At 48.7% G+C, this 108,339-nt stretch overlaps 3 protein-coding genes and 1 non-coding gene across 8 annotated transcripts; 1 reads left to right on the plus strand and 3 right to left on the minus strand.

The window, feature by feature from the left end:
* Positions 1 to 23,850: 23,850 nt before the first annotated feature.
* On the minus strand, positions 23,851 to 45,716 carry LOC125699803 (Krueppel-like factor 5). The gene is made up of 6 exons (XM_048959726.1): positions 45,660 to 45,716; positions 45,035 to 45,229; positions 35,618 to 35,662; positions 32,062 to 32,965; positions 29,323 to 29,382; positions 23,851 to 26,588 (listed from the first exon to the last, which is right to left on the minus strand). The coding sequence occupies exons 2-6, from the start codon at positions 45,197 to 45,199 to the stop codon at positions 26,410 to 26,412; spliced, it is 1,353 nt and encodes a 450-aa protein (XP_048815683.1). The 5' UTR covers positions 45,200 to 45,229; positions 45,660 to 45,716; the 3' UTR covers positions 23,851 to 26,409.
* Positions 45,717 to 48,548: 2,832 nt separating this feature from the next.
* On the minus strand, positions 48,549 to 54,173 carry KLF8 (KLF transcription factor 8). 4 transcript variants are annotated; one of them, XM_048959729.1, is made up of 5 exons: positions 54,109 to 54,173; positions 51,691 to 52,234; positions 50,985 to 51,087; positions 50,758 to 50,894; positions 48,549 to 49,349 (listed from the first exon to the last, which is right to left on the minus strand). In XM_048959729.1, the coding sequence occupies exons 1-5, from the start codon at positions 54,133 to 54,135 to the stop codon at positions 49,168 to 49,170; spliced, it is 993 nt and encodes a 330-aa protein (XP_048815686.1). In that variant the 5' UTR covers positions 54,136 to 54,173; the 3' UTR covers positions 48,549 to 49,167. The 4 variants fall into 4 exon arrangements, with proteins under 4 accessions (XP_048815686.1, XP_048815687.1, XP_048815688.1 ...); XM_048959730.1 differs by lacking the exon at positions 54,109 to 54,173 and adding an exon at positions 53,296 to 53,456; XM_048959731.1 differs by lacking the exon at positions 54,109 to 54,173 and adding an exon at positions 52,917 to 53,268.
* A 1,366-nt stretch (positions 54,174 to 55,539) lies between these two features.
* LOC125699563 (ras-related GTP-binding protein A) lies at positions 55,540 to 103,541 on the minus strand. 2 transcript variants are annotated; one of them, XM_048959208.1, is made up of 12 exons: positions 103,473 to 103,541; positions 96,465 to 96,562; positions 79,745 to 79,948; positions 74,513 to 78,702; positions 67,800 to 67,899; positions 66,768 to 66,834; positions 65,520 to 65,742; positions 63,406 to 63,501; positions 62,826 to 62,948; positions 60,559 to 60,650; positions 59,686 to 59,801; positions 55,540 to 58,508 (listed from the first exon to the last, which is right to left on the minus strand). In XM_048959208.1, exons 4-12 carry the CDS (start codon positions 74,600 to 74,602, stop codon positions 58,411 to 58,413), a joined length of 1,005 nt encoding a protein of 334 aa, XP_048815165.1. In that variant the 5' UTR covers positions 74,603 to 78,702; positions 79,745 to 79,948; positions 96,465 to 96,562; positions 103,473 to 103,541; the 3' UTR covers positions 55,540 to 58,410. The 2 variants fall into 2 exon arrangements, with proteins under 2 accessions (XP_048815165.1, XP_048815166.1); XM_048959209.1 differs by lacking the exons at positions 74,513 to 78,702; positions 79,745 to 79,948; positions 96,465 to 96,562; positions 103,473 to 103,541 and adding exons at positions 69,920 to 69,953; positions 70,335 to 70,575.
* TRNAE-UUC (transfer RNA glutamic acid (anticodon UUC)) lies at positions 70,910 to 70,981 on the plus strand. Its single transcript has one exon. It is a non-coding gene; the product is annotated as a tRNA-Glu (tRNA).
* Positions 103,542 to 108,339: the final 4,798 nt, after the last annotated feature.

Raw genomic sequence — 108,339 nt, forward strand, 5'->3', positions numbered from 1 at the left:
CCTCAAAAGCCACATCCTGGGGCATGATTACCCCTAATTAAGTATTGGCAGCGATCATTCTTCTGGGTATTGTGCAACCAGGTGGATGAGGGCTTTTGAGTTATGTTTTACATAACCAGCTCTATTTTTAGCTTAATCTCCAATTAATTAGAAAGTGGACTTTGCTGGAGCTGTAATTGGAGTTCACATTTCCGCATTACTTTCCATCCCAAAGGTCTCAGGAAGGTGTGTATATTCCACTTTGTCTGCCCCATTCACTTCACTAGAGCTCACTCACAGCAACCAAAAATACCAAGAGGTCAGTGAGCACAGGTGCACATCGTGCTCACACACAACTACAGCTGAAATATGTAACAGAATTAGAAAGCAAAAATTAGTTATGCAGGAGTGCCAGAAAAATAATGAAAACAAAACGTGTGTAAGGAGCCAATGTAAAGAAACAATAAATTATTAATAGTGTCATTACACTGCTGGGTTAAACAATTAGATCCAGCAGGCAATTCCTCTATAGGAGGCATCGGCAATCAACCCATGAAGTACAATTTGCATTTTCTCCCCCTTAATTGTTTTGCAGTTCTCAGCTGGAGGTGTGCACTCCGAACAAAAATGGCTTGGGGCTTTTTAGGGAAAACCTGCAAGCTGTCGGGGAATTGAAGCACTACAGTGTTTCAAAATGTTCACTTTGCATCTCACTGAGTACAGCAGCTCAGAAAGGCTCAGAAGGGGAAATAGGGAGCTGTGAGGATTTGCTGAGCTGCGGGCCCAGGGGAAGACACCACTCAGAGGGATGCCCACCTCCCTCATGGCCCTGTTATATCCTCATTCTGCCTGGAAATAACACAGTTCCCAAGGAGTGAAAGAAGAGCTGCATGGCCCACGGTGGGAAGGATGCCTGGGAAGCAAGAAGGATCAGAAATGTTTATAACCACTGCACACACAGCATCACAGAGAGTTTGTAAGCAAAGTGACTCACTCCTGCTTCTCCTTCAGTATTTGTCCCTCTTTATTCAAGATGGTTTGGCTTGAGAAATCCACTTTCATTTGTCTTCATGTCATAGGAAATTCACAGTTTCTCTGTGCTCTGCTCCAAAGGCAAGAGGACACGAGGCCCATTTTCTACCAGATACCGCAGTCCTTGATTTCTGTGGGGGCAACAGCGAGTTTACATTCATCAGGGGAAAAGCTCGACCTGCCCTGTCCCCTGGGTGAGGGGTGTGGGAATGGAGCCCTGTTGCTGTGGAGCTGCTGGAAGCACTGAGATGCCACCATCCATGCTGTGACCGTCCCTGCCAGTGGTGGCACATCAGGATTGCTGCCAAGAGAACCAACGATGCAGCTTCTCCTCTCTATTTACTTTCCACAAATGCCTCAGATCTGCCTGAGCAGCAGGAAGCCATTCATTACCCAATGACAGCATTCCACAGGCATCCCTTAATTGAATGCCATTATCCCTTAATTAATTAAATACCAATTAATTACCAGGAACATTGCATGACATGTAACAAATGCCACCAGCTAGTTGAGACAGAATAATTTAAAACCTGGGAAGCGTGGCCCAAATAATAATGATCAGAATTGGTCCAGCAGAGAAAACACAAAGATCTGAGCATGAAGTCCTGCCAGGTGGGTTGGGATCAGCCTGGTGATGTGGGCAGAGTCCTTCAAACCAGAATCAGGCTGTGAAATCGGGGGGTTTTGCTGTTCCACCAGGTTTCATCTGTGGGTTCATAGCTGTTCCAATGGAAGACCCCATTGGAAGGGGTCTCCTACTACTGATGTTGATTCAATAGAATTGAATGGGCACACGGTAGTGAAATAAGTGGTCAGTAGTACCCAGTAGTAAACCTCACATTAGTTGTGTGGCATTTGTAGTGAGCAGGATTTTCATAGGGAAATGCAACATTTCATCTTTTCTTTCCAATATGGAGCACATGGAAAAGTCCATTTTCTTCTCATGGAGGAGAAACCACGGTTTTTAGCAGTGACCTCACAGGGAAGTAAGAGATGGGCACAGAAGACACATGGGTTTCTGCCATTCCCAAGCTGCAGTCAACAAGGCCAAGTTCTTTGCACTGTACCACACCAGTACCCTCCAGCATGACTGGATTTATGACTGGAGTCATGCCCCATGCAAGGAAACCCACGTCTTTGCTCTTTTGTTGGCTGTAAAGTCAGAGCTATTTCCAATCAGAAGCATTTCATCCAGCCACCAGCCAAGGATGCTCTCCCAAGCAGTGCTTCAGTGTGCTCCCAGGCTGGGGAGAGGAACTCAGCTCACAAGCAAGGTGCTTGCAGTGACAGAGACACACTAGCAGGAACTGGGTTCAATTTAGCACAAGCCTTGGGAATGCCCTTCAGAAAGCACTGCAGTGAACAACTCGGCTTTGCAGAAGCGATGCAGAGATTTGCCAGGCTGCCTCAGTAACTCAGGCATGTGTAATGTTATGTAAACCAATGTAATGAGTTGCCAAATTCCCCATGGAGATGGATATTGTAGAATGAGCTGCCATGGTGCCCTCTCAGCATCCCCCCAGCTCTCAGTGCTGGAGCTGCTGCGGTCTCTGTAAGGCTGAGCTTGGAGAAATTGGGGAACAATAACCAGGTACACTGTAATTCAGTCCTTGCTAATTATTTTCCAAACCTTTTTCCCATCCCAAATCTTCCAAAAAGCCACTTCAGATGCTGGCCCCACTGGTGCTGCCAGGCCCATAACCACAGCAACGTGTTCAAAGGGGACTGCTGTAATGTTCAGAACTTTGGGAGCTCAGAAACGTTCAATTTCACTTCAGGCACTGCAGTATCTGATCAAATAACTCACTGAGCAACCAGCAAGAAGAAAAGAAGCCTGCTTCAGTGTAACACATAGCATGATTTAATTGATATAATGATGCTGATGCTGAACCAAAGGAACATCGCTGCCTGAGTTATGTCACATAAGCTCATTTTTTCTCTTCTGCAATTAAAATGATCTATGTCTCTTTTCCAAGCATGAGGAGATTAAAATAGGGATCAATTAACTTTCCAAAAACCATAAATCAGCCAGAAAACAATCTTGTACAGGAGGAAAAGCCCAGGTTTCACCCATTGGAGAGAGATATGGGCAGGATCCATGCACAACGATGGATGGGCCTCACAGGCAGAGCAGGGAAGAGTGATCATCTTCTGCTCAGCTGAGATTGAATCACTCAGCTCTGGTTATACTAACACCTAGAAAATCCAATGGGACTTTGCTATACAAGGAAAACATATTACAGTCTATAACTAACCCCATCAGTTACAGGCAGCAGCAGCCCTAACACTGCAGGGAAATTAAGCTGCTCTTCTGTTTAATGCTTTTTGCCATGCTCTTTTATTAGAGACAACAGCTCAGGTCTTCTGGGACCTACCTCACCCATGGTCAATGCTTTCATCTATTTCTGATGCTGGGTTTTGTTCCAACATGTGGGTTTTTCCTCGAGGTTACATATGGACCCCTCAACCCCCAGAGCCATGGGGGCACCTGGCAGAAAGCCACTGGGAGGGGGAAAAACCAAAGAAGTCTTCTGCCACCTCCGTTCTGCATCACTGGAGCCAAATACAATGTGAAATCAAACAATTTGGGTTTGACCTTATCATTTCCTTCACTGACTTGAAACTTTATGTTGCAGTGAAGCACGAGATTAATACCCCTTGACTGGATTGTGATAAAATCTTAGCATAATGCTGCACTATCACACAGATACGGCAATATAACACTATATGGCTGGCAGCTGTTGTCTTTCCTGAGGTGCAGCATCCCTCTTCCTTTCCCTTAGTTGTGTTGTGATGCAAGATGGGCAGAGGACTGGTGGGACGAAGAGGCCTGGGGGCTGCTAGCTCTCCCCACCTCCAGTCCCCAGCAGAAGCAGAGCTGGGAGCACAGCCAGCAGCAAGAGGGGGAATGCAGCAGTGCTCTCCAAGCATCCCTGAGAAAGATTTATAGGGAAAATGTACTGCTTACTTCTCATATGCTGATATGGCCCTTATAAAAGCCTGGCTAGCAGGTATTAGCACAGAGCTTAATGCACATACAAAGCAGATGTGTGTCAGTGGGACCCAATACCCAGTGCTTTTCTAGTGGTAAGAAGAGCTCTGCAAAAAGCATACAGAAGTATTTGTGGTGGTTTTCTGGCCAAGCTGCAAGGTTACAACGGGGCTTGCTTTAAGCTGAGAAAACCGCAGACAAGTTAGGAGCAACAAAAGGAAAGACAAGAATAAAAAGATTTTTCTGTGCCTTCTTACAGTCACATCTGCCCCGATCATGGCTTAGAAAAATCAGATTAAACAGCCAGAGCCCAGGGAGGAGGCAGCTGGGGGCAAAGGGGAGGAGCGCCGTCCCTTTAACATTTCAACAAGCAGCCCAGAGGAGACAGACACAGCAAATATCTCCCTTGTTAGTAAGGAGTATTTAGAGGAATGCTTTTATTGCCAGGTGACATTTTGGTCTCCAGTGCCACGGATGACTGCCACTCAACAGTGGTTTTTTTCCCCTTTTTGCACAGCAAATTTTACCCGGATTTTCTCCAGCAAGTGACTGGGAACAGGGCAGGACATGCTGTCAGGGGAGCAGTCGCACACTGCTGTGCGTTGAGTCCCCAGCTGACAGAAATTAATTTGTTTTTCTTGCAACTAAATAGCTTCTGTGGCTTCACCTCAGTCAATAGTTACTTCTTGGGTCAGTAGATCACAATTAGCACTTTGAAGAAAGGTTCAGTTCCTATTTATGCTTTCTGCTCTCTCCCTGGGCAGAAGTTCACCCAGGAAGTGTTCGTAAGGCCCCAAAATCTTCCTGAAATGCCTTGGAAAGACCCTCTCCATTACTAACATGCAAACCTTGCAAACGTATCTATTTGGATATTTCATCAACTAAAAGGAGAGATACCAAAAGTTTTTGGAAAACAAACTCCAAAGCTGCCTGGTAAATGCTGGAACGGAAATTCTCAGTCACAGCTCTGCCCCAGGAGAAACCCCCACATACTGGAGCTGGGGGCTGCTCCCACTGCTCTGCATGGAGCAGCTGGTGGAAACTGAACAAAGCAGAGCCCCGTGGAGAAACCTTTGGGCAGCTGGGAGAAGACAGAGAGGGTTTTCTGTAAGGGAATAGAGTTGGGTTTTCCTGCAGGAATGATCCAGTCAGAGAGAAGGCTGATATGGGAAGACCAACACCAGGAGAGTGCAGGGATTGTGCCAGCAAGTGCCTCAACTGTCAAATGGGCAGTGGGGAATGGAGCTGGGCAAGAAGGGGGCCTGGACAACACAGGGGATGGGGACCATGGGGTGGTTGGATGTGTGACACCACCCGGGGTAGCAGAGAAAGCATCAGGCCAAAGCAGTGCCCCATCACCCAAAGGAGGTCGGTAAGGACATCATGGAACATTCAGCCCAGCTGGAAGCCTCACACGGAGGGACTCCATCCCATTAAGCTCTCTTTATCAGCTCAGCCCATAGATGCCCTTCAGCGATGCTCGCACAAAGCAGGCGAGCAGCAGAGCCATTAATCTTCACAGCCCACACTTGGGAAGCCTCTCGCAGTGAGTGCTGCAAATCTCTTTAGCGGGTGATGGGAGCTGCTCGGGGCTGTAGTGCAGGGGACAGCGCGAGGACCCGCATTGCACGGGACAGCACCACCCAGGCACAGGGAAACACGAGCATGTTTTCATAGCATTTCTTCTGGCCACAGAGGAATGCCTTTGAAACCAAAAGCTCCGGAAAAGGCAGTGCTCAGGAAATGGCGTGGGCACGCTGCTGTTGAACTTGTGTGCTTGTAACAATGGAGCCCTGCTGAGCACAGGGAAGGGGAAGGTCTCTGTTCCCGACCTTTCAGACACCAACCACAACCCGGGGCAAAAGAAAATGAGGCAGAGAACACTGTGAGAAATGATTTTTTAAACCATGAGCTCCACCCCACATAAGGAGGGTATGTAAATCAGAGAATACATCTTCTCACTGTAGCTATCAACATGAGCAGCAGGGAAAAAATCCTAGAAGAGCTGCACAGCTCATCTCAGAACTGATACATGCAGCAGCAGAAAAACAATAGGATCTGTAAGGCATCATGGTCAGGTCTCCCCTGGCCTCTCTCAGCTGGGGAAATCCTGACCCTGCTGGTCAAGGTCATAGCAGTGTGGCCTGAAGATATCAGCAAAGTGAGGGGCCGTGGTTTGCAGAAGGGCGGGGGAACTCAGGGCTGTGTTTCTGGGATACAGACGTGCCTGGCTCAGGACCTGTTATTCCTTCTTATTCCTTCTCCCCAGGCATTTTCACAAAGCCACCAGCATCTGGGAAATAGAAATCCAAATGGCTGATGCTTTGCAGCCCTGGCTCCTTAAACAGTGTATGAAGAAGAGGCTTTGCACGATTACTTATTTTATAGGTATTTAAAAAACAGAAACACTCCCTCCATACATTGAGTATCACCCACCTCTAAAACAAAGTGCCATGTCTCTTCTGAGCAGCTGCAGGGCTGAACTGAAGGAGACCTATCCCCATCCTTTGGTCTTCAGCTTCTCCTGGCCAAATCTCACAGCTGGATCTGGTCCTGATGGGAGGACTCTGCTGTTGGGACTTGAGTGCTAGAGATGCCAACAGAAGGGCACCATCTGTAGCTGCCCCATTCTTTGGTGTCCTGTCCCTTGGGAAGACGTGCAGCTCCCTCCAAACATGTGCAGGAAGGAATTGTAGAGTCATAGAATCACAGAACCATAGAATCATTAATGTTGGAAAAGACCTCTAAGATCATCTAGTCCAATTGTTGAACCAACTTCACCATGATCACTAAACCACATCCCTCAGTGCCACATCTCCACATTTCTTGAGCTCCTCCCGTGACTCTTTCACTTCCTAACATCTAATCTGAACCTCCCCTGGTGCAACTTAGGACCATTACCTCTCATGCTAAAGGAAGAGGGCAATGGCAGCTGTTCATGCTCTGGTCAGAGCCTGATGGGAACACCCTGCAAAGCAGAGTCATAGAGAGCATTGTGATGTGCTCCTCACCAGGCTGGCACATAAACCCAAGATCTGGAGGAGCCTGTGGGGTATTTTAAAAAGAAATTGGACAGATTTGACATTAGGAATGGTTTGAGCAGGGCTGCTTTGGTCCTGGGATGGGGAGCTCAGAGTCCCTCAGCCCAGCTGTAATGTTGATTTTGGAGACCAGAGTCACGGTGTGCAGCAGACCCCGTAGGCAGGGATGTCCCTCTGGGGACATGCAGATAGGTAAGGGTCTGGTGGGCAGGCTGCATGAATGAGTTGGAAATGAGGCATGAGCAGAAGGACTGGAGGCACTGCCAGGACGGCTTCTTGAGGGCTCCTGGAAGAGAGGACGTGTGCAGGGGGAGGAGGGGACCGTTCCCTCCTGCTGCTGCACGTCAAGCTGCCACCTTGCATTTCACGCTTGCTGAAGCACAAGACAAATGGCTCTCAGTGGTGGCCAAAGGCAGGTGCCAACATCCCTGAGCTGCCGGCGAAGACGGGAGGGCAGGAGTCGTCCAGCATCGTGCATACTCTGCTCTATCCTACACAGAGACTGGGCTAAGTTCCACAGCAATACCCAGAGGATGAGGAGGCATGGAGAGGTCACCCCGAAAAGTGCCATGGGAATGAGTGGTGCTTGCAGAAGCAGTCTGTAAACTCTATCTTTAATTATTAAATATTAGTAATAATAAGGTAACACTTCTGTGCGTGTTTCCCAGACTGTGAACTGATGGAGTGCTGGGCTTCAGCTCGTGCCTGGCCATGGAATTCCTTGATGTGGAGCCTGCAGGATGAGTTCCCAGCTTTGCCTTGGACTTCCACCATCACTGTGGTGTTGCCTTATACCTGGACTCTAGATTGTGTCCATCTCGGTTGGATGCTGAGGGTATAGGCCCCACCTTAGCTTCACCTTCCTGTGAGAGAAGCCCTGATCTCGCTGCTCCTCAATGGCTAGGAGCACATGGGTGGCTACAAAGCTTCAGCTGCCTGGGGCAATCACAGAACACAGCAGTCCTCTGATGGGAGCATGAAACAAGAAGAAGCTGCACAGAATTAAGCAGGTTTGTGCACAAGGTTATGAGGTTTTTGTCCAGAGTAGGGTAGAAGAAAAAAAAATCCAAAAACACAACCAGTTACATCTCCTACTTTCTCATTAACCTTCCAGCTAAATCACAGCTCTTCCTCCTTGACGTGACACCTTCCCATTAGGATGATGAGCCGGGTGGGAGTAGCAGCTTGCAGATACTACCTAAGGAAATCTCTTTAGGGATTATCATAAACACTGGAGTTTTTATCCACATGCTAATATGCTTTGATCTCTAGATAGCTGAAGCACTCTCTTTGTTGTAAAATAAATACGATGTCATTTGTCCTACTATTGCCCCACTATGGCAGGGGCCACTTCCTTGGTGAGAGATGAGAGCTGGCCTCTTTGACCATCACCTCTTAGCTCTCCAAGGAAGGATGTTATTAGATAGACAGAGGAAGGATACTGAGAGGTAACAACAGGCACAGCTTTCATGCTACTCCCTGTTCTCCTCTCCCAGCCATTGCTGAGCCAAGGGAGGAACTAAAGACATTATAGCTAAAGAGTCCTTGCCAAAAACCTTGAGGTCTATTCTTCATCAACTAGAGCATAACAACCAATTAATGAATATAGATAGGTTTTATGAAAAATGCATGATGAATGTACATCTCATCTTGGAAAAAGGACTCCTTAAGGCTTAGAAACGCATCAATACCTTGAGGAAGGTACCCGAGTTCACCTGAATGACCTTGCTAATGTGTGGAAATGATTCTGCCCATTCAGCTCAGGATGTGAGTGCTCTGACACATCTGTCTGGCACAGTCAGGAAGTCAAAATGCTCAGTGCTGGCTTGCATGTAATAAAGAACATGATGGAGGGAATGACTTGGAGGAGAGCTTGCCCAAAGTTTGCAAATGGTATCAAACCATTGCGAGGGAGCAGCTGATGTTCTCAAGGGGAGCACTGCTATTCAGAGGGCAGCACCACAGCCACTGAACACCTCAGCCCCAAAAAATCAAGAATTCAATTCACCTGGTAAGGAGTTTCTTTTCAGCTTTTTTTCCCTTCAAATCTTCCTATCTTGGTCAGCACTCAGCTTCATTATGTCATTTTTGGTTTACTAAAAGAAGAAAATAATATTGTAATAACTCCCCCACCCCCCAGGAGACAGACAGCCACCTTTGTTGTAATGCCACGTCCAGCTCAGGCTCGTGGGGATAAATGCAAGATGACAAATGTCTTCTGGGCTCCCCAGAACCATCTCTTTGGTATTACCCTTCCCATCTAAGAAGCTGTAGGGCTTTCCTGCCCAGCTCCAGGAAAGCAGCTTGTCATCCTCAAGCTTCACCCAAGAGGTTGAGGAACATCAGCATGGCACTGGAAACCTTGTGTTCCTGTCAGCCCGCAGTGATTAGTGTTCCCAGATTAATAGATACAGCTCTCTTTAAAATCAGATCAATAGTTCTCACTCACTTTTTTGGTTCTGTTCCCTGAAGCGCAGGCATTCAGCTATCACTCCCACAGATATATTGCACAAGGTGCAATTCTGCATGGAAATGAGCTTCCCAAGAAGAGCCAGTGGCTGGATAATAGCTCTGCTTCTGACCATGCCTTATGGATGGTAGCTGCCTGGTCACAGGCAGGTATTATTTCAGGGCTGTGAATAATCCGGGCAGTAAGGAGGGCTCGTGGCCTGGGTTCCCCAAACAGGAACAGTGCCACTGGGGATAATGGGTCCCCTGCTGCAGCAGCACTGAAGTAAAGCCAAGCCAATTGCTTTCCAAGCGTGAGATGCTCATCATGTGGCAGAGCTTCTTGTCTAACGACACTAAATGATTGATGCTGCAGACGCAATCATTTGCTTGGCTGGACGTTGCGGGAGCAGTGGTGATACACAGGAAAATCCATTACTGCGCTGCTCCGTCCTCATTGACTCCCTCACACTCCACGCTTGTCTGAGCAGACATCAGCCCATCTATAAAACAGCCCCTCATCCTAAATACATCTTGACTCCGTATCACTACCTGACTGGCTGAGCTTTATTTTATCTTTTAAAATGTTTTCCTTTCTGCTTTCCTTCTTTTTGCACTCCGACAAGCATCTCTTGGAAGGGACTGCTCCTTGTGCAGAGGTACTGCACAGAACAAGGCAGTCAGAGCCTTCCTGACCTGGGGGAGCAAAAAGCCACCAGGAAATAATTGCTGACATTTAATGTCAGCTGGGATGAACATTTTACCAGTGAGGCTCAAGTGCTGATGTTGTGAGCGCACGCAGCTCCACATCCTCCATGGGGACACCGGACTCAGTCCTACAAGAGCTGCTGCAGACGTCCCATTACCTGTCAGAAACCCTTGGGATCTAATGCATTTCCATCCAGTATTTCTGGAATTGCTTTTTATAATTTCCAGCAAGCACAAAGCTTATTTTTAATATAAAACAAGGTACGTGCCATCATCAGCACAGCACTGGGCTCCCATCAATACAAGATAATTGGGGAAGCAAATCCCCCTGGCTAAACAGCACAGGGTGGAAGCACAAGCACTCTGCAGTCATTATGCAATTGGCCCAACTTTTTGCATAGCCATTTCAAGTGATCAATGAGCCTGACACGTCCTCGTAATTAGATTTTGTAGCTGATATCTGAGCTCATGCTAAATTAGGCTGATCTCCTGCTTTCAGAAGCAGATGTGAGTTATCTGCCATTGATGTGCTCTAAACACAGAGGGACTAACAGTCCCCAGAATGTTGATCTTGCGGTGCTGGTTTTGACTGAGTGGTTTCATTGCAGGGGACTTGCAGTGTTCCTCCTCCTGGAAATTCCCAGCTCTGCAATTCAAGAGCCAAGAACTCTTGGGAAGGTGCCAGATGTGGCACAAAACAATGTCATCATAGAATCATAAAACTGTTTGAGTTGGAAGGGACCACTAAAGACCATCTGGTCCAGCTCCCCTGCAGTGAGCAGGGGCACCTACAGATCCATCAGGTGCTCAGAGCCCCATCCAGCCTGACCTTGAATGTCTCCGTGGATGGGGCACCAACCACCTCTCTGGGCAACCTGTGCCAGTGCTTCACCAGTGTCCTTCCAGCTGTCCAGATAACACCTCTCCTTGAATGTAGCTCAGAGTGCTGCTCATGGTCTTGGACATGGGGAAAGCCATCACACCCTGCTTATGATATATAACAGAGATATATAACAAAATACATGCTAACTGACCTACCCCAGGCATCAGCTTCCCCAGTGCACCAACTCTGGGAGCTCCAGCAGTGAGATGGAGTGGAGCATCATGCAGAAGGTTTGCAAGTGATCCTTCCCAGAAGGTTTGCAAGTGAACCACCAGCTCCAGCCAGAGGTGGGCACCTAGGGGACACATGCTGATTCACTGCTCCTTTGGGCTGGGTGGCATCTCCAGCTGCTGGGATCTTTCTCCAGCAGGAGAGACCTAAGGACCTACAAAGAAGGCTCAAATCTGACACACAGCTCTAGTCCAAAACATGAGGGGAAACCTTTCTGAAAGTGGCAAGACATCTGCTGACATTTCTTAGAGTGCTCTCATCTGACCTTCTCTTAGAATAATTCAGGATTTCCTGGCTTCAAGGCAACATTTGCTGACATCCGCTTTTTTTTTCATTTTAAAGGGTCCCTTGGAGTGCAGAACTCCAGTGACCCCAGCACAATGCTTCACTTGTGTTGCAAGTAAAGCCTGGAGAGGGTGCAATATTTTTTCCTTTTCACTGTTTCCAAATGTCACCAGCACTGAGTTTCTGCTCTAACTTCTGCTCTCTGCTTATGCTTTAGCTGAGAACCCTCTCAGTCTCCCAGGATGAACTATGCTTTGATTTTCCCTGGCCAAATGCCAGCATGGAACTAAATGCTCTCCCAGAGGAGCTGCACCCCTCCCTCACCCACCTCCGTCTGCATAATTAGGAGAATGACTTTATTTTGGCAGAATATACATGATATGGGACGTAAGGATTTAAGTTAGAGAAATACTGGCTGAGGGAAAGGTGGTCCTACCTGTCTGAGACAGGAAGAGTTGAGCTGGATGGAGGGAGGGGACAGGATGTGCTGAAATGCTCCAGGAGTCACTGTGGATGAAGGTCCCAGAGCATCCCCAAGCAGGATCCCCCTACACCAGCTTTGGCTCCTTGCTACGTCCCAGCACATTGTGCAATGCAGGGATGCAGCAGAGATGCTCCAGCAGGTGTAGCACCAACCCACTGCCTGCCTCCTCCCTGCTGTGACTGAACACTAATTACTGTGAGGATTGACTCCTTTGTTATTTATTACAGTAGTAGCACCCTAAATTTTGTGAGCAACATCTCATGGCCGTTCTGGACCAAAAGCCAATTGAGATTGCACTGCAGGCAATATCTTAAAATGAAATCCTCCCAGGCACATCTGATGATGAGTAGAGCAGTATCTCTGGGTTGATCTGCTGTCCTCATCTTGTCCCCTCTCAAGTCTTCCCAGGGCTTTTGGGGCTACTGCTTTTGGGGCTGCTCCTGCAGCAAATGCAGCAAATGCAGAGCAATGCTGGGCGAACTGCAGTGCAGGCAGAAGCTGCTGCAGCTGCTGCAGAGGGCTGTGCCCTCCCTCTGTTTCCTACAGGCCAGCAAGAAGAAGAGGACACCTTTCCCACCTTGTCCCCTGTTTTCATCCCCAGGTCAGCTCCTTTCTGATGCTCCATTCACAGACCTTCTCAAAATACAGCTCTCACCCTGCAGGCAAACCCCATGGGATGATCTGAAGCAGGGGGCTGGCTGTTGACCCTGCAGACCCAGGGCTAGGTGATGGATGGCTTGCTGGGTGCTGCTGGGGGGTGGAGATATTTTCCATCACCCCACTGAGATGACAGCCTACAAGGAGCCTGCCAGGAGCTGGGACAGGGTTGGAGGTTATTTATTTATTTATCACTTTCTTCCTTTCCACAAACCTAAAAATAAATCAACTGAAACGAATAGTGGGAGCCAACCAAGGCCAGCATAGGCTCGCAGCACCTCTGAACGCCACAGCAGCAGGAGCAAGCAGCAGGTTGAGATGCAAAGCTGCCTGGTGGGGCTGGCATTTGACTTCCAGCTTCCTTTCACGCAGGATGCAAAGGTCACTGCATCTGCTGCCTCTGTGTCTGCCTCTCCCTCTTCCTCCTGCCTGCTGGGATGAAGGTCTGTGTGCAGGCTTTGATCTTCAGCTGTTTCAAGCCAAAGCCTCAAGTGTCTTCTCTGGGATATGAACACCCCCAAGAGGAAAGAGCTGCCACCTTTGTGCAAGATCTCAGCACCCCAAAGCTCTCAGCCACTCCATCACCCCCAGCAATTCCCAAATCCTACCCAGGAGCTGGAGCACTTGCCAATGGACTTGTGCCTGGTCCTCCTTGTGCCAAAGCTCTGCTACACTTCAACTCTGATTTTTAAACATGACCTGAATTCATCATAAGTTTTTTGTAAGGGAATTGCCCTCTATTCCACAATATCTTGCTGGCAGAAATGCTCCAGGGTGACTGCAGTTTGGCCATAAGCCCCCTTGGGATGCTCAGCTATGACTTAAGCAGTGCAGCAGCTTGCTTGCTGAATCAGAATCAAACTCCAAAAGCAGGCACAAGAGATTTAGACCTCTCCACTCCTCTGGAAGATAGGGAAGTCAGGAGCTTCAGGCAGAGGAATGTGATTTTGGCATCTATGGCCAGCAGCCCCATCAACCCCAGGCATGTGACTCAAAGGCAGGAGCCCACTTGGGGAGAGAATCAAGTGTCTGCTGGAGTGTCTCCCCCTCTTTTATGGGGAGTCTGAGGGATGCTGCAGATAGAGGGGTAGGGCAAGGTGAGCACTGCACACAAAGATCACCAACAATGCTATACCCCTCTCTCATGACCAAAACCCCTTAAGAAATACCAAAATTTCTCCTGATTTCTGCTGTGGATGAGATTTCCAGGCACAGCAGTTCATGCCACAAAGGAAGCCGGAGTGGGACAAGGGCTTGAAGTAATCCCCATCTGAGATGATACTGAAGCACAGCCCTCTCTGCCTCCCCATGGCAGTGGGACAGGAGCCCACCTGCCCACCTGCCCCCTGCCCTAACTCCTCAGTCCTTCTTCTGTCCTTCCCCAGCACAGCAATTTGTTCTGGTGTCACAGCAGCCAATACAACGAATCTAATAAATATGAATATGACCTTGACGGTTCCTCCACTAGCAGAGAGGCTGGAAATAAAAGCAAAACATACATATATATTTAAAATTTCAGGAGCTTGGAGCTCAGAGGACATGCAGCAAGCAGCACTGCTACTACAAAGCTCGCTTTTTAATCCAGGGCTCAACGGGAAATACAGGAAAGTTCTCTGATAGATGAATTGATTGACTGATAAACTGATAGAAAGCCGAAGTCTAAATCCATTCAGACAATGTGAAATGCTTCTATATTTTGATTGTTTTGATACAGTTGTTTTGTCTACCATATAAAAATCCAGTATCTAAGTAGAAACAAGAATGCACTGAAGATTGTGAAGAGTTCTGGGAGTTATTTTTAGTGGGAATAGAATTGTTTCAGTCTCTTTTCTCCAGCCTCATACTGTCCCTGTTCCAGCTAGTGTTGCAGAGACCTGCCATCTACTGGGCTGCTGTCTGTGAGACTGCACAGCACAGACAGGCTCTGAAAAATACACTGCTGTTGTCAGCATTGTAAAAAGGAGTGGGTCAAGGATGGGTGGGTGATGGATGGATGGATGGATGGATGGATGGATGGATGGATGGATGGATGGATGGATGGATGGATGGAGAGAGCCTAGAAATTGTCTTTTCTACAGAAGTAGTCTCGTGTGACTGCAGCTAGGTTAACTCAATTGCTTTGAGGCACTCATTTGGATGCTTTTCAATGGGAAGTTTAAAATAATCTATTAATCTAGCTATTCTTACTGTATAGAAACCATCCCATCTGGTAGAATCACTGGGCTCAGTGCTTCTGAAGGCAAAGCTGCTGCAGAGAAGTGGTGGGAAAAGGAAGTTTCATATTGGTGGGTACTGGGTGGAGATGTAGGGTCAAGTCAGTGGGTTCAGACAGAGGGCAGGAAGTTTTTCTGGCAGCTGAGTTGAGTGTGAAGCTGTTATAAAGCAAGGGATTGGAGCTGGGTGGTGCGGTAGCAAATAGCACCATGAAGGCAGTACACAGTTATTAGTTCTTAATGGTGATTAATGGCTCTAATAGCATTCTACCAAACCGCCTCTTCTGTTTTCTGCTGTGTCCTTCTGAGACCTGAATATGCAGCGAAAACTCTGAAATAAAGACCACACTGCCTTGATATTTCAGCATTGTTACTAACAGCTATCAGCCCAGCTTTCCTGCCACTGTGAGCTCACACACCAATGCTACTCACATCTACACATGAGAAGAATGAGTGCCCTGCAGAGCCAGGCACTGCTCCCAGTCCCAAACCACATCCACCCCTTTGATGTGTCCCCCTGCCCAGCAGGCACTGCAAGCTCTGGTTTACAAACCTGTCCTTCTCCAGTGATTCCTGCTCCTTCAGACACTACAAAGCCCATCACTTCCTCCCCTAAGTACATGTTAATATTTCATTGCACTTAGTGATACTGAACATCCAGTCCTGGGTGAATTCCCAGTGTGTCCCCATTGCAGCACAGTGACTGGGATGCTTTGCAGAGCAGCTCCAGTTCCTTTGCTGGAGATAGTCACCTGCCACCAGTAAAACAGCTCATTGAATGCGCATCTTCAGGCTGCTGGAGCTCTGGGGGAGAAGGGGGGGGGGGAAGGGGGGATGCTCGATCCCTGGTAAACACCCCCACAGATGGAACCAGAGTCGTGTAGGAGCTTGTCTGTGTCTGTGCAGCAATGCTCTGCACGTTAAACACCTGCTGAAGAACCTGGAGATGATGTCAGCAAGTGGGAGATTGGTGCTCTGAAGGCTGATGCCCACTTTTCCCCCCTCCAGCCCAGTTAATTCCTGTTGCAATCTGTTGGGTTTTTTCCCACAGTACTGGTCACTAAATGACCTCCTGAGCTGTATGAGCAAACACAGCCCCTAAAAATGACCTTCCCAAACTCTGGCTGAGGCTCCCACAGGACTGCAGCCTGCTGCAGAAGAGGTTAATAGAAACCAGCTGCAGCCAGCAGCTCCTTGCCTATATTTCAAAGCTGTCTATGTCCTCCCCCAAAATGCCATCCAGGTAAGGTGAAGTCTAATTGATTCTCTCCCCATCTCCTGCTTTGTTCCATGTTATTGATGGTAGTCTGCCCTCCCTGTGGGCGCAATCTAGTGAGGATAGCCGTGCCCTTCATTCCATGGCAGAGAGCATGAATCTTCTAGCGGAGGAATAGGAAAGCCCTGGGGGATCATGAGCCCAAATGAGTTTCAAAGAAAAGTTCAGGATGTTTTGCAAAACCTCCTATAGCTTTGGAGTAACCTTAAAGCAATACGATCAGACTGGGGTGGAATGCAAGCTTGGTGTTTGCAGGAGATTAGGAGATTCTAAAGCACCCCAAAAATGGGGAGTGGGTGAAGTCTTTTTCCCTATCGTGCCTTGAAAAGTGAGCTCTTCAAAGGCTCCCCTGTTAACAGCCCAGACAAGCTCTCATTGCTGTCTACCAGTGCTGACATTTCTGAGCCCCCATGACCTCCAAGGCAGGCTCTAAACCTGTGGGACAACAGTGCTGGTGCAGGTGCCTTTGGGACCCCTTCTCCTAGCAAAATGCACCTCCTGCTTTCTCCTAGCAAATTTGTGAAAGCCCTGCAGAGAAGATCAGCCAGCTCTGAAAGGATTACCTGCTGGGCTTAGCTTTCCATTGATGCTTCAGATCTAATGATGGGGCTATTTTTCAAAAGGGACATCCCACACTTACTTCCTAGGAGTAATGCAGTTTGCTAGTACAACCTAATCACACAATCCCTGATGGTGATGGATGGTGTTAATTACAGCATGCCCTCCAGGAGCCATGGCCCAGACCAGGGAAGGGCCCACGAACACACTGGGCAGGAATATATATGCCTCTTGCCACAAAGCTGAATCCACCAGCAACAAGAACGGTTGCCCTAAGAAGCTGTAGCAGCTGTATTTGGCGTCTTTGAAAAACTGTTGTTTGCTGGCAGAGCATTTCCTTTTGCAGCTCGGAGGTTTTTCAGCAGGTCTTTCTCCCATAGGTGCCTCATAATGTGGTGGAACAGGCTGGAAGTCTGTCTTCTGCCCAAAAGTCTGCCATTTGTCACAGCTTTAAGGAAATTTTTCCATCCTTGCACCTTGTTATTAGAAAACCCTGAAGTTGAGAGCTTTGAATGGCAGCATCTCACTCGAAGGAGATCTTACCACAGATTTTCTCTGTTTTGAAGTGACTCCTCAGAGCTGAACTCCATCTGCCGTAGGTAAGAAAACCAATAAATTGTCTGTTACTCCCAGGCTGTTACCTGCCTCCAGCTGAATCCCAGCAGGCTGTAAGAAATCGCTGCCTCCCACCCAGCCCACAGGTCCCACATGGCCAATTCTTGCCCCGTCTGAGGTGTCTGGTTGGATCCTTCACTCTTGCCAACTCCTTGCCTGAGTGCTGATCCCAGACTGGGAGCAGTCCCCAGCATGCCCCAGCCCCTCAGGAAAAGATGCATGGATAGGCAGGATTCCCAGGCAGTATGCATTTTATAGCAAACCATGCACAGATTTCTCTTGTATCTTGAGAACTTCAGCTTGTCTCAAGCCTTGTGCAGAACTGCAAAATTTCCTGCTGTAATGTGCTCCAAGTTTGCTCATCTTGGGTTTGGCATACACCCGAATAAGTGTCTTGAGGAAAGGAAAGGAGAGCTCCAGCTGCCCCCAGAAACAGACCTTTGGAGTGGACTCTGAAATCAGATGCAATCAGTGAGAGTATAACATTCCCATATTAAAGTGTGACTGCCCAGGCAGCTTTGGAAGCAGCCAGGTGATGGAGTCGGAAGCTTTTGAATGGTTTTCCCTGCTGTCCTGGATGCACACACACAGCCCAGGATGAGGAGGACTGCACTCAGAGCATCCTGGTCCTGAAGGGAACCTGATCCTGTGTCCCCTTCCTCTGCTGAGGGGAAGGTGGGGTCCAAACAGCAAAGGGACAAGTGAGGCTATGTACAATTCGGCTTTCACCCAGTGCTTTGCAGTGGGCTGTGCTGGTGTCCCGCTAGATGGCACATCAGGATAGGCAGGGCCACCACCTGCCCCTCCTCCGGCGCTGCCTCCAGACCTTAGGGCAACAAATCAGTCCCAGAGCAGCTCCTGCCTCTGCTTTCCCCAGGTGGAAAACAGCAAAGAAAAGACTTCCAAAGCCCTCATCCCCCGGTGTCCCTCCTGCTAGGGCTGTGCTGCCCTCTGCAGTGCTGCTTACCCCAGTGTCCCCCTATACAGCCCCGTCCTACTGCCCCACAGCATGGCCCAGTGCCAGGCAGGGACAACATGGAGCTACGGGATGGTGGTTGAGCTGATTTCAATGCAGCTGGTGACAGGTGCCATCTGGGGCCCTGCTGTGAAGGAAGTGATCAGCTGAGATGAATGTAACTCCTGAGAATAATAATCAGTTCACTGGAGCATCAGGTTGTGAGGTCTCTCTGGTCCATCCCTGCCTGCGTGATAATGGTGCCAGGAACTGATCCTCCAGCTCCGGGGCCCCTCTGCTTCCCGCAGCCCAGGTACTGCCTGGGTCTCCTTGGTGACGGATTAGGGGATTAGAGAGCTCAGGTGAATGGTGGGCACACGGTTGGGTTTCTCCTGGAACGGCAACGTTTAACCGTGCTGTGGGAAGCCATGTGCCTGGGATGGGAGGAGTAGGATGTGGAAGTCTCTGTCCCACCACCGTGGAGATGCTCAAGGTGAGCATCTGGGGCTGTGAAACCTGCCGGATGTCTGGGGCTCCCACCACTTTGCATAGCTCTTATGGTCATCCGCTGTCCCCCAGTGTTTCCACGCTGGTCCTGCAGCCTGTGAGCTTTTACAGCTTGCTCTCATCTTTCTGCATCTCTTCTCTGCTCCTTTCGGTCCCTGAACATTCCCTTCGTTCTTCTGTTCTCCCAGCTTTTCCCAAAGCAGTCCCAGAGCTGGCTATTTCCTATCAGGACCTTCCCTCTGAGGAGGGAACTGCCTGGTCTCCCTGAACAATCCCACCACGCCATGAAGCTACCAGTGTCACAGTGGCACTGAGACCACAGCATCTCTGTGCACTATTGCAATTTCAGTAAGAGGAACTGGGGTCACTTTTATCCTAAATTATCCAGCCATAGCAGCTCTGGGAAGGTCCCTTTCTCAACTCCTGTGTGACATCTGGTGAAGTATAGGAACAGCCTGCCCAGGGAAGTGGTGGAGTCACTATCCCTGGGGGTGTTCACTAAAAGTGTCGATGTGGCACCGAGGGACATGATTTCGTGGGCGTGGTAGGAATATGTTGATGATCTTAGTGGTCTTTTCCGTCCTTGATGATTCTACGATTCTATGACCTGTGCTGCCAATAGGGCAGAGACTGGGACAACAGAATGTCCCGATGGAGGCAGAACATGGTTGAGTGATATACAACACAATTCTATGAAAATACAAGGGCAGGAAAAAGAGTAAGCAAGCAGGGCTGGAGTTTGGAGAGAGAGATGGAGAGATTTCTCCCACTTGGTGGGAGCATTGCAGCATGCCGTGACAGTGGACATGAGTGCTTCCCTTCCAACCTCCCTCATCTCCTCCATCCTGAAGACTATAAACCCCACAAATCTCCCTCTGATTCCCTATCACACAGCTGAAGCCAGGACAGAGCTATTAAAGTTAACTATTACCCAAAGTGAGTGTTTATTTGGGGTAATAGAGGCCCTGGGGAAAGTGAGGGAGGGGAGAAGGAAGGCTCTTGTTGCTTTTCTGCAAGATATGGCTAGCCTTGCAGCACCGGGGCAGCAGCCTGCCCTGAAGTGGTGCTTGAACAAGACGAATGCTTAAATAATGGTGGGCAAACAACTGCTGGGAGCTGGGTGGGAAAGCACGAGCCACTGCCAGCCACTGAGCTACAGCTAGTCCCAGAGTACAGTGATGGGGATGCCTTGGGGTTTCCCAGCGTAGGGTCCCCATCCCCTGCTCCCTGCAGGGCTGTCTTCTCCCACCACCTCATCTCTCTCCAGCCATGTCCTGCCTCCACCAGGACACTCTGTTGTCCCACTCCCTTTCCCTTTGACCACACAGGTCATAGAATCATAGAATCATTAAGTTTGGAAAAGACCTCTAAGATCTAGTCCAACCATCAAACTGTCCCCATCATGCCTATTAATGCATGTCACTCAGTGATATATCAACCCTTTTCTTGAGCACCTCCAGGGACGGTGAATCCACTGCCTCCCTGAGGTGTGCCAGTGCCTCACCACACTTTGAGGAGAATTTTTTCCTAATATATAACCTGAACCTGAACCAGGTGAGTGGAGGATGCTGAGCCTCTATAGAGGCTGTCTCCTGTCCCTGGGCTGTGTGAGACCATTCTCAGACCCGAGCAGCTTTTGCAATGCCCAGCAGCAACCACTACTCTGCAGTCCTTTGCTGTCTGCAGAGACACCTGAAGAACCTGCCTGGCAGCTCTTTCTCTCTTAATTGTGTTTTCCCAAGTCAATGGATAACTTTACAGCCTGGGACAAGAAAACATCAAACAGCATAACCTTGGAAGAGCAGCTATCAACAGTAGGGCAGACGCTACGTTAGTCGCTGTGGGAGGACAATAAAGTTCAGAACCAAACCCATTTTGAAAGCCACTGCCACAGCTTGTGGGGTCCTCTGTGGCAGTGAGGTGGGAATTCTAGGCATCCATGGAGTCTTCTCCAGATCTCCACTCTGCTGCCCATCTCTACCAAGCCCACCAGCCCCGTCTTGGCAGCTCCCATCACTTGCCTCTGATGCCAGGACAAGATACGCACAGCACCACTGTATGCACATGTGGCACGCAGGCCCAGGTTTGGGTGCAGGTCCAGGTGCCTCCTGCCAATGCAGCTCAGCCAAGTAGCAGGACCCCCTCCTCCAAGCTCTCGCCTCAGCTTTTTGTTCCTCCTCCCCACCTTCTCCTTCCCTCCCTGTCCTTGACCAGCCACGATCTTGGCATTCCTGCAGCTTTACAGCCCCATAACCACAGTGGGATTGAGGCAAAGTTTTACAGCAGTGTTGCCTCATCGCTAGAGCACAAACAAGGCCAAGACAGCACCAGCAGCGGTGGGGAGGCTTGCAGGGGAAATGTCACAGGGGGACAAAGGGGTCTGCAGGCATGGTGAAGGGCTTTTGGCAGAATGAGGCCCTTGTGTGCTGCCCAGCTCTGCTGAGAACCTCAGCAGGGATGAGCCTGATTTGAGCTGCGTCCCAGACTTGATAGCATTTGGAGAAAAGGTTTTTTCTTTTTTCTTTTTAATTGCTGCTTCCTCCTCTCAGAGGAGAGGAGCCACTGGGCCTGTCCAGGGCCTGGCATCCCTCTCAGGGATGCCCAACACAAAACAATGCTCCATTGCTTTATGGGGCTGTGCCCTCCCAGCAGATCCCAGCTTGTCTTAAGGATGGCCTCACCAGCCCAAACAATAACAGCTGGCCCTAACATGGAGGCAGGGCCTTCTCAGGGCCTCCAACTGCAGGCTAGAGCAGAGTGTCACCAGCCCTTGGGTCCGGCACTGGGCCTGGGGAGAGGAAAAGGGCAAGGATAGGGAGCTAGGGGTGTGTAGCCTCATTCTGTGCTTCTCAGTGCCACAGTGGGGAATGTCCCACTACTCATATCTGCATGATGGCCTCAATATGCTCCAGCCAGCCTTATCCCTAAAGACTGGGCATGGAGGAAATTCCTCTTGACAATGGGGTTACAGATGAACAAACAGAGGGACAGCCATGGATGGGCCTGAAAGGTTGTGGCTGTTAGGGTTCCCATTCCACATAGAAACACCACCATCAAGAGCCATCAGGGAGAAGCAGCCGAGGCAGCCCCATCCACACTTTCCTCTCATGCCCTCTGCGGGGGTTTCCCAGCCACAGCTCTGTTGAGGAAGGACGCTCTGGTTTCACATGCAATAAACAGCCACTCTCTGGACTTTCATGACATCACATTCCTCATATTCTCAATGATCTCGCCAAGAACAGTTTGTCTCCACAGCCAGAACAAAGTGCAGGACTCAGTGGTGGGCCAAAGGGCAAACTGAAGTGTGTTGGGTGGAAGGAGGAGCTTGATGGGCATGTGATGCCTCACTACAGGAGCTGGGAAGGCACTTATCAAAGAGGAACGACAACCTGGTTCTGTCCATACCAGCCAACGTGAGACCATACATCAAAATGAGTTCCTGTGAACAGTTGTGTGGAAGGAGATGGCTTTCAGAAGGAGGCTTGGACCCATCAGCCCATCCATGCCTGACTGGGACATCCACAAAGCTTTTCACAGTTCTCAGACCTCCTCAGGGGCTCTAGGTGCTGTTGCACATCCTCCTAATGCCTCACTCCACAGAAGCACCCATCTTCTCCACAGCCCCCAACCACCTTCCTCGTGCCACAGGTCCCCTGTCCCATGGTCAACATTATCCCCTCCCTCTCCCACCCCAGTTATGACCTTATTTTGCAGGCAGAAGACTTCAGAAAGGTAAATCTTAGGCTGTTCAGAAGTTGAAGCCAACAGCAAATGCTACCCTTTGCCAGCTATACAGTGAAGGAGCAGATCCCAATTCCCATGGGTCCTGGCATCAATCACAGCATAGAGAGCAGTGGCTCCCCGGGCACTGCTTCCATTTCTGTCCAGGTAATGTGAAGCAGAACTGCAGAGAAGTGACAACAGAAGATGTGTGACTTGGTGTCCTGCTCTCACAATCCCTTCACCAGGATAATCTGAGGGTGATACTGAAGCCTGGAAACAAGAGAGGGAGGTGAAGAACTTGGAAAGAAAAACAGTGCCACACCTGGGGACTGTCTAAAAAAAGGATGTCAGACTCCTCAGCATCTTAATGGAGTTCCAGGTGGGGGAACCAAGACACTTAATGAAAGAGGAGGATTTCTCTGGAAAATCTGATTGAAACACAAGCCCTATGGAAAGCAATACAAAACTGTTGATTTTAATGTGGAATAAGGCTCATGATTCCACAAGTGTATCCAGAAGGCAAACACAAAGATGTTGGATAAGACACATGAGGTCCAGCCAGAAACATTTTTTTATAGAGCTGTTTAGTTTAGCCTGTATGCATACAGGGTAAATATATATGAGTGTGTGCATATGCCTACAAATACATATTTCTACTATATATGTACTTGTAGATGTTTGTGCAGGTGCATGCATGCAAAAGGCATGAGCTCAACAGCCCTGGCCGATGTGCAGCTGGCTGTTTGCATGTGTACAAAGGTGTATGTATACACACAGACTTAACACCAAAGGGGATTTTGCCTGCCTCTCCAGCCCAGGACTTCCTCATCCCTCCTCTCTCGTCTAAACCCTTGGGCAGGAGGATGCTCACATCCCTCAGGGCTGCTCCTTCTCCCGTTCCAGGGCAAAAGGTGGGGGAACTCCATGAGCCTTCTTGGACAGCAAAAACCCTCTCCCACCCTCCTTCTCTGCACAGCATTGCAACATCAGCTGGAGGAAGAGCTCAGCATTCCTCTGAAGTGTCAGCCTAGGCCACAGAATTGCACTCCCAGCACTGCCTGGTGCTGCAGGTTATCGTCACACACCAGTCCTGCCCTGCTCAGACACTTGCTCTCCTAACCCAACCAAATAAAAAAGCCTTTCTTCCTTTATGAAGCTTATAAAACCAACATACACACACACACGTGAGTAGCAGACAAAGGCAACAGAAGCACTACTTACAACAGGAGGGAAGAGAGACGCCATCTCCATGAGATAAAATTTTATTACAAAATATTAGATAGATTAATAGTTGTAGGGGCTGTGTAACAAACAAAAAGCATCACCGGAAAAAAAATAAACCTTCCACCCAAGTTTTCCAGGTCCGATTACTTTTCTCGCTATGCTCATTCTGGGCAGTGAATGATCACGTTCAGCCCACCCAGACGTGCCAAGCAATGCAGTGCTTTCCTATTTACAGCTGTTGTGCTGCTATGATACAAGCTGCCGAAGCTGGGTTTGTTCTGCACAAAGCACAGGAAACCTTGCAGGAAAGAGCCCCCTGGCTCCCAGACCCTCCCCAGTGTCTCCTGTCTGCCCTGGGAAGGGACAGGGTACAGAGAGACCTTCCTCCGGCTCAGTTCCCTATCTCTCCCCTGCTGTTGGCTTTGCTCCTTCAGCATCCCTCCCCTCCTGCCCCAGCTGATTCTGGGGCTCACAGGCAAAGCTGCCTTCAGCCACCGAACACACAGCTGGAGACAGAAATAAAGGAATAAAAGCTGAGATGCACTCTGGTTTTGCTGGGGATTCTTTCAGTATTGCCTTTGCACTGGTAAAATATCTGCATGGCAACATTTTGCACACAGACCAGAGGTGCAAAGATGGACTGGAGTGGGTTATTCATTATGGCACATCTTCCCCAGTCCCCCGTAAAAATAATCTCAAATGCAACAAAAATATAGATGTGTGTCTATGTGAGGATGAGCAGATGCATTTTTTTCTGTAGTGAAAAAAAAAAAAAAAAAGATAATCAGGTAAATTATTTCAAATTCCCCTAAGATTTAAAGCTGCCTGTTGCCTGGATCAGCATTTCTTGTTTGTCAGCATGTGGGTTTTGGGCCCCAGGAGATAGAAATGGAGGCAGCTGTCTGGAGGTTTCTGTCCCCAAAATAAAAGGGGGGAGCAATGAAGTCCCTCTGGGAGAGTGACGGGTGAGGGGTGAGCCCACCACCAGCCCCATGGCACATGCAGTGAGCTGGTCAATCCAGTGCCCTGTAGTTTAACTCGTGTGTTTAGGAGGTTCAGCCCATTTTGCCCTGATTCTGTCCTGAGGGTCTCCAAAAGGAAGCAAGAGGAGAAACCAACAGCACCTGCCCCAGTATGTTGGCTTCTACCACTTGTACACACCAGACCTCAACACACGCAGAGACGCCACAGCCAAGAGGACGAAACGTGGATAAGTCCATTGGCCCCTGTAGCCACTGCTCCCCACCGAGCCATGATGGAAGAGCTAAAGTAAGGACACGAGGACGTGACCATGACCAGAGCTTGGAGCCATCCATGGCTGCAGTTAGCAAAAGATCATTTATGCGCCTGAAGATGCTGCAGTTCAGTTCCTGGTGAGAAAATGCATCCATTCACACGTTCCTTAATTTTGTTCAAGGAAGAATGAAAGAGAAGCTGGGGTGCGGGGACATCAACATTCTGTTGAACGCACCAGGCCCATTATTTGTTCCTGATTTATTTATTACCTCCACAGCTGCCGGTTGAGCTGGCGTGGCCTGGTCCTTGTTCTGCCCACACCTAAGCCCTGGCAGGCTTTGAAGGGGAGCCAACGTGCCCTATGCGTCATGGCACTCGAGGAAGTGGGGGGTGGCACCTTGCAGAGCTTGGGGCAGGAAACCAGTGAGGTAGGTAACATGATCACATTCTGAACAGCAGGATTTATTGGAATTTGTTTTAAAGATGTTTCTTTGGTTCTTCTTCCCCTTTCTTTTGTCTAATGGTGGTGAAACAGCAACAGCCCAGACCCAGCGTGATGGGTGATGTCTGGTTCCTCATGCATGTGGTCAAGGCTTAAGCAGAACCTGCCCTTTGGAGAAAGGCATGGCATGTTCTGGGAAGCCAGAGCTCACAGGTGAGTTCCTTGCTGTCCCCAGCGTGGCTTTGAGACCCACTCTGGTCCCCTCAGGTTCATCTGGAATCACATTTCATCTTGGAAGCAGAAATGCTACGGACGTAACCAGAAAATCTATCCAAGCAGGGCAAATGCCCTGGGTTCAACAGGATACAGCTTCTGCACTGTCCCTTCTGTGAGTATTTCATACTTTCTTCTATGCCCCCACAGAGACTGGGGCTGTCAACCCAAGCAGCCATGGGCTGCAATTCTTTCTCCATGTCATCAGTGCCAATCATGGCCATGAAATGGGGCAGTCCAAGAGGATTTCACAACTGATGGGACACCCTGATCCACCAGCCTTCCCAGCCATCCTTTGACTCCCCAAAGGCACAACCTTGAGAAGGGCAAAACATCCCCAAGAGCTCAAGACGCCAAGGAGAGCTGGTTCCAAGAGACAAATAAATAGCAGGTTTGCTGGAAGAAAGACCTTGCCACCCAAGACCCATAGCCCTGGTGTTACAAGGAGCTTTGTGGCAAGATCAGTCTGTAATTATCATTCTTTTTTAATGGTATCTGTTCTAAAACCAGGAATGGTGGGGGAGGGATTCACCTTCTGTCCTGCCAGTTGATCAAAGCACAGGGTTGTTCCTATGTACAAGTGGAGGAGAGGTTCCCTCGAAGAAGAGTCCCAGCTGCCGTTGGAGACATAGCAATGGAGGTGGTCCCTAGTTCTGGTGCCGCTTCATGTGCAGTGCCAGGTGGTCAGAGCGAGAGAAGCACCGGCCACAGGCCAGGCACTTGAAGGGCTTGGCACCTGTGTGCTTGCGGTAGTGCCGGGTCAGCTCGTCAGAGCGGGCGAAGCGCCAGTCACAGCCATCCCAGGTGCACTTGTAGGGCTTTTCACCTGCAGGGAAGAGCCACAGGTCACCATCAGAATGCAGAGAACAGCACGGCCACCTGCCTGCCCAGCTTGCCCTGCGCCCATCTCCTGCTCCAGTATGGCTAAAAGACACTAGGGGCTGCCCCACTTCAGGACTACAGTGATGATCTGCACTCATAAAGGTCACTGCCATGGGAGGTCAGTACCTCAAGCCCGCTGGATATCAGAGCATTTCTGTGCACAAATCTTCCAGAGCTCTTTTTCTTTTTGACTAAAAAAACAAAAATCGCTATTTTTGCTGCTAATTTGGGATAAGGGGAGCACCATGAGAAAGAAGAGGCTTCTCAGAGCCTTGCATCTTGGAAACCACCACCCAGTTTTCCCAGCCCTGCAGTAGCTGGACGTTGAGTTTTCCTGGGATCATCAGGCATGACATAATGCCTCCTCCCCCCACACACACCTATTCCCCAACCGAAATCAATGGCGTTGTGCAACCCCCTGCCAGCTGGGAACCAGGCTGGAGAAGCCCGTGCCCGCCAGCAGTTCCTGGCCACCGCACTGAACCCTGGCTGCAGCCCTCTCCCTGCTTGGGTGTGGTGCTCTCAAATATTAGCCCTCACTCTTAACAGCCTGAACAAGCAGGCAGAGTTCAGGGAATGTGCTGACTTTCCCGACCTCAAATATTTACTGTTTCATCGGCCAATTGCTGAGCGCACCATCGCGGCATGAAGGCACGCACGCACGCAGCGTGCATGCATGGGCATGTGCACGGTGCTCCGGCACGCTCACCAGCAAACGGCCCGTTCCTCCCCCAGCCCTGCTGCCAGACGGGCTGCGGATTTGGCTGGGAAACAGAAAACACACGGCCGTAGCAAAAGGAGCAGCCTCCAGCACACACCAGACCAAATATTCTAGGGTTGAATGCACAGAGGTGTATCTGGAGGAGATGGGGCACTAAGACGACATCCCGCTCCCCAAAAGGCTCCGCACGGTGTGTTTTTTGATGGGGGGTAAAGGCAGCACTTGCAGTCATACTTGAGGGCAGGTGCAGGGGTCTGTCAGCAATCATGCTGGCATGTGAAAGCGCGATTTGCACTGTGCAACCACAGACATTGTCCCAGGCAGGTGACCTGGCTGGGTCAACCCCACCAAGGCCCTATAGCTTCAAACAATACCAGGTTGAGCTCCAGAATGGAGGGAAAATGCTTTCCATTGTCCCGTGAGCTGGCTCCATCTCCCAGGACAGCACGGCAGGGCAAGCTCAAACAAAGGGCCCGAGCTGGCATTCCCAGCCCTGGGGGGTGGGGAGCAGATTGGTTATATATTTAATCTCACAATGGCACCCAGGAAATGAATGGTGTCTCCAGGAGATGAATACAGCCCAGCCCATGGCAACGGACAAACTGCAAGAAAAGACCTGAGTAATGGTGTGCTCCCACGGTCTTAACCCCCCCTGGCAGAAAGAACAGATGTCAGACACTGAACGCACACACCCTGAGCTTGCCTGCATGTAGCCTTCAACTTTGGGTTCCCATTTTTGGGCAACCATTGGTAGCTCTCTTGTGGCTCAGGTCACTTCCTGGGCCCCCTGCCCTTTCTCCTGCAGCAGGTGAGCTGGAAGATGGCAACCAAGCTTGGTTTCCTGCCTTGTTACTGGGAAACACGGAAAAATGACTGCACTTTATTGGGTTCAAAAACCACCCAAGTTTGCCTGGATACATCTTTATAGCGTGGTTTGTAGGGACAACGTGGGTCTCATATAAGCTGCATCCCTAAGTGGTGCTCCAAAAAGGAGAGGAAAAAGAGAGATTTAATTTTAGAGACAGACCCCTCATGTGGCCCCATGCACAGATCACCGTTGTGACCAAGGTTTATCGGTGCTGGGACAATGTCCTTCCTGCATGTCTGTGCCACCCCTTCCGTGTTGCTCCCTGCCCAGAAATACTGAACCTCATGCACAAAGAAAGTCTTCTGGCCAGCTTGTGGGAAGGGCTGATAAGGTGGAAAAGGAACAGAGCCAAGTACAAGAACTGATTCCCAGCCTCAGGATGGGTTTTGTTCGTTGTTCATAAAAAAGAAAAGTGAACTCTGGGCCAGCTTAATTGCTTTCAGTAAAGATCAGCCCTCCTATAAAAGAGATTTATGAGGGCACTGATGGTTCCTGGACTACCTGGTGATCTGATAAAGTTTCAGGTATAATAAATACCTTAATGAGGAGACCTCTGCTTGAATGCACAAGTGAGCTGGGTCTGCTGCAGGCCAGCTGGCTGTGGTGGGAGCACGGGGACGCCAGCCCTTGCCTCACCTCAGCACCCTCACCCTACAGCCAGAGGACGGCCACTAGGCAGCAAGCAGTCTCATAGAAGAGATGAGCTGACTATGAGCCCAGAAAATGCAGCTTGGGAGCTGTGGACACCTCTTCAGAGGTCAAAGATATGTACCACGTGCCAATAAGCAATTTTTCTGTTGGCTAGGCAGGATCTGAGCTGGCCAGGATTTGTGAGATCAGGAAGGAGGATCCTTCAAGCCACACGTGACAGAGGACTGGGAACACCTCCTCCTCCCAGCCCATTGGGAGAACCTCCTAGGAGTTTCCTGTGTCCCAGACTATCCCTCCAGAAGGCAAGCGAGCTGCATAAAGTTTTCAGAAACCAGTGCAACCATGGGGTTTTTGTTACCATTAGCATCTACAGGCTGTCCTGACAGCCACCCCAGCTCAGGGCTGGCAGGGTTTGCTGGCAGGATTTGGTGCTCTTACCTGTGTGAGTCCTTTGGTGTGCCTTCAGGTGGGAGCTCTTGGTATACACTTTCGTGCAACCTGTGAAAACAGCAAAGACAACCTCCCAGTGAAAAAGGGGCTCTTGTTGGAACAAACCTAGAACATTCATGTTTGGGATTAGGTACAGAGTGGGCCTTGAAAAGCACACCAGTAGCAGGATGCAAATAAGCCTGGACATCTCCATTTTGCTTCAGCAATATCTAAAGACATTGCTTGTTCCCCAGCACAGACCAACACTGACAACTCTCCATCTCTTGCTACACAACCGTGACAGTCATAAGCACTGTGCTGGGAACTACAGGGGATAAAGCCAGACCCCAGCTTTCAGAACTTCCCTGGCCTTCCAGGCAGGATGGAAATATCAGATTCACCACCACAAGTTGCCAGCTGCTGCTTGTCCTGCTGGGCTCCAGAGGCCACTGGTACCACTATGGTAAAGTGAGAGGGAAAGTGGGCTCTGCAACAGACTTAGCAGGCATGGTGAGGCCGGTTCCCAAGAGGCACAAGGTGGGACGTTTTTCAGATTAGCACCACCGATCAGAGAAAGGTTCCCAGCAGAAACACTGTGATTTTGGCAAGAGTTTCAAAAACAAACATCGCTCAGTGAATGACGGCCCATTCTTCCTTTCACCTGGTCTGAAGAAGCTCCTCATGCTGCCTTTACGGCCCTGCTTCATTTAGTTTTGACATGAATACTAAAATATAAATTTGAATTTTTATTACCCTTCTAATCAACATGGTCATATTTTTTCTTTCCATGTTTCCATATCATCTAATAAAACCTTGTGCTACTTCCCCCTCACTTGCAAAGTACAGTTTATTTTCCCAACGCTGGCATTGCCACCAATCTAACACCACACCTGCAGATACTGCAGATACTGTTTGCCATCCTGCAGAGCTCACAGCAGCATCCCTTCCCACTGGACTTTGCAGACATTAAGAGCAGTCATCACTCCAAGTGAGATCGAGTCAAAAAAAGGCCTGAGCTCTTAGGAAGATTTCACTAAAGGCCCCCAGCAATGCACTGTATACCTCTTCCCACCAACAGTCTTCAAGCAGTTTTGGGTTAGACCTTCATTTTCCAAACCTTTCACATGCCAGCAGAACTCTCAGCAGCCCAGGTCCTTGAGCACCACTGCTCGTAAAGGCTCTGGGGCATTACAGTTCCCAATCTCTGCTCCCTTTGTTGGAGACACACACCTGTGCTCAGTCACAGCCTTCCCGCAGAGAGAGGACAGAGAAGCTGAGCACATCCCATGGAGCCCAGTTTAGCTAAAACTTTTTGGTTTTTCAGAAAAAGATGTCTCTAAAAGAAAGAGTGTTCATTCAGTTAAAGGAGAAGCTAGTACTTCTGGCTGGGTCTACCAGCTCCTGATCAGCAAGGACACATGAAAGCCACCATACCCTCCCAGTGGCAAAGCTCCTAACAATGAAAACCAAAATGACTGATCAACACTTTCAGTTCTGGCAGTTCCCTTTATTGTGATGGGCTGTCCCAAGTTCCTTGAGGCCCACAACCCCATTAGCCAAGCAGGAGGGCAAACAGCCAGTTTGTGCAGAGGAAAGCCCACCTGGACATCACCTTGCCCTTCCTCTTTCCCTTCTCAGCTTCCAAGAAAAGCTAACATCTGGCAAAAGGCTGAACGCTCAATAGAGGGAATGCCTTTTTTTTGTTCTTTTTTTTTTTTTGCTGTGGCACAGTCTGTGGAAGTCACAGTACTTGCTTGCAACAGGTGCTTCAGAAAGTGAAGGCCAACCTCTGCATTTCAGCTCCTCTCTATTTGCACTTTTGCCTTGATGGAAACAAGACTGAAACAGGCCAAGCTCTAAGCAGAAATGAGGTGAGCAAGTGCCTAGGGTATGAGCCTGGGAAACAAAATGATCTTTCTTCACCATCTGCAGGATCCTGCTTGGCCCCTTTTGCTAAAGAAGAGGTTAGGGTTGAGGATTCCCCATTCTTTCTCTCCTGTACTCTTGGAGCAGCCAGTCTGGCTTGTAGGAGAGCTGCACCTTGGTAATGTGTCCTGAAGGACATGACTCTGACCAATGCTGACTGAAGCAGAGGAGCAGCCTCCATCCCAGAGCCAAGCTCCATCTACACCACCTCAGTCCTATCTCCCACAGCTGTGAGCAGGAGGCAGAAATTCAGCACACGCTGCTAATCACAAAAATGTGGTGGCAGCTTTCATCAAAACGTCAGAATCATAGAATCACCTAGATGCAATACCTAAGGCCACTGATGGGTATGATTCTTTTCTTTTTGCAAAGGAAGAGAATTTGGGTGCCATAAAGAGACTAAAAATGTTGCTTGTGGAAATCAGTAGATGGTTTGCTACATCTCATGGGAGGATGGGAATGGAAAGTTAGACAGGAGGCATGTTTTTGCCCATGTAGAGTACAGTGGACTCCTAAGGCAGTCAGTTGGTTTTTGGGAGCATCCCCATGCTTGGATAGCACCCTCTGCCTCTCAGAGCCAGGCTTGCTACTGCCAGAGTTGGAAAATAGAAGGGCAGAGAAAATGCATCAATGGGAGCAGAGAGAACCAGCCTCTTCTACTGCCTTGGTGGTGGGAGGACCTTGCTTCCCTGGGGCTTTCCACTCAGTACCATGTCACCTTTCTTCACACAGACAGAGTGATTCTTGGTCAATCTCCAAGCAGCCTGCAGTCTCCCTGTGCCAAGAAGTGATCCCAAAACCAAGACAAAACAGTGAAAATACCTGGGTAATCACAATGGTGGATCCTCCTTTTCTCCAGCTCAGGGTTGTTGCGTCTGTTATATTTGAGGGTCTGCATGACAGTGTGCCCTTGGCAGAGGGTCCCAAGGCTGCTGGGGACTGGAGGGACCTGGGATGACTGGACCAGCTTCAGTCCAAAAGTAGCTTCATAGGATGGTGGGGGAGAGATGGTGTTGATGAGCTCTGGTTGATTTTCTGGGCTGCCAGGCTGCGAGTTGGGGGGTGAAGGTGGCAGGTTCACCCCTGGCACAGAATAGAACTGCCCTGAGATATTGAAGTTTTCCTGTCCTTGGGAGACATGTGGGTACTGCTTAACTGGCCCTCCAGCCTGGACATGTCTGTGAAGCACACTGGACATGGCGTTACCTGTGGACATGGTGACACCACTGAGGCTGTTGATGGCTGTGGTGCTGTTTGAGGAGGGCGTCAGGTTGGTAAGATCAGCGTTGCCGTTGCCAAGAGGCATCTGGTAAAACTGGGCTTGCTGTGAACTGCTGGATAGCGAGATATCAGAAGGCATCTCCTGCTTGATGAAGATGTTGCTGACTGCCACTGACTGGGGCATGCTAAAGACACTGGTGAAGTCAGGCAGGGTCTGTGTGGAGCCTGATGTGGAAGAGCAGGGCTGGGAGAAGCTGGTGCCAGGTTCCGTCTTGATCTGCGTGAATGGCGTCATGGGTTTGGGGGATCGGTAAAGTCCAGTCCGTAAGTGCGTGGTGTCGGGCAGGATGACATTGATGTTCACGCTGTAAGGCGTGGAAGTCGGTTTCTCCGTTGAGAAAAACTCATCTACCACTGAGGCACTCTCCCGGCGGTATTTCTTGTCTGGTATCATGGGGATGGGTGGCATCTGGTTGGAGAGGTACTTATCCATTTCAGAACGTCCCTGGGGTGAAAAATACAGGGAACAGAATTTGTGAAGAGCAAGCTTTATAGGAGTTCAGTGTTCAACGTGTACTAGAGGGGAACCAGGGGAGCTACAAGCCCACGTATCAGGTGTTGCAGCAATCAGCTTCGCTCTCTGACTCCCAGAGATGATGTCACCCTGTCCTCTGTCCCACTTCCCTCCTACCTACCTGCAGTGGTACCAAAGGCTGAGCAAGGCCAAGGGTGCTGTCGTGAAAGAAGTTCATGTTGATAATGATGAGGCTGGAGATATTCAAAACCTGCCTGGACACTTTCCTATATAACCTACTCCGAGTAACTTGCTTTAGCAGGGTGGCTGAACTAGATGATCTCCAGAGGTCCCTTCCAACCCTTCCAACTGTGATTTAGCACAGTTCTTTGGTCCCACAAATGACAGCATCAAGTACTAGACATGGGATAAAACATGGAGCTCTGCCCAAGTCAGCCTGGATGTGTTTGCAGTAGCTCACCCTAGACACGTTGACTCCGGCCTGCTTTAAACTCAGCAACCTGAGACATCCTTATTTTACTCTAGGGTGGACAATTTTGAGAAAATTAATTGAGACAATTAATCGAGAGCAATTTTGGCAGCAGCGCTAGAAACCTAAGAGATGTTGGCAGAAATTTCATGTGACCGTGAGCCTAAAATGGAAACTGCCAGGCATGCTGTTGCTGCCTTCTCTTGGTAAAATGACTCAGCCCTTGGCCAACCTCTGGTCGAGTTGTACAGCCCTGGATTACCAGGCTAACAGAACCTATAGCTCAGCCACTGCTTGTCAGAGTTCATGCCTGATGCAGCATCCCACTGGATCCAGGCCCAATAATTCTGCAACCTGATGGAGCAACCCACTAGGAAACTCATCCCCTGGCATTTGATGACTCAACTTTCTGCTCTTTGTGGTTAAATACACAAGCACTAATGCTCTTCTATAAAGCTACAGCCTTTAAATATGTGGTTATCCCTGTGTCAAGCTGATTGCAAAGCCCTCATAGACTCATTGATATGTAGAGGAGCTGGCAAAACTGCAGGGCTTCCCTGGCAGAACCTACAATGCACTTGAGGAGTGCAGGCTGCTCCCATCCCACACCCATTGTGCTTGAGCCGAGGGCTGTGCCGCTGTGAACTATGCCACCAGGCCAAAGTCATCTCTGCTGTAAGTTCATTGCTTTTATCAAAGCTGGACAGGATCCAAGGTACTTTCCTCGCCCTTTCCAGTGAAACACATCACCTGTGCTTCCAGAGAATTCAAAGAGCTTTGCACCTCTGCAAGTCACAATGGCAATGCACGACTAAGCTGGCTTCCACCCAAACACAAGTACATGCCACCAATACATCCTCTTCTGCATGAGTGGAAGCTCAGAGCAGAGGACCCATCCTTGGGCGCTGTTCCAAAATCCTGGCCCCTTCTCTGCCCCCCCGCAACACCCAGTATGGGAGAGCCACGCCACACAGAGAGCTGAGCCCTGGGTGCTGCTTGTGCGCCCACCCTGGCACCAAACTGGACCCCTGGGTGGGACCGGAGGCTCCAGATGCCGCACATACCTGAGCGATGAAACGGCCCCACTTGCTGGGGGAGTGAAGCAGGGGGAAGGCGCTGGATGCCTTTTACTTCTGCCCTTCCCTTATCTCCGGTATTTGAGTTTCTCACCTTCAGTTCCCAGGAAAGGTCTCCCCCCCACACTCAAATAGGTTCTTATGCAGCGGGTGGCCAGGCAGGTATATTCGGTGGAGAAAGGGCTCTAAGTTTGGATCCCAGGCTGCATTGTCACTAAGAGACCATCCATCTGTCCAACTGCTGTCACTGCCTTCCCCTGCCCAGTGTCTCCCCTCCCTCTCTCCTCACCTCTACCTGCAGGTCAAGGTGTGCTTGGTCCCACTCCATGGAGTCTCATAAATCCACTTCTGATCCTAGGCAGCCCCAGGGGAAAGCTAGGGCACAACTTCTCAGAAGAGCAGAGCAATCGTCTTTGATGGGACAGGGAAGACTTTCAGCCCTGTCCTTGGCTGCAGAATCACTGCGGGGGTGGAGGTCCCACCCTACTGGAACTTAGATCATCACTATGATGCCGGTGATGCTCTAGAACATGCAGGACCCCAGAGGTGTCCTCAGAAGAGCCGCTTGATTTGTTTGTGGCCCAGGAAAACCTAGCAACACTAGGCAGCTCCTTGCTTGCTGGGCATTGAGCAAATACTTAACACCAAACCATTCACCTAAGCACCTCCCACCTAACACTTTACCCCAAAACCACCCTTCATTCCACAGCTGACACAAGAGCTGGGATGACTACATGCAGGGATGCCTTCTTGTCATGCCTGGGTGGGATCCAACTCAAGAATCCCAAATGCAGGCATCTCCTTCTAGATGCTGCTTACACTGCTTTTCACAATGGGGGAGACAGCCTCACTGTCACCCAGATGGCTAGCACGGATAGAGGCACCATAGGCAGGGGGAATGCACCCCTGCTAGTGGCAGGACCTCAAGGAAGGAGTAAGGAGATGCCACCACGTCCTTACCACTTTGTTCTGAATAGGCTGCTGGATGGCCTGCACTGGGGTGGGGGATCTCTTACAGGTACCTCTTACAAACAGGGGCAGAAACAAGCAGAGAGAGAAAGAAGGAAAGCTCTTCACCTCGAGAGTGAGTGGCATCCGCTGTTCCATCCTCATGGGGTGCAGCTGTGGAACAGACAGGGCTGTGTTAGTGGAAAGGTCCTCCTGAAGCCAGCCCACCTCCCGCACCTCTGCATATTGCACCCTTGCAGCCCCAGCCAGCACCCCCAGGACATGCATTTCAGAGGCTGATGGAGAAACAAGCAGGGCTGTAGGGACAATGAGTAGAAACCTGCCTCCTAAACTGTTCTCTCTAGTACCCTATTTCCATTGGGGTTTCACCAGTGGTTCTCTTCAGAGGTTACCCAGAGCTGGGGAGCCATCCTGAGCAGCTGGGAGAACCTCCATTTTCCTCCAGCCTGGAGGTGGGAACACAGCCATGATACTGCCCTCCCTCTATTCACCAACAGCAATGTTTTTTTGGCTTGCTTTCCTCTTCAGAATCACAGGCAAGGGGAGGAGGGGCAAACCTGGTTCCCAGCTCATGCAATCACGCTCTGTTTTTGTCTTAATCCTCGCCAAGGGGTGGAGAGGGCCCTGACACTGTGTGTGCGGGATCAACAACAGCCTACAGCCCACTTTCACTCCACACCCTTCTCTCGCAGCTGCTGCTGCCTCTCAGTGTGCCATGCTTCTCCTCCACTAGCATTCACCCTAACCACGAGGTTTCTCCAGGATTGTGGTAAAGCCTCATCTCCTCACCGTAGGAGCATAGGTGGACGTTTAATAGGCTGGACAGGCACAGCAGCAAGGGATGGAAACCAGAATAGGCTTCACTCTGTCTCAAAGCAATCCCGCAAAACCAACTCAACTAAGTTTTCCCACCTGTGAGGTGTACATATTCTGAGAGCTGCATCCAAATGGAAGATGTTTCTTGCAGGTTGATGACAGACCACAAAACCATGTGGCCTTGATAGGACAGGTGCTAAAAGAGCTGGGGACATAAGATCTGCCACCGCTGGAGGGTTGCTGGTCCCACGGGCTGACTGGAAGCATGAACAGATGCTTCATGGTGAAGCCTCTGGGATAGAGCTATGATGGTTTTTGGGGATTTGCGTCCCATCACCTGCAAGAAACAGCTTCAATACCACATGCACAGTTCAGCCAAGCTCCTGGGAGGGCAGCTGAGGACTCTGCAGTGGCTCACATGAGGCAGGAATGACCAGAAATACTTAGCCTGTTCCATCCTCCCCATCTGACAGGCACAGGCAGAAAATTAACTATTTTCTTGCCTCTTTGAGAACTAAGCCAATCACACAGCCACAGCGCTCAGTGCACCTCAATACTGCAAGAGCCATCCCACTCTGGCTCTATGGAGAAAGACCATGGAGAAAGACTACACAGGGCCTTACAGATGAAGGCCCAGCAACTTTTTGGAGGGCTCAGTGATCCAGTTTCCCTTGTAAGCATTAGTAATGGCATTGCTGCAGATGAGGATGAGACACAGGGTCAGGAGATGGGCATGCCCCAGGCTTCACTGACTGCACCGACAACGGTGCCAGGAGTCATGGGTCACTAGCTCCAGCAAAACCCGAGCCAATGGGAAACAGAGCCAAAGCAGACATCAACAAAACCTCCATGCTTCAGAGGCATCTCCTCCAAACCGAGATTTTCAGTTTGGCCAGGAAGGGAATAGTTTTCAGTGCAATAAAAATGCTGAATTTCTGCATTTTCCCCTCAAAGTCACAGTATCTATTTCTGACCATATAGGATGGTCTTTTCGACCTGCCAGCGGAAAGAAAGCAAAAACCCATGCAGGCAGAGGGAAGGGGCCCCCCACTCTTCTTCTCTCCCTCAAATGGATGCTCCTGCGGCCAGCAAACAGACCCAAGTCCTCCCACTCTGCCAACCACCGACTTCCAACTTCCTGCAGGAGTCTCCTGCCTTGGAGATCCCCATCTCTCATCTCAATCCCATCTGAAGCAGGCTGAGTAGTTATCAGGACACTGATCAATAAACGCAGAGCCCCAGACAAACATTTCTTGGCAGGACGCACAAAAATGGGAGCTTGAGCCAACCAGGCCATTTTGCCAGCGATTAACCAGGAGCATCGTTAAAAAGGTGCGAGGCACAGCCAGCTGACCAGGCAGGAGGTGAGACATGTCTTTCCCATGATTAAATGCTTTCTAATCTGAAGTTGATAAATAACAAACTGCCATAGAAACATCAAATGTGGTCACCACAGAGGAACAAGGAGAGAAATCGATGTTTGCTAAACAGGCAACGAGCTCATGAAGTTGGCAGAGAAAGCAGCTGGGGGGGAGGGGAGGAGGGAAGAAGCAAAGAGTTCCTTCATTTTTTGGCATCCTCCAGCCCTCTTGGCCTCAGCCCCCTCCTGCTCTGCAAAGTGACGACCCTGAACCCCTTGCCCACTCCCCAACTGGGGGGGGACCTCCCCAAGCATTCATGGGACAAGGGCAACGATGGCCTGGCTGTGGGATTATGTAGTGCAGTCTGTTTCTCCTGCCTGCACCTGCATGAAACTCCAGCCTCCAAGGGAATCGGCAAACAATGGGGAGGATAATCATCAATCAAAAGCCATGGCAAGTACCTGGCAGTGCCCCTTTAAAGGGACACGTTATAAATAGACCGTATTTATATACAGATTTGGTTCAATATCAGCATTTATTGTCTCCCTAGTTAAATATTGACTTGGGTAAATATTTGTTTCTCTGATCATTTGGTTTTGATATTGACCTCGATCAACGTTATTTTCTGTTTGTTCCTCAAGTCTTCTGGAACTCTCTGCAAAACAGGATTAGTAGAGAAAGCCCCAGGACTCTTCCTTTCAAGTTCACAGGGCCTAATGCCTAGCTGCTGCAAACAGCCCAGCACGACTGCAGGCAGCAAAGCCAAAGCCTGGTCATAGCTAAGTGGGTGCCACAGGTGGGCTCCTCTGATTGCTCCATCCCAAAGAGGTGAGGAGCAACTCCTAGAGGTAGCACTGCCCCTAGAGCATTCAGCATTAGGTGCAATGGGGCAAGATTCATCTTCACGAGCTTGGGCCACCTGGAAAGCGAGCATCTAAGCTGAAGTCTCTGTGCAAGCTCTTTCTGGAGCCTGTGGAGATGGCTGCCAGAGGTGATCTGCCCCACCAGCTTCCAATTTTGAAATTTCACACCTTTCCATTTGCAAGAGCACCACTGTGAGCACGACGAGGCCACAGGGATGCACCCTTTTCCCAGATTTTGGAGCTGCAGCTCAGCCACACTGCCTTGGAGGGTTATTCCGGAGCTCTGTTCTGCCCTTGCAGTTGAACTACCTGAGTTAATTATCACCTCTTGGAACCGAGGGATTTTCTTAAGCCCAAGATTTGCCATCGAGGCAGATGTGGCCAGATGGCCTCCGGCTGAGCCAATAGGCAGCAGTGTTTCCAGCAGGCTTGCTGACTCTGTTTGCTATTCCTTTCTTCCAACGACTGATAAGGACTCGCTGAAAGGCAGTCTACCTTGGTTATTTATCACAGAGACCATGCCACCACAGTCAGTGATCCCAAAGGCCAGAGAAAGCAGAACACCGTCATCTAGCTCCAAGGTCAAGTACCCAGAAGAGGGCCAGTTTGGAGCAGCCAAGCTTCAGGGGGCTTTAAGAACACGAGCAGAAATCTTTCCAAACACAATGGCTTAAATGAAGTGAAAAATATCTATGATCGACCTTAGAGGAAGCTCTGGCCCTGCTGCACCATCTCTAGGCCTTACTGAACACCAAAGCCACCTGGTCCACCTAGCCTTAGACAGATCTAGGTTGGGATGAGAGGTCTCACGTCAGTAGTAGAGTAACCCCACATTGATTTTCCCTTTCCCAGACATACCAAGCACAAAACAATTGCCTGCATGGAGCCTGAGAGTGGGTAGGAAAGAGGGGCAGCTCCCTCCTCACCCACTGCTCCCTACTCTGCCCTGGCAGAAGGACAGCCCTCTGAAACTGTGTCTTCATGGGAGGGGATGACATGAGGACACCTTCTTGAAAAGTGAGTCATGCCTTTGTATGCAGTTTTCTCTTTCCAAAGCGCTGTTGCTCAGCAGAGTCTGGGGCCAAGCCCATCAAAGCCAACTGGAGGTTTTCCATCAACCTAAGTGGGCACACATTGCTGGAGGCTGCACTGGATAGACTTTGGTATGGATGCTTTTCTGGAAAGATCAATGATACAATGCTATTTCAAATCCTGGAAGATCAGCCCCAGGCAAAACACGCAGTTCAAATGTTCCCCCAATTAAGGCATACAGCCAAAAGTTGACCTCCAAGAGCCACACAGCCCCTGCTGCTCTCTTCAGCTAGAAGCTGGCCCACCTGCAGCACCATTTCTCCATCCTGGTTGCAGACTCTGTTCCAGCACTTCCTCTCTTCCAAATCTGACTAGATGGAAGCACTCAAATGTTCCTAAAAAATGGCCCAGACAAATTTATCCACCCATTTCTAGCTACTGCATGGCTAGTGGGCACTAGGCTAGTTCTTGAGCTCTCCAGCAGGTCCTGAACCAATGATGGGAGAGGCTGTTAGTGCTCACAGGGAGCTTCCTCCAGCCAGATTATGGGTGGGATTCATTCCACCTCACTCAAACCATCAGAAAGCTCATACTCATCACCCAGCCTCTTCCAATCAGAAGAAAAGATGCACATTCCCAGGGCAAGGTCTGACAAAGGCAGAATGAGTCATCTGCTGCTTGCTGAGGCTTGTGAAGTCCTCCTGGCAATCAGCAAGTGATAAGACAGGCCAAAAAGCTTGTTCTTCCTCGTACAATGAGCGAAGCAGACCCAATACCCCATGCACGTCTGGGAGAAGCAAGGTCAGGTTTCATGTGCAGACAGAAATCCCACCATCTCTGCAGCTTTCAACTTCCTCGCCAAACCAGTTAGCAAAACAAAACAAACCCTAAGGCATGTAGAAACATTGTATTCGAGTGAGTAGGTCTTTGGGCCAACTTTTTTCTGGGCTTGCACAGCACCTAGCGTGTCACAAGGCCAAGTAAACACTGCCAGTATCATCACAGCGGACTGAGAGGACACTTAGTGCAGCCCTTTCTGGTGTGCACACTGCCCTACACATTTTGTGGCATCCATGCTGCCAGCTGGGTCCTCAAGCAGCAATCCTCAGAGAGTGTCCTCCAGCTTCCTTCCCTCAGAATAAACCCTCTTCTTCCACATTTTCCACGCATAGAAAGGAATAGCCAATTGCTCTAATTAAGGGCGACTGATCAGGGCACAGGCTGACAGGCCGCATGGAGAAGGGTGCTGAGCCCTGGAGAAGCTCCAGCAGGAGCGTTTCATAGAATGGGGCTTGCCAGGCCCTGGAAAACATGAGGTGATATCCCATGTTGATGTTGAGATGACATCAAACAGCCAGTCAAGCTAATGATCTCCCAAAAGGATGATGCAGAGCCACCAAAATACCAAACACTGAAGATGCTCACAATGAAACGCTCTGCTATGAAGTAACAACAGATTGGACAGTCAGAAAGGAGTGACTGAATTTTTCCATTTTGTTTAACAGATTTGAGTCATTTCCATCCTATTAGTGAACACCATCAAACCTTGCATTCTTTGCAGGGGTTTTCAGTGAAAGCATTAACCCACCCCTCCCTTTGTTTAGCTCCCTCTGCTAGCAAAAAAAAATGATGTATAGGCAAGGATGCTAAGAAGGGCTGGGCTGGCTGGTGAACAGGCATCTGCATTTTTGTGAAACAAATTGCCTCAGATATGACAGGGGTGATAGTGGATGGACAACAGACTACACTCCTACAAGAAAGAAGGAGCCACGTTTTTGGAGGCTGGAGGATCTGACCTGACTCTAATGAGACCGACCTCTTGCCATTCTCCTGCTAGTACTGGAAATACTACAAGGAGCAAGGTCATTAAATACATCTGAATACTTGCAAATCCTGTCCTTGGTGGAAATTCGAAGGTCTCTCATCACATTAAAAAAAAGAAATTAAAAAATAATTTTCAAAGAATTCTCCAAGCATTTCTGAACTTAATGAAAGAATCTTTGTTTGAGTTTCAATCTAAGCTTGGAGGGGCTGAGCCTCTTTGATGTGGGAAACAGCCCATGGGGTTTTTTTGAGAGTTTTCATGCTAGCTCAAGTTCTGAGAACATCTGAATTGTAAACACTGGTTATCCAATCCCCAAACACCAACAGTACCCTGTGACTCACCCAATTCACCAATGGAGCACAAGGAAAGCAAATATTCTAATCAAGGGGCTCAGCTAACAAGACGGTGGTAAGTGCGATTATTTGCAGTGGATGGGTTAGATAAAGGAGCTCACTGGACCAGGGAACAAAGTAGCGTAGGTAGCTGACCAAACAGGTTTGTGAGAGGAAACTTGGTAGTGGATGATGCACCGGTCAAAAATGAGCTGCCCTAAACTTTCGTGAGTAATTCCAACCTACGTGTGCCTCCCACAGCCATTCAGGAAGAGTGATAAAGGGAAATCCGTTGCATTTATTACGAGTCGGAGTCCCCTGCTCGCTCCCTCCCTCCCCTACCCGCCTTTTTAGTGGTCAGAGACAAGCAAACACCTTTTCCTGGCTGATTTGCAACCTCCCTCATTCCGGGAAACAGCAGCAGGGAAGACAGCAGCACACCTGCAGCCCCCCTGGCTGCATCCCCTCCTGCAGCCGCCCGCCGAGCGCAGCGTCCCGGCGGAACAATCGCCCTTTGTGCCACGTGCACAAAGCCACTGTGCTCCCACAGCTCAAAATTCAGCCAAGCTGCTTCGTCCCACACCTCACCACCAGGGAGTCTGTGCGTCTGGAGGATGCAGCAAAATTAAACCATAGTGGTAATGGCTAAACTGAGCCCACCACCAACCTGACAGGTCTCCTTGCGGGGACGTGGGGATGAGCCCATCCTCTTTGCAGACGCCAGCTCAGTTCCCTGCAGCCCTGCAGACACCTGCCAGGCACAGAGACCACCAGACGTGCAGACCTGCAGGCTGGTCCTGGAGGCTGTGGGCTCCAGTTGATCCCAACACAATGACTCCACTCCCCTCTAAGCACCCATCACCCCAGTTCCAAGCATGCTGTGCAGGGCGCTGGGTCACTGAAGAACAGGAAAGCACATCCCTGGTCCTCACAAGACCCACTAGAGAAAAGGGAGGCAATCAAAGAATATCCCAAAGTTGAAGGGGACTCACAGTGACCATTGAGTCCAACCCCTCACTCCACACAGAACCACCCAATACCCAAACCCAATTTGGAGTTTGAGAGTGATGTTCCTTGAACTCCGGCCGTGCCCATTGCCCTGAGGATGTTCCATGCCATTGTCCTCTGGGGCAGACCCATTCCCTGACCCCCTGCCCTTCCCCTCACACAGCTCCATCCCATTTCCTTAGGCCCCACTGCTCTCACAGACAGCAAAGCTCAGCGCTGCCCTCTGCTCCCTATGAGAGCTGCAGCTGCCCTAAGGACTCTGCTCTACTCCTCTGGTCTGGACCCAACAGACCCAGGGACCATCACACACCGTGCCCTCCAGGCCCTTCCTCATCTCTGTAGCCCTCCTTTAGATGCTCTCTGATAGTTTTATGTGCTTCTTATCTTGTGGCACTCAAACCTCGTGTTGAGGACACACCACTGCAGAGCAAAGTGGGACAATCCCTTCCTTCGCCTGGTGGCAGTGCTGCCTCTGTACAACCCAGGGCACGGTTGGCCGTGTTAGCAACCAGGGCATGCAGTCATGGCAGGAGACAGGCTGTGTTTTCTCTGTTCTCTCTTCACAACCACTTCTACATTGGGTCCTGATCTCACCCAGTGTTGCAGCAGGCCCAAGTGATCCTCCAGCACCAGCTCTGCAAGATCTGCAACCAGCGTGACCCTTTGAATCACCACAGCCATCCTCAAATCCTACAACAGGACTCCCCTGTCAGGCCCCATTCTCCCCTGTTTTAGCAATCCAGCCATAGTAATGAGCCCCCGCAGCACCTTGTGCTGCTCACCAGCTGCAGGAAAGCACACTAGGAGCCAGCTCCTGTCCCACATGCTTGGCAGGGACCAAGGGACACACCACCACCATCATGCTCCTGGCCATACAGAACCATCCCCAGGGTCACAGAGACCTGTTCTCATGGCTTCCACCAGCTCTCACAGGAGAGCAGAGGGTTTGCACCACATAAGACAACACTTGCACCCAAGGAATGAAGGTGGAAAGCCGTGGGTGGCTCCAAGAGGCTCAGGGCACTCAGCAGCAAGGTCACTCAGCTGCCCAGAGAGCAAACGCAGCTCAGAGGGATGCAGCCCCCTCTCTGGCAGCAGCCAGCCGTGGGGGTGCCGCAGTGGGAAAGTCTCCTTCTCCCCTGGAACACCTCCCCGAATGCACCTTGGGTTTGTTTATTTTCCTTCTCTCTCTCCCTTCTAGTACCAGCCTCTTGAGATTTAAAGGGAAAAATTCTTTTTGGTCAATCCAGTCGAAACTGGAATGGGAAAACATTTCTATCTCCTTTCTTTTCGCTTTGTAATTTGGGTCATAGTAGCTGGCAAGGCTGAGAAAAGGGCCAAAATAAGTGCAAACTCCATGAATGCCTGATTTCCTCCCAACACGGATCAAATAATGTTTCCACCAGCAAAGAGCTGCCCCCCTCCCCTTGTTAGAGCAGCGACTTGTGGAGTGGGGAAGAGGACTGAGATAAGGAGACTGCGGTGGGCAGGCTCCGGGGGGCACTGGGACACGCTGTGGGGCCAGAGCAGTGATGGGTCACAGCCTTGTCCAGCACCACCAATAGCCAGTCCCGTCCTGGCAAGCCATGGCAGAGGGCAGAGCGGGACGAGGTGCCCCCATGGGGCAGCCATGGGGCTGGGAGCCGCCCTCCCGCCACCTCGCGGGGCCCCGCTCACAGCAGCACTGGGAACACGGGGATCATCAGCCATGGCCCCGCTCGCCCCGCGTGTCTGGGGAAAGAGGCCGGAACAGCAGCTCCCACTTGATTCCCATTGGGAAGGACGGCCTTGTGGCAGGGAGAAGCCCTGGCACCCTAAATCCTGGTCTTTATCCCCAGAATGCGTGGGGGAAAAACACTGGGCTGGGGAATTTTCAGGTGCATTCTTTTCCTTCCATGAGGCAGAAATAACATTAATAATCATAAAAATGCTCCCCTTGCACCATGCAATCCCAGTGTCTGTGGTGTCCCCAAAGACGCGGGGCCCTGGGTGCTCCCTGCAGCGAGCAAAACCCATTCCAGGAGCAGAGCTCTGCTCCAAAACTCCAAAACAGAAGCACAGAGAAATGCAAAGAAGGGAAGGAGAAAAATATGAAACCAAACACGGCCGGGAGAAAGAGCCACAGAGGGGAAAGGATGAGCGGGCAAAGCGGTTGAGGTGCCAAAAAGCAAGAGAAAAAGCAGAATCAAACCACATATAAATTGAACAAAACAGAATTAAAGCAAATGCACGCAGCTATCGGTCTTCAGCTGGAGGCTGTAGCAGCCTTCCGGGGGCCTCCACCTTACCTGTGCCAGGTCAGGAGGGTTGTCCGGGGCCCTAGCAGGCGGTTTGATGTCCTCAAAGACGGAGGTGTCCTCGCCAGGCTCCCCCGACATGGTGACGGGCTTCAGCGGGGTGAACGCTGAGGAGTCGTCGGGGAGCGGGGCGCGCAGCACCAGCCCGCTGCTCATCCCTGTGTGCGTCCACTGCCAGGGACGGAGCTGGGGGAGAGGGAAACGGAGAGAAGAAAAGGGGTGGATGGGAAATGGGGGAAAGGTGGGAAGGGGGGAAGAGGAAAGGGGAGAAAAGGGGGGCGGAAGGGAAAGAAAGAGAAAAAAGGGGAAAAGGTGGAAAAAAAAGAGAAAAAGATGAGAAGGGAGAAAAAGGGAGAGAAAGGGGGGAAATGATAAAAAGGGGGGAAACAAAGGGAAAATATATATAACGACGGAACAATACAAAAGGAAAAGAAAGGTAAAAAAAAATAAATAAAAGGGGAAGAAATGGGGAATAGTACAATTTTTTTTTTTTTTTTAGAAAAGGGGGTTGGGAATAGAAGGCGAAAAAAAAAGGGAAGGAAGGGTGGGGAAGGAGAAGACGCCGGCAGTGCGGCCCCGGAGCTGGCTGGGAGCCGGGTGCCGGGGAAGGCTTTACCTGGGCTCGGAGGAGGATCGCCGACCTGCAGCGCGGTGAGGCCGGGCCGGGCCGGGCCGGGCCAATCAGGCCCCGCCGCGGCCCCGCTGCCGGCCCCGGGCGGATAAAAGCGGCCTCGGGGCGCGCCCCGCTCCGCTCGGTCCCGCGGGGACCCGGCACGGGACGGCGGCCGCGGGCTGGGCGGTCGGGGTGCGCTGTGCCTGGGGGGCTCCGCGTGGGGCAGGGGTCCTCCTTCCTCAGCGCTCGGCCGCGGAGAGGGAAAGCGAGTGGGTGAGGGGGGAAGGAGTTCACTTCATTTTTCCCTCGTGTTGTTCGAAGTTTTAAAAGACTTCTTGAAAAAGTTTTAAAAGCGCGAGCGTGAGGGCACAGAGGTTTCCTCCTGAGCTCTGATGGACAGACCAAGCAATCACACCCAGGATTTTTTGCAATGATGCCTTGTTTGGTTTGGTGTTTTATGTTTTGTTTTTTTTTGCAGCTGTGCCCAGTTCACGTTTTTTCTTTTTTGTGAATTCCTTTTTCCTTTGCAATTACAACCAGGTTGTTTTTCAAGTCATCCCTTTTTAAGGAGGGCAAAGGAAAAAAAAAATACGTATCAGGAGTGCCCAAACCTGGAACAATGCAGGAATACAGATTGCCTCTCTAGCCAAAAAAAAAAAACCCCAACCCATTTCCCTGGCAGCCCCGTTCCCCCAGCAGGCAGAGCTCTGCCCTTGCAGTATGAAGGCTCCTGCCCCTTCTCCCAGGCACGGAGATCTCCTGGTGCACAGCCCTACCCGGGGGCTGAGCATCCCTGAACTGCAGCTGAGGGCAGCACCCACCTCTCACACTGTCCCCAGTCCTCCCCAAATTCACCTCCCGTTGGGTGCAGCTGTTCTTGCACAGAGGCTGTGGGGAGCCCCATGCAGGAGGATCCCCTGGGTTCCTTTTTGCCACCAGCAGCAGACAAAGCTCTGCAGGGCTGCCGGCTCCCCCACTGAAACCCAAAACCACCTCTCCTGCCTTCTCCTTTCTCCTGCAGCCATCGAACCTTTCCAGGGAGCCCTTCAAAGCAGGCGGCTGCCTCTCCTCTTGCTAAACCAGTCCGGTGAGTGTGGGCAGGAGGCCCCCGGCCCCCCAGAACCACGAACCAAGATGACCCCACAGCACTGGGCAACCCCACAGCCTGGGGGAGAAACGGGGCAAGGTCCCTATGTGGGGTCAGCCACTCACCCCCACCTGGAAGATCAATGCCTGGAAGATTCCTATTGGGAAGAGCTACGGTGAAGCCAACCTGAAGTCTAAATCCCTGCTGTGGTCCAGGCAGGTTCTGCAGGTGCCATGGTTGCCTCAGCACAGCGATAGAAGGACCGTGGATCAGGATTGCTGTCTCAAAGAGGAAGCAGAAGGCATAGGGATGGGTCTGGGGTCACTGAGCTTGGCTGGGACCCATTTCTTGCCCCAAGGAACAAGTCAACCTGAATGTCTCTGGGGCTCACCTTGCCCTTGGCCTGGACATGTAGAGCTGGGGACCAGAGGGGGCTACTGGCTGGCTGCGAGGAGGCGTTGTGGCTTCCAGACACATGGGGAAGTCATTTGTGAACATGGCCAGGCTGAGATGTTTACCTGCAGCCTCCAGAGCACATCTTGGAGGCCTTTGGGGTCCATAAGCCTCTCAGAGGAGGTCGTGAGGTGTGTGTTCCCATGCACCGGGCACAGGAAAGGGCCAGCAGCTTCCATAGAGACTCAGCAGGTCACGATGGCCACCAGGCAGGTCCACGGGGACAGGGCAGGCCTGATGTCAGCCTACAGGTTGGGATCCATGGCCAGCATGCCACAGCATGGCTCAGGAAGGTGAGGAAGCACCGTGAGAGCCCGGGGCTCCGGAGGGTGGGCAGAGGTTCCCGGTGAGGATACTCAGAGCAATTAAAGGTGATTAGTGCCCTGAGGGCACAGGGGATGGGGTTGACAGAGACAGAGGATCTTAAGGGAGGAGGTGGGAGCCCAGCAGGACCCAGGCACCTTCCTCAAGCACAGGGCCATGCCCAGCCTGCAGTGGGAACTGACGGAGCTGTGATGGGCAGCTGAGACAGGCAGTGTGGGGATATGCACGTTGTGTCCTTCGTGTCTCTGTCATTGGTGCAGTCAATTTCTGCTCCACATATCAGCTCTCCTCTTGATGCACCTGGAGACAACATGGGTTGCAGCTAAAGCACCCAATTTAGGTTTTTGTTTTCTCCTTTTTTAGACCTCTTGCTTTTCAATAAAACCTCAGAAGAGGAACTTGGGAGCCCTGCAAAGGAGATGGTGAAGCCCAGCCATGCTCGTCCCCATGCTCAACCTGCCGCTGCTGCAGCACAGACACACACCACCAGGCTCCTCTGCTTCCAATGTTATTCCCCTGTAGAAAAACGTCAAATGGTTTTGTACAAATATCACAGCTCAGGAGTTTTAAATCCCATGGTTTAAAAAAAAAAAAAAAAAGCCAAAGAAATGTCCCCACTCCCTCACCCCAAAAGGTTCCACCACCATCCCACCCATCCTGGGCACATTTGCAGGACAGACCTTTGCTGTGGGGCCATTAGTGGTGCTGGCCCCCAAGCATTGTCCTTAGCTCCTGATCCGGGGCTGCATGGGTCTCCCCAAGGCTGCAGGAAAGGATGTAGGGCTGTTTCCCACCACCAAGCATTCAGATCAGATGGAGAGTGCTGCTCTGGGATAGGGAATGTGATGGGGACACACAGACACACATGCATACAGAGGAAAAGCCCCTAGGAGAGCCATGGACCGGAAGGGCTCTGCCTCCTCCCGAAGCTTTAGAGGAACTTTTTGAAGCTCCTCCCTTCATGCGGCCCTGATGGTCACTGTCCCCTCACTGACCCTTCCCCCCCCCCCCCTCCCACAGCCCTCTGCCCTCCCAGCACAGGAGCTGGGCCAACCCCACAAAAACAACAATTACAATTACAAAGAAAAGTGCGTGGCCACAGTCCATAGGGAGGCTGATGCCTTTTTAACTTATAAATGGTTCAACTGTCCCATAGTCTCCGAAAACTGAAAGCCGGCGTGACCCCCCCCTTTTCCCACCCCCCTTAGAACTCCATAAAATCACAGTTCCACGTTCCGCAAAGTTTCCCTTTTCCTGGTGGTGGTGTTCATACGGGTGGGTCAGGGTTCTTTCTGTCCTCCCCTTTTGCTTTTTCCTTTCTCCCCATCCCTTGGGGCAGGACGAGGCAATACAGGCGGGCTGGGAGGAGGCAGACACAAGGCTGGACGTCTCCCCACCTCGGCTGTGGCTGCGTCCGCACCGCCCCTGGAAAAGTGAGCGCGCAGGGCCGGGGTGAAGGCCGGGAGGCCGCGGCGAGAGGAGCCTCCGGGTGTCGCCAACGGGGAGGAGAGGTCCAGAAGAAGAGGCGCACGTTCCGGAGACCATCCCGCACCGGTGCAGGGCTCGCTCGCCGCCAGCCCCGCAGTCCCTCAGCTGCACGCAGGGAACGAGGCTGCCTCCGTCTCCCCGCTCCGCGTGCTGGGCTCCTCACATCATGATGTGCCGCCGGCGGTGCAGGGCCAGGTGGTCGGAGCGGGAGAAGCTGCGGTCGCAGTCCGAGCAGCGGAAGGGCTTGATGCCCGTGTGCTTGCGGAAATGCCGGGTCAGCTCATCGGAACGGGCGAACTTCCAGGTGCAGCCCTCCCAGGTACACTTGTAGGGCTTCTCGCCTGCGGGGAGCGGGGGTCAGCACGGAAGCGGGGTGTGCCCAGGCAGCCACCGCCCTCCAGCCCTCCTCGTCCGCCCTTCCCCGGCGTAGCACGGGCCGCGGGCGCCACCGGCTGGACGCCGTGCTATCTGGGGGCGTGCGTTAGATGCAATACGGTACCGCGCATAGAGAAGTGGCTCCCCGTCGTGGGTGTGCAGTAGGTGCAATACGGTAACGCCCCTAAAGCAGTGGTTTCCCAGTATAGGCGTGCGTTTTAGGTAACACCCCTTCACGCAGCGGTGCCCCAGCACGGCTGTGTGTCACGTGTGGCTGTCTATTAGCTGCACCATGGTAACACCCCTAAAACAGCTGTGTTGTTGCCTAGTTAGCTGCACCATGATCATAGAATCACAGAGTGGTTGAGCTGGAAAGGACTGTAAGCCCATTTGGTCCCAACCCCTGCTGTGGGCTGGTTGCTCCTCTCCAGCTCAGTTGGCCCAGGATCCCCTCCCACCCGGCCTTGAAGTGCTCAAGGCACTTCAGAGCACTTCCAGGGATGGGGTACCCACAGCTCTCTAGGCAGCTGTGCCAGGGCCTCACCACCCTCTGAGTGAAGAATTACCACCCAATATCTAAACTAAATTTCCCCTCTTGGTTTAAAACTGTTTCCCTTTGCCCTATTACTATCAGATCATACAAAAAGTTGCTTATAAGCACTTCACGTACTGGAAGTCTGCAATGAGGTCTCACTGGAGCCTTCTCCAGTCTGAACAGCCCCACCTCTCTCAGCCTTTCTTCATAGAGCTGCTCGAGTCCTCTGATCACCTTCACAGCCCTCCTCTGGACCTGCTCCTACGGATTCACGTCTTTCCTGTTTCCTGGTCTGCAGCCCTCAGTACAGTACTGCAGATGGGGCCTCACAAAGGGCAGAGCACAGGGGCTGCTCTCAAGCAGTTCTTCTCCCAGCCTGTGCACATACCTGGGATTGCCCGACCCAAACACAATATCTAGCACTTCTCCTTGTGGAACCTCATTAGGTTCCCACAGGCCCACTTTTCGAGCCTGTCAAGTCCGTCCAGCTGTCCTTCCTTCCCCGAGCAGCAGTGCCCTCGTGTGGCTGTATGCTCCCGTGCATTAGGAGCGCTACGGTAACGCCCCCTAAACGCGGCGCCCCGTGTGGGCGTATATTAGGTGCCCTACGGTACCACCCCCGCGGCGGTGGCGCGCAGTGCGGGCGCGCATTAGGGGCACTACGGTACCCGCCCGGAGCGGCAGCACGGGGCGTAACGGCGCCGCGCCCCTCCACACCCCGACCCCTCCCGGCCCACAGCTGGGGCGGCGCCGGGGCAGAGCGCGCTGTTAACGCCCCCCCCCCCGAGCAGGGCACCGAGCTCCGCTGCCTCCCCCGATCCGCCCTCGCGGTTCCGTACCCGTATGTATCCGCCGGTGGGCCTTGAGATGAGAGCTCTTGGTGTACACCTTGTTGCAGCCCTCAAAGTCACACTGGTGGATCCGCCGCTTCTTCAGGTCGGGGGAGTCGGCGCGGGGCAGGCGCGGCGTGGCGGACCTGGGGAAGGGCGGAGGGATGGCCGTGAGTGGCGGCCCCCAGCGGGCTGTCTGCCCCGGGGACGGGGATGGCACCCGCGGGCGCACTCACTCTCGCTGCAGGTCCTGGAAGGGCGCAGGGCCGCTCTCCGAGGCGCTGTCCTCGCTGTCACTCGGCATGTCCATGGGGTACATGGCGCCCGGGTCCATTTTCACTGCGGGGGTGGGAAAGAAAAGCTATTAAGGAGCAAGGGGGGACGGGCTGGGGGAGGCTGGTGAGCAAAGCGTGCTGACAGACATCACCGACCTCCCAGAAAAGCCACCACGCCGCAGGGCTCAGCCCACCCTGCCGCAACCCACATCGATCTGGGGCAGAGAGGTGACTCCGTGCCGTGGGGGTTTGGTACAGGGCTATGGGGGTGGGGGGGGGTGTGTGTGCAGCTTGAGGACACCTCTTCCTTCCCAAAGCAGGGAACGTCCAGGGCACCCCACCCTCGGGGAATGGGGACACAGCAGGGACTGAAAGCAGAGCTGGGCGGGACGGGCAGGCAGGCAGCCAGCAGCACCTCCCCGTCCCCTGCTCAGCACAGGCGGATGGCCAGGGCTGGGCTGCCTCTGGAGTTCTGTTGTCCTATGCTGGGGCCTGGGGACACCTTCTGGAAGTTAAGCCACCAGTAGTCCCGGGGAGTCCTTGGTGGAGAAATGGGTTCCCTGCAGGGGATGTGTCCTACCAGACGGGGACACGTCTTACGGCTGTGTCAGGACCAAGGCCAGGCCCACCGAACGGGGGGATCCAAACACCTCAATAAGCCCCTTACCAGAGCCGGTGTTCTTGCCGTCGCCCCCGATGAGCGGGACAGTGATGGCGGTGACGCCATCGGTCGGCATGGTGGTGTAGACAACGGGCAGTGACTGCACGACCACGGGGATGGTCTGCAGGTTGCCCATCTTGCTAGGCAGGTTGACGGAAGGGATGGTGTGGATGACGTGCAGGATCTGCTGCCCGCCGCTGCCCTGCGACGATGCCAGAATGGAGCCGGGCGACAGCACGGCTGGGATGGCTGAGGTGGTGCCGAGCCCCGAGGACGCGATGGAGATGGTGGGCGCAGGGACCGGGGGGGCCACCAGCAGGGGCGAGGACTGCACGGGGGGCGGCGGCAGGGGAGCCTTGGACTTGTTGAGGGAAAGATCGACGGGCTCAGCCTGGGGCTGGCTGCAGTCGGAGGCCAGCAGCTCCTCGGGGGGCTCTGTCTTGATGTCGGTCAGCAGCACGGGGGGCTCCAGCGGCGCCTCGGCCAGCAGCGAGGACGAGCTCATCCTGGGGGCCGCTTTGCCCCGCCCCGAGCCTCCCGCCTGCCAAAACTGGGGGGAGCAGGGGGGTGTCAGAGCGCTCTGCACCCAGACGCCGCCCCGCTCATTCGTTAATTAACGTGCTCATCAATTCGCCAACTCGCTGCTCACCATAACCCACTGCGGGGGGGGGAAACCGGCAGCCCCGCACCTGTTCCAACCGCTGCCCCCACGCGCCTTTGTGATGGAGGGGCGGGGCCGGAGGGGGCCGGGGGCGGGGCCAACACCCATCCACCCCACCCCGCTCCCCTCCCCCGCGCCTTAAAGGGGCCGCGCTGCCCTCAACCGACCCTCCCAACCCCCCCACCGCACACACCCCTTCTTCTTAAAGGGGCCGCTCACCCGCCAGGCTCCGCGGGGGGGGCTCCTCCGCGAATGCGCGGCGCTCATCCCCTCGGCGGGCAGGATCATGCTCCCGGCCCGCGCCGCGCCGCGCCGCTCCGCTCCGTGCCGTGCCGTGCGGGAGGTGCGAATAGCCTCACGACTCCACCCTGGCTCGGCCCGGGGTGGAGCTCCTTAAAAGGGCCCGGCCGCGGCGAGCTAGCAGCAGGGAGGGGCTGCGGGCACGGCCCGGCCCCGCGGGCACCGCACGGAGCCGCCCCCTGCAACCGCCCCAACGGGCGCGCGACCCCCGAACGCTGGGACCGCCGCGATGTACGAACCCTTCCCAGCCAGCCGACCCCCAGTTACGCACCTTGCTGCGGGCGCAGAGCGGCCCACGGCCCCGCACACCCACACCCACGCGTGTCCCCGCCCGGGCACGCCCGGTCCGCACACGCCCCGCACACGCGGAGCCGCCCAGCGCTCCTTTGGGGATGGGTGGGACGCGGGCAAGGACCCCTGGAGCTGAGCGCACTCACGGACCCCACAGCCACGGGAGGGCACAAAGAGCCGTCCCCTCTCTCGGGTCCCCCCCAGCGCCGACTCAGCGGTACACCGCACACCGATTCGGGGTTAGGGTGCAGCGAGGCGTGCTCGGAGGGTCCCGCTGCCGATATCCTACCGCGGGAACGGGAAGGCGAACTCAACGGGACCACGGGTCTTACGGCGGGGAGGAGGGGGCTCAGCCTCACCTATAGGGACCGGCTCCTATAGCACTCCTATAGCATCCATACATTCCCGCCCAAAAGGCACGAGGGAGGGGATCCACGGTGCCGTGCGACCCCAACGGAACACTTCGGGGGGGAATCACCCCTCCCGATCTCGTTTTGGCTCCTGCCCCCCCTCCCCGACAGCCGGGCCGAGGGGGGGGGGGGGGGGGGGGGGGCCGAAGCGCCCCGGGGGAGGGTGGCCCGGCCACGCCCCCCCCAGGAATTTCCGCCCCGCCTTCCTCGCGGTGCCGGAGGTCGGGAGGGAACCGGGAGGAGGGAAGGGTGGGGGAGGCACAGCTGGGGGTGAAAGAGGAGGAGAGGGTGCCGTTCGCCCCACGGCGTCCCGCCGGGCTCTCCGGACCCAGCCCCGGGTATGGCCCTTTAAGACCAAAGGGCGTGGGGGGGGTGAGGTGGGGCGGGGCGCGCGCACGGCGACGTCGCGCCTCGCACCCCCGCCCCCCCCCGCCCCCTCTCCCCCGCTGTGACCTTCCCGGCGCGCGCCCCGCAGCGGGGCCGCTCTTAAAGGCGCCGCCGCGGGCACAGCGGAACCTTCCCCCACCCCCCGCGCAGAACCGTGCGCCCCATCTCTTCCCCCCGCCCCGTTCACAAAATGGCCCCCACCGCACGCCCGGGCCCGCCCCCGGTCGCCGCCCCGAGAAGGCACCGAGCGGCCCGGGCGGGACGTACCGGAGCCGGGCCGAGCTCCCCCGCGGGGCACGCGCTGCCCCTTTAAGAAGCGGTGGAAGATGGAGATGGCCTCACCGCCCCCCGCCCGCACGGCCCGGCCGCACTCACTTTGCCGCGCGCCTCCTCGCAGTGCATCGCCGCGCTGCCCGGGCCCCGGGCGGTGCCGGGCGGGGCGGGTGGGGCCGCGCCGCGCCCACGGGCGGGGAGGGGCGGGGCCGCGCCGAGGTACGCCCACACCGCACCCCATCCCCCAACACCGGGGCGCCCCCAAAAGTGACATCAGCGGCCGCGGCAGCCAATGGGCGGCTCCCCGCGCGGCCGCGTTACCGTGGAAACGGATGCGGGGTTTGGGGATGGGGCCGTCCCACCAGGGATACCCCCCAAAAACGTTGGGAGGCGGCAGCCGGGCCGAGCCGGGGCTCGGGAGCCTCGAACCGGGGATGGCAACGCTATAAGCCCCGCCAAAAACAACGGGGGGCGCCCCTGCCTGGCTGGGGGCGGGGGTCACGGTCTCCCCGCGGAGCTGTCGCCCTGCTGGGGGCCGAAGCACGGCGTCCTGGGCGATTTGGGAGGGTTTTGCAGCTGGGAAGCGGTGGGAGGTGCGGCCCTCGTCCCCGCAGCGTTCCTAAGGGCTGGGACGGCTTCGTCCCCCAGCCTTTGGTGGGACAAGGCACTCGCGCTACCTGCCCCAGTGTAGCGTTGCTTAATGTCTGCCCTCTCACCTACCCGGCCCAGCCTAACCCCCTTTTACCCCGAACTGCCTACATACCCATCTCACCATCCCTTCATGCAACCCTGCATGCTACACTGTCCCACCCACCCCTGTATCCACCTACCACCCATCCTTACTCATACCCCATCCATCCACCCTCCCTTCCCCCACCCTCATCCCCATCTTCTCACACATCCATCATTCACTCACCTATCAATCCATCCACATGCCTCCCCCCCTCTAATCCCACATCCCTTCAACCTCACAATTACCCTTCCAACCACCCATGTTACCCCCTCCCACTCGCCTGTTCCTCTCTTCAAACACCCACATGCTCACCCACACACCCAGCACTATCCCCGCTCTGGCCAAAGCTGACATTTCACCACTGCAGAGCCCTGGCTTTGCCACGTCCACCTGATGTGGTCCTCAAGTCTCCCCTTGGTGGCCTTAACCCAGCCGCTCCATGATATGGCACCATCATGCTAAGCCCCAGCAGCGCATTGCCCTGCAGGAGGGCTGGGCAGGGCAAAGGACGGACAAAAATGGGACAGGAGGAGGCCTGATAGAGGCACCCATGGGTGGGAAGGCCACAGTCCAACTGTGCCAAACTGTTCATGTAACCATCATGTAACCATCACGTAACCAACCAACTTGGCACAGTAAGATGGTGGGAACTGACCCACTACAAGGGGCAGTGAAAGACAGAATTCAGAGTGAAAGACCAGATTCAGAGACCTCACTTGGAAGGGACAAGGTGCACAGGTAGCTCCATCCGAGGCATTAACTCCATCCGAGGCATTAACTCCTGAAAGCACAGTGAGGAATGATTCATTTTCAGCTCCCATGTTTCAAATATATCCTCATTTTGGTTAAAAATACAAAAATGAAATTCTTTTCGTCTATGCTTCCTTCAGTCCAAGCAGCAGGAAGGAAGCAGTCAGAAAATCCGCAAGCAAAGAGCATACAGTGGCACTCCCTGCTGTAGGGAGGACAGCCAAGCGCTCCCAGCAGCCCTGCAGTTTGCTCCTCAGTCTCACAGCAGTCCCTGCTATTTGGAAATGGGGCCAAGCGGGGAATTTGCTGTGCTCAAAATACTAGTAACATTCACAACATGGAATGTTGACTGCTTCAATGGACAGGCCCCAAAGGATAGACCTCTAAAACCTGACCAAAAGCAGAGCTTGGCACTCTGGGACCAGATGTGTGCAACATCGATTGTTTAGGATGGCAAGATTCTGCAAAGCAGCCAGTGCAGGGGGGAGCTTGCTACTGCCCCCAGTACCCAAGAGGAATGTACTGCAAAGCAGGGTGAGGGCACCTGACCCACCAAACCTGGTTGCTTTGCTGGCAGCAACTCCAGGTTCCAGAAAAGGCCCCCAGGTATTCTTTTAGGAGAGAGACAATCAAACATAACGCAGTTCCTCCAAAAGATGTGTCACGTTGAGATGAAACCATCAGCTTATTTCCATCAGCACTGCAGCTGCTTGCTTGACATCTCGTGCATGGAGAAGCACCAGCAGCACTTCTGCCAGAGAGCAAACTACTGATTTCCAAAGAACCCCCCAACATGCATATGCTTGAGGAAAACACATTCCGAATAAGAGAACAGCAGCACATCAGCCACTGTCATCATATCAGACTGTGGAGGCTCAGCAGGCCAGGACACCTGCAACAGCACTTTGCTCCCATCTGTTTCTGATCAGCTCCCCCCACACCACCACTACCTGCTTCCCCTCCCTCTCCCCCTCCCACTTACCCCCAGCACCATCCCCCCTTCACACACCAAGCAGTTTATCCTGCAAAGAAACCCAGTGGCACCTCCCAGTCTGCTCTCACACACAGCACGAGATAACCCTGCTTGGTTTGTAACCATGGAAATAAGGCAGCGTTTCCCTCCATCCTGGCCTCATCATTGCAGAACAGCTGCCTGCTAGGAGAAAGTAGTCTGAGCAGAAAGTGCCAGGATCCACACCAGCACTGCAGCTCTCAGTCCATCTCCTGCACACGCAACTCTTGGAGGCACCTGACACCAACCTTTCTGAGGCTCCAACAGCACACCTCTGGGCAGCAACCCATCCTCTTCCTCTGCTGGACAGGGCTTGGGTGCAGAAACCCATGATGAGAGCAGAGCAAAAGCAGGGACTGACCTCAGAGCACTGTGGGAGCATCCACAGGAGCACCTGCAGCTGCGATCGGCTCGCTCCAGCCCATCAAAAAGCAGCCACACAGTGCATGAGATCTGCTGCTCCCATTCCAGCACATGAACCTGCAAGCACTGAAGACAAGCAGAAACCCTCTGCTGCATCTCAAACCCATTCAGAAGCTCCCTAGAAACTGACATTTCAATTTGTAACCAGCACCTATGCTTCTCTCCTACAGGGATGCTTCCTTGATGATGCTCATTGAAGACAATGCCAGTCCTACAGATCACAAACACATCTGCTGAGTAGGTGGTGCAAGACAGGGGTGTTTAATACCATGAAGATTTAGAATTGATGGAAGATCTTGTGTGCAGCCCAGCCTCAGCTCTCCAGCTGAGATCTGCGCTCCTGCTCTTAGGTCCCATATCACAGCTCACCCTTGCAGGCATTTTCCCAGTGTGTGGGACAGAGATCGGGGGGAAAGCATGATTTTGTGAATGCAGAGTTGGAGAGCCAGGCTGAGTCACCACACCCTCTTTTATAGAGCAATTGGATGCAGCAAGAAATAAAGGAAGAGATGCTGACAAGCATCGGCTCCCACCCAAGTCAGATTCCCCTAACTCACAGCACTTCCATTCTTCCTATGTTTAACTGAACCACACACAAGAATTCATTTAAAGTGGACTTAATGTCAAGACATACCAGTGCCAGATACTGCCCAACTGACTCGTCACAAACACAGCTAATATAGCTCATGCACACATGGCCCAGAGCTGCCACATCCTTCAGATCCTGTGTACCTGCATCATCCCCAGCAGGGAGACTGACCATCCCAGGACTATTGCTGCGTGGCCTTTGGTTCCTCTTTACTGTTATCTTTCAATCATTCCAGAAAGTGTTGAAAGGCCAATGTCATCCTTGACTGCTTTACCTGCAAATTTTGCCTCAGCATGGAAAAAAGAAAATCTCAAATGAAACTTTGGAATGACCTTCAGTCAATGACCTCCAGAACACTGTGAAAGGAAAAACACAGCTGTTACACATCTACTTGCCAAAGCTGCCCTGGGTCTTAGAAGAAAGAAAACCCACTTTCCAAAGCTCCAGGATCTGAAATCCCTGGTAGCAAAAATTTATTTTCATGACTGAAGACAAGGAGAAATTTATAAATGTATTCTAGCAACCTACCAATAAAATAGTAAATACTTCATCCCTGTGATTTGTATGATCACCTGGGAGCAAACATCCAAAAAGGCTCTGCCACATGCCACTGACAACCAGGAGCATGAGACCACGTGCTCATCACCTGTCCTTACTTCTTCCCAACCCCATAAATGCCAGGAGTCTCTTTTGAAGGTCCGCAGTGTATCCAGACCATCTGTGTGATAGTGTCCAACGTTAAAAGGAGAAACAATAAAGATTGCGGTGGTAAGCAGCACACTCATTTCAAAGCCCACAAATACATCCACATGGTTAGATTCTCCTAAAAAGAAAAAAAAAAAAAAAAGTAGTTCCAATCCACTTCTCCTGCCAAAGACCATGTGCATTGGCCAACGTTCAGCGCATAAGCAGGCTGTGCTTTGGTCCATCCACTCTCTCCAGCTTCTCAAAGTGTTTTCTGGCATTGCGGATGTTGATCAGCGTAGCTGCAGAAGCTAGGATGGAGAAGGGACAGGGAGGGGAGAAAAACAGAAAGGATGTAAGAAAATAAACCCCCAGAAGCACCGCCTGAAAGCTGCCTAAGGACAGCAGGTATTTGAGTTCCTATCAGCAAAACTGGACCCACATCCCTGGGTAGCCTTGGTTCACACTTCTGAATCTTATGACCGCAGGGTGTTCAGCAGGGGGCCAGGTGTTCTACAGCCTCTACCTGCAGTGGCCAGTACTAGATTTCACTTTAATCTGGAGAAGTGATACAGTGTGAAAACGGATCTTCCCTAAGGGAAGCAATGCTCAAAGAGTACCAACATCCCAACCAACAAGCTCAGGGATCAACCCTCCTGCTCCCCAGCAGTACAAACACAATGCTGGAAGGTGTGGGTGCCTGCTGATCGCAGAGCAAACTGCACCTATTTGGTCTGCTCCCAAGGCGTTCTACAAGTCACTCAGCTTCTCATTTGCTGCTAAGGCACAGCAACATCACAGCTCAATAGTTCACCCAGGGTTGCAGAGTTCACATGGGTTTTCCCTAATCCAGTAAAACAATCTTCCTGTCCTCTTGCAGAATAACAGCTGTAAGTCACACAGCTGTCCAGGACAGTGGGCTGGTCTTAAGCACCTTTCATTCTTAACAGCTTCAACTACAGTAGTGAAAACAACTAGGTATTCAAACGTGCCTCAGGCACCACTGCCTCCAAGTTCTTCAGATAAACAGATGCTACTATAATTAGAGCCCTTGCCCTCCAGGACAATTCAGGCAGCAAGAACAAAAAAACACTCACGATCCACTTCTGCTTCCTTTTCAAAAAATCGCTGTGGCTGCCAGATCAAAGCAGCCCAAAATAGGTTATTAGATATGACCTATCAAGTCAGGTCACATCTGTTATAGTGGTTCCCCACTGTTGCTACAATTCTCTGCTGGACAGCAACAAATAGCCCAGCCCTCAAAGGCACACATCTCTTGTGCAGTCACCTTCTAACCACCTTCCCCTCCTGCTGCTCAGACAGGGCAAGGCAGTGGGACAGATCCCCCCATACCTCTGAATTAAATCATTTTCACTGCTTTGTCTGGCATTTGCTGTATTCTGATAAATGCATTTTGAGCCAGACTTGTCCAGCTTTTTGTCCCTGTGACTAAAAACAGGCCAGAAGCTCATCTTTGCTTCAACTTACGTATTGAAGGGTCTGACATCACCACCATCACGTATGTATTTGATGTGAAGATGTCAATGAAAGCAGCAAAGTTAGAGTTCCTGACCTCCATGCTCTGGAAAGAAGCCGCCAGCTTACTAAAATAAGGAAAAAAGAAAGAGTAAATGCACTGTTACTGTAGGAGTGCTCAGACAGATTTTCCCCTTATGTCCCATGTTTATCTGCATTTACTGGCAAGTGTTGCTTGCCAGGATGACCACCAGATAAGACTGCAATTCATTTAAAGGAAAAGCTCTAGCTTTAGGCTTAATTGAACCAACAAGAACAACAAAAACCACCTGAGTGTTGATCAATGAAGGTCTGTAACTCAAGATACAACCCCACACTGTGCCCAAGCAGTCAGCACCATCGACCCTTCTGAAGTAATGGCTCAACCATCCCAAAGGAGGTTGACACTCTCTGGGGGTAAGCATAAAGCTGAAATATCTGGAGACAGCTCTGTATAGCGTGCTGCCAGCTACTCTGAAGTAAGCTTTCTACCTTTCAATTCAAAATGCTGACAATTAGAGTTCGTTTGTAAGCTCTCTTTCTTCCCAAGCCAGCATGAGTTTACCAGATCAGTCCTGGAATGTTCCTACTCTGCACAGGAGAAAAAGGCCCAGAAGAAAACAGCTGTTTCAAAACAAACCTCTTTCAACAATCACCGAAGGAGGAGGTTAGGAAAGATAACAAGCTCTGACATTTTTAAACATGGTGCTTTCCAGCAACTAACACAAATCCTCACACTGCTGAGGAAGCACAAACTAATATTTATTTGGAGAGTTTCCTTGCTTCAGCATGAAACTGAAATACCTGCCCAGGTATCTTTCCCATCTACTGAGTAAGCCAGCTCACCTGCAACTTAGTTTGAATTGTTTAATAATGTTGCTGATTTTCTCAAATCTGTGGATATCCCGCTGTTCTTTGCACTGATAGTGAGAAATGACCTGAAAGGCAGAAAGAGTGCAGTTAGTTACTAATTTCAGTACAGCTTTCTCACGTGCAACAGCAGTTATGAGAAACCGCTGGTGCCCAGCTCAGGGATTCCCTTTGCCTTTGGAAACCATTAGCAGCAACACTAGCTGTGCCAGTATAAAGAAGGATGCAGTCACACAATCCCCAGGAAGCCTTTAACAAGTGCAGATGAAAATAACATAAGATACATAAGAGGCATTTATATCCATGTGGGGTCTGAATACTCCAACTTAGCAGCCATTTAAATCTTGTTTCAAAGAACAAGAAGGTGCTAGGTGGGGGAAATGCAAAACTATCGCCTCCTGGAAGGCAAACAGACCTTTGACAAATGCTGGACCAGTTTACCTACATCTATCATGCTGCAGACTTTCACACACCAAACCTGAAAAGTGTGCTGCTCTGCAACATGCAGGATGCTCAGCACTGCTCTCAAACCAAAGCGAGCTGTTCTTCTCCAGCTCAGACAAGTGGAACAAAGGCAGCTGTTTCCTAGGGAGCTCTCTCTGCATCACCTGACTCAGACTAAGGTTGTGCTAAGTTGCCTGTGTTCAGGTGCACTTCCCTCCTTCTCCTCCCACACAGAAATCCTGCAGCAAGGTGCAGACCTTGGTGCTAGGCTGCAGAGTTGGAAAGGATCAAGTTTTCAGGAGTCCTTGCAAGACGATCCAGGGCTCCTCACTCCTGCTGCTTGCACATGGCTGGCAGCCTACAGACCTCTCCTCTCCAGCCAAGCCAGCCAACTGGCCGAGGAGGGAATCTGCAGCATTAAGTGGGATTGCAGTTGTTGCATCTTCATTCCCACAGAAGCCTCCAAAGGAGCATAATTTTGAGAACACTACACTGTGTGCTTCATACTTACAAGAATGATGAAACCAACTGCTACTGAACGCATCGCATAGCCCTGCACAAAGGTGTTAAACTCAATTTTCCACCCATGGAACCATATTTAACAGGCTCTCAGAAATTAAGGTGGGATTGTTTTTATTTGTTTTGTGGTTGTTTTTCTTTTCTTTCTCTTTTTTCCCCTCCTCAAGGAGCTTAGAAAACTATTGTCTATTTTCTACATATACATCTGCCCAACTATTCCTACAGGTACAAGTTCAGCCACATTCAAAAATCACATGCATGTCATGAAGGCTTTGGTATCAATCTCTTTCCTCAACTCTCCAGGTTTTTCTGTTACCACGCTTCGAATACAATTTTAGAATAAGATTTCACTGCAGGAGAAAGCAGTCCCTGCAGAAGCTTAAATAGAGAACAATGAAAAGGGAAAAGTCTTTAAAAGCCACCATTACACTGAGAAATCAGTACTGAATTCTTTGCTACAAAAATTGTTTTTCAGTAAATAAAATGCATTTTTTGAGTGCAAATAAATACCACTACATATCAACAAGGTGGAACTATTTATCATCTACATAAGGTCAAAAAGCAGAACTTGTCAGGAGAACTCTACTTCTGACAGTAGAAGTGAAAAGAAACAGCATGGTAACTTCAAAATCAAGTCTTTGTTTGGCAAGGAAAGCACTCAGACTCGAAAAGCAATTTCTTCAGATCAGCAACAGCACTGTTATAAAGTCCAAGAGACCAAACTAGAAACTAAGAGTATGGAAAGACAAGCAGCAATGGTGGTTTTAACCAACACGTTTTACCTTTTGAACACAACAGGTTAGAAGCACAGTTACCACACAGATGGTAACTTCAGAACCCACAGCAACCCAATTGCTTGAGATCCTCTATCCATACTGCAGGTTTGTAAAGCACCAGGCACTTGATAAAAAAGGAGGAGTTAAAAAGCCAGTCTAGGAGGAACTGAAAAGACTTGTTCAAGCTTAAGAAGCCCTGTGCAGAAAGGAATTCTCAAAAGAACTCCCATGACCGACAAGAGAATGGGGATATGAAACCCCTTCACAGCCTGGAAGAGGGAAATACCAACCAAGCCCTCATCTCAACAACGAGACGTGGAAATTTTGGGAAGGTCATATGAGCCACCAAGTCACGTCTGTTACTTTCAATGTCACAAGGCCTGGATCAAAGCATTCTGGTGCCGGCACCTCTCTTTGGGCAACTGCCACAACTGCACTTTCCTTCCAGGGAACTCCGTCCTAGGCTGGGCAGGGAAACACAAAGGGCCGAACAGCTGTATTCACCAGGAAAGTGGCTCTCTCAAACAGAAGCACTTCATCTGCCTCAATGATCTGAGCAAAATTCCTCAGGTTCATCTCCAGCTGCTGGACATTTGGGATCAGCTGATAGACTATACTGGACCAAGCCTGTCAACAAAGAAAGACAAGGACTGCGTTATCATTTCTGCCTCAGGCCCACAAGATACACAGCATGCTCAAAAACCATTTGCAGTTGTGAGCACTTACAGCCTAGACAAGGCAGAAGGACTTCTCCCACCCCACTGTGCATCTGTCTGCTATGCTGAGGGCTATGGTGGTATCTGCTTTCCCGAGTGAGCTCTTCAATAGTCACAAAGTGGCTAGGCAAAGCATTTAAGCAGTGTTAAAAGAATGCTGTGAGCACAGCACGTGGAGGGCTTTTATTTATTTGTTTTAAATGAAACCCAAAATGTTCTGATGCCATTTACAACAGCTAACCTGCAGAAGCAGGAGTCACTGTAGACCTAACAAGGGCCAGTCAGCAACCAACCACTCAGCCTCCTCATGCTCTTGTTTTCAAGTGAGAGGAGGGAAAGGCCAGATACAGTGAGGACAGCATCCAAACCTTGTAAAGCGTTTCATCCCAGATGGAAGTTCTAAAACAAGCACATTCCAAAGGACGGGAAAGGCGCCTCAAGTCTTCCTCACGCTCTTTAAAAATCTGCAAAGTAAAATGATTAGCAGTTGAGTGTAAATATTTTGGCCTTTGGTGTGGTTACTGTATTGCATTTCTAGCACACATGTCAAACAATACTCAAGCACACACAGCACTAGAGAAAAGAGAGCAGCACAGCTTGCTGGCTAGGACAGACTGTCAGAAACCCCTCCCACTAGGATAGCAGGGACAAGCAGACCTTGGCTGTCACACAGCAGGAGACTCAAACTTGGAATAACTAGTGTTACGGAGTGGAAATGGAAGTGTACATGCATGAGCTTGACAGAGGACCCAAAACCTGACAAGTCCCTGGTCAGATGTAAAAACCTGCATCTTTGTGAACAGAACAGAAGGGAAGCTCTAGGGAGTTTCACCACTATGAACTGCATTAACAAAGCAACTCCGAGACAAGAACACAGCCTTCTCCCATCAAGTTCTGCCCTTAAAAGTTATGGTTACAAAAAAAAAAAGAAGGGTAAAACAAAGAGGACAGACTTGCACCAACATCCACCAAAGAGGCAATAAATAAATAAACAAATAAATAAATAAAAAAACCAGCAAGAGAGCTGGCACTGTAACCCTGCAAGGGAAGGCATGATGACTACCTTCACCTCACCTTACTGTTTTTAGGAACATGACAGAGCAAGCTGATCTCCAGGACATGCTGCGTAGGCCAACACTGACCATCTTGGGGCCCGAGATACCAAAGGTTTAACAACGATTTACAGGGGCAGTCATTTGGCCCAGTTCAAGAGTTTTTCGCATGTTCTTCTGAATAGCAGATACTTTAAAACAGCTGTGATGGGTGTGCAATGATACGCACTAAAAATAGACTCAAAGTAAGGCTCCTCTTCTGCCTGTCTACCCCATGCTTCAAGGCCTCACTTGAATTTGCACAACTATATAAATCCAGATGGACAAAAGAGTTTCACAAAGACCGTAAGAGTTTCCATTAGTTTGTAGGGAAGAGATGGAAGTGAGGTAAAAGTCCCTGAATCAACCCTATGAACAAGCTCACTGAGCTATTTTTACACTGAGCTGAACTAGGAAAGGAGAACCATCACCGACAGAGAAGAAGTGACCTGGAGCCAAAATGCTGCGAGGAAGAAGTCTGCCTCTGCAGGAAGGTCAGGGAGTGGATGCAGCCATGAGGCCTTGCGAAGCCGCCTTCGCTGCTGCCCAGGCACACGCTGACCAGGAACCTGAGCATTTAATGTGACTTCTTACTACGTCCTAAAGGGGCCTCCAAGTTTTCTCCAGGTCAGGGAGTGGAAAGCAGCTGGGGATGTACTTGCCAGGCCAAGACATCTAACACACACGGTATTTTTTCCCTTGGGATCAGGAGCTGGTTGCTTTTAGCCATAGCTGAAAAAGCAATGTTGGTAGAAACCTACCATCTTCCAGCCCCCCTGCAACCTTCCAAAAGCCCCAAAGGGAGCAGCAAACAAAACCTCCCTGGGAGGCTGATCCTTGCCTCTGCAGGGTGCCTCCGGGAACACCTAAGTGTTAAATCAAGAAGTGACCTCTGGGCAAATGGGCCCCAGTGAACACTTTGTGACAGAAAGCAGAAGCACCAACTGGTAAAAGTTTCTAGTTAACCAGGAAAAGTTTCAACCCTTGTTTCTGTTACATTTTAGAACAGTGCTTATGTGAGACTGAAAAAGAAACCATCACTTGTCACCACCGCAATCCTCAAAGTCATCCAAACGGTCAGGGGAGAGTTCAAATTCACCAGATTTCTTTCAGTTTTACCTTCCTTCCCTACTCTCTGGAGCCAAGGTCTGCTAAAAGCATTACAACTGATGCTTTAAAAGAAAAGGCTTTCTTCTCTGCTGGACAACATGCAAGAGACAGCACTGACATACAGTTTGAAAGGCAAAAAGGGCTCGGACAGGTCTCAGCACCCGAGAATCCCTTCCAGGAACAGTGCTGATGGGACTGTGCCTGAGGTACGAACTAGCAACGCTTTAGCAGAGTCAAAAGATTTGACAGCATTTCTATGGCAACTCTCAGCTTCTTCTCACCAAGTCCCGCTGATCCTCCTGCACCAAGTCCATCTTGTGCACTAGACAAAAGATCTTTGCATCGGGAGAGTTCTGAAGAATTGCCTCCAAGCATGACTGGTAGTAGTGCATGTCCTTCTCCAGCTCACGGCTTTCCACATCGAAGACATAGATGAGGACTTCTACGTTGCGGAAGATGTTGTCCCGTTGACTGGTGAAGTAGTTCTCCATAAAGGTGTCCTGTCTGAGGAGCAGCAGAGCAACAGAACAAGGAGACTCCCATTAGAGCAACCAGGCTTCAGGAAAAGTGCTGTAAAATATCTCCTGCTAGAGATGTTTCCGTGCTGAGCTGCAAATCCCACCACAGCAGTCCAGAAAAAGAGCCCCACAGACAGCTAACTTCCCCAGGATATAAAGCTCCCTAAGCATTTCCAACTGAGCTCAGTAGGACACTCCTGAAGAGCATCTGCTTCCCAGTCTCTCATAAGAAGCAGAAGCTTCCTACAGGATGTAGCTGCTGCTCGGGGCTAGCACAAACAAAGCTACATTGCTTTTAAAGAGCTGCACACAAAAAAAGCCACAACAGCAGTAAAACCATCAGTACGGCCCGTTTTACAGGATCTAAATGCATTTTGACTAACTTGTGCTGAATACAGCTCAGGCAAAACGTAAGGACATTAGATTTGGGGAAGCTTAGCAAAGTTTGACAGCTCTACTGAGGCTCTGTCAGTGGGAACATTACTTAAAAAGCTGCTTCCAGGAACCACAGAATCACCATCAATCTTTCACATCCCTTCTCAGCATGCACCTCACTTGGATCAAACTTGTGAGATGCAAACTTGTGAGATTCAAAACCAGCATCACCTCCACCATCACCACTTTCAAGGGAAAGTTCAGGTGAAGGTCTCAGGCTTTTCAGCATACAAAAAATGCAGCCATCAATGAAAGGGTGGGCCTATGCACTGCACCTTTCACGTGGAGATAACTCAGACTGCAAGACTGCAATAATCACGCCAGCCTCTTCCACCCACTTTCATGCACAAGTCTAAGATGTGGCATCCACTCTTGCCAGAGCAGCCTCACCAGTTTCACCAAGGCATGCACAAAGCTTGTTCTACACTCTCCACACACAGAAAGCATGCTAGTGCCTTGGGGTGCCTGCACTCGTTACACCCCCAATCTTATTCAACAGAATTAACCCACAACAATTTCCCCCCAAAAAAAACAAAAAACAAAAAATGAAAAACAACAACCACAACAAGTACCTACCCTCCACAGTCCCAGAGGTTTAATACCAGGTTTCCTAGAAATCTAACATGGGAGTGCTCCACATCAACTGAAAAGAGACAACAGGGAGATTACCAGCTGTGCCACACACCCAGGTCAGAGCCTGCTCAGGCAGCCATGCCATTCTCTGCAATGCAGCCCACAGTTTATAGCACTCCATCTAAACAGCGTTGCTGTGCATAAACCTGTAGCTGTAGACACTACAGATAAGTGCAGCTCCCCAGTAACCCAAGCCTTCCTGCTGCTAACCAGGAGACTGCTCTCCCGAGAAGCACAGCAGGCAGTTTCCTTTCAGAAACACGTTCCCTGATTTTCATGGTATTTTAAGAACACCACTTCCAGCACATGCTGCAAGGCTTTAAATTAGCCTTAGAAGAAACAAAGAAAAAAAAAAAAGCAAAACTGTAGCACAAAGAATGAAAAGCACACCTCATGAAAAGTGTACAGCAATGTGTACAGCAAGGACACACACACCAATCCTCATGGGTGCCTCACAGTACAGCGTTAGATGCCAGTGATCCAAGCCAGTGTTTCACTGAGTGCTTTCTCAGATCAGTGGCTTTGGAGAAAAAGAGGCAAAAGAAGCCAATTAACATTGGTGCATCATCCTGCCAAAACCCCCAGGCACGTGGTAAGATTACTGTGCCTCCAGCTGGGCTAGCCATCAGCAGGCTCGCAGCAGAGAGGCGTCAGCACCAAAAAGGGACCACAAGGAGGCTCTGAGCACTCCTCCAATAACACATGTAGCAGCAGAGGCTGCCAACTGATCAAAAAAAAGGATGAAAGTCCAACCATAAACGGAAGATTGGATACAGCATTCCTTTCTCTTTCACTTCAGCCTCCACCTGACCTCAGCTGAACTGCTGAGCAAAGTTTGACTTGATGATCAGCAGGCTCCCCCTGCTCCTGCCAGGGGAAAGGCAAGGTAGGGCCAGCTGGAGGAACAGCCTCACCCCTCCAAGCGTACAGTGCTGGAGCCCTAAGAATGCCCAGCTCACACAAAAGAAGCCTTACTCGTGGCACCCAGGCGTCGTGTGTCTCTGGCAATGTAGTTTGCAAAGATAATGGACCTCATGCTGGTCTTCCCAGACCCGCTTTTACCCATCAGCAGCACCTGCAGAGATGGAAAAAAAAGAATTAGCTACCACAGAGCACTGCCTCCTCCATGGCTCCCATCTTGCAGCTGTAGCAACCAATTGACAGGACTCTGGTAATACAGATTGAAACCATAAGAGAACCATACCTGGGAAATCAGGAGGCAGGTGGCATTACCTCCTTGCTTCACATCCTAAAATCCTTTCCATCCTGTTTGCGTTCCCAACACCACATCCACCACCCTTCTATTTTGCTCTCTCAGGAATTGCTGCCCTTCAAGGCACTGCACTCCTTCCAGCATGGTGTGTAACACTCAAAGTTCAGCCAGCCTGCAGACGCTGCTGCCCATAACCCTTTTTCCTACACACCAGGGCAGAGAACCCATCGCCAATCTCCTCTTTCCCCAGCCCTTCGCAGGCTGCAATGTTTTTCAAGCACTGTCACCAGTGGTAAAAACTTGATGTTTTCAGTGAGAGCAAAGGACCAATTTTATCTCAAGCCATTAAAGCCATGCTGAAAGCTATCACTTGCCTACTCAGCACTGGCATTCTCCATTCATTACTTCTCTCCTAATCTTGCTCTTTCCTTTTTCATAACACAGTCTGGTTTCTCTCCCTTGATAGAGGTGAAATACAAGTTCCATGTGAGTTTCAGGTGTCAGAACCCTAGCAGAAAGCTAAAAGCATTTGGAACAGCCCAACTCAGGTACACCAAGCTGCCATGCGGGGAAAACAGTCTCCATCCCAGAATCCAGTCCACAGATCCTCAGGCCAAAAGAGAGGCAGCACCTCTGGCAGCAGAAAACTGCGGGATGACTGAGTGGAGAAGAGGGGGAAACGATCACACAAGGCAAGACTCTGCATCGTGATCTAAAAATAAATACAAAACCAGTGGCAGCCAACGTGGACTTGCTCACAAAAACAGCTGTGAAACAAGTTCCAGTTACAAAGTCAAATCCAACCTTTGGCAACAGCTCTGAAAATCTATCGTCAAGGATCAGTTTAAAGAGAGTACAACCAGCACTGGTGTTTTACCCCAGTGCCAGGGGCTGGCTGGGAAGCAGCTTGCTCAGTCCTCACCTTGCTGCAAGTGCCTCAGAGCAACACACGCAGCAGCGTCCTGTGGCCCCAGGTGCTCTTCTGGGAGCAACTGCAGCGTCATAGAAGAAGCAAAAGCCCCTTTCATAAGGAACTGACCATGCAGTGAGGACATTTACTCAGAGTCCCCCATTTTGCTCAGAAGAGCCCTAATGGTTTTGTGACAAAGGCTTTTCTCAAAGCAGTTGGCTGCTCAGGTCACGCCCACCAGCCCAGCTGAAGCCAGAATCCAAAAAGCTCCATGCAGAACAGGAAAAGAACAGCAGCATCTCCTACTTCACATCACCTTAAGACATTCAGTGTGGCTCCAAGACGCAGCACAAGCCAACCTACAAGGGAACCTAACTCCCAAGCATCAGGCTACAGTGGCCTTTTGGGGAGGTCAGACACCAGTTTACAGGGCCAGAGAGGAAACTCAATCCTCATGCAACACAGAATGGGAGCTGAGCGCTCCTCACATCACTGCCTGAGCTAATCTGAATTTGCTCACTGCTGGGACACACAAGGCATAGCTCTGATGCCTCACCCTGCGTTTGGCCTCGCCCTGCCAGGAGCCCTCAGAGCAGTGACGAGCTGCTCACACCAGTTCCTGCGAGCTGCCCACACCAGTTCCTGCAACACCCAGAGGGTCTCCCCAGGCCGGCAGAGCAAGTTGGAGCACATCCTCTTCCCTGACACTGCAAAGCCCGCAGTCAGCAGAGAGCTTTCGCAACTCCTACCAGAAATACTCACACAGCCGTTACTGGGGATGTGCAGTTCTGCTGCCAGCCTGCCCTCACGCCAGCAAACAAACCCAAATTTGATGCCGGTTTCCAGCATGATAAGCAAACACTATGACAGCCTCAAGAGGCAGCTGAAAGCCACAGAACACCCCAAGATACAGATGGGAACACGTAGCCACATTAGCAAGTGCAGACAGGAAAGAGAAATCAAACGGCTTACCTTTTTCTTCATGGCTGTGCTCGGCATCACCTCCCTGCAGAGACAACAGCACTGTTACACCGCTCCGGGCCCCGCTCGCAGGCTGCACATCAGCCTCATGCTCCTATCGGCCCTCAGTTCCGCGCAAACGGGAATCTCCCACCCCGCCGCAGCCCAGCCGGGTGCTGACAGCCGCTGCTCCGTGCTGCGGGGCCAGAGGAGAAGCAGCCCCTCTGCAGGCGGCCCCGTCACACGCCCGCGACGAGCAGCATCCCCGTGACCGCGGGCCCAAGCAGGGGAACCACAAGCGCCCGCCTCACCGCCCCGCTCCCGCGCAGCCCGGCCGCGGTCACCAGGAGCACCGGGCCTCGGCCTCTCCCGGTCCCGCGGGCTCCGCGCGGCTCCGCGCAGCCCGGGTCCCGCAGCGCCCCGCTACCTCTATCCGCGCCGGGCACCTCCCAGGCCGGTTTGGCGATGCCCGCGGGCGGCGGGAGCCGCGGGGGCGCGTCACCGGGCCGCCCGCAGCGCTGAGCGGGTCCGAGCGCCCCGCGCTCCGGAGCAGGCCTCAAAGCCACGGCCTCGCGTGAGCCCGCTGCGCCGCTGGGGTCCCGCCCGCTTCGGCAGCGGCCGCCCCGCGGCGCTCACGAGACTCGGCGCTCAGCGGCCTCCGCCGGTCACGTGAGCGCGCTCCCACCACGCCTTCAAAATCACGTGACGGGCCCCCGCCACCGGCGGCAGGGGCGGGGCGAAGGGAAGGAAGGGGTGGAACTGTTACGCTGTGGTCGCCATATTGGGTGAGGGCAGCTATCCTGGTGCCGCGGGCTGCGTGGAGGAGGGCCGGCCGAGCGGCCGGCCACAGTCTGCAGGCGGCCGACTCGATAGCGACCGCGCAGTGTTTACAGAGCGGCCCGGCGGGGTTTCTGCACATCCAGAACAACTCTCTGTGGAGGGCCCAAAGAATGGCGGACAACGAACGTTTTCGGGCGGGCTGAGAAACGTCTCATCAGCGCCTCCCATATGGTCTAGCGGTTAGGATTCCTGGTTTTCACCCAGGCGGCCCGGGTTCGACTCCCGGTATGGGAAGGAGTTTTTTTTTTGCTCCCATCCTTTTGGAGGTGTTCACACAGCAACAAACCTGGCGACCGGAGCCGCCCAGAACTGCCAGAGGTCCACAGCCATGGCGAGCCGCGGCCCCTGCCAGCTTAAAGCGCCAAGGTGTGACGACAGAACTCCCGGAGGGGCAGCGCGCGCCAGCTCACGTTAAGCAGCACGGCGCGGCCGCCGTTTGCGCCCCACAGTGAGATTCCACCGCGCGGGCTGTGCGCAAATAAAGGCGGCGGTGCGCTGCGCCCTCACGGCGGCGAAGCCAGAGATAAACCTATTGAGTATTGATAAAGCGAAACGAGTCTGTAGGACGAGTGTAAGCAGCATCCCCTCGTACGTTAACAGCCCTTCGGAAAGCGAAGGCAAATTCCGCAGGGAAGCCCAGCCTGCCTGGTTGTGTCTGCCAACGATGCTCACAATCGGACAGCACCCTCAACGCAACGCCCAGCAACTGCCGCCCGGCACGCGGCAGCACGCACGTGCACAGCCGGGCGCGGGCCACATAGCGCATGCGCACTCTTAGCGACAGGAGACGGCGAGAGGCTTCGCGCACGCGCATCCGCCCGTGCGAGGTACTGCGCGTGTGCCACCGGACCGCCGTGAAACAGCGCAGATGCACTCAGCAGATCCTCGCGCGAGGCAGGCGCACGGATTACTGGACGGCACGAAATAACGCCTGCGCTTTCCTCTCGGGTCGCGCGTCATCGCGCACGCCCACAAGCGTCAACTGCTTCGGGGGCTGTGTGCGCGCGCAGCGCCGCGGCGACAGACGGTACGGCTGCACACTGCCCTCTGCCGCCGGTACGAGACTGCGCGCATGTACACGCTATGTGCAATGCAGCGCGCATGCCCGCCGCTCTTTTCTGTCACGGGGAAGAGCGCACGCTTCCTGTTCCCACGCGGGGCAGCACGCACCGCCCATCGGCCGGAGACTTGGCGCTTGCGCGCGGACTCCCCCAACGCGATTCAGTGCGCATGCGCTTCGTGCGCAGCGCGAGAGCGTGCGCCTGCGCACACCGTTCTCTCCCGGCCAGCAGCCCCGCGCCTGCGCACTCCTCCCATTTTCCACCGCCAGGCTGTGCGCGTGCGCAGCGCTGAGTCCTCCCGTTCGTTCCGCTGTCCGGCATTTCGTTTCACCAGGGAAAAAAGAAAAAAAAAACAAAAAACAGGGAAAAACCAAAGCTGAGCAGCACTCCGGCACCATCCCATCTAACAGCAGAGGAAAACGAATGAAGGGAAGGCAGTTCCCTCCTCATCTCAGGAGAGGATCGAGCAGCCTGCATGTTCGAGTACAGAAAAGCGGCAGTCATGGTGCATTTCGGAGGCTTAATTAATGGATTCATTCAGACGTTTCGCGGTGTTTCTGAAAGGATCCTCAGAAAGCTGAGTGCAGGGCTGGCTCATTTTTCATATTCCATTCTGCATTCCTCAGAACAGATGTAAATGAACTGCCATGTAACCTCTGTACTGTGAGAACTGCAAACCTGAAGGAGTGCACAAACCATTTCCACGAGTTGACCAACACTAAAAAAATCCCCGGTGACAAAACACATGGGCAGCCCGCTCCTTCTGATTGTTTTTAAGAACAATTCACGTGTTTTGACTGCTTTCTCCCCCTACTTTAGCACAGCAGTGGCATGGCGATGAAATTAGCAGAAGCACTGCAATAGCATCGTTTCTGTGTTATTTGCAAACTGATGGCTGGAGGCTGTGCAAATAATGGTTATGTCGGGAGTCTGGCTCCCAAGCAGACAAAAACAATGTCTTACAAAGATTGAGCAGCTCGTACCTGCGAGTGATGCATTAAGCTCCTTATTTATTGCTCTCGAAGGAACTTTGTTCATTGCATTACAGTTCGTACTCCTTCGGTCAATGAAAACTGCCACACACCCCCTGGGTTTGTTTTTCTGTCCATTATTCAACCAAGCAATTTCCTTCTTTCTCAGTCAATAAATTGCTACAGTATTAAATTGGTATTGCTGTGGAAATTAGTCATAGAGCACAGGCGATACTATATGGAGCCTGGTTAAAATATTCTCCTGAACAGAGCACAACAGCTGTATTCAATGAAATACGTGACACCTCAGTTCTTTTCAGTCTCTTTGGGCCAAATTCTATCACGAGTGTAAATCTAGACAGAGTTTGCTGATCTCATTGCAGTCCCGATGTATTTTTCTCTAATGAAGCAGAGAGCAGAACTTGCCTGGTAGCCTCTGACAGGGAATTAGCATTTCCATCACCTCCTAACAGTTAGCTCTGAGATGATGGGACACGTCCAACCCTTGCTAGTTGGCTAGCAAAATGCATCAAGAAAATAGCAAACTGTTCATGTCATTTCTAGAAACTGCACTTCTTACAAGCTGGACAGCACTGACCTGACAGCCATAATTCAGTTCTTGTAAGACCCCAGAGCTGAAAGCTGGCTGATAATGAAAGGTGTGCAGTGAGACACCCAGTGGCACCAAATGAACACCTCTGTCTCCTTCCAGCACCTTTCAAGAAGATGCTGGGGCTATTCCAAGGCACTGCAACGGAGGAACATAGAGTTACGGTTTAACCCAGTGAGAAGAGAGACTTCTGTGTCTCACTGCTTTATGTATCAGTGACCATGCTGTAGCTCACTCCCCCCACCTTGCACGAGGATCTCTAATCTGGAAGTTCTTGTGCAGTCCTAAAGTGAAAATTCATTTAATGTGTACAGTGATCTATTCATAGAGTCTGTTGGCTTCATTCCCCAGGAAAGCAAAAGTTCAAATTGCTTCATGGGGGGATTAAAATTATCACTGAGTGAGACACAAATGAGGAACTGAGGAATGTAATACAACTCTAAATTAAATCATCCAGAGAAATGCTTAAAGCCAGGCAGGATGCAGGTTCCCAGGTTGGTACTCTGAGCATACCGAAATACATGCTTGTTCCTGCTGAACTGTGGTGCCCTGTATATCTGTGTATCTCACACTGCTGTTATCTCATAGGGCCATATTAAGTAACTTAGAAAGACCTGGGTTTGCAGCACGTTTATTTTGTCCCCCTTTGCATGTTTTCACTGTGTTTGTCCACAATGACCAGCTATTAGTGTTAAAATTGTGCATGACTATGTCAGAGAGGAAAGAAAAAGAAGAGTCTGGGATGCATCCCTGCATTTTTCCCAAAAGGATACGTCCCTGTCTGTTCTTAACCTTTTCAAGCAGCCCTGAAATACATTTAGACAAAAGCAAGTGAAAGGGAAGGCTGTAAATAGCTTCACACATACAAAATGATAAACTAGAGAAGTAATGAGGATATATCACCCTCTGTCAGAATAAAAAATAATAAAAAGAGGAGTAGGATGTAGTACAAATATCACGGTTCCATCACAGTGTTCTTTCTGTTCCCTCCTCCTAATGTGGGGACAGAGACTCCTTGAGGGAATCAGCTGGGCTCTCACGGCCAGCCCAAGGTCTCCAGAAGAGCCACCAGCCTTTGGGGATACCTGACAGGACGGGGCGATGCTTTACCAACGGGACGCACCTGCACTGTGCTCAGGGCTGTTCCTGCATCTTCACTGCCTTTGCTGCTGAACACAAATGTGAGTCCGTTCCAGCTGAGCCTGATCCACATAAAACCTACAGGAAAAAAAAAACAACAGCAGCATCCTGGCTCCTCTTCCTCGTTAACAGTGGTTAATTTGCATTTTGTAGTCACTCATCATCTCAAAGCACAGGCACACAGTTGAAAGTGAATATATTACTGCCAATTGCCACCTGCCTGCTACCTTGTGTAACTAAGTGCATATTCACTCTCAGCAAATTTCATGTGTAAAATGGATTTTATCTCACTGCTGGGGTGCAAGCAGTGTTACTGCAGCTCAGCTATCAGACAATGATTTGATAAACCACTTTGTTTTGACCACATACAAACATACGGGCTTAGTTTGCCTTTGTATTTATAGCCTGCCTCACTTCTCAGATATGGTCTGAGACAGCCTGGTGTGGTTCACCTGCCAATCCATTTCAACCCACGCTGTAAACAAAAACAGGCTCAAGCCTGGCCTGCTTCCAGCTCAGTCTTTCAGCAGTGAGTTGAGCCCTGTCCCGCAGGAGGCAGTTGCCCATGATGAGCATGGTAAGCACAGCCTTCAGACAAAACGCCTGAGCTGAGGTTGTTTCATGGCACGCTGTCTTGGCTCCAGGACAGAAGAGCTAGATTGATCTGCATGATTTTAACCTTCCTCTTAAGTGAAGATGTTCCTCTGATGTGAGTCATTGGGCCGTTGTTCAGTCAGCCGTGCTGTATGATCCAGGATTTACTCAGAGCAAAGTAGCTTCAGGACAGGAAACCACGACAGACCAAGGCTGATCCTGACAACAGGATGCGCATTGGTAAGCAGACCCCTGCATCCACTATTGGAGCAGTTTGTCTGCAGTTCTGCTGAGCAGGGCACTGGGTGAGCTGCAGATGGCTGACATTACCAAAGCACTTATGCCCATGGAAACAATCCTTGCAGCCCTTCTGGCACCCAGCCTTTGGTCATTCATGCATTCAGACAGACCAGCTTTAACAATGCACTTTAATTCTTGCAGTCAGCAATATGTGTGATGACATACAGCTTAAAGCAGTGATACTGAATTATTTAGGTCTTTGGAAATAAGCTTAATGCAAAAGGAGCTTTTCAGAATATGACAATAGACAGTGGCTTCTGAAAGCTTTGCAAAACGTGAGCACTGCCCAGAATGAAGGAGAACCCCCAGGGCTGAATCAGCACAACTGCCCCTGGAAACTGAAGTGACTGGAAGAAGCAGGGAACACAGACACCAGCGTCCCACCTTGCAATCCAAGAGACAGATATCACAAATAGGGTATGCAGGATCTGACCTTAAAAATGTTACAGTCACTTCTGTCCAGCTACAGCAGCAATGCCCATGTGGGGAACTTGCACAAAAGCAAACATTTTGGCCATTGGTACTTCTAGGCTAAGGGTGCTTTATTGATGCCAGTCACTCCTGATCCCAGCTGTGATCAACAAAGGCTGAAACAGACTGAAATCCTCTGTTGGCATAAGCTGGCAATCATGCACTCTGTTGAACATATTTCTGAGAAATGGTAATTCTGCTGTCTCCTAATTTCTGAATTCCTGACCAGGAAGTATTGGCATTTCTTTTAAATTCCTCGCACAGATCTCACCACTGACCTAGAAACAATTTTCATCTGATAGGTATTTTGTTGGATGGCAATTAACTGAATTCGCTCCGAAGTTTATTTACTTTAGGAAATAAAATCTGCTCTGTATCTGGTTTCGTTTCCAGAAACAGAAGAAAACCAGTGCTTTGGGAATTTGTCTCCCTTCCAACACTCTCCCTATTATTTAATGGCAATCAAAATAATGCTAATCCTGGCAACATTTGCTGCAGTGATAAAAATGTTGTTCAGGCAAATCCAAACCCTCTGTTCATCAGCTCCATACAATCCTACCAACACTGCTAATGAAGATTAAACTCTTTCGCTGCAGAACCTATAGAGAGACGTAGCACCTTGTGTAACACAGCTGCTTTCTCCATATTGATTCCCTTCCCAGTAACACTGCTTCGCATGTCACCGCTAATTGCTGGTAGTTTTTATTCCCTTAAGGAATGTTGCTTCAGATCCATACCATTTGATCTGTTCTTGATGCTAACTATTAGAGCTCATGAATAATTTTACCAATGTTTTGCTTCAATTTTTGCTGCCTCAGCTTCAGGTCATCACTCTCTGTCCTATCCCATATGCAATGGATTTATGCTGTCCCCCAGGAAAGGAATTAACAAAGTAAGGAAAATGCAGTAGGTGACCTTGCAGACAAATCCCCAGTTATGTCTCCTCAGAGAAATTTCTCTCCTAAATTATAAAAATGTAGTTGTCTCCCTCTTTCTGTTGCCAAAGTCTTCATTACAGTGCCCTCAAAGTCAGACCCTGCCCAACAAGTAGCACCATTTATTACTGATCATCAGTGATTAAGTCACTTTTAACAGTACAAGACTGCTCATTTTCTCCTGAGTTTCACATTCTTTAACCTAAGCAGTCACATCCTTGGGCTTCAAAAGAAAGTTTGGGCAGCTTATACTGTGAAGAGGACTGAAGTTAAGACTCAAGCCCATTCCTCCATATACCAGCTTGCCAGCAGTGTGCTCAGAGCAGCAGGAAAGAAAAGATGATGTCTTTTACAAGAGAGATGTCCCAGTCAAGAAAAACCCACCTGGGCCCAATGCTGCAGTTCTCTGTATGAAGCGTTCAGAGCTCAAGGAGTAATTCACTCCACAGATAACCAAAAACACATGGAGCAACTAAGCAAAATAGAGACACTGCACGTGGATTTACTGCTCTTACAGTTTGTATTGCAGAGATGAGTACTTCAGAGCTGTTGTCTTCCAGGAAACAAGAGAAGCATGAAAGATTGAGCTAATCAAATTAGCAATGACAATAATTGCAAACAATCCCACTGAATATATAAGGCTTCTGAAAAGAGTTATAATTTAAGTGGCCTCTTTGCTGTTCCCCAGAAAATCAGCTGATTTTAGAGGAAAGACAGCATGAATAAGAGGGCCTTAAAGAAGCCCTAATCCTGAGAAAATAAATTGCTGCGACTCAAGCAGATAAACTGGCTGAAAATAGAGAAAGAAGTTACAGACCCTTTGCTTCTACCAGGTGATACGGGAACTTCATATATATTTTTCCCCTAGGAAAAAATAAGCCACCTCTGAAAGCATTTGAACCTATCAATCAGCATAACATTATTTGAAATGTCAACATGTTGAGTTCTGCCTTATCAGGGTACCAAGAAGCTTAAAAACTCCTGATTATTTTAGGATGAGATGCCATCTAAATAATTATCCAGGTTTGTATTTGATGCAATAGTGGCAGCTAAGTCCCACCGAAGATTCAGAATACTGATGCTCCACTCACGCTTAATTTTGGGAGTACTTCACAACCGGTCACCTCTGGCTCTTGTGCTGATGAAGACTTGTGGTGTGTGGCCCTGTATCAAGCACAGAATGGGGCTGCTACACTGCCCACCTCGTGTTGGCTAACAAGACTACAAGAACACAAAAAGTGCTTTCTGACACCTGTTTGGGTCTCTTTGTGGTTCAGTGCCCTGAATCTCTAATTGGTGGAACGTAATTCCGCCCAGACTTGGAGAGGAAATTCCTATTTAAGATAGCTGTGTTGAAGTTGTTTGAATCCTGGTGATTTAGGAGATGAGAGCCCTGTGCTTCCATGGACTGAAAGCTGAATGGGTTTCAGAGGCAGACTTGCAGAGAGCAGGACGGCTCTCAGACAGATTTGCTGTCAGCTCCCCTGAAGCCAGTGAAGCAATGACAGCTGACACTGACAGTTCACCTCAGGAGGAACACCTACAGTTATATGAACAGGAAAGAAGACATGCAAGAACGTGATCTGTGTCAAGACACCCACTGCTGGGAGCTTTCCCTTCAGACAAGAAGCTCCATAACTTCTTTACAAAGGTCTTTACAGAGCTGCTGGCTGCTCGCAGAGATGGGAGAAAAGGATGAAATGAGGCTCTTGCTACAGGTGCCCTTGCTACTGTCTTCCTGCAGCCAGGGCTATCAGATGGAAACCTTCCGTTCGTAGTCCCACTGTTGGTATATATGTGTAAAACTGTCCAGCAAATTTATCTTTTTGCCAACCAAAAGGCCACGTTTGCCAGAACTCCTTCTCTTTAAATTCTGTGAATGGAACAGGGAAATATGAAATTAATTTTAAAACTGTTAAGTCAAAAGAAAAAAATAAATTCCAGCAAAACCAAGACTTACCCCTTCAAATATTGTAAATGCATGCAAGCTCTCTGTTCTTACACTAGATTTGATTTTCAATTACCTAATATAAGGTCTCTTCTCAAGTAAGTAGAACATCCTTTAGTAGCATGTTTCTGGAGTATTTGGTTAATGATACAAAATTAAGAAAAATATCTGTCACGGTTCATGCGACAACCACAACTGACAGGGATTGCTATTGGAGTCGGTGTCGTTATTAAGAATAATAAACAAATACTGGTAAGTATCAAAAGAAACTGATGGATTTTCGTAAGATACTCTTTTAGGGAGCACGAGCCATTTCTGTATATGCCTTCAACACACGTACCATTCTGTCTGTAGGTACTCTTGTCCAATATACCTGAGGATTGATAACATTTTTATCATTATTACATGCCCATAACTATATTGACTAAAACACAGATCCATTTTTCTTACACTGATTTGAGCTTACACGCTCCTCCTTCCTAGCTTAAATAAAACATAACCACCTGATCTTCTTTGATGTGATTTCCCAAACATAACTGACACAGAGACAGGCTTTCATGTTAAAAGGAAACAAAAACCACAGTACAGTAAGGAACATATTTGGTCACAATGACTCCCAAACTACTGATGCTTGTAACTGCAGCGCAGCTGATCCAGAAGCTTTTTCAGCCCAAAGTTGTCTACAAAATAGAATCTGTTTTATTCAAAGGACCGTGCCAAGATACATGCTAATTACAGAAATGCCCTTCTGCAAAGCCACTGTTCTATTTAGTCCAGTGACAAACTGCCAAATGTATGTAGTTTAAGTAGGTAATAAGAGCAGTCAGGTCTAAGGTCAGCCCAGGAGATACCAGCAGTGACTCAGTGCTGTGTGCCCTGGGCTGAGCTGGCAGGGCCCTTGGCTTACGGGCTGTGGGTCCTCTGTGAAGGTTTGTCAGCACCGTGGTGCAGGTTACTGTGAACTCACCTGAGGGATCACTTATAAACTCAGCAGCCTCATCTAATCTTTTGCCTTTGGTCACATGTAATGAGTGTTCCCGTTTCCTGTGGTGCCCTCCTTGCCTCGATGCTGAACCTAACAAAAGGCTCCATGCAGTGCTGCTCAGCGTCACTCCCTGCCCTTCCACAGCAGCTCTGGAACCACTGTCAGCCAGCTGCTATTTCTCAGTTCCTAGGGAAAACACAAATAAGCGCTGAGACACAATCATAGAAATAGGTCTGCAAAAAACAATAGGCATAGGGAACAAACTGAAATTTGGCTCTAGACAGACATGTACTAAAACAAGGCCTGGTGAGATGAAAGGAAGAAACAGTGAGTGAAAAGGAGTCTCCAGGGCCTTGTCCTCTTTATTTACGCCATACCAACACGCACCAGACAACAAAGACACAAGTACAAAAAAGCCAAGTCTCTGTTTTCATGTGATTGTATGCGTCAAGCAAAGGGATGAGTTATATACAAGAAGTTCTGTCTGAGATACCTTGCAATACCTATGCTGCAAGGTATTAATTTAAGGGAAAAAATTGTGTCATCCAAAATACCAACAATTTCTATTTATTAAAACAAAAATTGCTTAGCACTGCAGTGAGAATGAGGGGTTTGTTCCAAGTCTATTTTCTACTCAACAGTCTAACTAGTTTCCTGCTGTGCTGTGTCCCTAATAGGTCCATGGACTAAAAACAAAGTTTCTTCTGCTAAATGAGGTTTCAGACTTATGCAGGGAGAGACTACATATTGCAACGAAGGGAAAGTTGAAAAATAAAAGAAAGGGAAAAGAAATAAAGAAGTTTCTTAAGCTCTTTGCTGCCCTCTGGTCTCCCTGGAGGATTCAGAGCCAGAAGAGAAAACAGAGAAACAGACTGACTTGTTGGAGGCAGAACTGGAATTTTCTGTGTATTTTAATGACTGACACGGACACAGCAGAGGCATTGCTATGAGGGGCCTGTAAGGGGCCAATGGCATTGCAAGTGTTGCACCAAGTGCTATTAACTCTTTTCTCCTGTTACCAGTATCATCAGATCGGCAAATGGCTTGGGTTGGAAGGGACCTCAAACACCACCAGCCCCAACCCATGGGCTGGCTGCCTCCACCAGCTCAGGCTGCCAGGGCTCCATCCCACCTGGCCTTGAGCAGCTCCAGGGATGGGGCAGCCACAGCTCTCTGGCAGCAGGGCCTCACCGCTGAGTAAAGAATGTTTTCCTAACATCTAACCTGAATTCCCCCTCTTTTAGTTTAAAACCATTTCCCCTTCTCCTATCACTGTCTTCTTCTGCCTGTAGGCTGAAGCTCATGATCTTCGTGAAGAAATGCTGGATGTTAAATTTGGCTGTCCTCACACAAAGACTGCTGTAGGAAAGGTAAAGGGGGAAAATGCCTTTTTGGTTTTTTTTGCCCTGACCACAGTTTGGTGCTTAGGTAGCATCAGTTGAGGTCTTCAAAACACAGCTGCAGCAAATTATCTGGCTCAGCAATATTGTAGAAATAGCTGAATAGCTTTGCAGCATCAACTTTTTTTATTGATAGGTATTACGTGATTAGCAGTGCCTGTTTATGGGTCTGGGGTTTGGCACTGCCAACAGGGCAACTCAAGCACATTTCAAGATCAAAGTACAATACAGAAATACAGTGTACTGGAGCATTACAAATTTCTTATATTATTATTTCAGATATATTTGGGGAAGATATTTGCTCCATCTGAAGTTCCTGAAAGGCTTTGCATTGCTTTCAGTGATCCCAAATTGCAGCCCAAAAAGAGCTGACCTAAATCTAACATACGGTATAGAGAAGGAAACAGATTTAGATTTGAATCTCAACTCCATCACTGAATTTCTTCATTAGTTCTGGTAAATCATTTTGACTTTTATTACTTCTATGTCCGATTCTCAATTTCCAAGATAAGAATCAGTTCTTTTTCACACAACACTGCAAGGATCCTTTAAAAAAAAATAATCACGTAAAATACAATGACATCCCTCCATCTGAGGGAAGATGGATAGATAATTGAATATATTTTCTTAGAAGAAAACAGCCTTAAAAAGCCAGAAAAATCTCTTTATGTCCATAAGGAAAACAGAATTTCTTTCAGCTGAAAACCTGACCAGACATTAGAACAGGCTGCAAAGCGTGCTTAAAGCTGCCAAGAAAGCCCTGGGCAGAAAAGAGTTTCAGATTCCAGTATTAATTTTCAAGGATTTTGCTTTTAAAAGCGGAGTCCATAGGAATGTTTAGTTTGCAGCTTTTATCCGGGCCTGAAAGACAGTCGGGGCATCAGATGTCCTGCAAACTAACTGGCCCTTATTTCACTTGCATCATGGATGGCACAAAGGCTGGCAGACTAATTTCAAGATTATCTGCAGCATTGTTTTCGGTGTGAACCCGGTGGCAAGGAATGCAAGAGGTTCTGTGGAGCTGGTATTTCGCCCGGGCAGCAGAACAGGCTTCACATTCACAGCATGGGGAGGAACCACAGCTCCCTTCTGCCCACTAAAAAATTTGATGTCCAAGAAATATTTAACTTGGCTTTTGACAGAAGATGAGGTGACTTAGAAGAGCTGGATTTATCTTGGGAAATGTCTCAAGAAGCTCGATTTCAGGATGGCTGTCAGAATTCTGAGCAGAAGCCATTAAACATTATGCTCCTAATCTTTATCCGGATTTTAATATACCAAGACTTGGACTACAGGCTACGCTGGTGCTGCAGAAGAATAGCACGAAAGCAGCAGGTTATCTTGTCACGTCCTGTATGTCCCCAAGGAGAGCACAGTGAAGTCACCTGTGGCATGTTCCCACGTACAGCAGCCAGCAGGGGCTCCTGTGCAGCCCCACCTCCAATCTTTCTATCTCCAGCTGCATGCAGGCAGAACTCTTTAGCAAAGGCAATGAAAGGATTTCTTCAGCTCTGCTTCCCCTGCACATTCTACCAGTCTCTGAGAGCACTGTCACCCCAGACACATAAAGCAGCATTTCCTCTCAAAACTGAGCATGTTTTAGCATTGTAGATGCAGACACCACACCTGACAGTGTTACCAGTGTTTTGCTCAGAACCAAACTGCATTCAGGCCACATATGCAAATTCTTCTCCATTTTGGAAGAGAGTTGGGCTGAGAGGGAAGAGTAAATAAATAAATATTTTCTTTTTCTTCGTTTTCTTAAGTCCAGAGAGAGAAATAAACTAATTAGGGCTGAGTTTTCCACCAGAGTAGGCTTGTTAAAAATTTGCTAGCAAAGTTATCATTCAAATGAATAAACCTTGTGTATATGAACATGCTGACAAATATTTCTCCTTGCACAGGTCTGTCACAGTCACTTACAGGAAGAAGCATTTTCTTCCAAATCTTTTATTGTGTTGACCACAGAGGGCTCCTGTCAGACACAGCTCTGCTAACACACCCCACCCAAATTAACAACAGCAGCTACTCTGTAATCTCTGTCCACATACTCAGTGGGCTGTGTGCTTCCATCCACACCCTCTCCTGTGTTTGAACGTTCACCTTGAGCCATCCAAGAGCTCAAAAGGTTCATTTTAGCCCCTTTTCACACTATGCAATTTATTCTAGGACCAAAAGTCTTGCACAGAGAAAAGCAAACCATTGAGCAGCGTTCAGGAACTGAATGGCATTTCCCAGATGAGACAGATCTCCAACTCGCAGTGAAAACCTAGGGCTCCAGCACACTCCTGAGCTGCTCTGTGCCCGTTCACAGGATCAGGCTCAGTAGAGGTACAGACTGCCAATCCCTGCTCATGAGAACATGCTCTCCCGGATTTAGCCTCCCAAGCGGTCCCAGTTCAGAAAGAGGCCGTTGCTTCCATTCTGCAGTGGAATGAGTTCTCCCTGCACACGCCTTTGCAGCTGAAGCTCCTTGGCATGCTGATGGGGAGGCTGGTGCCTGGCACAGCTGGCCCTGCAGTATTACATCTAACCTGTCAGAGCTCATTTTCAGTCTCGTTATTCAGGGGCTGGCGCACCGCCAAATCATCTCCAATGGTTCAGCAGCGCAGGATCCCCTGGGGTGCATTTTGTTTTCAGATCTCTCTCTCCAGCCTCACACAACAAAGCTCTGTCATAAAACCTGTGCAGAGAGCATATTTCTGTGCTTACTAACACAAACTAGTGGCATGTGTGCCTGGCTCTGAAAGTCCACATTGGCATTGGTCTGCCTGTCATAAGCATCTCTGCTTAGGCTGACAGTCTCGTGTTAGTGATGCTGAGCAGACTGAAAAACAGCCTTCCTATATAGGAAAAGTCCTTTCTGTAAATACAGGCTTCTATTTTCACTCCTCCTATGTTCAGCAGTAAGTAAATACACAGTAGGTCACACCAGCTTGAGTTGTTTTGAAATGCATTTTCCCTCTCCTTTTCACCCCCTAGACCTGAATCTTTCTTTTTGCAGCATTTTCTCTTGCAGCCCATATGAATCAAAGAAGTATGTAATGTAAAGAAGAATTCTACATCTGCTACCTGTTCTTCCTGCCTCACTCTGCTCATCTGCTCTGCAGGAACAGTCGGACTTGCCAAGTTGCATGCATCAGCATCACAAAGCAAAAATGTTGCCAGCTCGAGGTGCCTTAAAAAGGAAAAAGACTGATTCAGGGAAGTCAAGACTGGAGGCACACTGCATCCCCATAAAACAGTGCAGAGAAGATAAGACAAGTGCGTACATGGAATATCACTTGAAGTTGGAAGGTAGAGTTACAAGAAATAATACACCTAACATCTTCCAATCTTCCAAAAAGAACTAAGGAACATAAAATCACAAAAAAATTTAAGATCCATACAGTATTTTCTTGCTTTACAAGAAGCTTATGGAAGATTCCTATGAATGACATGTTAGCTTTCTACCCTTGAAAAGTAACACCGTCTTTTTTTGCAATGCAGTAGGAAGAACTATTCTCCATGAGTATCTAAGAAGTAACAAGCCTGGCAATGCTAAACCAAAGGAGCAGTTACATACCTTGTGATGTAACAGGTTTCAGTCTGTACTGAACAGAAATGTAAAATATTCAGTGAAGAACTCAGAAGGATATTTATTAAGATGAGAGGACTATCAGAACCTCCATCATGTCTCAGTTCTTAATGGTCATTGTGTGGTGCCAGTTTGAGAAGAGATGAATTTGCACACTGACTCTGGGACTACATATACTAACACTCCTAGATTCCTAAGAGTTGAAAAATTTGACCTGAATTTTCTGAAGAGTGCCTCAGGTGGGCTCTTAGTCAGGAAAAAAAACAAGACAAGAGAGACCAAAAGAATGACCAGCAGGCTAATGCTCCTAATTACAGCCCTGTAACAGATTATATCTGTAGCCTTAGGCAAGCTGCTTCAGCGCTCTGCAGGGCCTGACAGCAAAGGACTAAACAGCAACGAGCAGCAGTACAGACAGGCTCTTTGATGTGCATTCTAGCTTGCTATTTCATGTGGATCAAACAGTTACCAAGCTGATGGATTGGTTGAGTTCAAGGTACTACAGAAAATCTCAATACCCTCTCTTAAATCCCCGACAGTCAGCTGTCCTCTTGCTCCATATCCTCAAGCACTGTGCTCAAGAGGAGAATTTCTTCTGCAGTTGCTATTTTTCTACTCACACACTAAACACGAAAAAGCATGCTAAACAAACAGAGGTAAAACAAACCGACACAACTAACCGATCTCACACAAGAGTGAATGAACAGCATCACCAAGCCCAGCAAAACTGCTCAAACTTTCTCAGACAGGATCAAACCCAAGGCTTTTGGAATCAAACTGTTCATTTAACCAGTTATTGACCCAGCTTCTTTAAACTAATTACTTGAACTATTCATCTGGGCAAAAAGAAACAAAAATCAAGTCTTTTTCTGGCCTCTGCACATGGCTGATTTTCTGACAGTGCCAATCAGTCCCTCTGTAGCACTGTAAATTGGTTACACAATTTGTGTCTTAAATATCTTTAAAAGCAGACAATTGGCAATGAGATGTGTACACAGATTAACCCGGTCATATTTCGTAGCATGTGGGATTTGACATTGAGAGGTATCTAAATAATTCTGACACATTTTCTTAAACTACAGGTTGTTTTGTTTTGCTGGCAAAGAGGCACTGAGGCATTAGTGTGGCAGACAGATACTCTTGAGAAGACATCTATTCCCAAAAAAGTAGCACCACCAGTCATTTGATCATATCTGCTCAAGTACTCCACGCCACGATGCTGAAGGTCTCTGGGTTCAGTCCTGAGGATGATGCAGCAGAGACCACAGAGTAAGTTTCAGAGATAGGAAAGGTTCCTGAGCTCTTCAGAAGGTACAGATCCCTCTGAAGGCTCTCAGTACTTGATTTACTGTTTGTGCAGACAGTGCTGACGCATATGGAGTGTACAGAATGGTCATCCAACAGTAAGAAATGCACTGCATGTACTCACCTGCTTCAATGATATGCATTTGTCCTGAAAGCAGTAACTTTCCTCTCCCAGAAAACAGTTTGTACTGAGATTGCTGTGAATAGGATTAATGTGGTGATTTGAAGGACTGGGAGCAAGGAGAACCTTGCAGCTAAAAGACATTCTTAGGTGTTCAGACGGACAGCCTCAGCTACAAGGCTTTATTTATACAGGCAGATGCACACATCTATGCACACATCTGCCAGCCTGCTGGGGAGTACGTCATTGCTGGAGCTGGTGAGGCTTGCCAGTGCTGGTTTTTCAGTGAGAGCCTCAGCTGAACACACTGTTCAGATATGTATCCAGCTGTTCATATAGATCAGTAATCACAACAGCAACAACTTTCAGAGCAGAGACTTCAGGCAACACTTGAGACTGCAAACCATCTCAGTGATTATCAGCTTGAAAGATTCAGGCTGGTACGTCCTGATTCCTTCATCTCTTCCCCTTATACTTAAGCTTAACTTCATCCTCCTGCTACGAGACTCAGGTAACAAATGACTACCATAGATGTGCCCCTAGGTGTCCAACACAGCAGTTCGCATGTACAAAACATACCGATGCATCACACATCAGAACTCAGCTGGCTCTGCAGTGATGGCGTTTCATTTACAGCACAACAGTATTTTGGATTTTTATGTATTTATTTTTTGTCAACTACAGCTCTGAGCCCTATCAGAATATAACATCTTTAGATATTTAATATTTTGAGATAACCATGTCTACCTGTGACTGCTCTGTCTGTCTACAGTGACAGGAAAGGTCTTGAATCTGCCTGCTGCCAAAAATATCAGCTATTGCAGCTTGGCACAGTGCAGAGCCTCCCCTAGGACCTTGCTTTAAGGTGTCTTAAGCAATGGGTTAGTCCCAGAGAGACCTGCTGTAAACAGCTACCTTCGCCAGTTCTGCACCATTTCAGCTACCTCAGATAATTCAGCTTCAAGACAGGACAAATTCAGCTTCAAGACAGGACAGTGCTTATCTGAGAGTCACAGACAGTGAATGCAGACCTGTCGATTTCAGTCCAAAAATTATTATTTTCTGGAAAGCGTGTAGTGACACCTTCAAGCAGTCAATTAACCTTAGCAGTGCTCTGGGATATTCTTGAGGCTTTTTCTGAATGCTCAATGATAACCATAATGGATTATGCTATGCACATACTTCTATATTCCTTCTCTGTCTACTGAAAGGCATGGAGATGCCAAAAAGACAAAGTTCAACAAGTGCTTGTGCTGTGCACTGAAACGCAGGTCTGGGAGGAAGGGGAAAATCTTCTGCATTTGCTGTCCCTCTTAGGGCCTTACCAAGAGCCTGAACAATTGAACAGGAAATGACTGACTTCATTTCCTATGCCATTGCATACCACAAGCTTACTCCTACCACTGTATTCTCAAGTACACTGATCACTGCTTTCAAGCATCAACACCTTATCAGGGAGATGACCCATTTGCAGGATCTCAAACATCACCACTTTCACCTTATATCCAACTAGCAATATTTTACTGAGCTATGATCCCTTCCTTGTAACCCCTAGCTATGTAACAGCAACAAGAGCTAGACTCTTGCATTTAACAGCAGTGTATCTAAACACATAGCTTACTGCAGTAAACAAGTGTGCATGACAAGCTCAGATTGTACTTTGAATATTCAAGTAAATTTAAAACATGATGCTAGCATACATAAATACTTGTATACCCACAGAATTCTGAGCATCTCACAGATTTATTATCACTGTTAGAATTTTTTCAGCAGAAAGGGTAACACTTAAAATACACAGATAAAAGAGTCAATTTGTTATACCAGAATCTCAGGAGACATCCTGCAGGAGACAACCCAGCAGCAGGCACCCAGATGTGTGTGTTCCCCACGAGCAGTGTGCCATCAGGGCTCCACCTAAAAACCATTCAGCAGCAACAACAAATGAAGTTTCCAATAGTGTGCAAGAAAAGTGAGAGCCAAGTAAATCAAGTACCTTGTCCAAGACCATTCCAGAGATCAGCTTTAGTGCCAGGAACAGAACATACCTTGTCTACTTTCCTGCTGTTTAATTGTATTCACTCCGTAGTGGCTGCTCCGTGGCTCCCATGGACATGCCCTCTCTCTTTGTATACATGTCCTCCAAATTCTTTACCTCATCATCTTATCTTCCCAGCTTAACCTTAAGGCAAATGATGCATGTTCAGCAATTACAGCTTTCTCTCCAACTCAGTTCTTCCAGCTCCTTTTGTTCTCTCTCAGCTATCACTGGCATGGAGGCAACCTGAATGCCAACACTGTGACTCCAACCTTGCTGCAACATGGAGTGAAGGAGACCAGGGGACATCCTGGACGCTCCTCCAGTTCTGACTGCAGACAGCCCACGGGAGCAGACCCAGCCTGCAACAGTGATTCCTTCCACCTCTACATTCCTTTCGAGGCAGGCTTGCAGGTTCCTTCTGTCCTGTGCTTTCAACACAGCTCCCATATTGCACAGATTGACAGCTATCAGCAATCTCTGCATAGTTCTGACATCCTATATGCTAAGCAGTAACAGGTGACTTCACATCAAAGGTAAATCTGCCACATTAAGTATAACCCAGTACCACAGATTAGCATAATTTCCTGCAGCTCTGCTGATTACAGTACAAATTAATACATCGTAATATATTAGCAAAGCTTGCCACAGAGGCTGAGGAGTGGGATCTGCTCTGTCCCATGCAAGGTATATTTCAGATATATATTTGAGAATGGAATTGACCCACAGCAGTCAATTCAAATTCACCTCTCTATGAACAGATTTTCAGTCATCATTCACGACCCAGGCCAGCTGCACATCCAAGAAGTGATTTGTACACAGATGCTTCATTATGTGCAGAAATAAGCAAGAAGTTCTGAAGATATCTCAGCTGGAAGCTACCCATGCCTGTCTGTCTCATGATAAGAGGAAACCTGGGAAGTTTAAATGCAAAACCAAAACATACTGTCTGAAGAGACTCTCCAGCTCACTCTGTCCTCCAATGTCCAGAGGCAACAAACTGTGTCAAGAACGCAAGATGAGTTAAAACTGTGTGAGAACTGAAATGATCTGCAGAAAAAAATCAATGCAAACCTGTGTTAAGGAGCCACACGAGAGATTAGAAAAGATCAGTAGCTTAACAAGAAGTTTTTGAGGAACAGAAATATTAATCGTACTTATTATGCTTTGCAATGCCTTTAAGGCAGAGCTTGCCTAACAGAGGTGCTGCATTGCCATTGATTTCCCCATAAGGTCCATGATGTATGAAAAATTGAGGAGCTGTAATGAAAAATTATTTGCTAGCTAGATTGGAAAGTTAGCTTTGCAAAAGTAACTTGTATGCAACTTCCATAAAGCAGGAGAAAAATTGTACTGTTCATGACAGGGCAAGGAAAACAGCATGGAGTAATGTGCAAAGCAGGTTGGGTTTCCACAATCAAACTAGGGAAGTTACAGTAACATCTGCAAAGATTTTTTCCCACCTGGGCAATCCTTCAAGCTCGTGTTGTTGGGAATTTTTTGTGCCAACCAGAGGGAGGATGACTTTTTGGGTGCTTGTGTATTCATGGCAAAACAGAAGGAGAGCAGAAGGAAATGTTCTCCATCTTCATAAAGTTACAGTGGAAAGGGACTGCTGTTCTTTAATAGACAGGAACAATACTGTTTTCACTTAGCATCCAAAATGCTTACATTTCAGAGCCAGGACAGGATTTTATTTGTGGAAATCAAAACCCATTATTGTGTGTGTATGCTTACAAAAACTCACCACCTCTGGAGTGAAATGTGACAGCTGTTTCACAAATAAGAAGCAATTCTTATTTGTGCAGGAAATGGATAGTTAAGAGTTCAAGGACAATTCTGGTATTTCGTTTTTAAATGGCATTTATAGGTGATAATTAATCAGAAGCATATTTCAGAACTTACAATTAGGAGGAGTCTTAAAGATAAAACTAACAAACTTTACAGGAAGGAACTGGAGAGAGCAGGAAAGAGAAATGAGCATTCATTCATTCCTCACAGTAAACCATTAACACAGCTGTTCAGATAACCAAACTGGGGGCCATAATAAATAAGGTAGTGCCACAGGATACCCCTCAAGGGGCCAAACAGCTACTGAAGGCAGTTCCCACCAGCATCTCTTCAGCCATAAGAGTATCCTGCTGCCAGCATAATCTCAGGAACTGGACTAGATTGCATCTAAAGGTCCCTTCCACCTCAAACGATTCTATGATTCTAGACTGGAGTATATAAGAACAGACAGATACATGAAACCAGAGTGCAGCACATCAATGAAATGCCTTTGAAAGGAGAGAAGAAAGAAGTTTCTTGCCATGTCAGCCTTCCTTCCTCAATCCATACTGCAAGTAGAAACTCTAATGAAATGCAGCACCTTCTGGGAAGAGCAGCGCAAAACAACTGTTACTGTAACATAAGGGAAGGAAAACACTAGGGACCTCCAGTGTGACTGCAACAGACACCAAAACTAGATGTATTAAGCAGCTATGTCTACAGGAAGCGAGAGACCATAATTTACCGTCTCACCTGAAAAACAATTTTCAGCAGTATAAGGCTGCAAGCAGCAAAGTGCCTTGCTAGTTTATTGGTAAATCACAGGAGAGCATCTTCAAATGAAGCATCAGTGGCAGGCAGTGATTTCTGCACAATCCTGTGCTCACAGCTTGGAAAATTTTCCGGGTGTCCCAGCAGAATAAACAAGATAAAGAGAGAGTGATTCAAGTAATGAGTAATAAAAAGGCCTAGGAAAGACTGCCTGATCATGGACAAATGTGATATTGGCAAGAATTAATGAGAGTGGCAAGACAGAAAGGAGCTGACGGTAAAAAGAGCATGAATGCGTGACAGTTCAGATCTAAGAAGATTTAGAGTTTCCAATTCCACTTTGGAAGTCCCAGATTTTATTTCATTTATTTTAAAATGAACACCTGAGCATTCGGATGTGAGCTCAGCTTTCAATATCACCAGAGGCAAAGAAGACTCAGGGTTAGAGTTATTCAGACAGAGCCTAACACAGCTTCAGACAGCATTCAGTCTGAAATTCACCTGCTCCACCATGTGAGAAAATATTCGTGGTGGGACTGGATTAAATTGAATCCTCCAAAAAGAAAAGCCATTTATGCTGAGAACAGCCTCTCTCTAAGCAGAGAATCAGAGGAAAATTCTGGCTGAAGCCAGGCAGTGTAGTCCAGGACCAGCTTTCTGTTTTAATTAACGGGGCAGCTTCACAAGCCCCATGGTCATTAGCATCCCCTAGCAATTCCTACAGGACCTGCAACCAGATGCCAGTGTGTGGGAGAATGAAACACAGTATTGGCACTGGGAAGCATTCCTGATTTATTTTTTTTTAATTTTCAATTTTTAAATTACATAAAAACTTTAACCATGACAAAGTCATCCCTGGGATACACAGCACATAAACCATCCCCAGAAAGGAATTTCCTGCCAGGTTGGGTATTAGGAAGAATTTCTTCGTAGAAGGAGTGGTGAGGTATAGGAACAGGCTGCCCAGGGAGTCACCATCCCTGAAAAGATACAGTGTGGCAGTGAGGGACATGGTTAGTGGGCATTGTGGTGTTGGGTTGATGGTTGGACTAGATGATCTTAGTGGTCTTTCCAACCTTAAGGATTCTACAAATCCTGCTGCAAAAGTATTAGAGCTTCATGAATAAAGCACAGGGAGGGAATAAGAAATGTTCTTCCAGCACAACTGGACCCAAAGTGGACCCAAGTGTTTCTGGCTCCCAGGCTACATCTCTATCAGTCAGATCCAAGAGATGCACCAGCGCTATTTTCACTCGCACAACCTGAAGATAACGTTGCTCAGTAAGCACTCTTCAGCCATGACAATCAGTGTACCTTGAATATTTGGGGTGCTGAGCCATACCACGTCAGCCCTTCTTGCAAGCCACCAAGAGGAGAGCACCAAGGACTCTTCTGTGCTCTGTGTCACACACAGCCAGGCAATGATTCCCCAGGTTTTATCCCAGTTGCAGAAGGTAGAAGCTTGCTATTCCCAGCCACATTTATTTATCGCTTTACTCTGGTCTCCATGGAAACAAGTCATGATATTAGAGGCTGAAAGAAGGAGGTCGAGAGGTCTGCAGGAGCTGCTGGGAGCCAGTGGCACAGAGCAGAACAAATGCTAAAACTAGAAAAGTGTAATTTCTCTGCAAAGAGCAATGAAATAAGTGGCAGGAGAGTTGAAAAGTACTAAATGTGAGAGGCCTGAACTTAATACCACTTCAATTATTTAACAAGATTGTCTCATCTATGTATTTGGATGAGTATGATCATACTGCAGGACCGCTGAGGTCGTCTCATCACTGCTTACAGACAGCGTCAGCTTATTGTAGCTCTGCACCCACTGGGCACCTTTGAATTACTTTTTATCAGCCTTCCCTACAAGAGATGAACAAGGAATAAAAGCCCTGAAGCCAGACACTGGGAGTTGTGCTTCATCCTACAGAAATCAGTGACACCAGGTGAGCCCAGAAGTAGTTCTAAACAAATAAACACAGAGAACAGAAGTAACAGAAACACAGCTAGCAGATGCATGCCATGTGGGCCTGCATCTCCATTCAGAGACGGTTTTGCAAGGGACTACAGCCAGACTGTACAATTAGAACAGTACTGACAAACTCTCTTAAACTATCAAAATGCCTAAATTGAGAAAAGCATGAAATCTCCTCCCTTATCTATTCTATAAATTAGAGAAATACTAAATTAAAAGCGTATTTCAGACAAGGACCACAGGAGATGGTAGGGCACTACAGCGTGACCACTGGACTTTCCTCCTGTTCCCCAGCATTTTACATTTCACTTATAGAATATCCATCATCCACTCCCCAGGATAAATGCATACAACTTTTTTTTTCACCCTAGAGGACAAACCGTTTGAATTGTTTCATTTCCTTTATAACAAAGACCATAACCTACATCCTTGATACAACCCCTCATCTGAGTTACAGAATAGAGGGCAAGCCCAACCAAAAACAATGGTGGTATGAAGTAATTGCAATGCCTGGACAAGGTTTCCTGTAATTAATCACTGGCATAATTAAAAACAAAAGTCCACTTCCAGCCTTGCTTCAAATCAGCTTGTTGCACGCTTTTGTCTGCCACACTGAAGAGTGAATCAAGTTTTGTCTCCTTGCGTGCACTGCTGTCAAATCACCCATGACCTCTGTTGGCCACGTTCAATACATTCAGTTTCCGGAGTCTTTTGGTAGAAGACCAAAGCCCACCTGAAGGAAAAGCTTGCTGCTATATTTCGAGAATAAATGTATGACAGCCACAGATATTTTAAATATGTATTTGTTCATTTTGCCTTTGCTTCAGAAAGGCTATTCCCATTACACTGAATTGAAAAGTGCTTCCACAATTACTGGGCAAACATCTGAATTCTCTGAGATGGAAAATTGCTAGTGATCTCACAGAGGGCCAAAAAGACTCTCAATCTTTAATAACCCAGTCTTTAAGAAAGGACAGATTATTTCCCAGTACTGCAGTGCCAGGTTATTCCAAATATTCTGCTGCTACAAAATCAGCACTGGAACCACAAGTTCAGAGAAGATGTCAGAGGAACTTCTGAGGGGCTGCCTATGAGACCATTTCATTTTATATTTTAATTTAATTTGGAACAACATGCAAGATTTCCAGGATGCATATATAACATCAGTGCAAAGTGGTTTGTTTATCTGTCTTCTGGCCAAAAAAAAACCAGGTGCTCTTACTGAGAATATCTTCAATACAAAGAATCGTAAGTGCAGTCCACAAACATAGAAGCGATGAAGCCAATACTCATCAGCTTATCTTTAAGAATCTAAAATCTAGAAGGTTACAGAGAACAATTGAGAGTTGCCACAGAAAATGCTGTGGCAGGTATTCATCTGCCAGAGTCCATGGTATCATCTGTGTGTGATGAAAGGGCCTCAGCCTCATGGGAAAGTCCCATGGCGTTTATTGAGAGACATAATCCAGCTGACCCTTTTAAATGATTCCCAAGAGTTCTGTGCCAGATGAGATTTATACCACCTTCATTCCCTGTCCCTCTCACACCAACTGTATGCACTCTTTGTGGAGATGAGCCAGGGAGGCTGGAACATAAATATGCCCAGAGGCAGCACATCCATATTGCCCTATCAGAAAGAACAAAGAAAGAAATCGGAACTAATTAGTATCGCAATGTGTCTGAGGCTGGATTTAGCATCATTCAGCAACCACAGGCAGTGAAGGAATGAAGAAAAATGGAGCCAATTTGTGGCTCAGTATTTATTAGCATTTAGATAATATGCCCCATCCATCATAGAGAAGGCATGTTTCAGAAGTACCAATGCTTGTGCGTTCCGAGTGCCCAGAACTCTTGTAAATCGCATTCCTCTGATCCTGCTGAGAATAAAACACATTCATCCAGAAGCACTGCTGGAGGAGGACATTTTTTCCTTGTGATGGAAATAAAGACTGATGATACAAAGGAGTCATAAAAGCAAGAGGCTGCAGATTAAGATAGAAGCAATCCACTCCTTCCCAGTGACGCGCATGTGTGATTTACAAACTGCCAAACACAGCCATGGGATTAAAATGGGAACAAAATCCCAGTCGACATTGACAGAGGGGATCAAAAAGCATCCAAAATCTGCAGCCAAGTTTGCTGCTCTGCAACACAGCTGTTAATTTACATAAGAGGAAGGGAGACCTGAGATTATGGAAAGGGGCAGGAGAGGTTCTGGAAAAGAAACTATTAAAAATGACAGCAAAAAAAGTTTGATTCCTTTGTTTATCTTGCAGGTGAGTAATTGCAGGCAGCACCAGTTCACAAAGGGCTGAACAAGATACCCATTTCCAGATGTTGCAAGCAGCCGCCCTGCAAATCTCAAGCATCCTGGATGAGCACTATGTGTGCCTTTCTCAGCACAGTTTCATTCCTACAGGGCCATCACTTTGTAAGAGACAGATTCTTCCATCGTTTATTGCTCAGTGTAGAGGAGACAGAGACACAGGTTCACAACCTTATTGCAGTCTTGGAAAACATGTTGTATTTCTCCATTTTTCAAGTTTATTCTCCTGGCATTCCAAGACCAGACTCCCAGAAATCTCATCAATGTGTGACTCAGTGAAAGCCTAAGCATATGACTGGACTCAAAGAAATAGAAAATTAAGCCCACACGTAAACACACTGCTAAAGCAAGGCTTATAAAAACTAGAACACCAAATGAGTCTTTTTCTGCAGACTTCTGCTCTGCTAAAGTTTTAATGATATCTGACTTTTCATCCCACTTCACCATGGGAGACTTATCAAAAATCTTGGAGATATTCTAGGAAGAGTAACTTCTTGCCTTCATTTAAGAAGGTAAATTGTTCTGGGTCCTGAGTGGTAGTCAGTTTGAAAACAGTCAGGTTGTTCAGTATGTTAGCAGTTGTTAACTAAAACAAATGCAACAAAGCAAAGCAACACATTTCATAATGAGCATCCATCTGTAAGGAATGTAAGTCAGTAATGCTGGTTGTTAACACAAGGGTGACACTGGATTTCCTGTTCCTAGCATAACAGCTCAAGTTTTTGTTTATTTGTATAATCTTTGAGAGCACAGGCAAGTCAAAGGATCCATTTCTGAGTAAAATGGTGGTTCCTGGGCTGTTAGCAGTGGATACAAATCCACAGTAATGCTGACAGAGGAATTGACTCATAAAACACCTTTGACAAACAGATGAGCTTCAAACTCTCCAGTAGCTCAGGACTATAATGAGCAAGGAGTTTAGTAAATAAGAACATTTTAATTCAGGAATGTGCAATTGATATCAGTGCCACTCATCCACGATCCTGAAAACACTGATATGCTGAGCGAGAAGTTGTGTTTCTTGAGATTTCTGCGCCAGCAAATACTGGAGATAAAGTAAGCTTCAAATAACAGTAAGTTGCAATTGCATACAACTGTTTCTAGAAAATTCAGTATTTTCTCATTTCCTCCTCGCCATGTACATGCACACTCATAAGGTTACATAATTTAAAGCCACGGAGTGCCACTGATTTCATTTATATGTACATCTACCCCATAATCACCTTGCCATCATTCCCAGGGTCCCAACAGAAACATCTCTGCTGAGATCAAAACTCACTTTGCAGATGAATTTCCTTCTCAGCAGGCAGTACAGACCACTGCCAGCCCTCCAGCCCATTGCCCTGCTCCCTTGAGCTCTCTGCAGGCTCAAGCTGCTCCTCCTGCCTGGGCTCAGACCCATGGCAGCCACACACATGCTGTTCTTACCTGGAGCAGCAGCACATCACCATCCAGACCCCAGCCTGCATCCTCTGCTTTCCATTCACTTCATAGAGGGCAGACACCTGCAGCCTACATGTAGCAGCCTGAAAGAGGCAATGAAATGAGAAATATATATTAAAAATGAAGCTGTGTGTGAGGACAGTGCAATGTATCAGCACACTTTGACAAGAGGCCAAAGCCCTGGACTTAAAATACCCTTAAATCCGTGCCACCTGACCACCTGCACTTTCTGAAACATCAGCATTTTGACATCAGCACAGCCTGACAGCATCAGCTCCTCCCAGTAAAGATGGCTGCTGCAAGGAATCAAGATTGCTACCTGTCAACCACCAGTGCTACTGGCCTGGTGTGGACTGGTAAACTTGGCCTGTTTTCCTAAATGTGTAATAAATAATGTGCCACCTGTACTAGTGCAGGAGTGATTTCTCTGTCACTGGCCAACCTTCTCTACCAGCCTGTTCTAGCCTGCAGGATTACCCAAAAAGCCCAGCCAGACATGTGGCTGAACTGCTGTGCCCATCTCAAACACTGGCCATTTGACACTTGAGAGCCTGGCACCTTGCAACTCCTACAATAAAGGATATGAGTATAAAGAACAAAAAAACAGAGCCTTACTGCAACAGGCTTTCCCCAGGGAGGCACAACTTCTCAACTGCTCCCAACTGACTGTAACAAAACCTTGCGAAAAGGGGACAGGGAGGAGAAGGCTGCCTGATTCCTTCAGTACAGTTCCCAGAGACAGCTTCAGTCACACAAACGGTATGAAGTGTACTCAAAGAAATACAATAAATTAAACACACATAGGTTTAGACAGCGCTTGGAAACAGAGAACACTATGCAGGTAATGATACAGCTGTTCATAAAGTTAGCATATCACCCTCTTCTTCAGTCTTTGCCATCCCACGTTACGACACAGCCCAGGATTAAAACTAAACAGGAGGTGACATTTCAGGCACTGTGATGGAACCTTACCTTTTTACTGCCACCAAAACAACAGCTGCATTTCTTTAAAAAACAGAAAACCTCTACTAATCCTAGCCAGCAGGCAAAACAGCTGAACCAAACAAATGACTAGCAGCTCGCCCATTGCCAGCGACAGACAGTACAGGAGGGGGCTTGTGGGAATGAGTGTCCATCCTAAATCCTCCTGAAAGCTCAATGAATTGGTAACGTCATTGGCATCTTTGTTCATGGTCATGGGACAGAGGTGAAAGTACGTCCATGGCTGGTCCTGCTGAGCACACCAGGAGGAGCCATCACCACTGCTACCTTCACTTCCAACACTTCATCTTCTTTCTGCCTCTCCCTTTGCTGTCACTCTCTCCGAATATATTTTTGCATTGTTGCTCCTTCTGGCTCAGTGTCTGCCTTCTGCTAACTTTTCTGCTTTGCTGATTACAGATCGTTGGATTCACACCTGTGGCTCCACAGTCTCTCCGCCTGCCCTACACAAGCAGCCACCCACACAGCCACAAGTGAGTGACATCTCAGAGTGACAAGTCCTACAAGATCGGCACAACATTCTGGGTATCTGTGCCCAGAAAGCCTGAATTGTGCAAGACAGGACACGAAAGAGAGCTGAGCAATTTGCTCAACGTTGTAGCATATCAACCTGACTGGATGCAAATCTAAAGCATTTTGCATTTTGTTTGAAAATCCTAAAACTCTGTTGTAGCCCCCATGCTTTCTTACCCCATGGCCTGAGCTCTGTGACACCACTGTAGGGCAGATGAGGTCGGGCTCACCAGAGTGCTCAGCCTGCATCCACGCAGACAGGAAGGCCCTGCTGACCCAAGCTCACATCCAAAATACACAAGGGCTGCTCCAAAAGCAATGCCTCCTATTTCATGATGTTGGCCCATGATGATAGAGGTGGATGTTGCTGGTATGGCAGCAGAGGTTAAACCTTCCTGACAATATATTTTGCTGCTATGCAACAGATAGCAGCAGAGGGGCAGTCTGGCAAAATGGTGCCTGACGTGGAAGTGTGTTTGAAGCAAAGGTGTTTGTCATTCAGTTCCTCAATGTGAAAAAAATGGCACCCATTGATGTTCATGGACGTGTGCTGAACGTTTATGGATACCAACAATGGATGTGAGCACAGTGAGGTGGTGGGTGGTGAAACACTGTGAAACAGTGGCTCTTGTTCATTACTGGTGAGAATGCACAGCTAATGGTGGTGACTGTGAAAACTGAGGATTTGCTCTATCAAATAGTTGTGCCCTTTGTATCTGTTGTAGTTTCCATGGAAATAAATAGGAGGCATTACTTTTGGAGCAATCTACATAGTATAGATTGACCAGTTGTCCCTGATACGAATCTAAGTGAACACACTAAAAGGTTCTTCTCTTCTTTATTATGAATAAGCACAAGGTTATGTCTTCCTGCACAAAAAGACCATGCTGCTAGTGATGAAGGACGCTGCAAGACTTTACTGCAGAACTCCAGCAATCTCATATGACGGATCATTTTTCCAAACTTTATCTAGCAAGCATTAAAGAAATCTGACAGGCATATCATTTAAGCTACTGGCTGGTACTGTGCATACACCTGCAGCACTGCTGAGCCAAGATCACATTCATAACATGCTTCCCAGCTCTATTTCTATTCAACAGGAGCTGCAGATTATTATTTCAAGGAAGGTTCATGGTTCTTTTCAAATTACTGTATTTTTACTGGCACACAAGCAAAAGTGCAAAGCAGAATTGAGACTCTCTAAAGAAAATAGCAGGAAAGGCCCCATTGGGGAATGCAGGAGCCATTCAAGGTCTTCTCAAGATTAATAGCATTTTTATGGAGATTCAGTTGCCTGCCTTTCTGCTCATGCTTTTAAATAGGAAGCTGCAGCAACTTAACCTAAAATCAAATGAAGCTACTTATATGCATAAAGTTAACTAACCACTTAATTAGCTTCCTAGTCAGTCTTTTTTCCTAAAATAAAAGGGAGGGAGGCATTCATGTTCATTTGTCTCACAATTTAAATCCTTTTTTAAAGGAAAGATTGATATTTTGCTTTCTATTCAAGGCGAAGAGACCTGGTGTATGCACGCTTGCTGTCCTCTGAAAGAAATTTAATGCTCATCAAAATCCTCCTGTATTTTAGTATGCCTCTCTGAGCATCTCATTTCTTAGCTAGCAGTGCCATGCACCATGGGTAGACAGAACACGTTCTTGCACTGCAGTGTGTTCCTGCCACTGACAAAGAGACAACATGAATAATAAGAAGTGAGATGTTAAGAAGAAAATGGAGGCAGACAGCCTCTCTGCAGAGTATTGCTTAAGGAGAAATCAGTTATTTCATATGCTTTGTTAAGAGGTGGCATCCCTACCACTTTACACACCTCTTCCCTTTCTCAGCTACCTTATCCCTTGCAATAAACTTCACAGCTAATAGTGAGTAATCTTTCTCCTTTCCCAAGCACAGCATCCCAAGGTTGCTCAGCCAGGGCACTGATATATGCTTACACTCCTCAAACCTGTAAAATCTCTCAGGCTCGCTTTGCTCTGTGCAGACATTTCAATCACTGGTATCTGCTTCCTTATATTTAGATAAGCTGTCAAGGTATAATTATGTTATCACTGTTTTCAGAGGTAGAAGCGAAGTTTTGGAGAACCTCTGTGACTGTTCATCTTCAACGCTTTCATTATGTGTTTCAGCACAAAGCATCTCCTCTGCTTCTGCCCTCCCCTCAAAACATCCACAGTCATAGTAGGGAACTGCAGGAAAATCAGTGTTTTTCACTGACTGACACTAGGACTAAAGCAGTATGAACAAGGTTTCTTTCTTCCTGAGCAAGTACCAGCAATTCATCATGTCTGGGAAGTTGCAGCCTGCATGAATTCCAAATTTCATGTTTTTCGCTGCCTTCTGATTAAACTCTATGTTTTAATTACTAGATTTCTCCACAAGTATCTGGGAACCTCTCTCAGGTCTGAAACATTGCCCTAACGTGGTCAGTGAAATACTAAGATTTTTTAAAAAGGAGCCTGGTGCAGCTAGACTTCCAGGAGATTGGAAGTCTTACTTAATGCTCTACTGTGCAGATAGAGGAATAAGCTATCACGGAGGCTCTTGCATACACGTTCCCAACCTTCCTTTTGTATCTTTATCTTCTTTCCTCATCCAAATACATTCCAGTATCTCTCCTGGGTCATTAAAACATCCAGACACATGGACAGGAGGTAAGAAGTGAGAGCTATCTCATCTTGTAAGCACAGTGATGGGTAGCTGAGACTCGTAAGCCCAGATCCTATTGCTGAAACCCCTTATACACTTCAGAATTAATACTAAGGGTCTTGGATTAGTTTGAAGAGAAGCAGACTTAGGTGGAAAAGAAAAAAAAAGGATAAAAGCAAGCAGAGACTTAGCTGCGAACCCAGTTTTTGCTTCACCTACAAAGCCTAATCCTTCTGCAGAGCTCAGTGGAACTACTCCTTTACAGGGTAGCAAGAAGACAATTTAGCACTAAGTAAGCTGAAATCTGGGTTATGGGTATAGTTACACAGTTCAGTGAGGCTAACGTGATGTGGTAACACCACATAAGGTAATTAGGATTAAATGGTAGCAGCATTCTCACTGCATTGTGACTGCAGCCAAGCAGCATTCCATCCATGTTAAGCTACATCATATTGCAATGGAGCAGCAATTGCATCTTACACTGATGGCTACCTGCAAGAAGAAACCTTCAATTGCAAATAAATTAAAAAGTTACCTTTTCTCTTTCTATTATGTTAGAGCACCATGTAAGTTCTGCAAGAATTATACACGGGAAAAGTTTAACACGCCTTTTCTGCCATGACTTTTGCTAGCCAAAGATAACAGGCAGAGGTGCCACAGCCTTCTGTCCCCACATTTCTGTGTGGCAGCAGACGCAGACAGGCAGAGGGCTGATGCAGACATCTGTGTCACATTTCTGATAAGATCTGACAACGTTAACGAGATTCGGGAATGACTAGTCATGGTGAAAGATCAGAAATGGCTCTGCTTCACCCCTGAATCCTGGCAGCAGCAGATGTGTGAGTGGCATATCAGAATGGGAGGAGGAAAGATAAAAAAAACAGGGCAAGAGAAAAAGCTAATTACAATCTGCAGCCAATTTAGAACATGTCTCTTGAACTCACTATCAGCACCGTGATCTCATTTTTCATCTACCACATAGTGCCTGATAAACACTGACACTCTGTTATTAACATATTGCCATCTAGTATCTATTAATGCATGTTAGAGCCCTTTATGTGGTGGTATTTTCCCCTCTATCTACATCTATTTTTATTTATTTATTTGTTTGCTCCTGTGGTCATATGAGAATCAAACAGCAGGAGTTTCTTGCTAACTCCTTTTAACATCTCTGATAAGGTAATCTGGGATCCTAACAGCACATCCTAAATGTAGATTCAAAAGCAGACAATCACTAATGGCCTCCTGCAAGCAGTGGAGATTCTGCTCTTTCCAAAGGCTTTAAAGTTCCCTGCGGTGGACGGAGCAGTTTGGTCTTCTGATACAGAAAAGCTGTCAATCATCTCAGTCAGTGCCCTCTCTAAGCAAGGCACTTCATAAGCCACATGACCAGCCAGACAAGACATGGAGCAGGGAGAGGAAACAAGTGGCTTAGATCTCTATGGCATTATTAGGCACAGGGATAGGAGCCGACATGCTCAGACGTGGGCTGTTTTTCTCCCTACTCTTCACCTTTGCCTGAAAGGGAATATATCAACAAAGGGAAACTTTAGTAAGAGTTTAATCAAAGCTTCAGGCAAAAGGGCTGGAAGTCTGTTGTGTCTGCTAAAAGACTGACAGAACTTTAAGGTCTGTTGTCTGGCAGTGCTAGCACTACATTCTGGACTCATTATCAGGCTAAAACAGAGGGCCCCATTCTACCAAATGCAGGGCTGGAAAAGAGAAGAGAATCAGTCCTGGGGACTCTTCTGTAAATTAGATGCCCTTGTTTGCTGTTGGCTTTTTTAGTCCACACACATGGCCTTTCCTCTTATGTGTGCTTGCTGCTCTGTCTGCGTTCGGCAAAGACACAATCCAGTCCTTTTCTTTCTCTGCAAAAATGATCATCAAATGAAAGACAAGGTTCCTTCAGGCAGGATGTCTGTAAGAATCAAAGGGAGACAGCTGATTTTCTCAAGCTGGTGTTGGAAGCAGAGAAAAAGAAGACAATCATTGGAAGAAACATTGCTTTGACTTCTGCACCTACCCCTCAGCAGGGCGCCATGCTGTCCAACAACAGCAAGAGGGCTGAGACCAGGAGGGAGGAAGGCTGCCAGCTCTGTGAAGGATGATGTCTGGCTCCGCGTCTGCCCTCCGCTCCAGCTCAAGACTGGTATATGTGACACAAAAAGCAGGACAGGGTATCAGCTATTTGCAGGACTCATTGTCTACTGAGAAGCACAAGGAAGTATGTGGCCAGGCTCAGACCAGTATGTAGTGAACAAAACTCCCACTCACATCTCAAACCGTGGGTCTCAGTGTTTGTGGCTGTCCTGTGCACATGCTCATCTGAGCAGCATGCACAGTGGATATGGAGGGATTTGTGATAAGGAAGCTTGTTACACAAGGTATATTTTCTTCCCCCATGAGTTCATTAATTCCAGTGGAGAGAGAGGAGCCAAAGAGGAAAGTGGAAAATAAAAGAGGCAGGTAGGTTGAGACATGCTCGATTGTGAGCAAAAAAAATTGTGAGGAAATAAAAGTTACAAGCAAAACTGTCTTTCAGGATTTGGTCAATTCCTGTCTGTGAATCTGACTGAATCTATCAAAAGGATCAAATTTCATCTTGGTACATAAATTTCCGAGGTTTGTAGGAGCCACTTCATTGACACCATTGGTAAATATGCTCATTATGTCTGAAAGACTGGAAATGCCCAAGCACAGAAGTAATTGCACAGCAACTTTCGTTACTATAAGCAAAGCTGGTTACTTGAGATCAGTGTTTCTGAGACTACTAGTATCACAGAATATCACAAATAAATTACAGAAAGTCGTACCTTCTCTGCCAGACTTGTGGACAGCTGTAGGATAGGGTTCTTTGTGTGGGGTGTGCTCTCTGGGATTCCCTGCAGCCTTGTACTATAAGAACAGATTACCAGAAAACAGAAAAATTAATGGAAAGCAATTGCCATATTCAGTTCATGTTCCCCGTTAAAAAGTAAGCTAATGATAGAAAAAGCTGGCAATGATATCTAACCTCAAGACAGAAGTCCTCTGGAAAAAGATCTGATCAGGTAATTAAGGGGTATATAATAATATAAATAGGCAAAAGGGCTAATTAACATTTGTAGAATCAACCTCCATTCTGCTGTTTTCTGATTGCCAAGTTCTTCAATTTCCAGCCTTTTTAATACGAGTTTAATGTGACATTTTGTGTACAAATAAGAGCTTTCTTATTAGCTGTGCCTTGTCTAGTCTCTTACTTGCATGCCTGCCTGGATTGAGTCACAGTACAATGAGTCTCTTGCCTACTGAAGTCATGTAATTATCTCAGGATCTTAAATTAAAAATAGAGCTCTTGTAAACCTCTCTGCTCTGAAGAAAAGTGTAAGTAGGCAAATCCAGAATAACCACTGCATTTGTGCCTGTGGAGAGACCAAAACAACAGTTTTTAAAGGCATCAAATGTCTTGTGTATCCTAATAGAAAACTAATTATTCTGGCAACTCTTTCAACACCATCCCATTAGGGAACTCTGCCATCCCAGCGGATATTTATGGGAGTAAGTACTTGGAGAAATCTTGCTGATGACCATGTTATTACTTCTGCTTCTTCTGAAGATAAATCTCCCTGATCTTCCTGGTGAATAAATGAACCCAGTGCTCAGAAGCACTTTGGGCCTTGCTTTGATCCCCTAGCATGCTTTTCTGAGTCAGGATTTCCATGTGCCATCTGTTAATTTATGCCCCGGCTCCTCTGTCCTTGCTTTATGCTTTGTGGCCATTAAGGGACTGAGAAACTGCTTGAACTCCTGCTAAATGCAGGTTCAAACAGTGTGCCTGTTTGTAGAAGAGGGCATAACTATTTGCAGTGTTCTTTGGTAGCTCCTACCTCCAGCATTGTTCTCTGGAGTGTCTGAGCACTCAGCAGCATCAAGAGCAAAGAACTGCAAAAAGACAGGCTGCAGATGAGAGATTTCCAGTTATTTTTAAGCCATCTCACATACAGGCAGTTCATGTTTATGGAATATGGCACAGGAGTTATCTCAAAACCAAAGTGCTTCAGCTATGCATATCCTGGACAAATCTGAAGTGAACCATACCCTCTAACCTCCTTCCTTCCACAGCCATTTTTGTGGCAATCAGAGAAAGCATTTCCTACAGGAACAGTTCATATGAAATTTGTAAATCTCCCCTTGGGCAGGAAACATCCATTTCCCCTTCTACCTGTCATTCTTTTTCCTTTATTGAATCAATAAGGCATGAAATTTGGCAGCCTATAAGAAAAAAATGAGCTGTTCATGTCAAAGAGAGCCTGGATGGATTAAAAAACCCACATTGTTAGAATCTAGATCCAGCTAATAGGAATTAAAATAAATAGAAACAGAATCTAAATGTAAATGAACATTACATCACCACTAGCATTTAAGCTCATTTTCAAGTACAGAATTAGAAACAAATTTAACTTGCAGAAATGTGCTGTGTGTTCACACACATTGCACTACTCTGAGGACACAGGTCTGAATATTTTGTCTGTAGCTTCTGTCCCCAAATAAAACACAGATGGAAATTCATACTGGACAAGGAGGAAGGAGGATTCTGCAGAAGGGGCAGATCCCTACTTTCTGGTCAAAGGAGAATAACAATTAACAAGCTCTTGCTTCCCTGCCCTTACTTGTAAGCTGTTGCAATATGACAGCCAGTGTGTCTGAGTCAGCCTTGCCCCTTTGGGATGTAGTCTGAATCTCCTGAGTGGCTGTTCCTGTGCTTCCAGCCATCAGTACAAGTTCTCCATCTGCTCAGATGAGGGATGCCTCTTACTGCCATGCATTTACACCACGAAGCCCCTTCTCTCCAACGATCTGTTGAGTGTAATTTCCCTGAAATAATTAGCAGGAGGGCAGTGCTGTTTCTATGGGACAATCCTCGTCTAATCAAAGGCAGCCAGTGGGTTAGCTGCTGAATGAACACTTTCCAGCTGGGTGGTGAGGTACTCCTCCGTTTGATGAGGCAGCTGAATGTCACCCCACCGTGTCCTGCCTTCAGGAATGACAGCTGATTCCTTGCTTGGCTTGCCTCTCTACAGCCTGAAAGTTCTCATCTCTTACCTCCAGAGATCATTGTTCAAATACCCGTGTTTTCCTCTTTACATAAGGAAAGAAATTGCTGGTAGTTGCTCTCAGCTAATATTATCAGTAGATCACCACAGCTTTTCTCAGTGTCTTCAAGCTGTAAGGGCATTTTTCAAAGATACTCGTCCAGTTCTGTGCTCTGACTGCAAACCTGATGAATGCAATTTTTCTCTACTCAAAGGTGAGCCATTCTGCTCAACTATAAGCATGGGGTCCGTCAGTTAGATGAAGATGCAGTGATTATATCTGAATCTGGTTCTATTGAGCATGACTGTGTCTCACACTGCCTATTAAAGAGCAAAGTTTAACATTACTCTCACTCCCACTAATCCTTTTGTGTAATGTCACATTACGTATTTGCTTCTACAGCTATTTTTGTAGTTCGAGGTCTTAACTTGCATCTTCCAGCTTCCATTGCCTTTGAAACTGCATCACATTCAGCAGTACAGATTTCTTCTTCTGTATTAGCACACAAATACAGCGAATTAATTTTTTTATCCCACTGAAATTACAACACCTATATATTTCTTTCCTTGGGGACACACCTTTGCTCAGAAATTTTTCAAGTTTAGGAAGACATGGCATAAAAAGGGGGAAAGAATTTCTCCCTCCACTTGCTGCCACTGTAATGAGGTTGCAGACAGACCTCATCCAGATCCTAGGACTCTGAAATCCCTTACTAGCCTTTATTCTGTCTGGATGCTTTCATTAGGATGTTAGCAACGTGTCACACAATAATCAGCAGGAAGGTCCTGTTTATTGCTAGCTTGTTTGAAGAACATACAGTCCTAGTGAAGTGGGATCTAATTACTGGGGTTTTAATGAAAAACTACTATGAAGAGTTGTATAAGGCATGGAAAACCATGCATGGGAAATAAAGGCCTCGTTGGCCGCACCGCTGTTTGTGTATCATCAAAATATTTCGCTGAAACACATGATTAATTTTAATCAATTTCATATTCTTAACAATTATCTTTGAAATTCTACAGCTCACTGTGACGACTGAACAATACCTGCTTACGAGTTGTTCATCTCCACTGACAGACTTGTTCCTAGCACTCCACAGCTGCTAATGCCAGTCTTCAAATTCACTCTTGAAGAGTAGAAAACGTATTCAATTGTCAGGTTCAACTCAAATGGCAGATACACATCAAGGCATTTCCTCCATTTACTGTTCTAAACAGGTATATTTTCACTGGAGAACAAATCTGCTTTGTGTCTGCTAGCTTCAGTTCAATTTGCTCAACATCAAGCAGATTAAATGTGAAAGTATACAATTTAATTCTAGCAAAGGAAAAGGAAAAGGCTAGGATCTTAATTATTTAATGAGAAAGAAGATTACAGAAAGAGAAACAAAAAGAAAAATGCAATTTTAGTATCAAATTTCTTTCCCAGCTGACATCTCAAATCCTTGAGGCATGCACTAACCATACGAACTCCTGGCACAATTTGCAAACTGCAAATACAACCTGGGTACTCTTAAGAGAAAGACCTTAACTTCTGTGAAACTGGGCACCTCCACAAAAAAAAGAAACCTGCTCAATTTTTCTCCTTTCTTTTGTTCAAAGTACCATTCCCAAACATTTACATTCTTAGCCTGACACATAATTTCCATTTTCTGGAGCAGAATGGCTCCTCTCTTTCAGGACATCTGGAGTGAAACTTCCGAGTTACCATTCAATGGCACTCTTCTCATTTAAGCTCATTTATTCTGCCTTAAATGGCCTTTGGCACACCGCAACATTTTGAAGGCTGTCATGATATAAATCACAACAAGCACAACTCTGATAACATTATTCAGCAATTCCACTAATCTCATATGACAGTTTTGGCAAAAATCATATCACAGAAAGATTTAGGTTTCTCAGGAAGGGCATAAGATAGAATATTAGTAAGATGGATGACAGAGGAGGTTTCTAGAGATGCTTTGTCCAACACTTTTCTTTGTTCTCGGTCACTTTCAGAAGTTCATCATATTAATATTTCATAGTCTTGGGTCCCATGGGTCAAAACTCTTTGTTTATGAAAGGCTTCTGCTTGGAAAATATGTCAGCTTCACCTTGGGGAAAGCAAATGTCTAACTGAAAAAAGAGCTATAGGAAAGGATTCACTGGATGTGCTCACAGCTCGTCTCCAGCATTTTGTCCAGATGCTTGTCTCAAGCACTCTGTCTCCAGCAGTGGAGATTGCTTCAGAAGTACACATGCTTGGGAATTCGGCAGTTTTGGAATGATCAGCACATGAAGATGAGTAACGTCTAAGTCTTAACAAGGCACAATCACCACGTGTCTCCCCCTGGAGAAGGCTGTTCTGCAGTGATACTGGGTGCTTTCTGCTGTGATCACCATCATCTTTCACCACATCTTTTAATTTTGCTGCCTGATTTGAGAGCCATCTCTTTTCTCTCCACAGAATAACACTCAGGCCACTGAATCTTTAGCACTTACAGACACTGTGTACAGATCAACCCTTGTGGATACTGGGACATACAGAAAGACTGCAGATCAGCAGCACACATGGTTAAATAGGCTGGACTTTTGGGCAACTTATAGCTACGCAGCCTAACAGTCAAGG

Source organism: Lagopus muta, chromosome 13, assembly GCF_023343835.1.
Source record: "Lagopus muta isolate bLagMut1 chromosome 13, bLagMut1 primary, whole genome shotgun sequence".
NCBI lineage: Eukaryota > Metazoa > Chordata > Aves > Galliformes > Phasianidae > Lagopus > Lagopus muta.

Excerpts from the sequence above, each read along its gene's own strand:
- LOC125699803 (XM_048959726.1), bottom strand. The coding sequence starts at position 45,199 with ATGAGCAGCGGGCTGGTGCTGCGCGCCCCGCTCCCCGACGACTCCTCA. Across the intron at positions 29,383-32,061 it reads CCACCATTGTGATTACCCAG|GTTGCACGAAAGTGTATACC; the intron begins GTATTTTCACTG and ends CTGTTTTCACAG. Across the intron at positions 26,589-29,322 it reads ACACCAAAGGACTCACACAG|GTGAAAAGCCCTACAAGTGC; the intron begins GTAAGAGCACCA and ends TCTTCCCTGCAG.
- KLF8 (XM_048959728.1), bottom strand. The coding sequence starts at position 52,633 with ATGATCCTGCCCGCCGAGGGGATGAGCGCCGCGCATTCGCGGAGGAGC. Across the intron at positions 50,895-50,984 it reads TTCCAGGACCTGCAGCGAGA|GTCCGCCACGCCGCGCCTGC; the intron begins GTGAGTGCGCCC and ends GCCCTTCCCCAG. Across the intron at positions 49,350-50,757 it reads CCACCGGCGGATACATACGG|GCGAGAAGCCCTACAAGTGT; the intron begins GTACGGAACCGC and ends CGCTCCCCGCAG.
- LOC125699563 (XM_048959208.1), bottom strand. The coding sequence starts at position 74,602 with ATGTGGATCAGGCTCAGCTGGAACGGACTCACATTTGTGTTCAGCAGC. Across the intron at positions 67,900-74,512 it reads CAGCCCTGAGCACAGTGCAG|GTGCTGCTGATGGGTAAAAG; the intron begins GTGCGTCCCGTT and ends CCATCTCTGCAG. Across the intron at positions 66,835-67,799 it reads ACGACGCCTGGGTGCCACGA|TTGATGTGGAGCACTCCCAT; the intron begins GTAAGGCTTCTT and ends GTCTCTTTTCAG.